Genomic DNA, 117448 nt, shown 5'->3' with positions numbered 1-117448 from the left:
GTTGGTGGAGAATGGAACTTGGCCTAGCCTTGACTCCAGGCTGGAGGGGGAAGCTGTAAGGAGAGTGTGGGACTGGATAAGCCCCTTAAGGTCCCTCAATAACACACCCCTAACACTCATCTCTATCCCACTAACTACTTGATTTTATACCATCATCACAGATTCTTTTCATTCTTTCCTTTCATGTGTATATGTATGTGTGGGTATAAGTGTGGATGCAGGTACATACATGCATATGTGTCTATAAAGGTTTAAGGACAATGTCAAGAATTTTCTATTGTTCTTCTACCTTATTCTTTGAGGCAGAGTCCCTCAAGCAAGCCCAGTGCTCATCAATAGGGCAGCTCTCTTCCTGGGATCCCCATCTCCTCCTTCTTAGGCTGGAATTGAGGTCCACCTGGCATTAATTACATAGGTTCTAGGGATCCATACTCCTGAGGTCTTGCTGGTGACAAGTGCTTTAACTGTGGAGCCACCTCCTTACTATGCCCTTGGCATAGACAGCCATAGCAAACATGTTTCACTGTTATGGTGGGTAGACAGTTGTATTGTAGAGTGAAAAATTATAAAGACCATTTTATGAAATATATACAGGCTTTTTCTTTACCCTAGACCTGAGTAAACGAATGCAAGTTCCAGAAAGCGGAACTGGATGTAAGATTTCAGGGCTTCACTGCCCTGGGACACATTCCGGGTGGAGGACATTATCCCTGAATCAGAGGATGCTGGATTAACATTCCTCAAGCCTCAGGGTGGGGAAGGCCCAAAGCAAGAAGACACATTCCTGACCACAGAGAAAGATGCAAGTCATCTAGGTGGTTCCAAGAACTAGCTAACTTCCCACTGTTCTTGGTTACCCACCCCCACTTGAGGTTTTCCCAGTGTTATAGCCTGCTGATATTCAAAATTTGTAAAACAACCAATCATGTGTAACCGAGCGAAAATTCCTCCCTTTCCCCACCCCATGCTATAAAAAAAGCTCCTCAGCTTGCTGGCCTTTTGTCAAGTTTTGACCTTGGCTAGCCAACTCTCCCCAATAAACCTCTGCTGATTGCATCCAGGTATGGTTTCTTGTGATTTTTTGGGTGGTCATGATTTCCTGAGACTTGAGGAAGGGTCTCCGGAGTTTGGGGGTCTTCAATATCATTTATTCTCATCGTTGCTGTGACCAATAGAAGCAACTTTAAATGGGATTTATTTGGGGCCACAGTGTGGGAGGTTATAGTCTACCAAAGTATAGAAAGCATAACAGCAGGCAGAAGCCGCAGTACAGAAGCTCACATCTCAGACATCAGGATACATACAGCTCAGGCCAGAAGATGCTGGGCTATGATCCCACCCACCCCACCTGGGTGATCTACTGCTTTGAGCAGACCCCTCTTCCCAAAGATTCTACAGCCTCCCAAAACAGCACTACCGGCTGGGTACCAAGTTTTCAAACACAGGAGCCCATGTCGGGTGATTCACATTCAGCCATAATGCACACTCATGGCTGCCTCGTGATGCAAATCTAGTCACTCCAACTTCAAAAGTCTTCACAGCCTAAACAGAATTATCATTGTTAAAATGTCCAAACCCTCTTCTGATACCCAAAGCAACTCATAACTGTGAATTCCTATAACTGAAAAAAAAAACCCAAGTTATTTACAATATATAAAACAGCACAGAGGAAACAGTCCCATTCTAAAGAAACACAACGAAGAAAGATCAGACCGAAAAGCTAAAGCGAGCAGAGTGAAGCCAAACCTTGTGGCTGCATACTCAGAACCCAGGCGTTGTGTGGCATCATCTGGGTCCCAGTGGGCTTGGGAGACCCCATTCCTACAGCCCTGCTATCTGGCAAGCACAGTTTCTCTATCTGATCACTGGCTGTTTCCGTCCAGTGATCAGCCACAGTGCATACTTATTGGCTCTCCATTCATTGCTTTGGAGGTTTTTAAACTATCTACTGAAAGAGTTAAAAATTTTTAAACCTTCCACAGATGGAATCAAGAGTGCAGATCAGCTTGTTCTGGGTCCTAGGAAACTAGCTATCCACAAGACAAAATAGATAAGATAGGACTTCAGAGCTGGGAGTTCAGGTCAGCGTGACCGTGCACCATGGGTACCAGGAACTAAAAACTGACCATAAGATAGATTGAATAGGGTTTGAGCTGGGAGCTCAGGTCAACGTGCCTGTGCACCCTGGATACCAGGAACAGAACTGACCACAAGACAAATTGGATAGGATTTGATTCTTAACAGAAGAAAGAGATATTCCCCATGACCTTGAACCTGTCATGGAAGCTGAACACTGGACAGGTGCTTTCTATAGATACTTAATCATGATTTCCCCTCTCGTCTCCCTGGGTTTTGGTTCTTCCTTTAAAAGCTCTATCTCTTATCTAAGTGGGGGGTCATACTTCATTGCTGGCCTCTGCATAGGACAGGCTTGAAGTGCGGCCTTAACGTGTTGAAATCAAATATACCTCGTGTTAATTACATCAAGTTCAGTGTCTTGCAGTTATTGGGGTGGTCGTGAATCCCTGTGGGCTGAGACGGAGTTTCTCCCTTCCTGTCGGGCCTTACACTACCTATAGACAAGAGTAGGTCTTAAATTCTTACAGATTCTTCCAATTCTAGTTTCTGCAATAAAATCCCTGGGAACAGAAGCTGTACTTTCCTAAGGCCTTGCTTCTAAGCCAAAGAGTTGGAAGGAAATTGCAGGGACTGACTTCATTCCTGCAATGAGAACACATAAAAACTCATCAGATTATCCAACCAAGACGTGTAAGCTGTAAACACAGATGAGCAATCAATGTTAGAACAAGACTGTGTCATAATGAGACAGACTCTTTAACTTTTTTTTCTCATTTTTCTTAACTTGAAAGGACAATGATATAGTTAAAAATCTTACAATCAGGGGCTTGGCAGTTAAGAGCACTGGCTGGAATCCTGGGGAACCCTGGTTTGTTTCCCAGCACTCACAATTCTTTGTAACCCTAGTTTCAGGGGATCTGACACACTCTCTGACCTCCATGGGTACCAGACACACTGTTGCACAGCTATAAATGCAGGCATCACGCAAAATGCAAACAATAATTTAAAAACAATATTAAAAAGTAAAAGAGATAGATTTGAAAGTTCTTAGAATCAAATTGAAGCTACATGTGTCAGTTCTAAGTAATTAAATAAAGTAATTAAATAAATAACCAGGGAGTTATAAGAAGAAGGGGGTCTCACACACAGTTGCCTGCTACTATCTAACAAGACTCTAACAGGTCCTCACAACCTAGTGCAAAGCAAAGGCATCATTATAATAATAATAATTTGTTTTTTTCTAAAGATTTATTTTATTTATATGAGCACATTGTAGCTGTCTTCATACACACCAGAAGAGGGCATCAGATCCCATTATAGATGGTTGTGAGCCACCATGTGGTTGCTTGAACTCAGGACCTTTGGAAGAGCAGTCAGTGCTCTTAACTACTGAGCCATCTCTCTGGCCCAATAATTTGTTTTTTGAGACAGGGTCTCACTATGTAGCCCTAGCTGGACTGGAACTCATAATGCAGACCAGGCTGGCCTTGAACTCACAAGAATCCACCTGCTTCAGTCTCTGGGATTACAGGTGTGCAATACCACATCCAGAATAATGATTCTTCAGTAATGTCTCCCCAGCTGTGTTGCTCACTGTTAATTCAGGCTAGACATTTCTGGTTCTATGTTCAAGGGTTGCTTATCTTATATTACACTCCCTTTTTTTCTTGATAGTCTTTTTCTTGCTTCAATATTCTTGAATAGAATCAGTATCCTGTGGCAGGAATGTTTCCATTGCCCTGCTGGTCTATTCCAAATAGAGACCAGTACTCTCTGGAGACTCTGTGATCATTATTTGGGTTGATACTTGCAATGTGATGATTCCTCTGTAGAATAATGGAAGTCCCTTTCCCCCTGCTACAAGTGAAAGGGGGCATGCTGTCATTAGATACTATCTCCATGAAGAAGTGGACCATGGTAAGGGAGAAAGGCATCGACCAGGGAAGTCAGCTGCAGACAAAGCCCTGCTCAGTTAGCTCTCTGGACCTGGAGGGTGGGAGTGACCTTAAGTTTCTCCTTGGAGTGCTTCGAAACATTTCAACTCTTAATGATAAAAGGCTGAGTACTGATAACCCAGAGGACATATTTGATATCTTATTTTAGGCTAAGAGAACATAGAAGAGAAGTGTCTCAGCCCAAGCTGCTACTCTGGTTCATGGGTCAGGGTCTAGCAAGAGAGACAGTGGTGATGGAGGAGCAAGAGACTCAAAGAATGGAGACAAGACAGGGTGTGTGATCAAGTCTCTTATTGAAAAGAAATCCTGGGTATTTATATGCTTTACCATGTGCCTTGCATCTGTGGACAAGCAGGGGAACACAGCTGAAGACACTTTACCACAAGCCTTTGCGGCTGGGGGCACTAAACAACAAAGCAAGATATGTGAGAAAAACAAGATGTTTATCAGAGTGTGCTCAACTGTTGTGGGCTGTTGAAAACAAGTCTCTTGTCAGGGTATATGGCCTGAGATGGCTGCAAAAATGATAGCTGCTTTCTGCTAGGAGTCAGCTCCCAACAGAGAAGCAGGTTGCATCAATGATGCTGAACTAGAAAAGAGAGTCTTACCTAAGTTAAACATCCGCCTTCGATGTGACTGTAAGAATTAGATGCTCTGTGTCTTTTGGTAGGCACAGCTGTTTCCATGACTTAAATTACACAATGAGGAACAACTACCAAAATGACTTAAATTTTCATTATAATATAGAGAAACTGATATTACCATCTCCCCAAAGATTGCCATCTAAATGCTCCCCTTCCAAATGGTTAGAGGCAGAATTATCTTGGAGAACTGGATGGCGCTGGCCATGCTACTCAGTGCTGATAAAACAGTTACTTTGTATTCTGTTTCTACAGCAGTTGTCTGGCCTAGCAACCTGGTCCTAATTGTTGGTATCCTAACACAATTATCAAAGTAATCAATAGGAACAAGTCAGCGAGCTGGGCAGTGGTGGCCCACGCCTTTAATCCCAGCACTTGGGAGGCAGAGACAAGCAGATTTCTGAATCTACTGGAAGAGATGCAACTGAAAGTTTGATGTCAAGGGCACTGTGAAGGTTAATGTTGGTTGTCAACTCAACTACATCTGGAATCAGTTAAAACTCACACAATAAACCCAGCCAGATGTTATAAATACAAAGAAAATGATCTTTAAAATGCCATAAGCTTCTGCCTAGTGCAGTGAATCTACTTCTGCTTCTAGTAAATGAAAGGTCCAAGACTCCCCAAAAGGGGGCGTCCACTCGAGTCACAGGATAGCACGCACCAAAGGACACATGAGAGACCGTCTTGATGTAAGCACATGAGGTGGTTTATTAAATCAGAGCTCTGAGCCAGTCCATATCTCCATATCTCACATAGGGGATAGAGGGACTGACCCCTCGGCTCAGGGGTCTAGTGCTTATATATGGGCGGGGTGGGGAAAAAGCAAACTTTCGCACGGGTGCACACGATTGGTTGTTTTACTTTTTTTGAACACTAGCAGGCCGTACCATGGGGGGCAGGGTGTAGTTCCTCCCTTAGCCAGTCAGTTTCTGGGATGTTCTTAACAGGCCTTTGTCTTGTAACTCCACCTCCTCTGTAACTAATTAACTGGGCCCAAACCTGCCGGCAGGCACTTTTAACTATTTAGGTTAGGGAAAGGGCCCTGTTTCAAAAATTCTCTTTCATAAAGACCAGTTTGCTTGCCAGTTGATATCGACTATCAATTCGGTGATATGTTCAAATGAGTAATGGGCCATCTGGTGTTCCTCCAAACCCTTTCCCCCTCCCTTTGAGGTCTTCTCAAGGTCCAAGAAACTGCAATTTAAGTTTAACTAGATACTATGCTAACTTAGACCAGTACAGTCTACTGATGTAAAACAACCAATCATGTGTACCTATGTAAAAATCTCCCAATTCCCCCACTCCTTGGCTATAAAAGTCCTAATTCTTAGAGCCTCGAGGTCAGTGAGATATGGAGATATGAAGATAAGGGCTGGCCCAGAGCTCTGATATTACACTGCCTCATGTGTTTACATCAAGCTGGTCTCTGATGAGTCTTTTTGGGTGGGCACCGTCCTGACACTTAAGTGAGAATCCCCCTTTGAGTCCTTTCACTATTGAAGGGAAAGGATGCTGGCAGTGAACAAATAGGTTGTAAAATAAAATAAAATACATTTGTTTTTCCCTTTCTAGCTCCTGCTCCCAGAATGATGACTCTGAGACTAATTATTTATTAATAAATGCCTAAGCAATAATCTATAGCTCATTCCCCAACTAGCTCATAACATATTTAACCCATGTAAACGATGCTATCTCTTCCACATGGTGAGTTACCTCTCCTTAGCTTTATGTGTCCAAGTCCAGGACGAATCCTCTGTGTTCTACACTGAGTTCAGCTACCTGCTGGTTTATGTCTGTCTCCTCAGTTCCTGAGCAATTCTCTCATCCTATTTCCCAGAATCCCCTCTCTTCCTGCCAATGTCCCACCTCCTATTTCCTGCCTCAGTTCACTGGCCATAGGCTTTTTTATTGATAGGCGCTACTTATAAGAGATTCTCTCTCCAATAGATAGTCAGCAAATAATGTAATCTTATGTCAGTATCTTCTGTTTATATAACAGGTCCGCAGCAGAGTTGCATAGCAGTGTTTGTTAGCTAGCCAATAAAATTACAAAAAGTAAATCAATAGTCCACAAAACATTTAATCTTCTAACCTGTGTATCAGCTGCATCAGGGGCAAAGGTCTTGCCAAGGACCCAACTAGGTGACTTAAAGATCAGGGTTCTGGGAAAGTGTCAACAGGGGTCCGTCCCATCACAATAATGACAAGACTTTTGTACTTTTGTACAGACTGGCAGTGGTTGTCTCTGAAGACTGCCTTCCATTTCATTTATGCATTTAATTTTTGAGTGTTGTGCCTGTGTCCATGTGTGTGCACCACATGCAAGCATGGTGCTTTGGAAGGTCACTAGAAATGTCAGATCCCCTAGAACTGGAGTTACAAATGGTTATGAGCCACCACCAAGTGGATGCTGGGAATCCCATTCTGGGTCCTCTGCAAGAGCAGTAAATGCTTTTAACCACTGAGCTGTTTCTCCAGCCCTGTACTATGTTTGCCACTCAAATGTCCTCCAAAGTCCACGTACTACATAAAGACTTAGTTTCCAGTCCATGGCACTACTGGGTGGTCATACAATTGTAGAGTGAAAAATTATAAAGACCATTTTATGAAATATGTAGACTTTTTCTTTGCCCTTAGACCTGGGCAGAAAAATGCAAGTTCCAGAAAGCGGAACTGAATGTAAGATTTTTCACTACCCCAGGACACATTCCAGGTGAAGGACATTGCCCCTGAATCAGAGGACACTTGCTGGATTACATTCCTTGATGGGAGCCGACTTTAGTAGAAAGTGGCTAGATCAACTTTGCAGCCATCTGGAACCATATACCCTGATGAAAGACTTGGTTGTCAAAAGCCTATAACAGCTGAAGCACACTCTGATAAATATATTGTTTATCCCACATACCTTGTTTGGCTGTTTAGTGACCTCAGCTGTATGGTGCACGTGGTAAAATGTTTTCACCTGTGGTCTCCTTCTTGTGTATATAAATACCTCAGAATTCCCTTCAATAAGAGAGACTTGAGAAAATAGAAGAGACTGAATCATACCCTGTCTTGTCTCCATTCTTCGCGTCTCTTGCCCCAAGAGCCACACTCTCTCTTGACCAGAGCACTTAGCCCCAAAAGTGTTGAGGAAAAGTGTTGAGGCAGAGTGTGGGCCTCAACAATTCCTCAAGCCTCAGGCAGCAGGCCCACCTGTGGGTGGGGGGGGGCGAAGCAGGAAGACACATTCCTGACCATAAAAAATACAAGCCATCTAGGTGGGGCTGTGACTGGAGGAAGTGAGAAATATTTTGTAATGACGATATAGGGGACAGTAACTTGGTAAGACTACATTTTTGAGAAAAATGATTGTACTGAGTAATTTCCATGGCTATTAACCTTTCAGGGTGGGTTTCTCTGGAATGTTTCACTATTCTTATGTTATGTATCCTTGGCAACCCCTCACCCTCTCCCCACTCCCCTGGTTTGTGGTTTTCCTCTTTAAAAGACCCCTTAACCCGTCACTGGAGGCCAAACCTTGCTCTTGAGAGAGCTTGTGGTTTGACCGCCAGCCAACTTCCCTAATAAAGCCTCTGCTGATTGCATCCAGGTATGGTTTCTTGTGATCTTTGGGTGGTCTCGATTTCCTGAGACTTGAGGAAGGGTCTCCCGAGTATGGAGGTCTTCACAATCTTGGGAGGTAGGGCCTGATGGAAGAGGATAGGCTACACGGAGCAGGCCCTTGAGGGAGATTTCACCCCTCCCCCTCTGCTTCCCAGCTGCCAGGAAAGGGGCAGCACTGTTCTGCCATAGGTGTCCTGTAATAGTGTTCTGTCTTACCATAGACCCTGATCAATAAAGCCACGCTGCTGTAGAATGAGACCTCTGAAGCCATGAGCCAAGAGAAACCTTTCTCCCTTGTATTAATAAGCTGAGTAGCTCAGGTGGTTTGTCATGGACAGGCAGTGATGATTCTTACATCTCCCTTAAAGAATAAGTGTGGGGGCTGAGATAGCTCAGTGGTAGAGCCTTGACTAACATGCTTGTGGCTATAGGTCCAATTTCTAACACCACAAAAGAAAACAAAAACTGTGTGGTGTTGGCACGTGCATTTGATCTCAGCACTCAGAAGGCAGAGGCAGGAGGATCTTGAGTTCAAGGTCTGCCTGGTCTACAGAGCTAATTCCAGAACAGCTAGGGCTACACAGAAATACCCTTTCTTGAAGAACCAAAAACAGAAAAACAGGAAAAAAAAAAAAAAAAAAAAGAAAAAGAATTATTGGGAGCTGACTCCTAGCAGCAAGCGGCTATCATCTTTGCAACCATCTCGAGCCATATAACCTGACAAGAGACTTGTTTTTCAACAGCCTACAACAGCTGAGCACACTCTGATAACATCTAGTTTTTCCCACATATCTTGTTTTGCTGTTTAGTGATCCCAGCTGCAAGGCACATGTGATAAAGTGTCTTCAGCTGTTTTCCCCTGCTTGTCCACGGCTGCAAGGCACGTGGTAAAAAAAAAAAAAAAAAAAAAAAAAAAAAAAAAAAAAAAAAAAAAAAAAAAATTATATATATATATATATATATCCCTCTGTCTTGTCTCCATTCTTCGTGTCTTTTGCCCCTCCATCCCCACTCTCTCTCTTACTAGACCCTCTTGACTGACTTGAGGACTGAAGCACTTGGCCCCCAAACATGGGGCAGCATGGGCTGGGACAGACAATAACAAAAACAACAGCAATAAAAAGGCAGCAGCAACAACAGAAAGAACAAGGAGCCTCAGAGGAAAAGACCAGAGTAATAAATGCAAAATGCACTGCCAGTTTGCTCTGGAGAAATTGTGTGTCCAGTGACTTGGGCCTAGAAACCTCCATCTTCTTGTTTTATGTATTTATTTGTTTACCAAAGATTTATTTATTTATTTATTTTATGACTATGAGTACCCTATAGCTGTCTTCAGACACCCCAGAAGAGGGCATCAGATCCTATTACAGATGGTTGTGAGCCACCATGTGGTTGCTGGGAATTGAACTCAGGACCTCTGGAAGAGCAGTCAGTGCTCTTAACCGCTGAGCCATCATCTCTCCAGCCCCCCCCCTTTGTCTGTTTTTAAAGACACATTTCGTTTTAAAAATAACTTTATTTTTATTTTATGTGTGTTGGTGTTTTGCATGTATGTTTGTGTGAGGGTGTCCAGTCCCCTGGAACTTACAGACAGTTGTGCGATGTCATGTGGTGTTGGGAATTGAACCCAAGTCCTCTGGAAGGGCAGCCAGTGCTCTTAGCCACTGAGCTGTTACTCCAGCCCAGAAACCACCACATTTTTTAAAAGCCTTACTTTAGGATACAGAGACGGAAGGATCTGCAGCAGGCAGGTCCCACTGGTTCTACAAGTCGGGTCATTCCTGTCGGAGACTGTTTTATTGTTCTTATGGCCTCTTTATTTTGACAACATTTTTTCAGCCTCACAAATCTTGCATGCATAGTAGGGATCTCTCTCACTCTCACCAAACTTCCCACAGAGCTCAGATCTTACACAGGACACAGACATCTACATCTGGAATTACACTGACAGAGGGGCAGTGAGTCTCTCTGAAGTTAACTTCCTGCTTTCCTGAGGAGATCGTTTATTCACGTGGTGACTCTCTGGCTACTGAAAGGAAGCATGCTGAGCTTCCTTCTGTCTTTCATGCTGCAGATAGACAAAAGAGGATGAGGCCTGGGTCCCTTCTCCAGCCACTCCCTTCTACTCTCAGAAAATACAATGACCTTAGATGTTATCTCAGAGTCACAGAAAAGTAAAGGGTTTTGAGTTAAAAAGAGGCTGGCTGCACTGGGAACACAGCTCCATGGATTACACCCTGGTGTGGAAGCAGGAGGACTGGAATTCAGATCCCCGGGACTCGTGGAAGGCTTAATGAATGTGTGAGCTCACATCTACTCCCAGAACTCCACAGGCAAAAGCAGGAGGTCCCAGAAGAAGCTAGCTGTCCAGAGCAGTAGAACCCAGACTACCTGCCTCAGGTAAGGAAACCTGCCTCAGTGAATAGCCATCTAAAAAGACATTGACACCGACCTCCAGCCTTTGCACACACTAGTGGAGACATGCATGCACCCTCACACAAACACGGCCCCCCTCCCACACATCTATAAACAAACACACAAAGGGAAGTTGACACTGTATGTTTATAAGAATTCTCAAAATCACCCTGATGCTATCCGTTTTTGTCACAGAACAACTTAAAAGTTATAAATTGGCTTTATGCTATAGAACTCTCTAGAACTTCATTCTTTACTGTGCTCCCATCAGGCTGAATAGAAGTGGTTGTTATAGGCAGACTAATAAAAGCAGAAATAAAGAATGAAAACAGGCTTTATCATTTCAAAAGGTTTTTGAGTGTGTGTGTGTGTGTGTGTGTTTGTTTTTGCTTTTGTAGAGTCAGGGAAACAGAAGAAAAGTAATGAAAAATTTAACTTCAGGTTACTTAAAGATGATACGATTAACCATGTAAGGGAAAAAGTGCATGGAACTTCATTAGAATGTCACTTGATTCCTATTTAGGGACTCTGGTGGTTAACCTGTTTGTCAGGAAACAATTGAGTTCACTTTGCTGATTGGACTCTCGATGCGCACTTCTACATAACTCATAGAAACCAGGATAACTCATTTCTCCCTCAGTTTGGTCTGTTAGTTCCCAGTGCAGTGACCTATCTGACACCATGGTCCCCATCACTTCCATACACCACTTTTATTGGCGTCACTTAAGGACGGTCTTCTCAGCCCCAGTATGTTTACCATGGGACAGAATGTCGCCTCGGTTGGCAGCCAGGGCCTTACCTTTGTACTCTTCCTTCTGGAAGTTTCAGTTTGAACATCTGTCTTATGTGTGGGATGTCAGCAAGCATCCTAAACCCAAGCCAGATGGCTCCATAACCACTCATATATCTGAATAATATTAGGCTTTGCCATTTTATCAGGCACTGGACAACACTGGACACTGGATGAAGCCAACTTCTCCGAGGACTTTCTATGGCACCCTTGACACCTGCTCAGCCCCTAGATCTTTCAAGTAGCCCTTAATAGTACCCCTAGTAAAGGTGGGTGCAGGCAACCACTTCAGTGGCCTCTCCATCCTGTACCAGAGAGCCGTTTGTGTCTCATTGAATCTGGGCAAGGAGAGGACGTTCCTGAGCGGCTAATGTTGGCTGTCAATTTGACCACATCTGGAATCAACTAAACCCCAAGCAGCTGGGAACGCCTGTGAAAGATTTTCTTTTCTTTTTTTAAAAAAAATACTTATTTATTTTATGAATATGAGTACACTGCCACTGTCTTCAGACACACCAAAAAGGGTCATCAGATCCAATTACAGATGGTTGTGAGCCACCATGTGGTTGCTGGGAATTGAACTCAGGAACTCCAGAAGAGCAGTCAATGCTCTTAAGCCCTGAAGGATTTTCCTGATTAGATTATTTTGAGGTGAGAGACTCACCCTAAATCCAAATCATTTGAGATCAGAAGATACAGCCTAAATCTGGGCCACACATTCTGCCAGGCAAAAGAACAAGGGAGAAGGGAGTTTTTCCTTTTTGCCTGCTTGCCCTTAGTCTTGCTGGCAAGCTTATCTATTCTGAGCCATTCCTTCTTCTTCAGGATCCCAAAGTGGACCTACAACTGGCAGTTCTCTAGAGCTTCCCTGGGACTCCAGCACCAGATTAAGACTGCTGAGACATCTGGTTTTCTGGACGGAACAACTACCAGATCCTTGGCCTTTCTGTGGAGGCAGCCATTGCTGAACTATGAGAATCACAACTTGTAAGCCTCTCTAATTAAACCCGTCTTCGTGTCTCCATCTGCACGTGTCTTCATCCTGTTCTGCTCGTTTAGAGAAGCCTGACTAATACACCTGCCCTCTCTCAATTTGCCTGTGCATTTTAGTTTCTGTGCTGGGGGCTGTAGCATCCAGGGAAGGTTTTTTGTAAGCTGAGTGTCTTAAGACTAAAAGGGTATAAAGTTCTAATTTATTAAAAAGTTCTTGCTGTTGGTTCTGTTTTGTATTTTTAGAAAGCTGCTGAATCCACGGAAGGATCGTACTTGGTCTTGGTTCATTTACTTGGTATTATCACCAATCACTTTAACAACACCACCTGGGAGTGGCGAGAAGCAGAATCTACAGCCTGGCTCAGCCCGGAAGACAGACCTCTGACCTCTCTGTGCCCAAATTGTTGACAGACTTTGGTTCTTCTCTTGTTTGGGTCCTAGAGACGCACCAGGTCGGCTCCACAGCAGGCCAGGCTCCGCTCCGGATTCGCGTGACGCTCCCCGAGGCCTCCAGCTCCCCATGGCGGCGACACTGAGCCTGGAGCCCGCGGGCCGCAGCTGCTGGGACGAGCCGCTGAGCATCGCCGTGCGCGGCCTGGCCCCCGAGCAGCCCGTCACGCTGCGCGCCGCCCTGCGCGACGAGAAGGGCGCGCGCTTCCGAGCCCACGCGCGCTACCGCGCCGACGCCGCGGGAGAGCTGGACCTGGCGCGCGCGCCCGCGCTGGGCGGCAGCTTCGCGGGGCTCGAGCCCATGGGGCTGCTCTGGGCCATGGAGCCCGACCGGCCTCACTGGCGCCTGGTCAAGCGCGACGTGCAGACGCCCTTCGTGGTGGAGCTGGAGGTGCTGGACGGACAGGAGCCCGACGGCGGGCGGCTGCTGGCGCGGGCGGTGCACGAGCGTCACTTCATGGCTCCCGGGGTGCGGCGCGTGCCCGTGCGCGAGGGCCGGGTGCGCGCCACCCTTTTCCTGCCAGCAGGTAAATCGGGTTGTTGAGGGGTGGGGAGATGGGCTTCCTAGGAAGTTGCTATTGGCCATTTCAGTGGCCACTCAAACAGGTTGGGGGATTTTCATACAATAGCCTTTTGCTTACATTATCTCATTTAATCTGTTTATCCCAAATAGATAAGTGTTATTATCCAGCTGATGAAAGATACAGGTGAACCTTGCTGCAGTCCAGTACCCTACAGATCTCCCAGGCAGCATGGTTAGGAAAAATGATAGACAGAAGAAACAGACTGCCACAGTGTCTTTGACACACGAAGCCTCTTCTCCCAACTCTACCCCTGCCCCTAGTCAACACACACACACACACACACACACACACACACACACACACACACACTCAAGAGTTAACGCCATACTAATCCAGCTTAGCATCAATTGTTTTTTGTTCTTGTTTTAAGTTTTTAATTTTAACCTTATGGGGTTTGTGAGATGGCTTAGTGGTTAAGAGCATTCACTAGCTGTTCTGCCACTCGAGTGGAGGCACACAGCTGTCTGTAACTGGGAGATCTGACGCTCTCACACAGATAAATATGCAAGCAAAACTCCAATGAATATAAAATAAAAATAAATTTATTTTGTTTTCTCGTGTGTATGGTTTGTGTGTGCTGGTGATCATGGGAGTCAGAAGAGGGGATTTGGGGTTAACCTTGAGCTGGGGTTACCAGTGCTTGTGAGCCCCAGTCTTGGGTCCTGGGTTCTCTGCAAGAACAGGGAGGCTGACAACCACTGTGGCACTCTCTGCTCTCCCCTCCTGCCCACCCCCCCCCCCCCACTTCCTGTTGTCTTCAGCCCTCAGCAGAGCAGGAGGAGGGGACAGTCTAAGACTTGCAAGTCCTCCTTCCAAAATGTATTCCTCATCCCAAGGCTTAGCACTGTCCCCTGTAACAACAACCGATCTGTAGAAGTATGCAAATAGCTTTTTACAGAACCATTGATAAATTTCCCAATCTTAAACGGTATCATTTATAGCATTCACCCCCCCCCCCAGAACCATGCATTTGATTTACAAACAAAAAAAAAAATTGCACACAAAAAAACACCTTCGATGTTTCATGTAAGTTTATGATTTTGTGTTGGAGCAAATTTATAACTGTCCTCCTGTGACTTGTGGGCCACAGTTTGGATTCCAGAGGAGGATTAAAACCCATGAGACTGCCCGGAGGTGGTGGCGCACACCTTTAATCCCAGCACTTGGGAGGCAGAGGCAGGCGGATTTCTGAGTTGGAGGCCAGCCTGATCTACAGAGTGAGTTCCAGGACAGCCAAGGCTATACAGAGAAACCCTGTCTCGAAAAACCAAAAAAAAAAATAAAAAATAAAAAAATAACATGAGACTGCTTAGATTTTTCTCACTCCAAAGCTCTTGTGTGTCTGACACAGGAGTCTGCCTTACTGGGTTCATTGAAACCAACTAAACAATTTAGAAAGGTGTCTGAAAGAGAAGCCAATTCTTTGGATTGAATGATGCGTTTGCCTCATCCTGTTCCCCTCTGTAGGACAAGGACCCTTTCCAGGGATCATCGATGTCTATGGTGTTGGAGGGGGCCTGTTGGAATACCGAGCCAGCCTTTTGGCTGGCCATGGCTTTGCCACATTGGCTCTGGCTTTTTATGGCTTTGAAGATCTCCCTAAAGAGTTCAACATCATAGAAGTGGACTACTTTGAAGAAGCAGTGTGCTACATGCTTCAACACCCGAAGGTTCTCCTCGTGTGCTTTATTTAATCAGTGTCCCTGGGAATATCTCTACAGACCACAGATGTTGGTCTCTGCCTCCAGCTGTACTGAGGCTGCTTGGTCTTTGTAGAGAAAGTTTCTTGGGGAGATTTGCTTGGCTTTGAGCATCTAATACTTCCCTTCTCTTGGTTGCATAGCTTCATAAAAATTTACTAAAATGAAATTTCATTTCATATACTAGTAAAATTCCTCATGCCGTACAGACTAGATACCTTACCACATGTAAGATATCTGGCTTCATAACCCTTAATTTTCCTCTCAAATTTAGCCAATACTTGCCCATCCCTTCCAAAGGCTAAGAACTGCTAAGTTGGACATTGAACTCTGTTTCTGTGAAGTTAATCATTTTCTGGTATTGCTTGGATAGGGTTGGACAAATGACTCACGTCTTGGACCCCTGCTTAATCCACACGGCTCAACACAGAGCCAAATAAAGCCGCAGGTCAGGCTCACTGGAGGAGGGGCTCTCACCCTGACAGGATTTTTATTTTATGTGTATGGGTATTTCCCTGCATTTGTGGCTATGCACCAGATGCATGTATTGACCACAGAGGCCAGGAGACGGCAGCAGGTCCCCCTGGAAGTCATGGACAGTTGTTAATCCCCATGTGAGCACTGGAAATCAAACCAGGATCCTTTGGAAGAGCAGCCAGTGTGCTCTTAACAACTGAGTCATCTCCCCAGCCCTGACTGTTAGTTGCTTCTTTTGGTGCTGGGTAACTTGTTTTTTACTAACCTTTTTTTTTTTTTTTCTTTTTTTTTTTCTTTTTTTTTCTTTTCTTTTTCTTTTTTGTCTGTACATGTTCTACAGCACACAGGTAGAGATGAGGACTTCTTGCAAGAGTCAGTTCTCTTCTTCCACCTTGTGAGGAATCGAACTCAGCTCATCAGATTTTGCAGCAAGCACCTTTACCCACTGAGCCATCCCCTTAGCTCTTTTTTTTTTTCCTCCCTCTTTGTTTTTCTTAAAATTGCTTAGCCTGGCCTTGAACTCTCTATGTAGCTGACTGACTTTGAACTCCTGATCCTCCTGCCTCTACTTTCCCTGTGCTAGATTATAGGCTTTTAATTGCTTAGCCTGGCCTTGAACTCTCTATGTAGCTGACTGACTTTGAACTCCTGATCCTCCTGCCTCCACTTTCCCTGTGCTAGATTATAGACATGTTCCATCTCTGACTCTTATCTCATATTTTCTTACCTTTTTTTTTTTAATTATTTAGGTAAAAGGCCCAGACATCGGGCTTCTGGGTCTTTCTCTAGGAGCTGATATCTGTCTGATCATGGCTTCCTTCTTGAAGAATGTGTCAGCCACGGTTTCCATCAATGGCTCTGCATTCAGCGGAAACAGACACATACACTACAAGGAGACCGTGATTCCACCATTGGGCCACGACCTGAGGAGAGTGAAGGTGGCTTTCTCCGGCATTCTGGACATTGTGGATATACGGAACGATACTGTAGGAGACTGTAAGAACCCCAGCATGATACCAATAGAGAAGGCCAAGGGGCCCATCCTCTTTGTTGCTGGTCAGGATGATCACTGCTGGAGGAGTGAGTTATATACTCAGACAGCCTCGGCACGGTTACAGGCTCATGGAAAGGAAAGGCCCCAGATAATCTCTTACCCTGGGACTGGGCATTACATCGAGCCGCCTTACTTCCCCATGTGCCCAGCTTCCCTGCACAAAATAGTGGACAAAGCTGTGATTTGGGGAGGGGAGGTCAGGGCTCACTCAAAAGCCCAGATCGATGCGTGGAAGCAAATTCTGTCCTTCTTTGGCAAACACCTGGACAGTACGTACCACAGAGCCTCCTGTAGATTGTAGCGCACTTGCCTGTAACAGACATGGTGTAGATCCAAGGTCTAATGTTCAGTAACTATGTGAATCAGATTTCTGCTGGATGACATGAAATTCATGTTTGGGGCATTAATGGCTTATATAGGTCACTGTACTGAATAAGTTATTAATCAATATGGTTATTTTATGAACAACATGTGCTTGTTACAGGTTCAGCTATATGTGATATGATCAGTAAAGTTTAAAAATGACCCCTTATTAAAATGTATGATTTCTTCTAAGCTCAGCATTTCAGTGGTAGTTGCAGCTGTTTTTTGTTGTTGTTGTTGTTGCACTTGTTGTTTTGTTTATTTGTTTCCTTTCGGGGACAGGACCTCAGCTCTGGCTGGCCTGGAACTTGCCATGTAAAGGAAGCTGGCTTTGAACTCACAGAGATTGTCTTGCTTTTGCCTCCTGAGTGCTGGGATTAAAGGCTCGAACCACTATGCATGCATTCATTTCCATACTTTGTCGAGAGAACCGCACTAGCCCCACATTCGGGCGGCCAAAATGTCGAGACCCGAGCAGCCACTGTATCCTGGCCCAAGCTGCCGCTCCAGTCCACGGGTCGGGGTTCAGCAAAAGAGAAAGTGAGGATGGACTCAAAGAATGGAGACCAGAGGAGTGTGATTCAATCCCGTTTATTCTTCAGTCTCTCTTCCTGGTCCAAGTCCCAAGTCTAGCTGTACTCTCTAAAGAGTCTCCCTAAAGAGTATATTTCCTCTAAGTGTCTGATTCTCTCTCTGATCTGTCTTCTGTCTACCTCTTGCCTTTATATGTCTCACTTCTAAGCCATGCCTTTTGGTCACACCTTTAATCATGCCCTTAGGTCTTGTCTCTAAATCTGATCTCTAAGTCACACTCTTAAGTCACACACCTTTAATCTCACACACCCAAGGAAAGTCCTGGGTATCCAAAGCAAGATTATCAGAGTGTGCTCAGCTGTTGTAGGCTATTGTAATCCAAGTCTCATGTCAGGGTATATGGCTCAAGATGGCTGCAAAGCTGATAGCCGCTTTCTGCTAAAAGTCGGCCCCCAACAATACTTAGTTACTGCTTTGACTCATGGCTCAGCTTTAAAGACAGTGGCTGGGGCTGCCTCATTTCATGTCAGCTTGACACGGGCTGGAGTCATCTGAAAGGAGGGAGCCTGATGTGCATGCACATCCACCTGGCTATACACGTGTACCTTCCACACGCACATACCCATCTACACATGCATACATGTGTACACACACACACGTACACACACATAAACACACACAGATGCACACAAAACAAGACAGCAAGAAAGAAATGATAATTTTGCCATCTCAATGGAGGATATCGAGCCTTTGACTAATTTCTTCAAATAACATTTCTGAAAATGCTTCTTACCTGTGTTGATTAAAACAGCAAAGAAACAAACAAAAACTTGTGTTTTTCTATTCAAGGTCACTTGGAGCCTTATTATTCTGTCCTGTTCAAGCTAAAAGGTAAACATTAAGAGTGACTCCCTAAAGTTGAGACTAAAAAAGGCAATAAAGAAAGGAAAAGAGGGTTGGAGAGATGGCTCAGCAGTTAAGAGCACTGACTGCTCTTCCAGAGGTCCTGAGTTCGGTTCCTAGTAACCACATGGTGGCTCACAACCTTCTGTAATGGGATCGGATGCCCTCTTCTGGTGTGTCTGAAGACAGCTACGGCTACAGTGTACTCACATACATAAAATAAATAATCTTAAAAAAAAAAAAAGAAAAGAAAGAAAAAGGAAAAGATACTTTCAGAACTAAATTCCTATGGAGATTGCTTTAACCTAAACATTGGTCCACAGCCTTCAAAAGATTACATATGTGCTAATGTGTCTCACTCTGCAAGAAATACAATTGGATTAGGTTCTCTTTAATTGGCTCATAAATATCAATGTGGTGTGTGTGTGTGTGTGTGTGTGTGTGTGTGTGTGTGTGTGTGTGTGTAGATCAGAGGACAGCTTGCGGAGTCAGCTGTCCTTTGACCACTGTAGAAGGTAGTCAGGCTTAGTGGCAAGCAACTTAGTCAGTGGTACCATTTTAGCAGCCCTCTGTTTAGTGGCTGGGCAGGGTAGTGTTGTCTATAGTATATGTCTGTTATTCAATTTTGCCTCAGGGTGACTAAACACCTCATAGAACAATTTGAAGGGAAGGATTGATTCAGACTCATGGCTTTAGCAGTTTCAATCCGTCATGGCCGGGAGGCCTGGCACTCATGGGAACAGCAGCTTCTGAGGAAGACTTCTCAATTCGAATGGGACAGTGACATAAGCCTTTCTTTAGTCTCCTTACTCGGGATGTAGAGGCAGGAAGATCTCTGAGTTCAAGGCCAGCCTGGTCTACAGAGGAAGTTCCAGGCCACCCAGGGCTACAGAGAGAAACCCTGTCTCAGAAAGACTTCTTACTTCATGGTAGACCAGGACTCAGAAAGAGATTGGCAGGAACCAGATAGTCTTTCTCAATGGCTTTCTACTTTCTCTTTTTCCTCCTCTTCTTCATCATCTTCCTTTTCTTCCTCCTCTTCATCCTCCTCTTACAATTACTCTTGGGACAGTATAGCCCTGGCTGGCCTGGGCTTGCTATATATATAAGACTGGCATCCAATTATAAGATCCATGTTACCTCTGTCTCCTGAGTGCAGGGCTTAAAGGTGTGCCATGTGCTGCTACACCACCCCACAGGACCCCACCCCACCCCACACCACACCACCCTACACCACCCTACACCACACCACACCACCCCACCCCACACCATTAGAGCCAGGTCTTCTCAGCAAATTTTCTTTTCCTAGTAAAGAACCACAGAGGTTTTGGTAGTCAATTCTGAAATCTGTTTCATTCTCCCTGCTGTGTTCTGAACAGCATTCCTCCATTACAGTCACCACTAACTGATCTCTGTCTGTCTGCCCATCTCTCTGTCTGTTTGTATCTGTCTGCCTGTCTCTTTATCATGACTTCCTTTGAGTTTTTTTTCTTTTACTTATTCTGACTTACTATTGTAACAGATGCCAAAAATGTTTGTCTTAATGGCATAGATGAATCTCCTTCCTGTGCTGAATTAGAGAAAAACCACAGGAATGCACATGGCTTTACCACCTTCAAGGGTCCTGCCCTTGATGCTCAAGGCTCTGGCTTTCTTGTTGCCATTCTTCTGTATCAGGATGACACGTGCATATTTCAAAATGTTTTTAAAATGTCTGCCTACCATGGTTTCCAGCCTGACAATGAGTAAAACCAGATTCTTCCAATGAGGTCATGTATTCTCCAGACATCAAGGACACTCCGTGTGAAAACTCTTGTCTACCTTGGCGTAATCTCAGAACTTGGGAGGCAGAAGCAGAAATATTCCTAAGAGACTGAGGCTGTCTGGGCTCGAGATCAAGATCCCTGCCTCAAAATAGACAACCAGCATTAACAAAAACCCACAACATAAAATCTGCCTTGGCTTGGTTACCTGGATAAGTTTTGTAAGACCTCCCACAAAGGGAGGACCTCACCCAAGTCTCAGGAATCCATGGCCACCCACTAACTCACAAGACACCGAACTTGATGCAATCAGTAAGAGGTATATTTCGATCAGCATGCCGAGGTCAAGATCTGTAACCCATGCAGGGGCAGTGGGGTCTGACCCCGGGGCTTTAGAGGCAGAGAAAATTTAAAGGCAAAAACCACAAGGAAAAAAACACAACGGGAGGGAGGGGGGACCACAACCCATGGGGAGTGAAGGAGGGTTATTGGAAAGCACTTGTGGAAAGTCCCAGCCCATTATTCAGTTTGTGACAGGGTCCAAGGAACAGTCATGGGGAACATTTTGTATAGGCTATTCTCAAAGAGCCTATTCGTAATCAACCATCTATCTTGTGGTCAGCCAAGTTCCTGAAACACAGAGCTCACGACTAAGCTGACCTGCACTCTTGGTTCTGTTCAACCTGTTAGGAGTTTTTGAAAAATTTTAACCCTTCCAGTTTCTAAAGCTAAGATTACCATTTGGTAAATCAAGTCTCTTACAACACCTCTGGGGATAATGAAGCAGAATCTGATAAAAACTAAAGTCATGAAGAAACTGGTTTATATTGTCTTTAGAAAAGTTGGTGTGACGGTAAAGGAAAAAGAACAGACAGAGTTTTGCTTAATTCTGTGCTGTTTTGTTCTCTTACTGGCTGCCACTGTGCACTCCTGGCTACCCTGGCAGTTGCTATAGACCAGGCTGGACTCAAATTTAGGATAATACCCCTTGATCTGCCTCCTGAGAGGTGGGATTACTAGAATTTACCATAACAACCATAATATTATAAAACTATAAATTTCTAAGAAAAGCCATAATATACTTGTTATTAGATTCTATGTCAGTGTGTGTGTGTGTGTGTGTGTGTGTGTGAAAAATTATCTACCTGTAGACTAAATTGTTCTAAATTTTTCTGGGCTTCTCCAGTCCTTTCTCTGACAGATTACTAAGAGTATAAACTGCTCCTTCCTAAACCCTATAAGCAGAGTTAGAACCAGGAAGCAGATTTTAAAGTCAGGTCTCACATCTGAAGTCAAGAAGCTTTCTGGTGCCATAGAGACAATTACATCACCAATAAGAGGGAATGCTTTGAATATCAATCAAGATGCTGATCCTGGCAAGGGACATGGCAGCTGTCAGGGGACTTACCTGCAGTAAGCCCCTCTGCATTCACCCTTCCTAGAACTGTAATGAGGGTGGGGACATGCTCCTTGGATTTTACCTTGGAATGTTTTACATTTCAACTTTCAAGGAAAATGTTAAATACTCAGAAACCACAGGGAATATTCAATTATCTTATTTAATAAAGTGTTCCATGAGAAAGGCAGGGCACAATGGCCAGTCTGAACTTGGGGGCAGAGCTTCTTACAGACTATGATTTTTTTTTTTTTTTTTTTTTTTTTTTTTTTTTTTTTTTTTTTTTTTTTTTTTTGGTTTTTGGTTTTTGGAGACAGGGTTTCTCTGTGTAGCCCTGGCTGTCCTGGAACTAACTCTGTAGACCAGGCTGGCCTCGAGCTCAGAAATCCGCCTGCCTCTGCCTCCCAAGTGCTGGGATTAAAGGCGTGGGCCACCACCACCCGGCCAGACTATGATTTTTAAAGACATTTTTTTTTCTATTTTAATTATTGCTGGTACCAGAGACAGAATACATAGCCTGTTCTTGCTAGGGAAATCCTCTACTGCTGAGACACACCCCAGCCCTTAGATAGGACCAGAGTTAGATGTTCTGTTCTTCTGTTTCATGAATATGGAGACTTTCCTTACCTTAATTATGAGAAGTTGAAAAACTCTGCAGATGATCTCATTTTAGTAAATATAAAAAAATAGTCTGTGAGTTTGAGGCCAGCATGGTCTATATGTTCTAGGGCATTGAGGAAATACATGGTGAGACCCTGCTTCAAAAATAAAAACAAACAAACACAAAACACACAAATAAATATTTATTATTTTCCAGATACTTAAATATTCCTCCTCTAGATGGTTAGAGGAAGAGATATGGAAGAGAAAGGATGCTGTTGCTGGTGGAGAGTGAAGTCATCAAATACTGTGTTTTTACAAGTCAGTGTCTCCTAAGGTTCCAAGAAAGTTCCATGCCCCAGTTCTGTGGTAATGCTTATTGGTCATCCAATAAAATTATAAAAGTAATCAATGGTTCATGAAACATTTAGTCTCTCAGCCTGAGTATTAGCTGCAACCAAGGGAAAGGTCCTGGCGAGCACCCAACTAGGTGAGTTAAAGATTAGTGTTTTGAGGAGTCAAGAGGGGTGAACACCAATTTGTCATCAGGATGACAAGACTTTGCACACAGGGGCAGTGGTCATTTTGAAAACTGTGCCTTCCAGGCTGGAGAGATGACTCAGCAGTTAAGAGCACTGACTGCTCTTCCCAGGGCCTGAGTTCAAGTCCCAGCAACCACGTGGTGGCTCACAACCATCTCTAATAGGATCTGATGCCTCTTCTGGTGTGTCTGAAGACAGTGACAGGGTACTCACATACTTAAAATAAATAAATCTTTAAAAAATAAGAAGAAGAAAGAAAACTGTGCTTTCCAACCAATTAATGATCTTTAGCCAAGACAACCTTCCTGTTATGTTTGACACGTGCTAGATTTAGTTTCCAGTCCGTGGCACTACTGGGAGGTCATACAATCTTAGGAGGTAGGGCCTGATGGAAGAGCCTTGAGGGAGACAGTGAAGTTACTCACTCTCTTGATGACCGGGTGAGTTCTGACCCAGACCCCACTTTCAGCAATGCAGCCTTTCCACACTGAATTCAGAACCCTGGGTCTCTTAGTCATGGATAATTTCCAGGACCTCTCAGAAACCCTTCTGGGAGTGCCCTGATCATCAATAGCCAGAGAAATGTTGTTCTAGATCAGAAAAACTCTTTTGTCTATTTGTGAAGTCCTAACCCTAGTTTCAGGGCACAGAAGTTCATGTTCTGGGTTAATTCTGGAGACAGCATGTCTCTGGGTATATAGTTGGGCCATCTCACTGGGTGCTTAGACAGCGGTGGGCTTCGTGTAAGGCCATTCCTCTCTCAACCTTCCGTGAAGCCGATGGTTTAGCAGTACCAGTGATACCTGTGCAACTGCCAGAACCAGGACTCCCCAGCAAAAGTATAAATGGCAAGACCTGAGTCACTTCTTCAGCCACTTCTCTCCCAGGTTACAGAAGCCATATGTCTTCCCAGCTGGAAAGTCCCAGGCAAAGGCAGTAGAAGCTGGCTTTCCTCAGTATAGTTCAGCTTCTGTATTGAGGGTTGAATTAACCAATTAAGTTGGGTGAAAGCCAAGTTTCCCACTTCTGGCTGCAGTTACCTTCTACAAGAAACTCTCAGACCTGAGGCCTAATTGTATACTTTTTTGGTTTTGCTTGTTTTGTTTTCTGAGACAGGGTTTCTCTGTGTAGTCCTCGCTGTCCTGGAACTCACTCTGTAGGCCGGGCTGTCCTTGAACTCAGAGATCCACCTGCCTCTGCCTCCCAAGTGCTGGGATCAAAGGCTGTGCCACTGTCCATGCCCAGCTCTGACTTTTTTTTTTTTTTGTTTTTTGAGACAGGGTTTCTCTGTGTAGCCCTGGCTGTCCTGGAACTCACTCTGTAGACCAGGCTGGCCTCGAACTCAGAAATCCGCCTGCCTCTGCCTCCCAAGTGCTGGGATTAAAGGCGTGCGCCACCACCGCCCGGCCGGCTCTGACTTTTTAAAATCATTATTCATTGAGCTTCAAATTGCTTTTCTTCCGTCTCCACTCTGCTCCTTGTTCAGGTGGCTCTAAACTACAGGTAGATTCAGGGAGAGTGAAATAAAGAGATTTCTTCCCCAGGCTAAATCAACCTACAGTTGCTTGCCAGCTCTTTCTGGCCCTTTAAGGCTTGAAGGCTGCACCAAGCCTTACTAGGACTATTTGTTTACAGAAAAGAGAGGAGGAGGGAGCATCCTTGAGTGTGAGGAAGACTCCTCTGATAGGTCCTTAGCTCAGGAGTCAGCTCTGGGTCCCTAATTGTAGAAACTTGAAATCCACTAACAAAGTTTGAAGAATAATTTTATTACTACAGGATGAAAGTTTAATGAATAAAGATGATATTCAGCAGAAAGCAGAGTTCCGGGGAGGCCCTCAAGAGAAGAAAATCAAATTCTTTGGGCTTATCTAGGGGCTTCTTATAGGACACAGACAGTGTCTCAGGTAGATTATCTTGAGTATGGGAACTTGAGACATTGGAAGGCACGTAGTCTACGCACATTCTCCTGGTCCAATCAGGGAGTTCAAAGGCTGTTCACAAACTGCTTGCCCTGTTAGGGGTGGTTGAAGCCCTTCTCCATCTCCATCCATCTCTGACTTCTGCATTATTAGCTCTTGACCTTGGCTGCTTGCTGGTAATTAGTCCTGGCCAGTATTGCTCGGCTCCAACCTTGTAAGGTCTGGCTAGTCTTAGACCTTTGTGGGGTCGGCTAGCCGTTTAACTTGTGCCCTCTTTGGGTCTACATTATGTGGTCAGCTCGTAGCTTGACCATGGGCCTTTTTCCTTTACTGTCTATGGAGAGTTAACAGTTGTCACGGCTACCAAGATGTAGCTGTGGGTTTTCTTGGTTACCTCATATTTAGCTCATAGTAGATGCAGCCTGGAATAGGACTAGGTCATGTTTTTTTTTTTTTGGGGGGGGGGGGTTTGTTTGTTTGTTTGTTTGTTTTTTGGTTTTTGTTTTAGAAGTCACCCTTAAAATTTAGTCAGCTACAATTACCTCCATTAGACGCACAAATCTATTAATGAGAACCAATGCCATGTTTGTACTCCTTGGGGAAGGAGCATCAGGGGGAACCAGTCCACCTGCCAACCCTGGCCCAGCTTAGCTGTCTCACGCCCAGCTGCAAGCCCTTTCCCTCCTCTATTCCCAACCTCATAGTTTTAACTCTAACACACTTGGTCTCTGCTTCTACAGAGCACTTGCCCCCGGCTTTTGCAACAAGTCCATTTGCGAAACCCTTTCAAATAACCCAGTTTGCTGGAACTTTCTCCCAGCTGAGTTGGAAAACACCAATTCCCCACTTGCTATTAGCACAGTTTTAATAAGTTAGCCCATTGACTCATCCCTGGAAAACTTTTCAGCTAAGGACAATTAATTACATATCTTGAAGGAACTGGAGAAGTGCAGAGTGGTGGTCCAGGCTGGTGATCCCAACGTTTGGAAGGTGGAGACAGGAGTTCTAGGTCATCCTTAGCTACATAGCAAGTTCAAGATCAACTTGAGCCAGATAAAAACCTTACCTCAAAACAACCACCACTACCGTCACCCCTGCCTGGAACGTAACTAAGGAGCAGAATCAGTCTGCATGCCAGGAGGTCTGAGTTCAATAGAAGTGGCTCCGGGTTCCACAAAGACTAAAGAAAGGCTTGGAAAGGCCGAAAAGAGAGTAAGGGAACGAGGCCTTGTTTGGCATGGATCACTAGAATTACAGTTCCCTGATATACTTTGGCACAATCCGAATTTTTGTAACGACATCTTTTCCAATCTTTCTTTTATACACGATATCAACATGCAACAAGTTATAAAACAAGATTAATCGGAGGCTGGAGAGGTGGCTCAGAGGTTATGGTGGTTCATAACCACCTTTACTGAGATCTGGTGCCCTCTTCTGGCCTTAAGTCATATAAGCAGGAGACTGCTGCATACATAAATAAATCTTTAAAAAAAAAAAAAAAAAAAAAAGATTAATCATTATGCATCTCCCGCACTGGAGAACCCGGAACGGCTTAAAGCTGTAACAGCCAGTCCAGAGAGCACTTAAAGCCACAAGCCAGAGAGCCACAATCTGAAGCAATGCAGGCATTTACCACCCGGAACCGGGTGGCACCTACGGTGATCCTGGAGCCTGCGGGTGGTTGCCTTTGCGACCAGCCTGTGCACATCGCCGTGCGAGGCCTGGCCCCCGAGCAGCCCGTCACGCTGCGCGCCGCCCTGCGCGACGAGAAGGGCGCGCGCTTCCGAGCCCACGCGCGCTACCGCGCCGACGCCGCGGGAGAGCTGGACCTGGCGCGCGCGCCCGCGCTGGGCGGCAGCTTCGCGGGGCTCGAGCCCATGGGGCTGCTCTGGGCCATGGAGCCCGACCGGCCTCACTGGCGCCTGGTCAAGCGCGACGTGCAGACGCCCTTCGTGGTGGAGCTGGAGGTGCTGGACGGACACGAGCCCGACGGCGGGCGGCTGCTGGCGCGGGCGGTGCACGAGCGTCACTTCATGGCTCCCGGGGTGCGGCGCGTGCCCGTGCACGAGGGCCGTGTGCGCGGAACGCTCTTCCTGCCCGCAGGTGAGCTGCCCTCCGTCCTGTGCTTGCAGCCCGGGATGTTTCAGGGGTGCAGCGCCTGGGCCTCTTCTTCCCTGTCTCCCACACTTTTCACGAGGCTCCCTCGTGTCCTGAACTAAAGGTCACCGCAGGAGCAGCATCCGACATTGCTTAAGAGAGTAATCAGAGCTCCCCCAAAGCCCTCTAAGCTAGAAATCTGCACTCTGATAGTAAGACCTACTTTTTTTTTTTTTTTTTTTTTTTTTTTTTTTTTTTTTTTTTTTTTTTTTTTTTTTGGTTTTTCGAGACAGGGTTTCTCTGTGTAGCCCTGGCTGTCCTGGAACTCACTCTGTAGACCAGGCTGGCCTCGAACTCAGAAATCCGCCTGCCTCTGCCTCCCAAGTGCTGGGATTAAAGGTGAGCACCACCACCACCTGGCTAGTAAGACCTACTTACTGGTGCTTGTGCACGGGTTCGCGTTTGGCATCTGTTGTTCTTCAGGCAAAGTGGGTCAGTGCAAGCACTGGGGAACTTTCTGACTCGCGGGGCTTTAAGGCCACTCAGAATCTGGAATGTGAAAGTGTGTGTGTGGATTGCCAGTGAGTTTTGTTTCTTAGGTGATTGGGGTGTTACTCTTTCCCAGGGTAAAAGAGCGACAGCTTTGAGAAGGGCTGAAGTTCCGTGAGCCATAGAGAGCTGTTCATGGGCATTTGCCTAATTGTTTCCTGTCCCTTTAAAATGCAGTTTAGCGAGAGTCTGAAGAAGTGGTACCTACAGAATAGGTAAAATTTAGTTTTGCAAGTTTGAGTGGCTTAGTATAGCTCTAGGATAGGGAGGCAATGTTGAAAACCGAGACGGTGGTTCTTTGGTTAAAAACTTTAAAAGACTTTAATGTGTTTACTTGTTTGCATATTTAAATAGCAACAAGCAAAAAAAAAAAAAAAAAAAAAAGAACTCAAAGGTTTCCATAATAAAACTTTCCTCTTCCGTGGGAAGTTATTACGGGCCTCATGGGCAACTGTGTTTCCTTCCAGTTTTTAGTCTGAAGACCTGATTTGCCTTTCAATCAGAACGTTATTTTTAAAGTTCAGATTTTCCTAAGGACCCTATAATGCTTTATTCACAAACCATTGTCTCGTTTACTACAGTCTGTAATCCGTTAGGGAGTCTTCATTCTCCTCACTGCCAGACAGCCCCTGCTGCTCCGAGATTCCTTCCATAGCATCCTGTGCCTTTCATATTGCATTCAGTGAACCACTGCAAGCCCCCGAGTCCAGCTTCACTTGTTTGGTTGGTTGTTGTTTTTTGAGACAGCGTTTCTCTGTAGAGCCCTGGCTGTACTGGAACTTACAATGTAGACCAGGCTGGCCTTGAACTCAGAGATCCGCCTGCCGCTGCCTCCCGAGTACTGGGATTAAAAGTGTGCGCCACCACCCCACTCCAAAAGCTTCACTTTTAAATGCTGCCAGAATGCTCTTTTGATGTGGCCGGTCCACCTCAGGATATTCTTTTGCTCACAGTCTGAGTGTGTTTGTGGTATCTAAGGAAACAACTCAGATGCCCAGGAGAGAATGAAGTTTTCTATCTATAGCCAGCTTTCCAGCCATTCTGGACCCTCGAAAATGAGGTGAATCCCCATGTACTGATGGAGGAGGGTGGAATGGTGCACAGCATATATTGGTGTGTGAAAGGAAAACAATCAGGAATGTGAGTATGACTTCAGTGTTCTAAGAGATCGATTGTTGGTACTTATAAACAATATAAATAACTGAAAGACCCCAAAAGGGGACCCTCACCCAAGTCCGGACCTGCACAAACCCAAGGACACACGAGAAACCATCTTGATGCAATTGCAGAGGAGGTTTAATGACGAGGGCCCTCGGGCCGGAACATATCTCACGCAGGAGATAGAGATTCTGACCCAGGACCCAGGAAACTTGGGATATTTATCGGTAGGGTTTGGGGAGAGCGGGGAAAATTTGGGGAGGTTACATATGATTGGTTGCACTTTCGTGCGGCTACACATGATTTCAAACATCAGCAACTTGCAGAACTGGCAGAACTTGCAGAACCTCGGAACTCCCAGAAAGGGAGGGAGAGAGAAGTAAACACCAGATAGCCCATTACTCACTTGGGCTTGTTTGGACTTGTCTGGGCATGCCCTTGCATTTATTTATTTTTATTTTTTTTTATTTTTGCCTTTATTTTTGGTCACCCTGCTCCTGCAGGGACTTAATATTTTATTATGACTAAATTTAAAATTGTTGGTGGTCTTTGCTGACCATGAATTTTTGTTATTGTTTCAACGCTGCTTTCAAATTTTATTTTCACATAACCTGGGTGTATAATTGGCACATGGAGTCCTAGCTCCTAGACTTTACAGAATTTACCATCACTGTAATATAAAGAAGAAAAGCATCAATTTCAAGGATGCGTAAAAAAGAAAAAGAAGAGGAAGAAGAAGGAGGAGGAGGAGAAGAAGAGAAAGAGGAGGAGGAGAAGAGAAAGAGGAAGAGGAGGAGGAGGAGGAGAAGGAAGAGGAGGAGGAGAAGAAGAAGCAGCAGCAAATTACTTACAATGTATTCTTCAGTGTGTGACCCAGGACACAGAGCACACCACCCAGTTAGAAACAAAAACAATCATCTGGGGTCTTTAGAGTTAGCACTTTACTACACATAGCTTCATTAGTCAAGGGCTTCTCTGGCATGCAGGAGACCCTTCGTTCAATCCCAGCAATGGGGAAGTAGAGGCAGGAAGGACAGAAGTTCAAGGTTATGGAGGCCAGCCTGGGCTGCATGAGACTGTTTCTAAATAAAAAAAGAAAATGCATTTTACACCAATTCAAAATATCCTAGGAGGGACTGGAGAGATGGCTCAGTTGAAAGCACTGACTGCTCTTCCAGAGGTTCTGAGTTCAATTCCCAGCAACCACATGGTGGCTTACAACCATCTGTAATGGGATCCGATGCCTTCTTCCCGTGTGTCTGAAGACAGCTACAGTGTACTCATATAAACTAAATAAATAAATCTTTTAGAAACATATCCTAGGAAATTGTAGCAAATGGTGAAGAACTGTAGCTTCCGCCTGTTGGTGTTGGTGGCAGCTGAAGGTTATGAGCCTTGGATATAGAAAGTGTGGATTTAGCAGGAGAATCTATTTTCCAGAGGATTCTAAGATGGCCGGTGATTTTTTGATATCACAAAACCTGTGTGCTCAGGCCATCCATTTCAGTGTTGCAAGATTCCAAAAGAGGTGCTGTGTGGCTAAACAGGAAAGAGACTTAGTCCAAACCATTGGTTCAGGAACATATGGCGCCGGTGCCACTCACTCCATCCTGGCACTGGCCACTCAGGGCTGCTGCACATTTAACCCTGTGCTGCTGACCTCAGGACACCTGGGTCACCCATAGGACTTTGTCTAGGTCACTGACAGAGGGCAGATCCCCCATTTGGCATTTTTAGGAAAGGCAAGGTCCTAGATCCGCACAAATACACCGCCCAACAAGGTATATTTTTAAAAACAGAAGAGGCTCAGATGTTTCACATCTTTCTTCCTGCCCCTTTCATGAAAGAATAAGATGCCAAGACATTTGGAAACTTAATCTGAAAGGGATGGTATTTTTTTTCTTTCTTTTCAAGGCATTGGGCCCTTTCCTGGAATCATAGATCTTTTCGGAGTTGGAGGGGGCCTTCTGGAGTATCGGGCGAGTCTGCTGGCTGGGAAGGGCTTTGCTGTCATGGCTCTGGCTTATTACAACTATGACGACCTCCCCAAGAGCATGGACATTATCCACCTGGAGTATTTTGAGGAAGCTGTGACCTACCTGCTCAATCACCCTCAGGTTGGCTGTCACAGTATTTTGGTTTAGCTTTTGGGGTCCTAAATGCCTCAGGCCGAAGTTGGATCTGCACTCTAGTTAGCTTGAGGGTTTATAACCATGTTTAGTCTTTTCCAAAGATGATTTAATGGGTACCATCTTGGGGGACATAAGAAGGTTTGTACTCAGAAGTTTGAATCGCTCATAGCTCATAGGGTGACCAACCATCCTAGGTTGCTGAGGGGAGAGGGTTTCTTTCTATGGTGTCCGTTTCCGCCCAAACTGAGGTAGTCAACACAAGTCATAGGTACTCATCTCCTTAGCTCTGTCACAGCCTTGTGTCTGTGACTTCGTATCCACCCTCCAGTTTTGTTACAAGCATTAAAGGACTCATACTTGTGAAACTGTTAGAATATGCCTGGCATTTACTGATAAGCGTGTAGTCATCCACTCAGCAAATACTAGAAGATGTAGACACAGCATGGCCAGAAGACAAGACAAGGTCTGCACATGAGCATAGACACAGCGGGGAGATAGTGAAGGGGGGCTGGGGCAAACATGATTGCAAGATTCCATGTTCCTGAAAATGACAGAGTGGGTGGGGAAACCGCTCAAGTAGGATAAAGGGGAAAAGCCTCATTCTGAAGACAAACATTACCTGCTGTTAACTGTCTAAATCAGTCTAGCAGTTATGACTTTGTAAACATTTCAGTACCACTTACATACTAGGAAGAAAGTAAATACAGAAAGAAATGAATCGTGATCTGGAATCTTGTGAGATGGCTTCTGTTGATTTCACTCTTACATAACTGATTATGATTTTATAAAGCACAGATACACAATGTCTGCAAGGCAGCTACTTAATTACCTCAGATGTTCTTTGGAAAAAAAACTGTTCCTTTTAAGGAATAAAACTTTTTTTTTTTTTTTTTTTTTTGAAGAATAGACTATTCCTCAGTATGTCTTTGTGTACCTTGTCGCCTTACACGCAGAATGTCACCTGGGTTCGACTTCACACTTTTCCAGTTCCATGAACTTCTGTTGAGTGCAGGGGCCACTGATATATAAGGGGGTTCAGGCTAAATAGTAAACTGTTTCTCAACTTGTTTGAATGCTTCTTATGACACAATCGTGTTCGGGGCTTGACTGTAATTTCTCATGTGAGTGGCAGGTAGACTCTGAGCTTGGCAGATGCCCCATTTCCAAAGCCAGTACGGTAGAGAGTCAGACTCAGGCTCGGGGCCACCCGAGGTCCAGAAGTGGGTAACCCTCACTGTGAACTCTTATTCTTCTTTTCTGTCTGTGTCTTTCTCAGGTAAAAGGTTCAGGAGTTGGGGTGCTTGGCATTTCCAAAGGGGGTGAACTTGGCCTTGCCATGGCCTCCTTCCTGAGAAATATCACAGCCGCTGTCATCATCAATGGCTCTATATCCAGTGTCGGTGGAACCTTACAGTATAAAGATGAGACCATGCTCCCTGTGGGCATGAACACCAAACGAATCAAGAGGACCAAAGATGGTCTCAAAGACGTTGTGGATGCTCTAAACAATCCTTTGGAAGGAGCTGACCAGAAGAGCTTGATTCCCGTGGAAAGGTCTGACACGGCCTTCCTGTTCCTTGTAGGTCAGGATGACCACAACTGGAAGAGTGAGTTCTATGCCAGAGAGGCCTCCAAACGCCTGCAGGCCCATGGGAAGGAGAAGCCCCAGATCATCTGCTACCCAGAGACAGGCCACTATATTGAGCCTCCTTACTTCCCCTTGTGTAAGGCTTCCCTGCACAACCTGGCGGGTGGTCCTGTCATCTGGGGAGGGGAGCCCAGGGCCCATGCCATGGCCCAGGTGGATGCTTGGCAGCAACTCCAGACTTTTTTCCACAATCATTTGGATGGAGAAAAGAAGATAATCCCAGCAAAGCTGTGATTTTTATTTAAGTTTTATTTTATTTAAGATCTCCGATGCTAGCTGGGCAGTGGCTGTGCACACCTTTAATCCCAGCACTTTAGAGGCAGAGACAGGAGCATTTCGGAGTTCGAGGCCAGCCTGGTCTACAGAGTGAGTTCCAGGACAGCCAGGGCTACACAGAGAAACCCTGTCTCAAAAAACCAAAAACCAAACAAACATACAAACAAACAAACAAACAAACAAGATCTCCGATGCTGCTCTCTCTCCTGGGAAAGCCTTTGCTCTGTGTGTGTGTGTGTGTGTGTGTGTTTCTTTTATATCAATGTAGAGTCTTCCCCTCTTCCCCTCCTCCAACATTTTTTTTTAATTGCAATGTGGCAGAAATTTTCTGACCAATGTATTTGCAACGGAGCCCTGTCATTGGACAGGGAAGAGGGAGGCGGAGCTAGGAGTTAGGAGGAGAGAAAAACTCAGGGAGAGAGGAGGAGGAGGAACAGAAGGAGAGGTGAGATGGCTTCAGATGTTACCCTCGTGTCTCTAGCAATCTCAGGTAGTTATTCATATCAAGGTTAGATAATTGGGATAACAATTCTTATTGTGTGGGCATCTTGTGTATTGAGTATTTGCTGATATATAAGTCTATTTGGTTAATCTTTAAGCATTAAGAGTTTCTACCAGGCCGGGCGGTGGTGGCACACGCCTTTAATCCCAGCACTTGGGAGGCAGAGGCAGGCGGATTTCTGAGTTCGAGGCCAGCCTGGTCTACAGAGTGAGTTCGAGGACAGCCAAGGCTATACAGAGAAACCCTGTCTCGAAAAACCAAAAAAAGAGAGTTTCTACCAGGTACTGGGAATTGTGATATCTACCTTGAGGATGGCGGTTATTGTCTGGGGATGGCAGAGTTGTCCCAGGGGCCATGCCTAGAGCCATGGAGGCCACAAAGCTGACCAGCTGAGGCAACAGCCACGCCAACGCTTTGTGGGTTCAGGGGCCGGCGCCACTGGCCAGCTGGTGCTGCCATTAGTGCAGGAACATAGAATCACAGCCAGGTGGTTACTGTCTTTTTCTAATATCTCCCACAACACTGCAGGCCTTATTGATAAGTCATGGAGGGGAGTGATTATACAGAAAACATAAGGCATTACAAAAACTAATCTCTTGCAGAGGCTCAGCCTGCCAGCGAACTGTAGCGCTGAAAGAAAGACCACGTCTTTGCTACATCCCTGGAGTTCAGAGATTACTTGCTAAATGGCTGGTTAAAAACAAACAAATAATCACCTCTGTTTAGATGAACATCTGCAGGAACTGGAAAGATGGCTCAGCAGTTAATAGCACACGGCTCCCATAGGACCCAAGTTTTGTTCCCAGCACCAGACCCAAGCAACTCACATCTGGCTGTAACTCCAGCTGTGAGATACAGAGCTCTCATCTGCCCTCCTCGGGCACCCATACATGTGTTCATAAACATACACACACAGATACACACACACACACACGAATAAAAATACATGGTTTTACAAGCATAAACAGCGGGCAGTGGTAGCGCACGCCTTTAATCACAGCACTTGGGAGGCAGCAGAGGCAGTCGGATTTCTGAGTTCGAGGCCAGCCTGGTCTACAGAGTGAGTTCCAGGACAGCCAAGGCTATACAGAGAAACTCTGTCTCAAAAACAAAAAAAACAAAAAAGCATAAACAGCTGGGCAGTGGTAACACGCACCTTTCATCCCAGCACTGGGGTTTGGGGGGTGTAGGCCGCCGACCCAGCTCAGCCAGTCAAGATGGCGCCGGTTAGCCTCTGGTATCGGCTACTAGTAAATAGTGCACTGTGCATACATCAACTCAGTTTGGCGCCAAACCCCTCCCGAACGGGGTAGGCTAATGAGGTACCACAATCGAGCAGGGTATGCTAATGGGGTACCACGATCCTGACCAATCACCCCCTCCTGGGCGGGGCATGCTAATATGGTATGCTAATGAGGCGCTGCAGTTCTGACCAATTGTGCACCTCCACGCGCTCCCCTCACCCCCCCACCCCCCCACCCCCCCTCCCCCCCCCACCCCCCCCTCCCCCCCCCACCCCCCTCCCCCCCCCCCCCCCCCCCCCCCCCCCGGCCCAGGGCTGAGGGTATATAAGCAGCTCGCTTTGGGCATTCAGGGTCTCTTGCAAGAATGAAGAAGCGCTTCTACAATAAAGGCTGTTGAGAAGGATCCAGTTGTTCACTTCTTCCTTGCTGGTCAAGCGGGGCCTGACGGGGTGGGAATGGGGAGTGGGAACAGAGGCAGGCAGATCTCTGCAAGTTGGAGGCCAGCCTGGTCTACAAAGGGAGTTCCAAGACAGTGAGGGTTATACAGAGAGCAAAGAAATCCTGTCTAAAAATCATACAAAATCATAAATAACAGCCCTTGTATGTGGGCTCTATCCCGTGGATTCCACTGATTGTGTGTTTATGTAGAGAGATCTTTCCATGTCGTCGCCTCTACACAGCACACCACAATTACTTAGAGCATTTACGCTATAGTTTACATTCTAAGTAATCTGCAAGTGACTTAAAGGTTGTATATGTATTATCTGAAAATACTATTCTCTCTGAGATGGCAGTCATCAAACCTGAGATTGCAGGTTTGCCATCTGTATCAAATGCTCGTGATGAGTGGTGGACAACTCTAACAGCAACCGTGCTGTGACCTCAGATGTGAGCTTCTTCTTTTAGGATGGAATTACCATCTTAGCCACCAACTAATAAGAGCCAAAAAATTATCAAATTTCAAAGGAACTTCAGTTTTCATCTTGGTTTTTCTTTTGGGTGAATTAGAACTTTTTTTTTTTCTGAGCAAACGAATTGTGTTAGGTTCCTGTTTATACATAAGGACACAAGATTTTGTTGCTTCTAAGCTTGATAAAACATTATTTGGCTTAACTACACAAGAAATTTTAACAATGATAAATGTGTATATAATGATGATATCACTAGATACAAATAGTTCCAAAATAATAAACATTTCTTAAGCCTCATTTTTAAATAAAAATACTTTGATGGGTAGCATCTCTTGTTTCCTTAATAGCCTTTTAAATTTATAAGTAATTTATTAATTGGGTAAAGGTTTTTTTGTTGTTGTTTCAGAGGTAGACTCTCACTGTGTAGTTCAGGCTTGCCTGAGACTACTAGGTAGCCCAGGCTGTCCTTGAATTCATGATCCTCCAGTTTCAGCCTCCTGAGTGCTAGGATTACAGTCCTATGCAACCATGCCTACCTTTTCCTGTTCCCTCCCCACTCCCACACCGACGAATTTTTTTTTTTTTTTTAATGTGTGTATGCGTGTGCCTGGTGCCCCCAGAGGCCAGAATAGATTAGATACCCTGGAACTGGAGTTAAAAGCAATTACTGCCCTGTAGTACTCTTAACTACTCAGCCGTCTCTCCAGCGCCACCTAGTGTTCGTTTTCCACTTAAGGTTTTTAGGTGGTTTTTTTTAGTGTATGAAAGCTGTGCTTACGTGAATGTCTGTGCACCATTTGTGCGCAGTGCCTTTGGAAGCAAGAAAGGGACATTGGATCCCCTGGAACCAGAGCTATAGGTGGTTGTGAGTCACCGCGTAGGTGCTGAAAATCAAACCCCGGTCACCTGAAAGAGCAGCCAGTGGTCCTAACTGGCAAACTGGCCCTCTGGCCCTGGTGTGCTTTTGTTTTGTTTTGTTTTGTTTTGTTTTGTTTTGTTTTGTTTTTTGTTTTGGTTTTGGTTTTGTTTTGTTTTTTGTTTTGTTTTTGTTTGTTTTGGTTTTGTTTGGTTTGTTTTGGTTTGGTTTTTGACACAGGGACTCCCTATGTAGCCCTCACTGTCCTGGATCTTGCTATGTAGACCAGGCTAGCCTAGAACTCAACTCATAAAGATCTGCCCACTTCTGTCTCCTGAGAGCTGGAATTAAAGGCATGCGCAGTACAATCGGAGGCTCTTGGAGCTCTTTTTAAAGTAAGCAATTCCTGTTGGTTTTTCTTCTTAAAACTCAAAAATATGGTCTGGAGAGATGGTTCAGCAGCCAAGAGCACTTTCTGCTTGTCCAGATAATCAAAGTTTGTTCTCAGCACCCATGTTGGAGACTCTCTGAGTTCAAGGCCAGCCTGATCTACATAGTGAGTTCCAAGCCAGCCAGGGCTACATAGTAAGACCCTGGCTCAAACATACAGCAAAAAAATTGGAAAATGGTAGGCCCAGAGAGAGACTCTGTGATCAAAATACTCAAGTGTGTGCTAGTAAGGAGGGAGCATGCCATATGACAGATGGCATTACATTGGCATTAAGATGTATTTAATTGGACAGAAGAGGATAGACCTTCAAGGTTTATGAGGAAAGGGCTGATATAATTTATACTTGCATTTTAGGAAACCATTACCTTGTAAAAGACCCAAATGTACACTGTTGAGAAAGCAAAGAACTCCTCAGCAGTGGCCTATCAGAAGAGTAGGCCTTACCCAACCTCTCATTTCATGGTACTTTCTAGTCAGACCCAAGATGTGAAGGGAGAAGACAGCTTCCCTGCCTGAAATGCTTTCTTCCACACAGCTCTTGGGGACCACTCTTCATGGACTCAAGGATGGAGGAGCCACTAAACAAACCCACAGAGACAAACATCTCTCTGAAACGATGCTGGGGCAGCCGGAAAGGATTAAAAGTACTTAATCCCCAGTGCACCTGTCCTAAAAATAACTCTGAAAACTCAGCCAGCATGGCACAGGGCCTCCATTGGGCCTCCATTGGGCCTCTGAGGTTTGGCAGGTGGGCGTTGTCCAGATACCTCCTCACACATGTGCAAAGGTGGAGTCATTATTTGTACTTTCAGCCACTTGATTGAGGCATTTCCTTATGAACAGCCCAGTGCCTACCTCTGGCTGCACAGCCAACAAGAAATCCTTTCATTCTGAACCAGGGAGATGCTCTGCAGCTGCTGATCTCACAGCTACTGGAATGCACCGCTCTGCTGCCAAAACCTAGTTAGCAAAACATATGAAAACCTTGCCTTTACTTTGACCGAAAGCCCTGTGTGCAGAATTGAGGAGCTAAGGGCCACCCTTTGAAATGAAGTGAACTCAACAATCAAAATAGGATTCCTCACACATTTGCCTCAGTTTTCATCTACCTCAGATGAACAAAGGCAGTATGCTTCAGTGCTATGAAGGTGTAGTTAACATTATAGGCAAAGAATGCCACGACACAATGTATTGGAGCTAAGCACTGAACTCACTTGAGACTGAAAAGGGGGGTAGGTGTTAAAAAGCACCATGTTATGAGTGCTGCCTTAGCTTAAAAAATGATTTACATCCTTCAAAAGGTTAAGTTATGGGACAAATCAATATATTAAAATTTGACCAGCTGGGCGGTGGTGGCTTTAATCCCAGCACTTGGGAGGCAGGGGCAGGGGCAGGGGCAGGGGCAGGGGCAGGGGCAGGGGCAGGGGCAGGGGCAGGGGCAGGGGCAGGGGCAGGGGCAGGGGCAGGGGCAGGGGCAGGGGCAGAGGCAGGCGACTTTCTGAGTTCGAGGCCAGCCTGGTCTACAAGGTGAGTTCCAGGACAGCCAAGGCTATACAGAGAAACCCTGTCTCGAAAAACAAAGAAAAAACAAAAACCAAACATTTGACCATATGAAGAGATAACCTCCATCCCTCCCATTTTGTTAGAAATACAGTGGCCAAATAAGGGGGTAGATCTCTTGGGGGCTAGCTCTGGGAATGTAATCTAATGGTTTTTTAGCAAGGCAGAGGGAAAGAAGAAAAGGGCAAAACCAGTTGGTGCCATCCATATTTGTCAGGCTCAGGACTGTGTTTGCCATACCTGCTCTGGCTGGGGCCCTTCACTTTCAGATGTGGACTCCTGTAAAAATCAAAATCAAGATAAATAACTCCTTCAAAAGGTAAGAACCAGGCACAGTCTCAGTCTGAACAAAGCAAAATTGTTGGGGGTTAGCCTGGTGCTATGTATACAAATGCTAAATTCTGAACCCCAAGATCTGGTTGCTGTCTAGACCAGTGAATTCATGAATTCCCACATACATCAGCTTTTGTTATATAAACCTTGCTCTCCAATTTAAAGTTGGTTGGTTAATAAAAGGTTAGAGCCTGTGATTGGGCAGCAGAGAGAGGAAGGCAGGACTTGAGGATTGAATGATAGGTCTCAGGAGAGAACTGGGGGAGAGAAGAAAGAATAAGACAGAGAGGAGGAGGCTGCCATGAAAATTGATGGATCATGGCCGGAAGAATTGCACCCTGGGCACAAGCTGATGGCGCAGAAGCAGCCCGGGTGACACTCAAAAGCAAGTAACAAGGGGTGTATGGTCTGGATAGAGGTGAGAACACCACAGAACCTGCCCAATCTGGTTTACAGCTTGTAAATAAAAGACCAGGTTTCTGTGTCTTTTATAAGGGCTAGCTAGAATTAGGTAATTAATTTACATGAAACCAAACTCCAACAGTGTAAATAACTCAATGTCCAATTGTCTAGGATTCACACATGATCTGCTGGGCTCCTGCAAGGGGCTTGGGTCACTTCTCCAGCTCTGCCCTCTGCGGCACACACAGCTTGTCTTCTAGGCTCTGGCCTAGACTCCACTGCTGCTGCTGCTCTCCGTGGCCATCCCATGACACTGGCATTTCCAAAACTGCTGGAGTCCCTTGCTGCAACTGGGCTGCACTTTCACCAGGATCCTTTCCTGGGGTCTCATCAGAGACACCAGCCCAGCCACTCGGTGTAAAGTCTCAGCCACTCTCCAAGACCCTTTCATGCCCTCAAACCCAGTACCACCTGGGTGACTCTTACACTAGCAAGTTCAGTTGTAGCACGAGGTACAACCCAGGCCATGTTTGGAACAGCTTTTGTGTACCAACTCTCAGGAAACACTTTCCAGAAGATTCCCCCTAAACAGTGCTGGTCTCCTCTTAATCACCACTAATTTCTCAGCTGACTAGCATCGAGTATCCCAGAAAAGCAATATAAAACCATCATATGGGATGGAGATGGCTGGGGGGGTGGGGCGTGGGGTGGGTGGAGAGATAAGAACACTTGTTCTTAGGAGAACAACATAGTCAGTTGTTCAGATGCACCCACATCAGTTGGCTCAAGATCACCTATAATTCAAGTTCCAAGGAATCCAACGTCCCCTCCCAGCCTCAAGGAGCCTTTGTGTGAGTGCACCAAATCTTTAAAGCAAGCCTTACAATTTTGTTTACAGAATGAAATTCTTTATGCTGCAGGGATCTTTCGGGAATAAGCAGTGAGATACCAGTGAGAGTAGAAGAGAGATGTCACCGGTGGGGGGCCGAAGCCAGGAGAGCTCCTGAAAGCCCTCATCTCTAATGCATCCTGTATTTTCATCTTTACTCTAAAACCACAAGGTGGGTGTGACCATTTCCTCTAGGCTCTGCCCAATAGTTACCTAGCAACAGCAAGGAGGAGCCTGGCTCTCTATAAGAATGGTTGTTCAGTCTTTCCCTCTCCCTCTCTTCCTCTCTCTTTCTGCCCTTCTCTGTCCCCCTCCCTCCTCTGCCTCTACCCACTTCTCCAGGTCCCAAATAAACTTCCTTTTATATTAGGCCTGTCTCATGGCTTGATTGTTCAGGGGGACAACTTGGTAGGGCCCGCCAAGGTTCCCCCTCATGCCGCTGTTTTATAAAACACAACAGCGGGGCAGTCAAGCAAGCAAGAGTTTACACAAGAGTTTATGGTAGTCAGCAGGTTGTTAGGAACAATGGCCTGTGGTTTCAGCTCTTCCTCCAGCTCACTCTGTTCCAGGCAGCAAGTGAGGGCCCATAGGCGAATAGAGCAGTACAAACAGTGCTTTCAGTAAATCACTAAATAATTCAACATATGACCGTACGAACTTTCTATGCCTGCCCAAGCTCTTAATAAAGACACAGAGACTTGTATTTATTAGTTTATAGTTTCAGGCCTTTGCTTACTCTTGTTCCCAACTAGCTCCTATAACTTAAATTAACCCATATATATTAATGTATATTCTGTCATGTGGCTCGTCAGTTACCTCTCCATCAGTCCTGGCTTCTCCCTCTGAGTGCACTGGCGAATCTCCTGTGCCTGACTCTTTCCCAGAGTCCCGCCTTCTACTTTCTGCCCAGCTGTGGGCTGTTCAGCTCCTTATTAGACCAATCAGAAGGTGAAAGAAGGAGTGTTTACAAAATGCCCAGGTGGGAGATGATCCTATAAAAATAACAACACCAAAGTCTGGTCTGTGCTTCACTCTCTGCCCGCGCAGAAATCACCATTTGTATAAAACAAAGACAACAGCTATACAGTGCACAAAAAGATCACCCCAACATTAATAATTAGTGTTTTCTACTACATTTTGTTTGCTTACATGTGGGAGTGTGGGGATTCCTCTGTGTGTGTGTGTGTGTGTGTGTGTGTGTGTGTGGTATCTACAAGAATTAAAGGCAGCAACCAGGGGACCTACCAGTTAACTAAAGGTGACTCAGGTCAGTCACTCAAGGACCCCATGAATCACCTGCTGGGTAACTGGAAAGGCTCTGTGGGACATAGCAAGCATTACCTGAAGTGCAAACTTACAGGTTCTTTGGGAAGTCAGTTGTGTCAGATGGTGTTTTGCTAGGGCAAACATGTGAAGGAATATTTTGCTGAAGCAGACACAGGTGAAAGGCTAAGGCAGACTTATGAGGGAATGTGTTGCTGCAGCAGACCCAGGAGAAAGGATGTTCTGCTAAAGCAAGCACATAACAGGACACATGAAGAAGGATTCTTTGCTAATGACACGCATGTATTGGTTCGCCTTACATCGTGTAGCTGAACTCCATTTGTCATGACTCCACAGAGAGAAATGCACCAAAAAACTTCTGGTGGTGTTCTGGTGGCTTCTTGCTACTTCCTCAGGTTGACTGGCAGAGTGATGTCAGCTGATACAGATTCAAGCGCTGAGGCAAGACGTGTGGTAATGCAAGATCCGTGGCGGACACGTGATGTTTGGAGAGAGCATAAACAGGACCCAGTGGACAGTGATGAGAGACCGGCTTTGCAATGCCTCTTGGTCTCGAGTATTCGTTGATCTTGGCCTTACTGAGAGAGGCAAGGCAGAGAACGTTTCCTGGCATCCATGCTGGCTGGCCCTGGGCACTCCTGTGACTCGTGTAGCCTCAGCAGAGACCTGGCTGTCTCTGTTAGGTCATGCCACTGCTGCTGATTCCTGTTTGCTATTCCTGTTAGCATTCTGTCTAAACTCCTCCCCACAGTTACCAAGCAACAGCCAGGTATGCTCCTCCCCACAGTTACCTGGCAACAGCCAGGTATGCTCCTCCCCACAGTTACCAGACAACAGCCAGGTATGCTCCTCCCCACAGTTACCAGGCAACAGCCAGGTAGGCCTGGTCCACTATAAAAGAGGCTGCTTGCCCCCTCCTCCCTCCTTTGATCTCTTGTTCCTTTCTTGCCGTCTTGTGCTCTTCCTCCCTTCCCCCTTTCTCCATATGTTCATGGCCAGCCTCTACTTCTCTACTCTCTCCCTCTCTATGCCTTTCTCTGCCTCTACTACCCTCCTAACTCCCCTTCCCATGCCCTGGATAAACTCTGTTGTATACTATATGGTGTGTGGCTGATCTCTCAGGGGGAAGAGATGCTTCGGCATGGGCCCGCTGAGACATCCTCTTCCCCTGTACCTCACCACACCTCCATACAACACATCTCCCCTCTATCTTTGTATAAACCTATCAATCCTGACACTACTGAACTAGACTGTTAGTATATCTGTGAAGTATTTATGAGTGGATCGAGCTGCCATTGCTGAATTCTGTAAACTGAACTGCTGATTTGCTGACAACGCAGATGGGAATTTCTCCAAAGAACAACTTCTAAACAGGTCCACTTCCCCTGTACCCGAATAACCTTTGTTTTCAGCTACCTCTGATGGATGGTGAGCCATTTGAGTTGGAAAATCTCTTTCCCTGTGTACCTAGGCTGGGGGATTCTGGCTCTGAGTTATCACTGGTTACTACAATCCTTTTTTCAGATAAGATCACTGCCCTTGGAAACTCAGGTACTTCCTTTCCAAAGCCCTTAATCAGCTTGAGTCATGATTTCACCCTGGATGGTCTGATTCCCCATGCATTCCCAGATAAAGCTTCCTTTCCAGATTGCATGAGGTACTACTACTTAAGTAACAACCCAAGAAAGAAAGGTTCAAGACCAAGTTTCTCAGGATTACTAGATCAGAGTCTCCTGAGGGATTCTTTTGTAAAACTATTGGGGGGGGGGGGGGGGAATGTTCCTTGCAACACAATCATTGTACCTGCATTTCAACATCACCATGAAAAAGGTAATCATTACCATTGCTTAGCTTTTCTGCATACAGGCCTCTGTATCCCATGACCTCTGGGGCATTTCACATCGCGATTGCCAAGGCAAACAAGGGTTCCTTCATGGTCACAGCCTCCAGAAGTCGAGAGGCACTATTCATCCCACAGTATTATGATTTTTCACTGTCAGGAGGGTGCCAACCGTGAGTCTGGAGCCCTCGGGCCGCAGCTGCTGGGACGAGCCGCTGAGCACAAGGCACAGACATAAATGTAGCCAAAACACTCATACTCATGAAATACAAATTAGGAATTCTTTTTAAAATCTGGGAACTTGCAAGGAAGCCCAGTAAATGTGAACCTGACTTGATTGTTTGACGTTGATCTGGAAAATCGCCAGTCTTGGCGTAGAACGTAGAGACCCTACCCAGCAGTTTAGAATTCCTTTACTCACTTTTTCAAGACTATCTGTTATAGTCTTTGGCGTCACCACGTTTTGGAAGCACAGTTAGTTAGACCTTTTCATTACCATCATATTTTTAAAAAAAGAAGTCTGGATGGTTTAAGTAGGGAAGAGACATACCTGAAGGTCATTGGTTTAGGGATATAATGGAACAGGCATTGGGAAATTAGAATCAGAAAAGTGGGAGAATCTAAGGGAAGCTAAGGGCCTAGCCACAGCATCCAGCCAGCAGCTGACATCCATGATGCTGGATACCCTGGGGCCAATGCAAATGCTGCTGAGCTGATAAATGATAAACTTTCTCTCCCTCTTGTGTCTTTCTAAGGAACTGGACCCTTTCCTGGGGTCATAGACCTTTTTGGAATTGGAGGTGGACTTCTGGAAATCGGGCCAGTCTGCTGGCTGGGAAGGGCTTTGCGGTCATGGCTCTGGCTTATTTTAAGTACAATGACCTCCTTAAGGTTGTAGACGTCCTTTATGTGGAGTACTCTGAAGAAGCTGTGACCTTCCTGCTCAGCCAGCCTCAGGTTGGCTGTTATTTCAGGCTTTTGGTTTAAAAACATCCATCCACCAAAGCAGGATTTTCAACCTAGTTTCTGAGACACAGTCAAATATTTAGATTTTTGTTGGGAGCCGACTTTTAGCAGAAAGCGGCTATCAGCTTTGCAGCCATCTTGAGCCATATACCCTGACATGAGACTTGGATGGCAATAGCCTACAACAGCTGAGCACACTCTGATAACATCTTGCTTTAGATACCCAGGACTTTCCTTGGGTGTGTGAGATTAAAGGTGTGTGAGATTAAAGGTGTGTGACTTAAAGGTGTGACTTAGAGATCAGATTTAGAGACAAGACCTAAGGGCATGACTTAAAGATGTGACCAAAAGGCATGGCTTAGAAGTGAGACATATAAAAGGAGAAAGGCAGACAGAAGAGATATCAGAGAATCAGACACTTTAGAGAGTATGAAAGAGAACAATTTGGAGTAACAGAGATTGAGTACAACTAGGAACTAGGAGGAGTACAACTAGGAACTAGGAACTCAAGACTTGGGACTTGGACTAGGAAGAGAGACTGAAGAATAAACGGGATTGAAACACACTCTGTCTGGTCTCCATTCTTTGAGTCCGTCCTCACTCTCTCTCTTGCTGAACCCCGACCCGGGACCGGAGCAGCAGCTTGGGTCGGGATACAGTGGCCGCCAAGCGCAGAGTAGAGAGGGCCTCAACATTTTAGGCCACCCAAAGGGGCCTAGGCCCCAACATTTTTGGCCCCCCAACGTGGGGCTAGTGCAGTTCTCAACATCTTTTTGGCGCCCAACATGGGGCAGCGAGAATGAGAGATCCAGTGAGGGACATTACCGGAAGAAGGATCTGTTGATTGTTGCAGGAATCTGCCGCGTCAAGAAAGGTAAGAAAATGGGACAAGAAATTAGTCAACCTGAACACAACTCTCTATTTTGGTTTGCTTCTAGAAAGGTAATGAAAATGGGACAAGAAATTAGTCAGCCTGAATTCAACTCTCTGTTTTGGTTTTGTTGTTTGCTGCTCACATGTGTTAATTTTCTGCTTTTGTTCTTGAATGCTGTCTTTTTTGTTCAAAATAAAAAGAAGCATAAGTTAGAATCTAAAATACAACCAAAGGTTGATGACAATTTGTCAGAGCCAGATTGTGCTGACCCAGAGGAAGAGGAAGTCAAATTTTATGATGCTGAAATGCCCTCTCCCTATGTGCCTCCACCGCCAAGTGCTCCCCCAATGGAGACAATGGTTGTAGATCCCAAAAAGGAGTTACAGGACAAAATTTCTACCCTTAAACAACTAATAGAGTTAGAAAAAGAGTATCAGGACTTAAGTAATCAGTTACAGAAATTAAGGACAGGGAAGAGGTCTCAAGAGACTAACTGCGAAAATCCTCCGACTCCTTGTTTTCCTCAACCAGGAGTCCAAAGTCAGTCCCTGCCCTCTAGCTTTAGTTCAGCTACAGATCAGCCAGAGGAGGGAAATGCTGAGGCTTTTCCTGTATCAGAGACCAGAGACGCTCAAGGGGTGGCTTGGAGACATCACACAGGGTTTAATTTTCAAATTATTAAAGAATTAAAAAAATGCTGTATCTCAATACGGTGCCACTGCTCCCTTTACTCTTGCAATTTTAGAGTCTACCGCAGAGGAGTGGCTGACTCCTAGTGATTGGAATACGGTAGTGAGAGCAGTTCTTAGTGGTGGAGACTATCTTATTTGGAAATCAGAGTATCATGAGAATTGTAAAGAGACAGCTAGGAGAAACATTCAGGCAGGCAATGGTTGGTCCTTTGATGCCTTAGTAGGAGAAGGGCAGTTTGCTTCTAGTGATAACCAGATGCAATAATGATCCAGGTTTATATGCTCAAATTCAAAATGCAGCCATGAAGGCTTGACATAAACTTCCAATAAAGGGAGACCCTGGTGCATCTTTAACAACAGTCAGGCAAGGGCATGATGAATGATTTTCTGACTTTGTTCATCGATTAATGACAACAGCAGGGAGGATTTTTGGTAATGCAGAGGCAGGTGTAAATTATGTGAAACAACTTGCATATGAAAATGCTAATCCTGCTTGCCAAGCGGCCATTAGACCTTATAGGAAAAAGACAGACCTTACGGGGTATATCAGACTCTGTTCTGAAATAGGTCCCTCTTACCAACAGGGCTTAGCTATGGCGGCTGCCATGCAAGGACAATCAGTAAGAGATTTTTTGGCAAGTAAAGACAGAAAGGCATGTTTTAAATGTGGCAAGCCTAGACACTTTGCAAGAGATTGCAAGGTAGAAAATGAGTTAAACCAGAGACAGCCCAGAAAACAACCTGGGCTCTGCCCACGTTGCAAATGTGGAAGGCATTGGGCTAGTGATTGTAGGTCTAAACAAGACTCACAAGGTAACACTCTTTCCCATAATCAGGGAAATGGGAACAGGGGCCAGCTCCAGGCCTCGAACCGATGCAAGCCGAAACAGGCTTATGGAGCAGTCAGTGTCCTACCAGCAAACACCAATCCCTTTCTGAACTTAGTCGAGCAACACCAGGAAGTGCAGGACTGGACCTCAGTTCTGCCACCCACACAGTATTAACCACAGAAATGGGACCTCAAGCCTTACCCACTGGAGTGATTGGACCGATCTATCCAAATGTGTTTGGCCTGATAGTGGGAAGAAGCAGTGCTACTATGCAGGGACTACAAATTTTTCCTGGAGTTATAGATAATGATTATCAGGGTGAGATTAAGGTAATGGCATAGGCAATTCAGAATATACTCACCATTCCTACAGGAAAGAGGATAGCTCAACTATTGTTACTTCCATTGTTCCCTACTAATCACAAATATAAGAATCCTAAGAGAGGGGATCAAGGCTTTGGTTCCTCTGATGCATACTGGGTACAGCCTATAGTTAAACAAAAACCTATGATGACAATTTGGCTGGATGGAAAGGCATTCCAAGGCTTGGTTGACACAGGAGCTGATGTCACTATCCTAAAACAAAGTGATTGGCCTGCTACCTGGCCTCTTACCCCAACCTTAACCAATTTAAGGGGTATTGGCCAAAGTCAAAACCCACTACAAAGCTCTAAGGTGCTGACGTGAAAAGATAAAGAAGGGAATACAGGAAGTATACGACCCTATGTCATCTCAGGCCTTCCCATTAATCTCTAGGGCAGAGATCTGTTATCCCAGTTGGGATTGATTATGTGCAGCCCTAATGAAGTAATCATGGCTCAAATGGTAAACTCTGAGCTTTCCCCAGGCAAAGGATTAGGAAAAGGTGAAGATGAAATTATTCATCCTACTAAAGTTTATGGTAACAATGAAAGAAGAGACTTGGGGTATTTTTGATGGGGGCTACTGATTCAGCTGCACCCCTAGGGCGTTGTGCGGATCCTATCACCTGGAAAGGGGACTCGCCCGTCTGGGTGGATCAGTGGTCCCTAACCACCGAAAAATTACAAGGTTATTATAAAATAGTTATAGATTTAAAAGACTGGTTTTTTTACTATCCCCTTGCATCCTAATGATAGAAAACGTTTTGCTTTCAGTGTTCCCTCTATAAACTTTAGAGAACCTGTGAAAAGATATCAATGGAAGGACTTTCCTCGGGGTATGGATAACAGTCCTACCTTGTGCCAAAAGTTTGTGGCTTCTGCCATAGAGGGTGTTAGAACTATGTGGAAGCAAATCTACATGATTCATTTCATGGATGATATTTTGATAGCTGGAAAAGATGGAAAACAGGTACTCCAGTGCTTTGATGATCTTAGAACAGCTTTACAGACTGCAGGGTTACAAATAGCACCAGAAAAGGTGCAATTACAAGATCCATATACTTATTTAGGATTTCAGATTAATGGTCCAAGTATTATTAATAGTAAAGCCACACTGAGGACTGATTCCCTTAAGACACTTAATGATTTTCAAAAACTATTGGGAGATATTAATTGGCTACGACCATATTTGAAACTTACAGCAGGATAACTGAAGCCTCTGTTTGATATTCTCAAGGGAGATCCTGACCCTAAGTCTGACAGGGTTCTAACAGAGGAGGGTAGTAAAGCCTTACAGAAGGTAGAGAATGCTATCTCATCTCAATTTGTAACTCATATTAATTATTCTAAGCCTTTATATTTTCTTATTTTTAACACTAAATTAACTCCTACTGCAGTTTTTTGGCAAACTGCACCCATATTATGGGTTCATCTTCCCTCATTCCCCAAGAAGATTCTTAATCCATACTATGCAGCTGTAGCAGATATGATTATGTTAGGAAGAGATAACAGTCAAAAATATTTTGGAAAAGATCCTGATATCATAGTACAACCCTATATAAGGCATCAGGTTGATTGGCTTATGCAGAATTCTGAAATCTGGTCTATTGCATGTGCCTCATTTGCTGGTCAGATAGATAATCATCCACCAGATAAACTGGTTCAGTTTTGTAATCATCATGAATTTGTTTTTCCATCTCGTACTGCACATGAATCTATCAAGAAAGCATTGCTAGTTTTCACTGATGGTTCCTCATCAAGAACAGCTGCTTATGCCTTTAAAGATCAAGTAATCTCCTTTGCTACATCATCTGTATCAGCTCAATTGGTTGAATTACATGCTGTTATTGTGGTGTTTCAAGCATTTCCAAATCAAACTATTAATATTTACACAGATCGCTCATATATAGCTCAGTCTATCCCTCTGCTAGAAACTGCTGCACAAATAAAGCATTCCTCACAAGCAGCTGATTTGTTTTTACAGTGCCAACAATTCATTTTGAGGAGAAAGTGTAAATTCTTTATAGGACACCTGAGAGCCCACACTGGGCTACCAGGTCCTCTCTCTGAAGGAAACACCAAGGCAGATCTAACTACTCGTATAGCTGCAGTGACTTTATCAGATCAGAAATCTAATTTGGATCAGGCCATAAAGGCTCATGAGTTACATCACCTTAATTCTAAAACTTTAAAAGTTATGTTTAAAATTACCAGAGAACAAGCTAGACAAATTGTCAAACAATGTCAATCATGTGTTAAACTTTTACCAGTTCCTCATTTGGGTATAAATCCAAAGGGACTGATACCAAACAGTATCTGGCAAATGGATGTTACTCATTATAATGAATTTGGCAAGCAAAAATATATACATGTATGTGTAGATGCATACAGTGGTTTCATTTATGCAACATTAAAAACTGGAGAAGCAAGCAAGCATGTGATCGCTCATATGCTTGCTACAATCGCTGCAAAACTGACAATGGCCCAAGTTATACACGCTCTAGTTTCCACCAATTTTGTGAAAAATTGGGAATACTACATAAAACAGGTATTCCATATAATCCACAGGGCCAAGGTATGGTAGAAAGGGCACATCAAACCATTAAATGTCAATTTGAAAAAATTAAAAAAGGGGAATGGTATCCTACTAAGGGATGCCCCAGAAATATCCTTCATCATGCACTCTTTATTTTAAATTTTTAAACTTTGGATTCTGAAGGAAAATCTGCTGCAGATAGATTCTGGCATCCTGATACAAAAAAGAATTTTGCAACAGTCCTCTGGAAAGACCCATTAACTGGAACCTGGAATGGGCCAGATCCAGTGCTTATCTGGGGAAGAGGTTCTGTTTGCACATATTCCCAAACTGCAGATGCTGCATGTTGGCTGCCAGAGAGACTGATTAAACAAATAGACAACAATAACAAATCCAGGGAGGAGAAACCCCCTGAGAAGCGTATTTTTTCTTTGCAGGAAATATGAAGGAAACATGAAGATGCTTCACAATTGCCTTCAAACTGGAATAGATCAATGAGCAAACCTGACCTGAGAAGTTCTCAATGCTGAAGAGACATCACCACCTGAATCTCCAGGGTGGCTCTATTGGACTCTTGATTCTCTGACTTATGATTTAGTGGGATACATTGTTTAAACCCCATTACCACAGTTGTTATAGTTATTTTTGGGGTTTGAGATTGACTGAGCAGGGACAGGGAATTTCCTTACTTGTTTTGTTAAGATCAAAGCTATGATCAGTTCTGTATTTCTGTGTGTTGCTCTTTAAAAAGAGTGTTGCTGTTATATGGACTATTTAGGCATTAAGTCTCTTGTCTCTTGGGTTTATGCTGTTCAACAGACTGATGGCTTTTGTACGGCAACAGATAGATGCTATTAAAATGAAACCCATACAGGTCCATTATTATAGGCTTGAAGTAGGGGACTCTGAAACCTCTGTCATCAAGACTGATGAGAATTAACCCCTAACTTACATGCTAAGCCAGATAGTCAGTGATGGGTAAGAGAACATATCAAGACCCTTGCCCCTAAAAGAAGGGAGGCCTCACCATCCTAAGACAGGAACTCAACCAATGGCTGTTGAGTATCCAAGGACAGGAAAGGGAGGCTGGGGTCCTTTGTTCCAACCTATGACAGGTACGGTTTCCGTAAGTTTTCCCAGCCTTCCCTTTTGAAAAAATAATTAAAAAGGGGGACCTGTTGGGAGCCGGCCTTTAGCAGAAAGCAGCTAGAAAGCAGCTGTTCACATGCTAGCCACACCTCCAAGGCTTACGTCATATCCATGGACCTACAAGGGGTGTGGCAAAAGTGTATAAATACCCTAGATTTCCCTTCAAATAAAGAGACTTGATCAGAATGTCTGTCTTGTCTCCATTCCTTGTGTCTTTTCTCCTCATCCTCACTCTCTCTCCCTCTAGACCCTGACCTGAAGACCAGAGTGGCAGTTTGAAGCCAGGCAGAGCAGAGCAGGCCACAACATAGTAACTAACCAGGCTTTTTAAGTCTTTTGTCTCAAGCCAGGTAGAGCAGAGCCGGTTGCAACAAAGAGGCATCTGGGAAAGGGACCTAGAAATAGCTGTGGGGACATGACAGCCAGTAGCCCTAACCTGATGGCACTGTTACTATCCTAGTCACTTAATGACACTTCTCCCAGATTGCTCTGACCTGTGTAATAATTTACACATAACTCCTCTGTGATGGCTGAAGAAAAATAATATGGGAACAGGCATCCCTTAAGGGCTCTTGACATTTACCCTGGAATGCCTATGAGATCCTAGTAGCCTACAGATGAGATAAGAATAGAATAATCTGGCCGGGCAGTGGTGGTACACACCTTTAATCCCAGCACTTGGGAGGCAGAGGCAGGAGGATTCTACACAGAGAAACCCTGTCTCAAAAACCAGAAAGAAAGAAAGAAAGAAAGAAAGAAGGAAGGAAGGAAGGAAGGAAGGAAGGAAAGAAAGAAAGGAAGGAAGAAAGAAAGAAAGAAAGAAAGAAAGAAAGAAGCAGAATAATAGAATAGAATAAAGAATAGAATAATCCAGTTCCTGCTTGGAGGTATTTTAACCACTTGCTTTCTGCTTTTCTAAGCTCTCTTATAGGTGTTTTTATTAATATACAATGGGAAAGAGAAACGACTCAAGGAGTTCAATAATTTTCTTGCCCAGCTGTGGATTCCATACCTGTAATGTCCACCTATATAAACCCTTCCTTTAGCCCCCTTCTGTGTGGCATGCTGTCTGGTTCTACAGCGGCTGTCCTTCTGCCAATAGTAAGAATTAATTCATTTAACCTAAAATTGAATTGAATCTAAGTCTTTGGCTTTTCCTAATGGATTCGAAAGCCACAGCATAGACGCCTAAGCCATGGGATCTCAATTGAAACTTGCATTTAGTCAACAAGGGAACGCTATCAAGAGAAGCAGGAATACGAGAAATAAAGACACAAAGGTGCCTGGAGAGATGGCTCAGTGGTTAAGAGCATTGACTGCTCTTCCACGAGATCCTGAGTTCAATTCCCAGCAACCACATGGTGGCTCACAACCATCTGTAATGGGATCTTATGCCCTCTTATGGTGTGTCTAAAGACAGCTACAGAACTCATTCATATACATAAAATAAATAAATAAATCTTTAAAAAAAAGACACAGAAAGGGAGTGAAATTCTCTTTTGTCAGGGGTAAAACTTGAGACAAGTAGTTCTAAAAGCTGGGTAGTTTTATATGTTAATACTTTGAAAGGCATTTTTTGGGACAAGCAAATGTTAGGTTTCAAACCTGGGACAAATGGCTGAGGTGCCTATTTAACAAAATAAGAGGACCTGGCTGCCAGGTTCTTCCAGAATCCCTCAGTCCCTACGTGTTGCAGTGCACTCCTGGATGGCATGCTCCACCCCCACTACCCTGAACTTTCCAGCCCAGGGGCCTGGGCTGCTGTTCCCTATGTAATCCAACTATTTTAGTTACCTGCCCCTCTGTTGTAGAGACTTAAAATTAATAAAAAGCTCTGATTTTGGTTTTAAACTCAAATATTAACTTCCCCCAGGGACACACCCCGGGAGAAGCACATTTCAAAGGCATCCCAGAGGAAGAAAGACCCAAGATAAGAGTTTATGAGGCCTCGGCATGGTAAAACCTGGGTAAACAGATTTAGCAACCAGTCCTGAGGACGGAAACTGAGCCTGAGAACGGCTGTTGAAATTTGGCCTTTATGGTTAATGTTTAAGAAGTAATTGTATAACTGCCTTTATGAGCCCCATGAATATGGTATAAATACTGCCCTCAATTTTGGCTCAGGGTTCTTCTTTCCTTCATTCAAGAGAACCCTGGTACCGGCTATTATCAATTCATCAATAAACCTCATGTTACTACAACGAGTCCTGTCCGTGAGTATCTCTGGGGGAGCGCGTCCCGTGGTATTAGATCTTTAGAATCCAACACTGTACCTTTGGCCTCCTGACTGCTGCCCCTGGTTCCTCTATCTCCCCATCTTCCCTCCCTTCACCTCCTCCCCACATGGACCGGTGCAGTCTGGTCTTGTCTACTCTGGACTCTTCAGATGTCTACACCTTAGCTATGATCTTCCACATATTTATAAAACACTGTCTCCTCCACCACACCTAAAAGCACAATGTTCCTTTCCTTCCTGTTTCTTTTTTTTTACGTTCAGTAGCATGTAGAGATAGGCTGTTATCTGTCGGTATTTTGAAGGGGATTTTGAGGATTGCAGCAGGAGGTGTGTGTGTCCTCGGACTCTGTGGAGCTCTCAAGTGACCAGCATGTAATAATGGAATTCTGTCCCCATCTGGGGCTTGCCTAGAGGGTCAACCTCTGTAGAGAAGCAAAGACTCAGCATACTGTTCCTTTTGGTGATCTGCACTGAGGAGCCCAGGCCTGTGAACAGGGTATATGTGAGAAGGCCCTGGGACAGGGGGAAATGGTTGTATGCAGTCTCTGACTTAGGGCCATGGCCCCTGTCAACTAGTGGGGCAGGGCAAGAACACTTTGGGACATCTTGTTGTAGCCTGGCTCTTAAAAGTAGACCAAGAGACCAGAGAAAAGATCTTGATAGTTCTAGATATCATGTACTGTTTTTTTTTTTTAAATAACTTGACTTAAATAACCCAGCAACTTTTACTCAAAAACAATAACAATGACAATGAAAACCTATGTCATTAGCTGTGATTCATCAGGACCTGAAACACTGGAATTCAGAACTTGTAACCTGGTTCTTGAGAGCTACAAAGCACCTGACAGCTGACCCCTCCCTAAGGCAAGAAAGATGTTTACAAAGCGATTGGCAAAAAAGAAAACAAACAAACAAAGACAAGACTAGTAAAGAGACAAGAGTGCTTAAATTTACAATCAAATGCTTGAGGAAGTAGTAATGGGTGCCTGTTGTGTTCATGGAAAAAAACTACTTTTGCCATTATGGGTGTCCACAGTGCTGCCAGACAGACAAACATTCCTCTTTGTACTTCTTGTGAATTAAAAAACCTCTTTGTCCAATCAACATAAGGGAGTGAAGCTTAAGATATGCTAATACAAAGATTGTCATAATAAAAATATGGTTCTGCTCATCCCTGTGCTGATGTGGACAAGAGTATGCTTATAAATCCCTAAGGGTGGGGAATGCAGTTAGACCATTGTGGAGCTCAGCAGGATCAGATTGTCAGTGGTTCTCAGCCTGTGGGTCTCCACCGTAGGAGGGATAACCTAAGACCATCGGAAATATCAAATATCAACATCCCAATTCACAACAGTAGCAAAATTACAATTATGGAGTAGCAACAAAACAATTTTATGGGGTGGGGGATCACCATGAGTGTCAGAACCCAGAACATGGTCAAAAGAATAACACACGGTTAAAATGTTTATGGCTAAGACTGGGCACAGAGGTGCATGCCTTTAATCCCAGCATTCATTGTATATGTTAGAGGAGACAGAGGCAGGCAGATCTCTGTGAGTTTGAGGTAAACACGGTCTACATAGAAAGTTCTGTAGAGTGAAAAATTATAGAGGCCATTTTATGAAATATGTGTAGATTTTTCGCCTTACAGAACTCGGAACTGAAAATAAGATTTCAGGCCTTCACATTCCAGGTGAAGGACACTTGCTGGATTACATTCTTCAAGCCTCGCCCAAGGCAGGAAGACATTCCTGATTACAGATAAAGATGCTACCACCTAGGTGGGGCCATAGCCCTATAGCCGGAAAAAGTAAAGATAGTAATCTGAAATGGCAGGATAGGGCACAATGGCATAGTAAAAACCACATTTTTGAGAAGAATGCAGGGCGATTTCCACATGACACTAATCATTTAGAGTGAGTACCTCTGAATTGTTCCACTGTTTTCATGTTTTGTATCTTTGACAACCCCTCACCCCCCTTCCCACTCCCCTGGTTTGTGGTTTTTCCCTTTAAAACCCTCCAAGGATTGGCCGAGGAGGTCGGACCTTGACTCCAGCCAGAGTACCTGGTCAGACCGCTGGCTGCCAGCTCTTTTTCTAATAAACCTCTGCTGATTGCATCCAGGTATGGTTTCTTGTGATCTTTGGGTGGCTGCAATGTCCTGAGGCTTGATGACGGGTCTCCAGAGTTTGGAGCTCTTCATTTCCATCACAGTCAGGGCTAGACAGTGAGATGGGATTTTGCTAGACACTTCATATTCTCTCTTACAAATGACATTTGCACTTCCTTCTGTAGGGAGGGATCTGCATGCCCACAGGACAGTTCATCAAGTACACAGTGCTGATGGTTTTGTTGGCTCTGAGTTAACCTCCAGGTTAATCACCCACACAATTATCCTCCAGGTTAATCACCACTGAGCTGCACCTCCAGCCTCCCCACCCCTTACCTTTTCATCCATTCTTCTAAGGACAATTGACCGGGGGGATGCAGGATTCAGTGTCCTTGGTGTATGCAAAGCCTTTCTCAGCTACTCCAGCAAAGGTAATGAGGGAAAGGTGCAGTCTGAGAGACAACACAACCACATGGCCAGAGGGCAAGAATGAACCTTTGTGACTAACTGCCTCTGCTCCCCATTCCTCTGTACTCCATCCCTCTGTACCCCCATCCCTCTGTACCCCCACCCCTCTGTACCCCATCCCTCTGTACCGTAATGGCTGAAGATGAAGAGGAAGGCACTTTAGGATGTCCAACCACTGAGCTCTCTATTATCAGCTCTCTGACTAATGCTACTTTAAAGATTCAACTCCTGTCTCTGCCTCTTGGACTCCCTGAGTGACAAGTTGCAAGGGCTCTGGTGTCTCAGTCTTCTTCCTCTCTACAAGGCTTCATTCTTGGCTGGGACTTGGCAGGGATCTTTTGTAAGTACATGGGTCTCCAGTGTGTCAATGTTGGGTCTGATTTCAGGTTACTGAACATGCTGGATAGAGGAAAGAATTTTACCCCCACTCCCTAAGCCCTGCGTGTGTTTATTATAGCTGCTCCAAGGTTTAAACTTTCTTTTATCTTTCTCTTTTCTGCATATTTTGTAACTTTAACTTCTAATTCATAAGGAAAATAAAGCAAAGGGGAACACAAACACAGTGAACAATGCCTTGGGGAAATCTGAGAGAGGCTCCTGGAGAAAAGGCAGAGGGCCTTTTACCTCAGGTGCATTTTCTTCCCTGGATTGTTCTTGGACGTGATTTTGTGACTCCTGTAACAAACATTTACATTCAATATATAAGAATATAATAAGAATATATATATATATATATATATATATATATATATATATATATATATATATCCCGGTGCCAGCGGCTGTACTACTGGGACCCCATGAAGGACGCTCTCGGAGGGCAATCGATGCAATTGAAAGAGGATTTAATTAGTCCAATGCATTGGGACCGCTTGCTCACACAGAAGCAGCGGTGGTGAATGCACTCAGGCAGAAGCCTATATACAGTTTGAACAGGGCAGGTGTTTTTAGCAATAAACTGGTCGGTTGGCATTTATGAGCTGTGGGGGAGCTATCTGCTGTCAGATGGCTCCAGATGTCTGATAACCCAAGGTTTTTCTTGGAACCATGTGTCTTCACCCTTTTTGGAAAGGGAAGGGATCCTGTGGTTTTTCTTGGGACCGTATGGCCTCACCCTTCTGGGAAGGGCGGAAGGTCAGGGGGTAATTTTCCATTGAGATGGACTTTACATGACATGGACTTTACAAGACATGTTTATTCTTGTTGGTGGTTGGAATGTTCGATCTATTGAAAGGATATGCTGAACACTGTCTTCAGTGTGCCCTGAGTCTGGATATGGCCTTCTGCCTCGCTTTCATGCTTTCCCAGATATAATCTATAGTACGTGTTAGGCAATCCTGTTTAAATTGTCCTGAGAAAGTTCTAGGAAAGGGCTGCTCTGTTAATATTTAATATGTTCTTACTGGTATTTATCTACATGTTTTTCTGAACTCAAATAACTTTTCTTGGATCATTGTCTTCTTTGTTAAAGTACACAGAGACTGAAGTAAAACTGTCTACAGCATCAGACTGGAGTCCGCCCCATTCTTTCAGGTCTCCGTAACAAATACCTAATGTTCTTGAGTTTCAAAGGAAATATATACAGGGAGTTGGTGGTGTGTTTATAAAAAGACAAAGATTAAGAGAATATGTTCTATGGCTGTGTGGTAAGTTATGGGGGAAGGGGATTCCCTTCCCCTTGAGGGACCAGCCACATGATGGTATAGTATAGAATAGAGTTTGTTCAGGGCATGGGGAGGGGAGTTAAGAGGGTAGTAGAGGCAGAGAAAGGGGGAGAGAGAGAGAGAGAGAGAGAGAGAGAGAGAGAGAGAGAAGTAGAGGCGGGCCATGAGCACATGGAGAGAGGGGGAAGGGAAGGGGGACAAGCCCAAGAGGGCAAGAGAGAAGCAAGAGACAAGAGAGCAAGAGTTTAAGAGTTTAAGAGATCAAGAGAGAGAGGAGGGGGCAAGCGGCCCCTTTTATGGTGGGCCAGGCCTACCTGGCTGTTGCCAGGTAACTGTGGGGGTGGAGTTCAGACAGAATGCTAACAGTTGGTTGCCTTTTAAAATTTTTTTTTTTAAAGAATCAGAACATAATAGTAATAAAGTGAAAATACAGTTAATCTTTTAAGAAACACAGGTTTATTGGACTATAACATGTGGTCTCACTTTTATATATTTTCACAATTATCATTGATAAAAATCACATAATCCTAATCTAAATGTTTTTCCAACTTTTGAAATACTGAAGTTATGTGTCTATAGTATTAACAAGAACCCAATACAATTGCTTTGCTAGAAGAATCCTTATTCATTTGAGAAGATATTACAAAACTAGGTGCATATTTGCTTTAAATTTTTATTAGTTTCATTTTTAACTAGTACATAGTATGTAACTAAAGTGTTACGACTTCCATTCTAGGAGGAGAAATTAAAATATGATATATTTTTAAGATGTATTTATTTATTTTATATATGTGAGTACACTGTAACTGTCTTCAGAAACACCAGAAAATGGCCTTGAATTTTATTACAAATGGTTATGAGCTACCATGTAGTTGCTGGGAATTGAACTCAGGACCTCTGGTAGAGTAGTCAGTGCTCCTAACCACTGAGCCATCTCTGCAGCCCCAAATCTCCAAATCTGATATTATAATAAGGAATTTTTCTGTTTGTTTGTTTTTTTGTTTTTTGAGACAGGGTTTCTCTGTGTAGCTCTGGCTATCCTGGAACTCACTCTGTAGACCAGGCTGGCCTCGAACTCAGAAATCCTCCTGCCTCTGCCTCCCAAGTGTTGAGATTAAAGGCGTGTGCCACCACTGCCCAGCTTATAATGAGTTTTATATTACAGCTGATTACTTGCATTCATGAGGGATTGGTACCTGGACCCAAAAACTGCAACGATTCACAAACTTCATATAAAATGGTATGGATTTGGCATGTAATCAGAAAATCTATGTTAAAACATTAAGATCAGATTACCTATCACCTTAAGTACAGCAAACACTGCAAGTAGTTCCTATACTAAAGCATAAGGCTTAAGGAAAAAAAAGCCCCCTGTATGTTCAGTGGAAATTTAGTTTTCAAGCAGGTTTAATCCATGGGTGGTAGAATCTGCAATGCAGAACCCACATACAGAGGGGCTTCTGCATATGCTTTCTGGTACAGAGGTTAACGATTTATTTGTGAACAGTCATTTAGTAAATAGTTATTGGCTTGCATTATTTAGTAGGCACTGGAGCACTATCAGTTACATGCTGTGCCATGAAGCAGAAATGCTTCTCGTCTTCTTAAGGTTCTTAAAAATTGCTGCCCACTAAGGCACAGTGGGCTAGCTCAGTGGCAGAGTGCTAGCCTACTGTGCGCAAGCCCTGGCCTCAGTCCTTGGCATCATAAGAAAGTAACCTAACAGGGGCAGCTATTCTCAGCAGGGATCAGCACCAGAAATGTCACTACTCAAAGAAAATCACAGTTTTGCTGGGATTGTCCTCTTGTCCCCACTCAAATGTTTATGGAAAAAAGTCTGGAGTTGCTGCCAAGCATCCACCTGGGCCATGGCATGAGCCCTGGACTTCCCTCCCCAGATCACAACAGTGTTAAAGTAAGAGTGTATTGAAGCTTTGCACCAGGGGAAGTAAGGAGGCTCAATATAGTGGCCTGTCTCTGGGTAGCAGATGATCTGGGGCTTCTCCTTCCCATGGGTCTGCAGGCGTTTGGAGGCCTCTCTGGCATAGAACTCACTCTTCCAGTTGTGGTCATCCTGACCTACAAGGAACAGGAAGGCCGTGTCAGACCTTTCCACAGGGATGATGCAGTTCTGGTCAGCTCCTTCCAGAGGGACATTCAGAAAATCCATGATATCTGAAAAGCCATCTTTGGTTACTTTGGTTCTATTTATGTCAGTGCCCACAGGGGGCAGACTCTCATCCTTGTATTTTAAGGTTGTGGCAACATTGGCCACTGAACCATTGATGATGACAGCGGCCGTGATGCCTTTCAGGAAAGAGGCCATGGAGAGGCAGAGCTCAGCCCCTTTGGAAATCCCCAGCAGGCCAATTCCTGGACCCTCGGCCTAAGAAAGAGAAGGAGAAGGGAAAGGGATTGAGTACATCTGTGAGGTCACAGATATAAAAATGCAATAGATAAAGACATTGGAAATTAGGACCAGGAAACTGAACGGAGATTGCACAAAGAGCCAAACATCTAGTTCCCCCATCTTGCCAGCACCTGACTTCCACGAAGGTGGGCAGGCAGAGTCATGAATCTCACTCTACCATCCTGGCTTTCAAAGGTGATGAGCTCTCTTCAAATCAGTCATGAGCGGTAAGATGAGGCTCGATTCTAAGTCTCACAGACTCCATGAAGCAGTATCTGGAACCAAGAAGTTCATTTTTCATATCCCATTTTATCTCCACTCAGAAACTAGGCCATGGACCATTCATTGCTATCTATCCTGGGTGTAAGGTACTCTACTTCTGCAGTCCATCTGGCTGTCTGAGTTGCTCTGCGGCTGGAGCCTGCAGCCTCCAGTTTAGCACAGGAATGAGAACATCCGGAGGCTAGGTAAAGCCTCGGCAGGGAATTGTGCTTCTCTGAGCTGAAGCATTTCACCATTTGGTACTAGCTTACAGGGTCATACAAAGTGTAAGATTGTAACTAAGTGTCCTTTAAGTTTTGTTTACACAGACCCAGTCAATATCTTATCTCCTGTTTTTGCACCTGTGGTGTATATCTTCTTTATGACTTTCAGTTAATGGTTTCTGTAATGTGCCCTCAGTTTTGCCTATAATCCCAGCACTTGGGAGGCAGAGGCAGGTGGATTTCTGAGTTCGAGGCCAGCCTGGTCTCCAGAGTGAGTTCCAGGACAGCCAGGGCTACACAGAGAAACCCTGTCTCAAAAAACCAAAAAAAAAAAAAAAAAAAAAAAAAGTATATTGTTATCTCTAAAGTAATTAAGCAGTCCTGTTATAAAAGGGACTGGAATGCCTCTGTGGAGGTTGCCATTCGGAAATAATGGTAATCTTTACATGCTAGATGGTTCTGGAAAATAAATGCTCTTTTTCTTGGCACTCGATCTGAGTCTGGGGTCTTCCTTCCTTCAGTTATTTTTAGACCCTTACAAGACATTTTTTTTTTTTTTTTTTTTTTTTGGTTTTTTCAAGATAGGGTTTCTCTGTGTAGCCCTGGTTGTCCTGGAACTCACTCTGTAGACCAGGCTGGCCTCAAACTCAGAAATCCGCCCGCCTCTGCCTCCCAAGTGCTGGAATTAAAGGCGTGCGCCACCACTACCCGGCCCTTACAGGACATTCTTAAGCATTACTATGTCTAAGGAAGCACGTGGACAAGTCAGGAAAATGGTTTCTTTCTTGTCTGTGATGCATTTACCTAGTGGGCACTACATTCACATGGTTTCATGATTGTCCAATAAGCATCATGGTAAACTGAGGTAAGTTTCCCTTTATGAATAAGAGTTCAAAATGTACATATAGGCACAGGGGAAGGGGGAAGGAGATGCTTCAAACAAAAATACTATTATTCAAATTAAGAATAGCTTTTTAAAAAGAGTGTTTAGAGGAAATGGACTTGGAAGAAATGTTTCCATTAAAAACTAATGATAGGTTTTGGAGAGTGGGTTTCTGCAGTTACAGTTTTGTGACTGTAGGGCCAGGCAAGAAGTTTACATGGAACCAGAAACTCGGCTTCACTGAAGGGTATTTACAAAACCATAAGCTCCCAGAAACAGCTTCCTGTCACTTCTAACGGGTGAGTTTTTCAACCCTTGCAACATAAGGCTCTTCCCGTCAACCCTCACTTCTGCTAGTCTTCATCAGTGGCTTCTTAGTTTCCTTGTCACACCGACTATCGCTTTCTCTTTTCTAGAACCATCCCTGCGTTGCCCCACACTCTACTCTAAACTCATGTGGACCTGATTTTTTTCTTCCTCACTTGTAGCCAGCTCTAACCGTTTGGCCACGTGATTGACATTTACTAGTTAGTGGTAGGTCCCACTGCAGAGGCTTCACAAGTATGAGTCATTTATGGCTCAGAAGACAATCAGAGGTTGGAGAAACTCACAAAACACAGAAAACTGGTGCCCCTAAGGGATCCTAGCCCTCCTGTGGTAGGCCTGGGACAAGCCTGAGTTTTGTTTTTGTGGTTTTTTTGTTGTTGTTGTCAGATTGTGTGTGTGTGTGTGTGTGTGTGTGTGTGTGTGTGTGTGTGTGTGTGTGGACACATCTATGTCTCTGTGTGCTCACATGTGCACAGCTATACTCTTATTCCTTGGAGCTTGAGTTACGAGGATTATGAGCCACTTGACCTGGGTGCTGGCTACCCATCTTTAACCTTCTGGAAGATCAGCAAGTGATCTTAATGGCTGAGACACCCCTCCAGCCTGATATCCTCATGTATACGCTCACTGTACACATTTACCAGAAATACACTTTTCTGCCTGACTTGGGAAAAGAGGATCTGATTATTTCACAATGTCTCAGAACTGAGTTGAAAAATCTTACCTTGGTGAGTGGATGTTTTAGGAGCACAGTTTCTAAACCAAAGACAAAAGTAACAGCTAACCTGAGGGTGACTGAGCAGGTAGGTCACAGCTTCCTCAAAATACTCCAGGTGAATAACGTCCAGGTCCTTGGGGAGGTCGTCATAGTTGTAATAAGCCAGCGCCATGACAGCAAAGCCCTTCCCAGCCAGCAGACTGGCCCGATACTCCAGAAGGCCACCTCCAATTCCAAAAAGATCTATGATTCCAGGAAAGGGCCCAGTTCCTTAAAAACAAAACAAACCAGAGTCTTCAAGTGAATTTTAGAATTCATTCTTTCATTTTAATGGGAGCAGGGAGGGGAGTTGTGGGCATCCAAACCTCCTTCCCTACTTTGATAGAAGACCTTACTAGATATTATATCAGAGGGGCCATAGCCTTGGAGTAACATGGGAGGGAGAGACAGCTGACTATATTCTCAGCCCAGCAACATTTGCACTGAGACTACAGCAGTTCTGCTTGCCCACCATCATGGAAGGTAAGTGCTGGCTGCCTGGGTGACTGGATGTTTGACTCTTTGTGTACTCTCCCTTGGAACCACTCAGTTTCCTGGTCCTAATTTCCAATGTCTTTATTCTTATATCTGTGACTTCCAATATGTTCTTTTCCTACTTAAACCACTCAAAATCTGGTTTTTGATGCTTATAATAAGAATATAATTTTGGCCGAGCGGTGGTGGCGCACGCCTTTAATCCCAGCACTTGGGAGGCAGAGGCAGGAGGATTTCTGAGTTCGAGGCCAGCCTGGTCTACAGAGTGAGTTCCAGGACAGCCAGGACTACACAGAGAAACCCTGAAAAAAAAAAGAATATGATAATTTTATCTTGCAACTATTATGATATCAAGGTCCACCATTGGTTTACCTGTAAAAATATCTTTAAAGGAATTCTACATTCTTAGGTAATATCTATATATTCTGTGTCAGGGCTTGGGACTTTTTAAAGTTATCTTAAAAGACTTTTTATTTTATGTGAATGAATATTTTGCCTGTGTGTCTGTGTCTGTGTCTGTGTGTCTGTGTGTGTGTGTGCACTTCCTGTGTGCCTGGTACCCAAAGATGATAGAAGAGGGTATCAGATCACCTATAACTGGAGTTACAGATGGTTATGAGCTGCCATGTGGGTGCTGGGAATTGAACCCACAGCCTCTACAAGAGCAGCCAACTGCCCTTAACCGCTGAGCCATCTCTCCAGCCCAAGGCTTGCAATTTTCAAGGTTGACATCAAAGTGTCCACTTTACTCCATGTTTATCTGTACTTGCTTAAAAGTTCCTGGACTTTTATACTTTTTCTGGACATACTTCTTTCGAACTTGGGGCAGTAGTAAAGCCATTTGTACCATGTATACTGTGTTGAGGCTCCTTATAGTTCCTTATCTCTCTTCCTGTGAGGTTTTGTGTCTTTATTACCTTGCATTAATTCCCTTTGTCAAATTCTGCATTCTTATTATATGTGTTTGATGCATATAGTCAGTACCACCACGGTCTCTTATTTCTTTACTTTGATACAGGGTCTTACTCTGAAGCTCAGAGTGATCTGAAAGTCACTATCGTAGCTCAGGCAAGCCTCAGACTTCTAGTGATCCCAACACTTCACCTCCGCCCCTGCTTCCTTTGAATTTTGCCTTAGACCCTGTCTCACTGAGGTTTTATGTTTCCTTTACTCTTTTCCGACCCTGTAGGAAACTCTTCCTCAGTTTCCCACCCCAAAGTTACAAATTTTTCCCATAATAGGTTTAATGACACCACACACAGGCACGCACGTACGCACACACAAGCACTATTTGTGGGAGCTCCCTGAATAGCAAGAGTTCACTTACTCTAACACAGATTACAGCGTGAAAGGAATCTCTGACAAGGGGGAAAGGAATCTCTGACAAAGGAAGTAGTCGACTGCAAGTTGGGATCAGGTGAGAGTGGGGAAAAGTGTGTTGGAAAATGACCAGAGTTACTAATGCTACAGACCTCGGGAAGCTCTGAACTTTAAAAAACCGTGCCCTAATTGGGATACTAGGTTATGACAGACTTAGAAGAGAAAGGAAATATAGACAACCATGAGGAAGGTAAGGGAAGCCAGCATTGAAATCTCGTATGAAAGCCCTTTCCTGTTTCTGGGTTACTGCATAAATATGTAGCTATCCTATTTTAAGGCTGTGTGCCAGGGAACCACACACATCACACACATATCCCTTCCATCTTCTGCAGCAACACTGGGGCCATCGAAACTTGCGGCACTAAGCGTTAACCGATGTTTAGGAAACAGAGCGTCCTTCTATCCTGGGATGATCTTCAAACTGCTTTTCATCAGCATTTCAACAATCAAAGGGTCATGAACATCACTGGCCAAATTCCCTACACCAGCTCTTTGTGAGTCACTGAACTACAGCCTGTCTCAAAGCTGTGGATTTGACCCTGGGAAAGAGTTACCTTGGAATCACCTAGGAAACAACACTCCCTGGCACTCTCTACCCACACTGAGATTCTGGACTCTGAGTGGCACTAAAGTCCTGCAAGTTAGAAAGTTCCCAGGTGCTCGCGCTGACCCACTTTGCCTGAACAACAGACGTGAAACGTGAACCTGTGCACAAGCACCCATGGGTCTTATCACAGTGCAGATTTCTAGGTGCTTGCGTGAGCTTTGATGCTCTGCTTTCCTAAGCAACTTCGGATGCTGCTCCTGTGGTGACTTTGAGTTCAGGACTCACCAAGGCTTTTTCAGGCGCTGCACCCCTCAAGCACCCCAGGCTGTGAGCCCAGGAGGGAAGGTTGCTCACCTGCGGGCAGGAAGAGCGTTCCGCGCACCCGGCCCTCGCGCACGGGCACGCGCCGCACCCCGGGAGCCATGAAGTGACGCTCGTGCACCGCCCGCGCCAGCAGCCGCCCGCCGTCGGGCTCGTGTCCGTCCAGCACCTCCAGCTCCACCACGAAGGGCGTCTGCACGTCGCGCTTGACCAGGCGCCAGTGAGGCCGGTCGGGCTCCATGGCCCAGAGCAGCCCCATGGGCTCGAGCCCCGCGAAGCTGCCGCCCAGCGCGGGCGCGCGCGCCAGGTCCAGCTCTCCCGCGGCGTCGGCGCGGTAGCGCGCGTGGGCTCGGAAGAGCGCGCCCTTCTCGTCGCGCAGGACGGCGCGCAGCGTGACGGGCTGCTCGGGGGCCAGGCCGCGCACGGCGATGCTCAGCGGCTCGTCCCAGCAGCTGCGGCCCGCGGGCTCCAGGCTCAGTGTCGCCGCCATGGGGAGCTGGAGGCCTCGGGGAGCGTCACGCGAGTCCGGAGCGGAGCCTGGCCTGCTGTGGAGCCGACCTGGTGGGTCTCAGGGAGTTCCGGACCCCTGGCTCCCGTGCCTCAGTCAAGACAGGGTCAGAAACCCAGCTGACTGTATATATACAGAAAGGATGTGGCCACACAGAGGATTCTGCTTACGTAGTGTTGAGGATTGGTGGTGACACCAGGTGACTACTAAGATCCAGGCAAAGTCTGGCCCTTGCATGGATTCAGTAACAGCTTTCTTTAAAAACAAACAACTTTTAAATACTGTATTGCTTTTATTTTAGGCCTTTTTTTTTCTACCTCAGGGAAATATGAATGGTTAGATACTTTATAAAGAACAAAGATTTATGGTTTACAGTTTTGGAAGTCTACATTGGGGGGGGCGTATTCAGTCACCTGTCATCCAGTAGTGGAAAGCAGACAGCACTCAAATTTGGGTGTAATGACTCAGACACAGGAGGATCATTGTGTTAGGCTGACACCCCCCCCATCCCACCCCAAAAAAAGTTGTAGCCATTTTGATCCATGCCTGCCAGCTACTTAATATTGTTGCTGTAACAGGCCTGCCAGTCACTGACACAGAGAGGTGACTTAGCTCAAGGACATACTGACCACATAACCTGTTTTGTTCTGTATTTTCTGAATGAGATTTGATAATCTTAAGAAATTTAATAAAGCTTTATGTGGGAGCCATTAAATCAAAGGTCAACATGAACTGTTATGTTTAAAATGTCTTGAGTCAGGGCCGACCACTGGGTAGCCCTTCCTGCATCTATGTATGAGCTCACGGTGTTTTTGTAACTGACACTGAAGAATGCTACTAAGAAGCCAAAAGGTTGTGACTATAATACTCATGTTCTGTTATCTCAATGTGCTGAAATTCCCCTGTTCACCACCCACCCACCACCTCTGTAACTTACTCAGGTTAGCTGATAATATACTTTGCCTGGTAAGCCAACTGCTCTCCTTCTTGCCCTTTGACCTTTTGTTTTGTTTTGTTTTGTTTTTCTAGATAGGGTTTCTCTGTGTAGCCCTGGCTGTCCTGGAACTCACTCTGTAGACCAGGCTGGCCTCGAACTCAGAAATCCATCTGCCTCTGCCTCCCGAGCGCTGGGATTAAAGGCATGCGCCACCACTGCCCGGCCACCCTTTGAACTTTTAAACCTGGTTTTTCCTATAAAAAACCTACCCTGAGAGCAGACTGCAATTAGGTTCCCAAGTCCCTTTTGTGGTCCCGGACACCCAGTATTAAGGTGTGTGTTCAATAAACTACTCTTGCTTAACTGAGGTCACTGGTTTGAATTCAATTCCTGAACCCCATTACTTTGTAATTCAAAGCAAGCCTGGGTTACATAGAGAGATCCTGTTTTAAACAAATACACACAGACAAATAACACATGCAAAAGGCTGAACTCAGCCTTCAATGAGAAAACTAGGGATCACCTACCCCTGCTGTAACCCACTCCATTCACCAACACACAGATAAAGTTTCTACCCATTCTTACAAGTGCAGTGGGTATGGAGTTTCTGCTACACAGTGCCAAGCAATAGTGGTACATGCCTTTAATTTCAATACTTGGGAGGCAGCTGGATCTCTGTGAGTTTGAGGCCAGCTTGGTCTACAGTAAGTTCCAGAATAGTCAGGGCTACACAGAGAAACCCTGTTGTGTGTGTGTGGTTTTTTTTTTTTTCTGGCACACAAGCTTTCAAAGACACTTCAAAACATAGGAAACGCACATATGAAAAGAATAGGTCGAATGTGTCAACTGAATTTATACACGCAGACATGCAGGCAAGACCATCTAAGCATAAGATCTAGAAAAGAACTTCTCAACACCAGACCCTGGGGGACACTCTTCTGCCCCAGGCATTCTTTCCCAAAGATAATTGTTTTAATCAGGTCTGCATTACTACAATGAAATATCCTAGGGTAATATTTTATAAGGAGAAAATGTTTAACTAAAGTTTCTGTAATCTAGTCCAAGATCTGGGGCCTCCACTGATGGAAACCTCTAGTGGGGGTACCCAGACAGCAAGGTGAGGTCCACCTATATACACATCACACAGTAAAAGAAAGATATTAGGATTCTCCAACCACATTCATGGGTACACTCACAATGGCCTAAAAAACTCCCAGAAGTCATTACTTCCCTCCCTCCCCGATTTGTCTCTGTCTCTCTGTCTCTCTGTTTTCTTTTTCTTGAGACAGGATCTCGCTGGGCGGTGGTGGCGCACGCCTTTAGTCCCAGCACTTGGGAGGCAGAGGCAGGCGGATTTCTGAGTTCGAGGCCAGCCTGGTCTACAGAGTGAGTTCCAGGACAGCCAGGGCTACACAGAGAAACCCTGTCTCAAAAAACCAAAAAAAAAAAAAAAAAAAAAAAAAAAAAAAAAGAGAGAGAGAGAGACAGGATCTCTCTGTGTAGCCCTGGCTGTCCTGGAACTCACTCTATAGACCAGGCTGACCTTGAACTCAGAAATCCACTTGCCTTCCAATGCTGGGATTAAAGGAGTAGCTGCCACCACCCAGCTTCAACTGGGAATTTTTAAAGTTTTCTCTTCATCTTGATCTAAAATTTTCTCTACATATTCATCCTTTGTGACAATGTGGGGATTCGGCCTGGTTACAACAGCTATCTTGTACAACAGGTTATTCTGTCATGTACAAGCAGGTGTTGAGACATTCAGCTAAGCATGTGTGTCATCCTCTGCTGCTCAGATTATTATTATTTCTTAAATATTTATTTATTTATTTTATATGAATACACTATAGCTGTCTTCAGACACCCCAGAAGAGGGCATCAGGTCTCATTACAGATGGTTGTGAGCCACCATGTGGTTGCTGGGAATTGAACTCAGGACCTCTGGAAGAGCGGTCAGTGCTCTTAACCGCTGAGCCATCTCTCCAGCCCCAGATTATTATTTTTTTTTTTAACTAAATATCATTAAATGTTTGCTGTGGCTAGGTACATTCCAGTTCTCATGAGCTACCTTTGGCGATCGTAGGGCATAAATCCAGTGATTGTGTATAAAAATCTTGTCATGTTGCTGCTCTAGACATATTTCTGTCTGTGAGTCCCCAGGAAATTCTATCCTATTTAATTCTGGATCCATTCGTTTCTTTCTTTGGTCTCCTGGTGCCTGCTACTTCTGGCTTCAGTTCTGGCACATCAGGAGCAGATTTAATGAGCCACATCACAGGCCTCCTGAGTGCAAATGAGTCAGAAGCTTTGTGTGGGGGTGGGGGGGGGGGGAGGGGTGGGGGGAGGGGCCAGGCCCTTTTGTTTCCATTCATTCTCAACTCTTATAAATAAGGGAACCCTGTGGTGTCACAGACCCTGTCCCCCAGAAGGTACCATGGAACTATAAACAGAGCAGAGCATCATACTTTGTAATCTTCCATGCCTTGATTTCTTTTTATGTATTTCCTACATTTTAATCTTTAGAAAAAAAATTCTAAGATTGTCTTCTTTCTTTTTTTTTTTTCTAAATTGATATACAGTATTCTTCTATATGAAATGTGAGCAAACGAATGAGGATATTTTTCTAAATTGTCTTTGGTCACTGGATTATGTGTGATTACCGTTGAGTCCAGTCCGTGGCTCTGTTTGCTTTGCTGTGTTTTTATTTTTTTTTTTCAGACTCATGCTTTTATACCTATACACAAAGGATTAAATTTCCACTTGTTGGTTTGCATGCAGTGAGATCCTGTCTTTAAAAAAATATATCAGGATGAGAGGAAAAGATAGAGGTGACCCAGCAAAGCGTCTGAGTCCTCTGCACCCAGAAACCTGGTATGTTTTTAACAAGCCTGGGTCTTGGTGTATCACATCTGTTAGCCAAAACCCAAGAGGTGCCAGTAGATCAAAGAAACCAGCAGATTCTGGGATTGAAGAAGTTGCAATTTACTGACAAAATGTGTCTTGAACAGCAAAATAGGTGGGCCATGGTTATAATAATGTTCATAATACCCTAAATCTATCTAGCAAAGTTTCTAATGTGGGAGTAATTTTGGGAAACTCTGGAATTTGTTGTTGGTATCAAGTGATCCTGGTCCCTTTTGAATACTGTCCTCTCTTTCACCCCCAAACTTCTCACAGCCCTCCTATTGAAGTGGATTTTTATATTTATTTGTGGGTGGGTTTTTTTTTGTTTGTTTGTTTTTTCAGGACAGGGTCATCAAATGCTTTGCATGCTCCAATCTCCACTCTGTCTCCTACTACGAGATGATTCAAGACCAGGCTTCTAAGACTCCTTAACTGTACAAAATAAATCGGTGTTTTACAAGTTAACTGGTCTTAGCTATTTTAAAAATGTTTTTACTTTTATTTACGCGTATAGCTATCGCGCAACCACTACTCGATCGATCACCCAACAATCACAATGGGTGTGGGTGTGGATAGGGGCCAAATTCTCCTGCTTAGCTCAGCCTCACTGTTACTCTGACCTCCCCGCCCACCGCACTATCCTTGTCTGGTCTGAGACGCGGAACCCACAAGTCAGGAACTCCCCGAGTCGCACCAGGTCGGCTCCACAGCAGGCCAGGCTCCGCTCCGGACTTGCGTGACGCTCCTCGAGGCCTCCAGCTCCCCATGGCGGCGACACTGAGCCTGGAGCCCGCGGGCCGCAGCTGCTGGGACGAGCCGCTGAGCATCGCCGTGCGCGGCCTGGCCCCCGAGCAGCCCGTCACGCTGCGCGCCGCCCTGCGCGACGAGAAGGGCGCGCGCTTCCGAGCCCACGCGCGCTACCGCGCCGACGCCGCGGGAGAGCTGGACCTGGCGCGCGCGCCCGCGCTGGGCGGCAGCTTCGCGGGGCTCGAGCCCATGGGGCTGCTCTGGGCCATGGAGCCCGACCGGCCTCACTGGCGCCTGGTCAAGCGCGACGTGCAGACGCCCTTCGTGGTGGAGCTGGAGGTGCTGGACGGACACGAGCCCGACGGCGGGCGGCTGCTGGCGCGGGCGGTGCACGAGCGTCACTTCATGGCTCCCGGGGTGCGGCGCGTGCCCGTGCGCGAGGGCCGGGTGCGCGGAACGCTCTTCCTGCCCGCAGGTGAGCTGCCTTCCCTCCTGTGCTCACAGCCTGGTCTATTTTCTGGTCCTGAAATGACAGATTCCTCTATCTCATGACTGTATAACTTTAGTAACCTTGTCCCCACTCTCCAAATTCTCTCAATCGTCTTTAAGAGTAAAATTTCTGCAAAGTCTCATTCCCTTAAGGCACCATGAATTCCTCAAGTATATAAAGAGGGAAGTCAACTTACCTTTATTGAAATCCACTAAATGCCAGGGAGTTTTAAGTACTGATATAATCAATTACCTATGCCTGTAATAAAAGTGACTTGCCTCTTTTCACATCAAACTTTCAAAGAACCTTTAACCCACAAATGAAGACAATGTTCCCCAATCATTAAAGCCCACAAGAATATCCACGGCAGAACCTCCCCTCAACCATAAACATGCTGGTGGTAGTTTTCAACCTAGGATGATTTTTGCCTCTCTGTGAGAACATTTGGCAATATCTGCAGAGATTTTTGTTTGTCAAAAATGAAGGCAGGAGCCCAGTGGTGGTGACACACCTTTACTTCCAGCAGTGGGGAGACAGAGGTAGGCTGATCTCTGAGCTCAAGGCCAGCCTGGTCTACAGATAGAGTTCCAGGACAGCCTGGACTACACAGGGAAACTTTGTGGTGGGGTTGGAAGGTGTGTGTGTGGGGGGGGGTGCTGTTACCATTTAGCTAGTAGAGGCCAGCAATCCTGCTAACTTTCTAACCTTCCCAGAAAATACCGAACAGCCCCAGAACAAAACTATTCTGTTCCAAATGGATACAGTGTGCTGGGGAGATAGCTCAGTTGGCAAAGTGCTTGGTTGGCAACCATGAATGAAGATCTGAGTTCAAGTCCTCAGTAATCATGCAAAAAGCTGGGCACCAGAGTCAGCGCCTGTGAAATGCTGTGAAGCCTAGAAGCACAAACAGGATTCCTGGACTTTGTTAACCAGCCAGTCCAGCCTGCCAGTGAGCTCCAGTCTTCAAAAATAACGTGAAGACTGTTGGGAAAGACATCCAGTATTGACCTTTGGTACACACACACACACACACCAGGACACACTCATACTCAAGCACAAGCACTTACATTCACAGAACACACACATACACAAATGGGTGCTGTTCTGATGTTGGCAAACCCTGGTCTGAGAAAAATAGGGTGCAGTCCATGTAAAAACAGCAGAAAGATGGTCCTGATGTGCCCCTTCTAGCCACAGAAAAAGTACTAGAGTCACTGCAGAACACAGATTTTGAAACTAAATTTGATGGTTGTTGCACAACGTGAGAGGATATCCGTCATTTTTACAACTCTTGGGCACTTTCTAAACTTCACTGATGGCTGCTTGGTACAGTGGGACCTCCTGTGACTGCAACTGAGACCTACTCGGTTTCTGTTTCTCTATTTCTGGAAACTTCCACAGGAGTAAATCATCATGACTGATTAACTCATCCAGAAAGAATATTTATCCTACTCACTGTTCTATAGCTGTGAAGAGACACAATGACCAAGGCAGCTCTCATGAAAGAGAGCATTTAACTGGGGTTGGGGGGGGGGGGGCTTCCTCACATTTTCAGAGGCTTAGTACATTATCGTCATGACAGCATACAGCATGTAGGCAGATACTCAGGCAGTAGCTAAAACCTGATCCACAGGCAGAGAGAGCAACACCAGGTCTATTGTGGGCTTTTGAACCTCAAAACCCACTCCCAGTGACACAGTTTCTCCAACAAAGCCACACCTCCTAAATCCGTCTCAAATAGCGGCACTCCCTGATGACTAAGTGTGGAAGTATGTGGGAAAAAACACCTCGTGGGGGGGGGTGGAGTCCGGTGGTGGGGTCCCACGGTGGTCTGGCACTGGGGTCCCTGCTGGGCTTCCCACACCACGGGCAGAGGGTCTCACATTCACGAAGCTGCCGCAGGCCGGCAGGCAGCTGCCTCAGGAAGGTTCAGGCCCAGGAGTTACATGGCGTGGTGAATGGGTGTGGATGGTTCGTGCTCCCTCCCAAAAGCCAGGCTCCCCTGGCTTTTATAGGGAGGGGAAAGAAGGGAGGGAATAACTTAATTAGCTACACCCCCTTTAGATAACTCATTAATATTTAAAATCTCTGGAGGTGGAGACCTGTCAATCACACCCTCTACCTGTGGCCTACATGACTGAAGGGTGCAGTCTGAATGGAGATCAAACCTCAGGTCAGGAGCCTGTGTTTTGGGGGCGTGGCCGAACACTCACAACCCAAGAACCAGGATACCCTTCCACGGTCCAACAGAAGTGTATGGGTTTATGTGGCCAATTCTTGTTCAAACCACCACAATGTTACCAAGAGCTTCATTAAGTCCAAGCAAACAACATGACACACGAGTAAATGAATTAAATAGCGTGGGGGTACGTATTTGAAATCCCTGCTGCTTGGGAGGCCGAGGCAGGAGGGACAAGAGCTCAAGATCCTGCATCACGAAGCAAGTTTGAGGCTAGTGTGGACTACACAAGACTTTAAAGAACAAGAGGGAAATGAAGAAAGGAAAAAGGAACAGGGGAGGGGACCTGAAAAATTCATTATCTACTGTGGGACCTTGTAAGACTCTGAGGAGCCTTAGCTACTGGGGACCCAGAAGTGAACTCCACAGAGCCGGAGATCAATGCAAAAGCAAGAGGAGTTTATTGTTCCAGCGCGCTGGGGTTGTCCTGCATCCAAAGGAGAGGCAACAACCCTGGCCAGCCCGTTTGGCCAGTTTTCAGGGGTAGAATAGAGCAACAGCCATTAGGCACAACGTGATTGGCAGAAGAGTGCGACTTTTAAACTGATTGGACCTTAGGGAATGAGGTAGCAAGGGCTTCTGCTTATCTGCTCATCTGTTCCAAATTAAATGCTTTCTTTTATCAGATGCTTTGGTCGGGTGTTTCATCAAAGGGATAGAAAAGTAACTAAGACGTGGCCTATCAATATTTAGGGCAAAACTTATAGCCCAATAGAATCATTCTTATACCTGTAATACACTGCGGCAGATCCTCTGAGAGGGAGACGCTGGCTAAGGTGCTGGTGAGAATGTGTCTAAGACTATCTGATGTGTTTATAAAAAGATAAAGAGAAAGAGAATATGTCCTATGGGTGTGTGGTGAGGTATGGGGAAGGGGATGTCTCAGCAGGCCCATGCTGAGGCATCTCTTCTTCCTGAGGGACCAGCCACACAATGGTATAGTATAGAATAGTTTATTCAGGGCATGGGGAGGGAAGTTAAGAGGGTAGTAGGGCAGAGAGAGGCAGAGAGAGAGAAAGAGAGAGAGAGAGAGAGAGAGAGAGAGAGAGAGAGAGAAGCAGAGGACAGCCATGACCATGTGGGGGAAGGAGGGAGAAGCAAGAGGCAAGAGAGCAGGAGATCAAGAGAGAGCAAGAGAGAGGGGAGGGGGCAAGCAGCCCCTTTTATAGTGGGCCAGGCCTACCTGGCTGTTGCCAGGTAACTGTGGGGGTGGAGTTTAGACAGAATGCTAATACTATCTAAGTTGCAAATTATGAAGTTGAGCACATCAAAATCAGAAGAGGGAGAATAGTACAGTCAGCAAAAGAAACAACGTATACAAGTATTCAGGAGCCAAACAGCTCAGCTAATGTAGGGTGCCCTTCTTTAAAGGCAGAACAGATGACAACAAGATAGGACTATCCGCTAGCAATCCCTGGTGGACCTAAGAATGTTTTATACCCATAAAACATTTTAGATATTTTCTAAGGAAACTGAAAAAAGGTTTCTGGAAGATGTGTATTCGTTTTTAAACTTTATTATTATTGTGACAAATTAGGTAGGGGAGATATTTTGTTACACTTCTCTTTTCTCTGTCTGTAAGACCACTGTTGAGAGGATCAAGGGTTCTAGGACACCTTATACAATGTAATAAAGCCAGGTCGAGAGAGAGAGAGAGAGAGAGAGAGAGAGAGTTTTTCTTGCTAGTTGCAAAAAATCCGAATCCCCAAATATTTTTTTGTAGCTAAAGCCTTTTGTGATATGATGTGTGGTCTTCTGCAGGTGAGGTCCAGTTCCCTGGGATCATTGATTTGTATGGAAGTGTCGGTGGCTTATGTGAATATAGAGCCAGCCTCCTGGCTGGGCACGGTTTTGCTGTGCTTGCTCTGGCTTGTTTCCGATTTGAAGACCTCCCTGAATGTTTGAGTGATGTGCGCCTGGAGTACTTTGAAGAAGCCTTGGCCTTTATGCTTCACCATCCACAGGTGGGTTCCAGTGCTGGCCTGAATAGAAGGGAGGGTGAAATGGACTTAGGCAGGGCCAAAAGCCCAGCCAGGACAATGGGAATTAGACCCAAGCAATCCTTCAGTTCTACATCTGAATTAACAAACAGCAGGAAAGGAGAATAAGCCTCTGAGCCTGGCTTGAGCTTCTGAAACCTCAAAGCCCAACTTACTATGGCATGCTTCCTCCAACAAGACCACACCTCCTAATAGCACCACTTCCCGTGAACCTGTGGAGGCCATTTTCCTTCAAACACACAGACACAAGCTTTTGCCATCTAAATTTAGTCTGGAAGACTCTGATGTTAAGGGATACGATGTTCTGTAAGGAACTGTAGGATGCTCTAATATTGTTGAAGTTCAGGGATGGCTCTCAGCAGAGGTATTAAAACCTAGATGTGCTAGGCAAGGTATCATTCAAGAGGCAAAGGCAGAAGGATGCCCGTGAGTTCAAGGCAGCCTGGTCTACATGGCAAGTTCCAGGCCAGCCATGATCTGGAACTGTTGATGGTCTTATTAAGGAGATATAAGGTCCTAGAAAAATAAGTCAATATGTAAAAGTATCATGTATTCACCTAATGTAATTGTTGTCTGGGAGGCTTACTGCCTCTGTCTGCTAACCTGGGCTAATCCTTGAAGCTTCAAGCCTCTATTCACTCTAATCTAGGCCTAGACTGTTTTCAGCCTTTGAGACTTGCTGCTGAATAAACTCACTCTTTCTTATTCTTTCTGAACTCTGGCTGGCTGGTTCAACTCAGCTGTTCTAGCTCAAACTCCTCTTCCAGCTGACTTATTCAATATGGCTTTTCTCTCAGCATTTGCATTGCTCTGCTTGGCATCAAACTAACTCTAGTCATCTTTTCTAATCTTCTGGCTCCTTCTCATTCTCCTGCACGTCTGATCATGTATCCAAGCCCTACACCTCTTCTCTATGTTGACCAGAACATATATAGCTAAGCTTAAACAGGTAAGCTGCATGTACACACATAATGAAAGCCCGTTAAGGAACACAAAAGAACCAGTGTTGGAAAGAGAAGGAGGATATACTCCCAGACCTGGAGTCCATGACTGGCTCTTCTTCTTTTTTGTTTTTGTTTTGTTTGTTTTTGTTTTTCAAGACAGGGTTTCTCTGTGTAGCCCTGGCTGTCCTGGAGCTCACTCTGTAGACCAGGCTGGCCTCGAACTCAGAAATCTGCCTGGACTGGCTCTTCTTGCTACATCCGATACAGAACTACAAGTGAGTGCTAAGGTTTTAAATTGAGCTTGATCTTATATTTTTTTAATGCTGCTATATTCACCAAGTTAGGAAAAATATTTAACAGTTCATTAATTTATCTTACAAGGGCCTTTGTGTATACGCTTGACCTGGTCTTTATAAACATTACATAGGCTATATACTCAGAAATCAATTTATTACTTGGCTATTAAAAACAATGAACTCATGAAATTCTTAGGCAAATGGATGGAACTAGAAAATATCATCCTGAGTGAGGTAACCCAGTCACAAAACTTGCACTCACTGATAAGTTGATATTTGCCCAAAAGCTCGAAATACCCAAGATTCAACTCACAAATCCACATGAAGCTCATGAAGAAGGAAGACCAAAGTGTGGGTGCTTCAGTCCTTCTTAGAAGGCGTAACAAAATACTCGTGGGAGTAAATATGGAGACAAAGTGTGGGACAGAAACTGAAGGAGGGGCTGTCCGGAGATTGCTCCACCTGGGTATCCATCCCATGTTTAGTCACCAAAGGCAGACGCTGATGTGGATGCCAGAAGTACATGCTGACAGGAGCCTGATACAGCTGTCTCCTTAGAGGTCTTCCAGAGCCTGACATATACAGAGGTGGATGCTCACAGCTAACCATTGAACTGATCACGGGGTTCCCAATGGAGAAGTTAGAGAGAAGACTGAAGGAGCTGAAGGGGTTTGTGACCCCATAGAGAGAGCAACAATACCAACCAACCAGAGCTCCCAGGGTCTAAACCACCAGCCTGGGAGCACATAGGGAGGGACCCATGGCCCCAGCTGTGTATGTAGGGGAGGATGGCCTTGTCGGGCATAGGTGGGAGAGAAGGTCCTTGGTCCAGTGAAGGCTGGATGCCCCAGTGTGGGGGAGTTTGAGGGCAGGGAGGTGTGAGTGGGTGGGTGGGTGAGGGCACATCGTCATAGAAGCAGGAGGAGGGGGGATGGGATAGGAGGTTTCTGGGTAGGGGGGAAATGGTGATAACATCTGAAATGTAAATAAAATATCCAATAAAAATGAATTTAAAAAAAGAAATCTATTTAGTAGCAGGCTTGTTTTTAACTTATAGATTATTGTATAAGGAAGACAAGGAAGTTGTATTTGAGGATGGTACTTGGAGAATATAAAATCACTGCATGCTTTCCACTTATGAACCCTACACTTGTTCTCTCTCTCCCCTCATAGGTGAAAGGCCCAAATATTGGGCTTCTTGGTGTCTCCAAAGGTGGTGATCTGTGCCTCTCGATGGCTGCTTTCCTGAAGGACAACATCACAGCCACTGTCCTTATAAATGCCTGTGTAGCCAACACATTAGTCCCTCTGTATTACAAAGATCTGTCTGTTCCTAGTCTTGGGTATGACCAAACAAAAATGAAGATCATGGAGTCAGGCCTTTTGGATTTGAGGGATAGTTGGAACAACCCACTGGAGGAACCCAACCACCAAAGTCTTATTCCACTGGAAAAGGCCCAGGGACCTTTCCTGTTTATTGTGGGCATGGATGATCATAACTGGAAGAGTGCCCTCTATGCTCAGATAGCCTGTGAACATCTACAAGCCCATGGAAAAGACAGACCCCAGATAATCTACTATCCAGAAACTGGTCATTGTATTGACCCACCCTATTTTCCCCCTCCAATAGCCTTTGTACATTCCGTGGTGGATGTAGCAATATTCTAAGGAGGTGAACCAAGTGCTCAGTCAAGGGCACAGCTGGATGCCTGGCAACAAAGTCAAACTTTCTTCCAAAAATATCTCAATGGTGAAAAGCCTGCCAGGCACAGCAAAATGTAACATTGTAATTATATGGAAAGTTCTAATTATGCCATGCAGATTCTTTTGGATTTCCAGAGTACTAAGGAAGTTTGGGGGGTTTTTGGGAGGAAGGGGAGGCAGGCACCCAGACTGGGTCTCACATTCACTATGTAGACAAGGAAAAACTTCTGATCCTTCTGTTTCCAGTGCCAATATTATAATCCTCCATTATCATGCCTAGTGCTATGCCTTGCCAAGGACAAAACCCAGGGTTTTCCTATGATAGGCATAAAGGGACTGAGGCTGACTCCATGACAGGCTACAAACTGACAATTTGGGAGACTAGGCCTAAGTTTGTGTTTCCCAGAAACGAGAACCCAGATCCAGGAACCTGTGGGCATCCGATCCAAGGACACCTTGTCATCTGACTTGAAGTTAAAATAGGTAGCTAAAATAAATGAACGACCCTCCAGAGAGGTCTCCAGAGCCTAACCAATTGTTAACTTAGACCTCTGTAGATAGAGCTAACCAATCAAGGTAAAAGGGCACATCCCCTTTCTTAGAGTTCCCCTAACTGACAATAAAAGCTGGGCCTTTGAGCCCACTGGGGGGCGGGGGGGGTCTCCATTCCCAAATGGGAAAACCCCTACATACAAGTTATTTAGCTAAGTAAATGCTCTATGCTTTTACATATTATTTAAATCTGAGATATCATTCTCTGGCGATTCTTAGACCCTAGCAGACAGGCATTCAGCTAACAAAGCTATATCCCCAGCTCCCCACGAAGCTTTTCATAGGAAGCTCAGCCTCCTTGTAAGGATCCTACTGGACTCTGAGCCTTTGCAACAACTCTCCTTTCAGTGCTGGCTGGGTGTAAGGAACAGGTCCTTAACAGAGCTGACCCCATATTGTAATAGGAAAGAAAACAAGTCTGGACAAGTCCAGAAAACAAGCTTGGACATGTCTTAAAATATGATGATAACTAAAAGCTCACCTGCAATGAAGTCACAGCCCACAGATAACCAGACACATCTGGTTATCTGCCGTGTACGTCAGCAGTAACCCCAATTCAAGCATAAAAGAGGAGACCCCGGCTGGAGCACTTCATCACACTGGTAGCAATGGTTACCTAGCATGATACTTCGTTCAGGCCTCCTCTGCAGCCGAGAGAGACCAAACACTTTACAGCATGGATCATCAAAGCAGCAGCCCAGAGACTGGGCACTCTGTACCTGATCATCAAGGATACAGCCGAGAGACCAAAGCCTCCAACTTCGTGGTCAAGCACCCTCTGGACCTGAGCTGCTGGAAGCCACAGAACGCCCCTATCTTCATGGTCAAGCACTCTCCAGACCTAAGCTGCTAGAAACTACAGTTATAAGGACTCAGGTCGTATAACTCATGAATAATAATGTACGTACTGCTATGCTTATTTCTTTGGTAATTAGCAACTTACTATTTGTGTTTATTGTACTGTGATAGAGCCAATGCATAGGAAATGTGGCAATGCCTCGTTGTTACAACAGCTTTAGCATTGGTGGTAATATATTGTTTGCTGTGCATTATTAAAGAGCATTTAAATATCAAACCTCTGTCTCTGGCGTACTCTCTCCCCTCTCAGGGAACTGACAATCTCACAGTCAATCCCTGAGTGGAGAGGACCTGTCGATCCTCTCCCCACGGGGACCCTAAAACCTTATCACAACCTGCTCACGACAGATAACATACTGGGCTCAAGACACTGGGTCTTCTCTCTCCCCTCTGAATTTCAGCTAATGGGTCTGTTTAACTCTGTATTTGTGAGACCAACCTTAAGCTTAAGTAAAAGAATCAAGAAGTACTTGTGCAACTCCCAGTCACTGGACTGTCTTTCATTCTGCCTCTGAGGACTGATCTGCATTGCTCTGAAGTCTCTAGTCCCCTCTGGCACTGACTGACTTTATCTGAGTCTTCAGAACCCACCCACTGAAGTCTTATAACAAATAGATTCTGCCTAACTTTTCAGCAGGTTTTTTTTTTGTTTTTTTTTTAAAGATTTATTTATTTAATATATACAGCATTCTGCCTGCAGGCCAGAAGAGGACACCAGATCTCATTACAGATGGTTGTGAGCCATCATGTGATTACTGGGAATTGAACTCAGGACGTTGGGAAGAGCAGCCAGTGCTCTTAACCACTGAGCCATCTCTCCAGCACCCCCCCCCCCACCCCATTTTTTTTTTTTTTTTTTTTTTTTTTTTTTTTTTTTTTTTTTTGGTCTTTGGTTTTTTGAGACAGGGTTTCTTTGAGTAGCCCTGGCTGTCCTGGAACTCTGTAGACCAGGCTAACCTCGAACTCAGAAATCTGCCTGCCTCTGCCTCTTTTTAGCAGGTTTTAACATGCCTGAAATTTACTCAAGACTTCACCCTGACCCCAAAGTACTTATCAATACACTTACTTTATGTTTGACATCTTGTCTGGATTACCAGTCACTGGGTGATATTTTCCTGTCTGGGAAAAATGTTTTGATGTCAAGATTTTCACGGCTATGAAATATGAGCTGGAACCTATGGCTGCAGACACAGTTCTGCCCACAGAGTCACACTTTCTCCATCTCTGCCTGGTCTCATTACAACAAAGAAAACTAGTTGCTTCCCCTAGTTGTAACTGAGATTCCAGAGTAGAGGATCTTCCCTGAGCACAAAGAAATTCTTCCAAGACTTCAGGACAAACCCCATGGTTTCCTGGGTGTACACAAAACCTCTCACCAAGCCAGTAGCTCAGGAGCTTTCACTTCTCTTTGCTCTGAGCCTTAGGCTGAGTAAGAGCTCTTGCATCTTGCATGCTGTCCCACTGTTAGATAACATAAACATGACCATCCAAGTCTTGTTGCTGTTCATACAGCCGGACAAACTTGTAACCCTGTGACCTCGGCTTTCATGATAAAGCCTCGAATCCAAATACAGTCCAATCTTCCGAGCTCTGGTCTTCTAGGCATTCCTCAAACATGGGCTGAGTGAATAAATCAGTATATTAATAATTTGGGTTTAGTATGGCTGCTGTTTTCTCTGTTGATTTGTTTCTCCTTAAACAGGACCTATTTGTTTTGAAAATAAAATGTGTTTTGGATAAACTGGATTTATTGTTGTTGTTGTTGGCATTTAGTCTAGGCTCCGGCTTATCGTTACCTGGCAACAGCCAGATATTATGCCTGACTCACCATAAAAGGGGCTGCTTGGCCGGGCGGTGGTGGCACATGCCTTTAATCCCAGCACTTGGGAGGCAGAGGCAGGCGGATTTCTGAGTTCGAGGCCAGCCTGGTCTACAGAGTGAGTTCCAGGACAGCCAGGGCTACACAGAGAAACCCTGTCTCGAAAATAAAATAAAATAAAATAAAATAAAATAAAAGGGGGCTGCTTGCCCTGTCTTCTCTCCCTTGCTCTCTTGCTAAAGCTCCCACTCCTTACCCTCTCTCTCCCCCTCTCCATGTGCTCATGACTGGCCTCTTTTCTCTCTCTCTCTCTCTCTCTCTCTCTCTCTCTCTCTCTCTCTCTTTCTCTCTGCCTTTCTCTCAACTGCCCTTCCCATGCCCCGAATAAACTATTCTATACTATACCATTCTATGGCTGGTACTTCAGAAGGGGAAGGGCTGCCTCACCATGGGCTCACAGAGGCACCCTCTTCCCCCCCCCCCCCCACACACACACATTATACCTTGCCTCCACCAAACATGTCTCTGGTCTCTTTCTTTTTATAAAACACAACAGTTGTGGTTAAAAGAAAGGAAAGAGCCATTATACAATCCTTTTTGTTTCTTATGGGAATGTTTTTAGCCTTAGAAAATCTGAAACTCAGAGTATTTTTTATTGTTTTGTTTTGAGACAGGATCTCCCTACATACCCTTTGCTGTCCTGGAGTTTGCTATATTCGAGGGGGAGCAGGAAAAAACAACCAGACACGGCAGCTTCAGTAACATTGATTAGTCAGCTCGAACTGCACTTGATTTGTGTGAAGCCACAAAGCAAGTGGCTTCAACAAGTTAAGGGGGAGGTTTTTATTGTAGATAAAAGAATGGGACTAGCTAGAGGCATCTGTGGAAGTCTGCCATGGTTACCTCTCGGGGACAGAGAGAGGAGCAGAGAGAAAACACGGAGAGCATCAAGCTGACAATTGCCAAGGCGATGGGAGCAGACAAGAGAGCAAAACTGGTGAGCAAGTCCTGCTAGTTCAGGTATAAGAGGTTACGCTGCCACAGGATGGCGGACTCGCTAGCACAGCCTGAGAACTAGCATGGGGGCGCTGTTCTGCTGGAGGCTTGTCTATAGTGACTTAGATACCCTTTCTGGAGGTTGGGGGCCTGTAGGAGCGGATTAAAGAGTAATGGTGTTTCCTGGCAAACAGAAAACCACTTTACGCGATTTCTGAGGAATGCTGAGAATTTGCCGGAATACAGCCTGAGCTGAGCACAGTCCACTGTTTTGACGGGTTAGGACCTGACGCTAGCTGTGTTGACCAGGCAGGACTGGCCTGGAACTCACAGGGTTCTCTCCTGCCTCTCCCTCCCCAGCTGGTATTAAAGACGTGAGCCACATGCCTGGCTCACAGTGTTCGTGGTACAAAATGTGTCAAAACATGTTGAGTTATTTTGTGGAGGCAAGTAAATGTCCAATAATGTGAAGTTGATATAATGGTGAATATATAAAGTGGGGGTTTCAATGCCATATGCATAAAAGTAAGGCCATGACCACTCCACAGGATGGCTGAGGTTTTTATTGTAGCTGTGAAGGAGAGTATGTCCAGAAGTATCTGGAAGATTCCAGAGCAGAGAGAGAAAATGGCAGACTAAACACAGCCAGTATTCTGAACAAGGAAGGTCATGAAAGGAGGGAGTGGAAGGAGAGTGAGAGAGGAAGAGGGGAGACAGACAGACAGACAGACAGACAGAGACAGAGAGACACAGAGAGAGACACAAAGAGACCCAGAGCATGTGAGAAAGCTCACCACTGAAAAGGCAGGATTATACAAGAATGAGAAGCTGGGGTAAGAGAAATCCATGCATGAGCTGGATTAGTTTAGTGTAATGAGAGGATCGACAGGTACCCAGCAAGCCTGGAGGACAGCATGTGCTAATAGGAACCACACTTAGACATTTGTTTAGAGTTTCTTTGGGGTCTGGCAGTAAACGAGACTTATTCACAGTCAGTTTATTGCTGCAGTGACAAAGAGGAAATACATGTGAGCTTGCAGACAAAGTTGATGTCTTTTGGTAAGGTGAATATTGAGCTGGCCATCGATTAGGATTGAGGATGGGATTCATAAATAGAAAAAAATTGGTAAGGGATTTTAGACGGGCAAGGAGGAACTGGTGTAGGGATGGGTAACGTGGCGGTCTTTCGAAAAACAGGGGTTTAGATATGTTACAAACATGTTTTTATTTTCTTTAATAAACATTTTATCAATTCCTTATTTTTAAATGTGATTTCATTATCTTATCTCATAATGAAATTTGTCATTTTTAAATTTAAAAAATCACAGCATAGAGCAATCAGGAAATACACAAGCAATAACATTGTATCAGCCAACTGGAGCTGCCGTGATAAACTTCCATAAATTAAAACAATAGGAATTTATTTTCTGACAGTCTGGAACCTTCAGCTAAAAACCAAGGTACAAGCTTATGGCCTTTTGTATTTTCCTGATGGTCCTTCCTGTGTCTTTTACTCTTACAAGGACGTGAGTCGTGGATTATGACCCTACTTAACCTTAAAGGCCCTGTTCCTAGATAATGTGACAGTCACATTAAGACTTCAGCATATGAATTTTGAGGAGACACAATTCTGTGGTTAACAATCATTATACCTTCATAACACCCCTTTAAATATGTGTTTACACACTTTTATGTGTCCTATATAGACATTAAAGGGGATCCCATCAAATATTTTGCTTGGCAACTTGAGAGTTTTTATTTAAAATACAAATACCTTTTGGTTGGGTAATAGACTCAGGCTGTGAGGCTGTTCTGAAAAACAGCCCTTGACCATAAAGAATGTCTTAGCCCCGGCCCGATCTTTCAGATTTACTTGCAGGAACAATAAACTCTGGTATTAAAAACACAGCACACCCTGCTCCCAGTATACTGGCAAAAAATAGCTGTAATTTCCCGGTGGCTACGTATGTTCTATACATGTCTTTAATTGAGCTCAGCCTTCATCCCAGGCAGAGGTTGGGGTCCCTTTCTGATCCCATAAAGCAGTCTTACCCTATTGAGATCAAGTCTGTTTGCTTCTCTGCCTCATTTTTTTTTACACTTTTCATATGAATAAATGTATTTCTACAATATTTTAGTAGAACCATTATTCCATTTGCATGCTTAGATTTACTAACAAATTCTCTTTTGTTGACATTTGTGTTTTCTTTTTTTCTATAAAAACTTTAAATTCGTGTGTGCTGGGGTTGGGGGGGGGGGTTTACATATGTACTTTGTTGACTGTTCCTCGGGATGAAGGCTGAGAATTTCTGGCTTGGTCACAAAGGTACAGAAGTTTTAAATGCTCTTAAATTCATATCACTAACAGCCTTTCAAGAAAGACCTTCATATATGTTTACAAACACACACACACACACACACACACACACACACACACACACACACACAAGCAGAATTCCAGGACAGCCAGGGTTACATAGAGAAACCTCATCTTAGAAAAAACAAACAAAAAATGCGTCTGTTTAACTTATCTATCATCTATCTGACTTCTTAGGGAAGAAAAAATATCTCGGTTGCAAAAAAAAACCAAACCAAACCAAAACCAAAACCAAAAAACAAAAGAACCCAAAAAAACCCACAGCATTTTGTAATACTTTTAAGTGTGTACTTCAGGTTTCAGGCGCCTGAGTTCTCCTTGGGGCATCTAGAGTAAAGGAACGAGAAGTTCACAGTTTAATTCTAGGTATACTGAGCAAGACGTCAATAGCTGCCGGGGACAGTTAACTTTTCCCATCATTTTTCCAGGGAAGGACTTTCTATTTTAAAAAGTTCTTTTTATATCAGATATGCAAATGTTATCAGAAGGTTTGAAAGTTCCAGGTTTAAGGCAATACTGGCTTTGGGAAAGTGCATGGATTACTTGGCGTGGGTAATTGAGATCTCTTCTACGACAGCACCTGCTCAGTGGAGAGGTTGGAGGACCGGGGGGTGGGTGGGGGGTGGGTGGGGGGTGGTGGTGGTGGTGGGGGGGGTGGGTCCGCCAGCCGTCCCACAATGCTCCGCTCGCGCCACCCTGAAGGCGGAGAGAAAGGTCCGCTGCCAATGCAGCCAAGCCGGAGAGCTCCAGAGGTGCGCCTGCGCACTGACCCCAGCGGGCCCTAGCAACCAGAGCAGTGACGGTAGCAACCGCCGGAATGGTGAGTACCCTCCAGGCCTCTCAGCCAACCCCGAGAGGAGATTGAGAGTGGAAAAAGGGGTGACTGTGGGGTGTGGAGGGTGGCAGGGTGCTGGCACCGCGGGTAGGGCGAGGAAGGGAATGCTGGCTTCACCGAACCGCAGGCCCGAGGCCGCAGCCGTCTGGGCGGGGGGTGGTCTGCCGAGAGAGGCCAGAGGCTGACAGGAAGTTCGGTTAAGCTGGAGGGACTCTGACAGAAGAAAAGGAAAGACAGCTGGAAATGCTCGGGAGAGCGGATTGGAGTGGGAAAGGTGATAGGATGGGCGCTGTGATGAAGCGATCTCTTTGTATAACCGTGATTTTAATTCTCACCCCCTGGGTGGGATGGAGGGGTCGGGGCTGGTTACAGAGATCTCCAGCTGCAGCAGAGTTAGCTGTGCCCAGTTGCTCTCGTAGTGAGGGTGAGTCCTGTTATTTAGAGCCGCCGTTCAAACTCTCTTTGATGGATTTATCAGGCCAAATGTTCCTCCAGTTCCAGCATGACCAAATATGAGCTTCGTTGGAATGCAGATTTGTTGTTGTTGTTGTTGTTTATAATACGACAGGGGGGTTCAGTAATGTGTGTTTCAACCATGCACCTCAGGTAACTCTGAAATTGGGGAGCATCTCACCACACTTTGAGGAACGCGGCGGGTTTAGGTTTGTAGTCAACCAGTAGTCTACGCAAAGTTCTCACGAAGCAACCATTTTAGCAAGTGATGCTTGTCACCATGGAAAACACACCTCTTTTGCTTACGTAATTGACATTTCAAACGACTTCAGATCGAACCCAGCCAGAACTATTTAGCGAAATATAAGATTGACTTGCCAACTGGAGATGTTGGATATTGGGGGTCAGTTGCTGAGTGGTTTGCCTAGCGTGCATGGAGCTATAGATTCAATCCCCATCGCCATCGCCACATATATATCAAGCAGAGTGGTGCATACCTTCTTGTCTCAGTACTCAGAAGGTGGAGGCAGGAGGATCAAGAGTTCAAGGTCATCCTTAGTCTGAGATAAATAAGACACTGTCTCAAGGGGTGTGTGTTTAGGAGGGGGATAGGCATACAGCTCAATGCTGAAACTAGTAGAGCACTTTCCTAGCATGCATGAGACCCTAGATTGGATTACTAACAATGCACAAGAAAAAATCAGAAACAAAACGGTATAATTAGTAGTTGTGAATGTGTGTGTGTGTGTGTGTGTGTGTGTTTTCCAGTGCTATATCAATGCACAGAAATTAAGCCTAGGGTATCAGAATAATGAAGTCGTGTTCCCTCATACCGACTGCATAGTGGTAATCTGGTTCCTTCAGAAATACAGGTCCATGTATTTGATTTTTTTTTTTTTTTAAATATGGGCCACCATACCTGGCTGTTTTTAGACTTGTTTTTCACTCTGTCTGTGGGCACCTGTGGAGTCCCTGTCCCCCTGGAGCAGGAGTTACAGGTGGTTGTGCGTCACCCAGGGTGGGTGCTGGAAACTGAACTCTGGTCCTTTGTTTGCATTGTACGCCATAAGTAGCTTCAACTGCTGAGATCTCTCCAGCCTCTGAATTTTTTAAAAAGTAGCTTCGAAAGTCTTGTTTATGATAGTTTTCAAGAAAGAAAGAATGTATTTTACATTCCAACTCCAGTTTCTGAGTCTGGAGGCATGGCTCAGAGAAGAAAATAATGGCTGCCAAGCCTGATAACCTGAGTTTGATCCCTGGGACCCACATTTAATATTAACAAAACACACTTAGATAATTGATGCCATCTTTCATTTTCTGTTTTTGAAGACAAGGTCTCTCTGGATAGCTTAAGCTTGCATTGAATTTGTTCTGAATCCTTGGCCAGCCTCAAGGATTTTTGATCCATGGCCTACTGAGTCCTAAGATCATAGGCATATGCCACCAATGCTTGGCAAGCCTTCTTTCTTGATGGTGTATAAAGTTAAGGGTATTATTTAATTAATGGATTAATTAATTTTTATATTTGAAGAAATGTAGTGATAGGATGCCTTTTATTTTTCTTGCAAGTTCCACCAGCCAGAAATTATTTGGAGTTGAGGAGAATTAAATTCTTTACATGACCTCTGACCTTACCTAGCCAGCTGTACCCACTCATGATGTCCACTTGGTCCTTTAGGACTTCTCAGCTCCTATCTGTAAGAGGAACCAGTATCCCCATAGCAAACTATATTTCAATAGATAGATTGCTTCTAACTCTATCCCTGCAGTGCTGTAAAAGTGGTCTTGTATGTGTCCCCTTTTTATGGGCCCAGGCAAGATTTCACTGGGAAGGAGTGTTCAGTCAGAGGCCTATGTGCACTTCCTCTTCCTTTTCCGGGATGTGTAGAACAGTTTCCACTCCCTCCACCGTTGCCCAAGAGTTCCTATTTCTCTATATTCTTGCCAACTTTTTGCTAATCTGAAGATGTATATATGCACATATATATATATGGAATTCTGTTGTTTTACTTTTAATTTTTCTGATTTCCAGTGAATACAAACACTTGATAGTCTGTCTAATTGGGTGCCTGGGGTTGGCTATCTATGAAGTGTTAATTCATAGTTTTGTTAATTTAAACTTTTTGTTTGTGAATTTTAGTAGCTTCTTGTATATACCACATGCTGTCATAGTCTTATATTGGCTTCCAGCGGCAACTGTCTTCTGACTCTGTTGTTAGCCTTGTCAGTGTGTGGCCGCTCACTGAACCGCTTGTACTAAGAGACTGAGCATGAGCTGCACTCAGCAACCGTTTGATCGCTTTCTTTTGATCAGTTCAGTTTGTACTACTTTTATTACAACACTGACAAAGAGCCCTTGTGTTAAACTAGCAGCGATAATGGACGTCCTTGATGCGATTGGGATCCTAAAGACAATTATGTTACTGCTGTTGTCCCAGTCGGTTCGTATCGACCAGCTTATTTAAAAGGTGTGCTCTCTACATGTATCTGCACATAGCCTGATACCATTAATAACTTCTACCTTCTAATGTATTACTTATTTTACTTAGTATTTTATTATGTTGTATTTATTTATGTATAAATGTGGTACGTATAGGGCTACATATACACATGCATGTGCATATTTTATACACACACATATATACATCCACTTCCTTGAATAGATCTTAAATTAAGCTCTAGGAAGGCAGGAATCTGTTTTCTTCATTGATATGTCAAAATCCAATAGAAAGCCAGACATGACGGTGCACACCTGTTATCTCAGGACTCAGAAAAAAAAATACAGCATAGGAGAATGCTAGTCACACAGTAGACGTACAGCAAACAGTTGTGGAACTGAGTTCCCCAAGGTATCGTTTTTGTTTCAGTTTAACTCGCACCTGACAGCTTTTATTATGCAGTGTAGAATGTGTATGTTTTCCTGCACTTACTAAAGTAGACATGATTCCCTCCAATCCATTAATTAATGATCCACACTTAGAGATTGGTCTGTTTTGCTTGTATTGTTGAAATAAACTCTTTCTTTCTTCCTTGCTTTCTCTCTTTCTTTCCTCCTTCCTTCCTTTCTCTTTCTCTCTTTCTTTCCTCCTTCTTTCCTTCCTTCCTTTGAACGCCTGCCTCTGCTCCTGAGTGCTGAGAGTAAAGGCATGTGCCACCATTACCTGGCCAAGATAAACTATTTTGATCATGGTCATTAATGGTCATTATACGTCATTGGCTTTAAAGATTCTTATGATGGCTCTAGAATCAATTCTGTATTGAAAAATGAAGAGGGCTCTGTGCTATGGCTATGACACAGTTTACAGAATCCTCACAAATGTACAGCTTCCACACATTTTATGGTTTTTGAAACATCTTGTATAACAAAGAATATTTGTTCGTGAAAAGTTATTAGGACTCACTTGTAAACTGTGTAGGCTTGGAGCTTTCGGGGAAGAGAACAGGTTAAGTCTTTGGTTCCATCTGAATGCTTTAAATATTAGAGTCTTTTCAAAGTTTCTAATAGTTGGGGCTCTTTTTTTTTTCTAAGAATACATATGTTGTTTATGTCTTAAAGCTATTGCCATATTTTACTTCTAAATATTTTATTTCTAGAATCTCTGAAGTAGTTATTAATATTTCTCATGTTCTTTATTTTTAATTTATGTCTTTCATTTTTGCCCAGTCAAGCTTGCAAGAGATAGAAGAACCTCGTTTTAGTGTTCCCTTTTTCTTTCTTCTGTCTTCTTTGAGTTTGCACTGGTAACTTTCTAAAGTATGCTGAGTGCTTAGCCCATTTCTTTCTTAAACCATGTTTTCTGGCAATACAAATGACAACAGAAGTTTCCTATCAAATTTTGATGTCTCCTTCCCATCCCGCCATTGGATCCTGGGGATTGGCTGTAGGGCTCTGGGCATGGAAGGGAAGCATTCTGACCTCTGGTATACCTCAGCATTTTCTTTTTTTCCTCTTTGAACTTATGAGTTATTAGTACAGATTTCTACTTTCTAGATGTAGTAATATCTGACTTTTTTCTTTTTGCTGTTGTTTATGGTTCTTAATTCATTAAGGACATCTGTTGTATGCTTTCAAAGTTTTTAATATATTGAATCAAAGATGCTATTTATTATTAGATGAAACATTTTATGCTCTACTAAGAAAGAAAATAAATTGGAATTAAATTATACCAGATACTTTTCTGTCACTTATAATATTTATTTTGTACTTGATTTTTAAGACTTATTTTTATTATGTTTCCATGGGTCTCTCTCTCTCTCTCTCTCTCTCTCTCTCTCTCTCTCTCTCTCTCTCTCTCTCTCTCTCTCTCTCTGTGTGTGTGTGTGTGTGTATGTGTATGTGTGTGTGTGTGTGTGTGTGTGTGTATGTGTATGTGTGTGTGTGTGTGTGTGTGTGTGTGTGTGGCCAGAGGTACAGATACCCTGGAGCTGCTGGAGTTACAGATGGTTGTGAGCTGCTTTGTATGGATGCTAGGAGCTGAACTCTGGTCCTCTGGAAGAACAAAAAGTGCTCTTAATAACTGAGCGGTCTCTTCCGCCTCCTTGTACTTAATAGAGATCTTTATTAGGAATTCTTTTACATACATTTAAGTGCTCTTCTACATATATTTTTATTTGTAAAATATAATGCTTCCTTTCCATAAGCAAAGCCCTAGAGTCAGATTTTTTTGGTCAGGTTATCCTTTGCAGACATGAAAAATAAATATATATTATAATAAAATTGTTAATATTTTTCTAAAATTTTACAACAGCTATTTTGCCTCAGTGACTGTAAATTGTTCATAATTAGAATGTGTGCTCACATTTTGATGTTAAGATATAAAAAAGATATAGAATCAGTGGAAAAAATCTATCTTAATATCAAATACTGAAAGCTATTTATTTATAAACCAAGTTGGAGTAAAATGTTTGGATATGACACAATAATTTCCACATTTTCCTTGGGAGGTATTTAAAGAAATCACTGGGTTCTCAGGAGATTAACTGTACTTATATCTTAGAATTTCAAAGAAAGAATTGAATGTTTTTTTTTTATTTATTAGATATTTTATTTACACTTCAGATGCCATCCCCTTTCCCCATTCCCCCCCTTAGAAAACCCCTATCTCATGCCCCCTTTTCCTTTTTGCATTTATACATTTTTTTAAAAAAATGTTAATCATAGGCTTTATAAGTTTGGAATTGTTCAAGAATGTTTTAATGGTAGAATGTTTTAATTGAATGTTTTAATGGTAGAAGCCAAGGCCAGTAATTATTGCATTAAAACTGAATCAACAAATCACAGCACTAAACACTGCCTTTGCTTCTTCTCCTCTGCCCCTTTTAAGGCGAAAGCAACAACAATCAAAGAGGCCCTGTCCAAATGGGTGAGTAGACGGCTTTTCCTTCTTGTAGAAACTATACAAGGAAGATTCGAGCTGTCGTTTGCATCTGACTGTTGAGCACAAGAGATGCTTTTGATGAGGGGACTGTGGTAGTGGATGCCTGAGCCTACACAAGTAATGAAATTGTATAGGAGTTAACATACAGTATAAATATGCACACACTCATAAACACAACTGATGCCAGGCAGATTGTAGAAAATCTGAGTAAACACTGGGTTATCAATAACAATACGCTGACTGTGATATTTTATAGTTCTGCTGAACATTACCACTGGGGAAAACTGGACAAATGATCTCCTTAGGGACTGTGTGTGTGTGTGTGTGTGTGTGTGTGTGTGTGTGTGTGGTGTGGTGTGCTGGGGTGGATGAACCCATGGGTTACTCATGCTAAGCAAGTGCACTACCAGGTGTGCACACCTCGCCTCTGATTTACTGTCTGAACCACTGAGCTATGCATCTCTATAGCTAGACTTTTGAGTATAGATCTTTCAGCAGCCTATGTATCTGGGAAGTAGAGACAAAAGTAGATAGAATAATGAGATATTTGAATTCTAATTTTAGTGCCTCTACATTTCTGTGTTTATTCTGACTGCATTTAAGGATTCATTTCTTGGGATTGGGCAGGTGACTCAGTAGTTAAAGTGTTTGGTGCATAAGTACAGGACCTGAGTTCACATCTCCAGCACCCACATACAATACCACCTGTAAATCCCAGTGCTGAGGAGGCAGAGACAGGAGGATTCCTGGGGATTACCAGCCAGGTTAGCTGCATCTGGAGCTCCAGGTTCAGTGGGAGACAGTCTCAAGAATGAAGGAGGATGTTAGGGATGAGACTCAACCGGGAGAGTGGGATGCTCTCCTAGTGCACACAGAGCCCTGCGTCTGATATCATCCCAGCAGTCAGGACATGGAAGTCGGATAAACATAAATAAGTTCAAGGTCACACTTGACTGTGTGATGTGTTCATAGTCAGCCTGGGATACAGAAGACCCTGCCTCCAAAAGCCAAAAATAAATATATAAATAAATAAGACAGTGATTGAGGAGACAATGTCAGCCTCTGGCTTTCATAGGTATACTTGTGCAAGCACACTCACACATGCTCACACAGACAATCACATACACATGCATGCACGTTTCTGCTGGGCCTTTTTTTAAAAATTTTATGAAATTAAGAAATTTCATAAAATTTCTTAAAGGAAGAATATGAGGTAAACTCACATTTAATCTTCCTTAAATTGTATTTTAGGACTTTATCATAATAGCTAATGTTTGGTTTTTTTTTTTTTTTTTTTTTTTTTTTTTTTTTTGGCTTCATTTAGTTTTGGTTCATAGATTCTATTTCTAGTTACATTATAGCTAGTATAGTCTTTAAGTTTAAGATCTTTGTAGGCATTAAGCATTCTTTTTTAATGACTAACCCAACGTTCTCTTTTTTAACATTTAAGTCTTTTAATTGATATGTAAAGATTGTACAGATACATAGAGTATGATGTGACATTTTCATACATATTTAAAGCATATCATTTTATTAAGGTAATTAACATATCTTTGACCTCAAAATTTTTATTTCTCCTTGTGGTAATAAAAATCTTCTATAAGCTCTTTTGAAATACTGAGTTTATGGCCACACTACCCTGATTGCACACAATCTTATCTGAAATGTACAAATTTATCATAATCGTTCTACTGTGCCAGAGAATACTCCAGCTTGCTCCTCACAGCTATCCGGCTAATTTTGTCTTTCCTCCCCGTTCTTCCCAGGCTCTGGTAACTGTCAGTCTACTCTTTATGAGATAAGATCTACTTTTTTACCTCCACGAATGAGTGAAACATGAAATATTTGTCCTCTGGGCCCATCATATTGGCACAAATAGTTCAACAGTTACTGAAGACCTACCAAGTGTTAGGTTCTTGTAACCTAACCCATAAATGTGATGAAAGTCGGCATGGAGAGGCCGGGGAGAGTACTTAGTTGGTAAAGTGCTTGTGCAAAAGCACCAGTACCTGAGTGAGATCCCCAGAAGCATGTAAGATGCTGGGCCCAGTTCTAGGGTTTGAGGGAAAGAGGACATGAAGATGTAGGGGATCCACCTGCCTGCCTCCCCACTGAGTGTTGGTATTAAAGACATGCACCACCAACCACCCAGTCATTATTTAATAGATAATTTGTTTGTTTGTTTGTTTGTTTGTTTGTTTTTTTGAGACAGGATTTCTCTGTATAGCCTTGGCTGTCCTGGAACTCACTCTGTAGACCAGGCTGGCCTCGAACTCAGAAATCCGCCTGCCTCTGCCTCCCAAATGCTGGGATTAAAGGCGTGCACCACCACTGCCCGGCTTATTTAATAGATTCTTGAAGAGCTTAAATATTACAAATAGAAGTTCTTTTCTGCTTATGTCCATTTGTAGGTCTTAACAATTATCTGACCCGGGTATATAGAAGCTTGGTTATAAGACAACTAAGTACAAATGCCAACAAGTAAATGGGGGATAATACTCTAAGTTACTACAGTATAGTAATTATTTTGTAACAAACATTGGAAGGCCTTATGAAATTCTGACTTCTTTTGTTCCACATTACAAACAAGGAACATTTTGTGCCAAATTAATTTTTCCCATAGGAAGAAAAGACTGGTCAGAAGCCATCTGATGCCAAAGAAATAAAGCTGTATGCTCAGATTCCCCCCATTGAGAAGATGGATGCATCTCTGTCCACACTCGGTAACTGCGAGTAAGTTCGCCTGTCCCATCCTCTTACTGTTGTTTCGTTTTCCTTCCTTTTCATATACAAACTAGAAAAATGTTTACTTTCTGTGGCTTTTGTTGTTGTTTCTTGTAATTTCTCACTGACAAAGCCAAATGTGTGAACTTTTGACATTTTTGATAGAGTGACACTGTGCAACATTTTTTTTGTGCAGCTTGTATAAAATATTTGTAGATAGAAGTTTCCTAGTCTTTTGGAAGAAGCTAAATAACACAATAAATTATTACTTTGTTATGCAGCCTACTTCCTAAGCAGAGGGATAGTAGTTCAACGTTAACCTAGGAAACTTATCAAGACTGTGTTTCAGAATAAAATAAAAAAGGAAGCAGCCTAGGGAGGAGACTAGGGGGATGGTCAGTGGTCCCAGCACTTGCCAAACACTGAGAACTGGAGTTCAGATCTCCAGAACCCACATCAGTGCTTGGTAATTCCCAGCTCAAAGGGCAGAGACAAGGGATCTCCAGAGGAGAGTAGCCGTATCAGTGTGCTCTGAGTCTGATTGAGAGGGTCTGCCTCCGTGAGCAAGCTGGAAGGTGATGGCTGGTGATTCAGGAGCCTGATTCATCAACATCAGGCCTCCACCTGTGTCTGGACACATGCACATCCTACACATGAGGAAAGGTGGAGGTCAGACGCAGTAGGAGGGCTTGTCTAGTACTTGATGTGCAAGGCCGTGGGCTCCACCCACAGTACAGCAATAAAACAGTAAAACAAAATTAACATTCTGTTTCTTTCTCTTGTAAAGTTACCCTCCAAAATAAAAATCATGTTTATTTAACTAGATGCCCAAGAGATAACCCCTCAAAACAAAACAAAACAAAACTTTAAAATACAGTTCAAAATGCCTGGAAAATACAATCAATATGAAAAAAGGAATTAACATTGACTTAAATTGTAATACATTGTGGGACTAGTATCAGCATTTTGAGAATAATTTTAACCAGACTGGACATGGTGGCATATGCCTGTAACCGCAGGAGGCTGTAAAGTGGGAGGCTGAGGCCGGAGGGTCTTTAGCACAGGGTCAAATGAGATCCTGTCTCATAAAAAGAAACAAAGGATTCTAACTGGGACCAAATTATACTTATTTTGCAATCTTACTTTCTAGGTCTTTAAATATCAGGTTGATATTAATTCCTTTCATTTACTTTCCAAGCATACTCTCCATACGGTTTTTAGTAGGGTTCTGTAGCTAGTTTGAAACAATATTTTGAGACATCATGCTCATGTTTGCATGCTTCCTTGTCTCTTGTCAGGGCTGTAGACTACTCTAGAGTTCCCAAGGTTCTTTCCTGTTCTTCACCCTGTGTTTATTTAATTAGGGTCCCCTTGCTTGCCCTTTCTGTAGGAGGTAAGCCAAGTCCCAGCTTTGCAGAAGCATAATGTCTCCTAATGCAATCGTAATGTCTTATTTACAGTCACCAAATTAGGCCATTTCTGGGCACATATCTTCAAACTGATTAGGCTGATATCTTTGGGTTAAAAGGAAAAGCAAACTAATTCCTTGTGATGAAAGCATACCCCATAGCACAGGGAAAACGTTTTGCTTCAGCTATGGCTTCAGAGTAATCAAAATATGTTCTTTATCATAAAACTGTCTGAAAGGCAGGGAGTTTGGGGTTGGTTTGTGCGATGTACCAAAGTATGCCCACAGAAAGCATGCAGAAGAGCCAGCCTGTTAATAGTCTACGAACATCTTTTGGACAGGCTGCCTCAAGAGGAATCAGAATATAGAATTCCTTCCCAACCATAGCCTTGAATTTAAAGGCATTCTTCTCTCCACGGGTAGTGCTCAGGAGTGGGTGAGTTGCTAGAAAATCAGCAGCTTTAACCCTTTACTTACCAGCTATTTATATAGTAATTGCCTTTGCTTTTTCAAGCAGACTAAAAATGAGTAATTCCTCCTCAAGTCAAATCATGAGGGTAAGATACATGTTCTAGGGTTTCAATTTTGGCCCTGCTGTTTTGTAACTGTGTAATATTGGGAAAATTGCTTAAACAGCTTTGCATCTCAATTTCATTCGTAGAATGCAGTAAAAATAATATCTCAGAAGACTACGAAATATTGATTCAAACAATACATGTACTAAACATTTAATAGATAACACCAAATTGCCCTTTAAAAGTTTGTTTTTAATTCCCTATAATGAGTATGTATTAACTCTTATGATCAATGGGGAAAGATTTCAGAATGAAGGACTAGATTCTCTGACGGAAGGGGAAACTGACTCAGTATGAAAAGAAACATGAATTTAAAGTCTTCCATGGGCATTACTATAGATAAATAACTTCTGACATTCCACCTAGGATTTTCTCATTCATTAAAGTTTTTCTTTCTTTCTTTCTTTCTTTCTTTTTTTTTTAAAGGAAGCTTTCCCTGTCTACAAACTGCATTGAAAAAATTGCCAACCTGAATGGCCTAAGTAAGTGACCCATAGTCCAGAGAGTTCTTAGCGCTCTAGTTATGGAGCAGACATTCGGGAGACACCGTGTCATCCCAGCGGCTGGCACCTGTTGTAACCACAGTACATTGTCAGATGATAGAGACTATATGTAAACCATGTCTTAGGTTTCCAACAAAAGGGAGGGGGTGGTGGCGTGAGAGCAGTCTGTTGAAAGCTTCTCTATAGTTAGAGTTGAGACGACTAAGACAACCAGCTCTCTCACTGTGTATTTTTTTGTTCAGATTTGTCCTGTGTGTGTTGTAAACTTGTTGTTTTTCATTTTAAGTCCTCACTACCATGTTCTCTGTTCTCCTTACCCTTGTGAACGGTGCCACCGCCCTCCCAGTGGCCCAATGGCTGCTGCAATTAGTGACTTAAGTGACAAATTTATTCTCTCACAGTTTTAGAAGCTGCAAATATGAAATTAGTTTCACTGAGCCAAAAATGGAGCCTCCCTCTGAGATTTTTGGGAAGAGTCTTTTTCTTGCTTGTTCCATTTTCTGGTGGCTGCCACATTCCTTGGATTCTGGTGGCGTCATACAAATTTCTGCTTTTGTGGTCCAAGTACCTTCTATTCTGTCTGTGTTTAAGTTCCTCCCTCCCTCCCTTCCTCCCTCCCTCCTTCCTTCCTCCCTCCCTCCCATAAGGACATGTGTGCACTTTCAGCACACCCTCATAGTAAGAATGACCCCAGTCTCAAGATTCTTTTCTTCCTTCCTTCCTTCCTTTCTTCATTTCTGTTTTTTCTTTCTTTTGTCTCCTTTTTTTGGTTTGTTTTTCTTTTAAGACAGGATCTTTATACAGGCCTGGTTGTCTTGTAACTCACTATGTAGACCAGGCTGTCTTCGAACTCAGAGAGATATGCTGGCCTATACCTCCCAAGTGCTAGCTCTATGGCAAGTTCTTTAGACATCTACAAAGGACTTTTCTGCCCTATAGAGCATCAGCTACAGACTCCAGGGATTGGCATGTGGGTGTCTCTGGGGAGCCAGTATTTAGTTTATAGTGCTCTTCTTACCCTGACAAGCCCTGATCCAAGTCCACTCCTGAGTGGTGTTTATTCTCCTCTGTGAAGGGCCACGCAGATTGCTGCTCTCCATTTCCAGGAGCTGAATCTTTAATGTAGCACCTTATTAGCTTCCCTGTAAGTCTCACAGAAAACAATGCATCTGAATTATTATGCCTTCCTGTAAGTGTACAAATCAAATGTACACAACACAAACTGGGATAGTTTGAAGAACAGCATATGTTCTTGTAGCATAGGTTCTAGTGTGCATTTAAAACACGATCTTTTTATGTCAGTCATAACAGACTGTTTGCATGTTTTGGGTGTATTTAAGAACACATGTGTGCATATTGTGTGTGTTGTAGGTGGTGTTGCTGTGTGAAACAGGCTTTCTTACAGCTGGACTATGGTGGTGCATGCCTTTCATCCTAGCATTCAGGAGGCTGAGGCGGGTGCATCTCTGAATTCAGTGGCAACCTGGTTTACAGAGTGAGTTCCAGGACAGGGCTACATAGAGAAAACCCTATCTTGGGAAATTAAAAAAAAAAAAAAAAAAAGGGAGCTTTCTTTTCTGGCTAAGTAGACCAGGCTAGCCAGCCAGTCCCAGGGATCTGCCCATCTTCACCTCACTAGACCTGGATTTCAAGTGCACACTATAGCAGCTTTTTCATGGGTCTGGGAATGAGACTCAGGTCTTCATGCTAGCTCTGAACTATCCACCTAGCCTACCGCACACTCAATTGATGTCACAGCCTATTAAAGGATCATGACTTGTGTTGTTTGAGAAGCATGTCCTGGTGACTGTGGTGACGGTGGCTTAAGTGATCCTTTCTCTTTCTGTTCTTCAGTTAACTGTCACACTGATGCCAGAGTTCTCATTCTGAAGAGACTCCACAGCAGAGACTTTTCTTTCATCAGTCCTCTTGCCTAATAGACACTTAAAGTCTAAAGGCTCCTGAGTCATCTGACGCTCATCCTGCCTAGTCCTTCTCAAACGGAGTGTACCGTTTCTTTGTCCACTTGTTTGTTGGTTTTCTTTGTTTGGTTTGTTTTTGTTTGCAACATGGTCTCACTGTGTAGCCCTGGCTGTCCTGGAACTCACTATGTAGACCCAGTTGGCCTTAAACTTAGAGACCCACCTGCTTCTTCTCTCTGGGCGCTGGAATTAAAAGCATGTGCCACCACACCTGGCTGTACGTTCTTTATAACTTTTGTATGTTTGCATATAGTGTGTTCGTCATTGAGTACAGCCTTGTTATCTCACAAGAAAAAGCTTGTGAAATTAAGGTCAGGATCAAGAACGCCACATTAAGTGCCACACCCTCTCTAAGACCTCCCAGATCTCCAGCATCAGGATCACTACTTTGAGAGTATTTATAATACTTTACCGTGGGCTTTAACATTTGCCTACTAATGCAGTTAATGTAAAGATCAAGGGAGCTAACATATATAAAGTATAGAATTGTATATGGTGCATATTAAATGAAGACTAAAGCTGGGTATGGGAGTGTAAATAATTGAGCTACTCAGGAGGCTGAGGAAGGTGTTTGGAGTTTGAGGCCAGCATGAGCAACCTTGCAGGACCTTGACTCAAGAATAAAACTCTGTTTAAAGGGGAAGGACTGAAGCTAGGTATATGGCTCATGTACATGGGAGGCTCAGGCAGAATGATCCCTGGAAGTTCGAGACCAGCCAAGGCTACATAACAGGTCAGCCTGTCTCAGAATTGGAGGAAGGCTGCTGACGAGCTTCAACATAGACTGCTTGCCTGATACATAGAGGGCCCTGGGTTCAATCTCCAGAACTGAAAACAAAACAAAAACCCTCAGTAAAGACTTGCAGTGATCATACTTGGGGACATGAGCTGTGCTTTGTGGCTTCTCAGCAGAATGCACCGCAGCTTAGAAACCTTCCTGTTTTCGTGTTAGGCAGACAGACTCCTTACTCCATGACGAATGCTCAGGAGAACCGGGAGGGAAGGATTCTCTTCAGTTCATGGTTCCAGAATTTTCAGTCAAGCTAGCTCATCTAGACTGTTGCTTTGGGCCTGAGACAAGGTGGACACCATGGCAGCATGTCGTGTCAGGAAAATCGGTGCTTCCCAAAAGAGAGAGGAAGGGGCCACAAACAAGGCATGTCTTCTCAGGTTATACCCACATTGGCCTGCTTCCCCCTTGTCCCCACTTCCTGTTTCTTACCATCTTCCACTAATGCCACAAGGGATTAATCTGTTCATCAGGACTCAGTCAGTTCCCCAAAGTTCCACCTCTGCACACTGTTGCATTTGGAACCAAGTCTTTAACAAGGGGACATGTCATATCCTAGCCATAGTGTCTATCCCAATCCACTCTGCACCCCATACCTCAGTGCCGTTGAGTATTTGGTGTTGGAGGCAAGTGTTGACTATTACTTGGCCTGTGTCTCAAATGGTGCTCCTATTCCAGCTGACTTGGTGTCTTTGTAATTAAAGACCCTGAAGATCAGAGGACTGCTTGTGGGAGTCTCTTCTGTCGAGAGACAGTTTTGTGCATTGTGTATTCATACCTAGAGATCTGGGTGTAATAGTCATCATTATGAAGCATTTCCTGACTCAGTATTTTGTAAAACTTTGTTCTCCATCATCTTCTGATTGGTCAGTAAAGAGCTGATCAGTCTATTTGCTGGGTAGGAGAGGAGAGAGAGGCTTAGGTGGGAGTGGGGGATTTGCTATGAGAGATTGGTTCATTGTGAGCTGGTCATTAGGGTATCACCATGAGAGGACAGGCGAATCAGGAGCAGCCAGGGAGAGACTAAGATGGGAAATAGTGGAGCACATGGCTGGGAGTAGGCTGGGCCAGCATGTTGGGTTAGACTAGCTCAGAACCTGTGCAGCTTAGTGCCTGAAGCTTTTAGAGGGGGCGATAGAATACCCCCCCCCAAATGTAGTTTACAGTATTGCAGTGTGGATTCTGAGAAATGAACTCAAGTCTTCTTGACTTGGCAGCACATGTCAACTAAACCTTGCTAGCTAGCCTGCCAATTTTGTAATAGCGCGCCTTTTTTTTTTTTTTTTTTTTTTTGAGACAGGGTTTCTCTGTGTAACCCTGGCTGTCCTGGAACTCACGCTGTAGACCAGGCTGGCCTCGAACTCAGACTCAGAGATCCACCTGCCTCTGCCTCCCAAGTGCTGGGATTAAAGGCATGCGCCACCACTGCCCAGCTATAATAGAGTGTCTTTAACTCACTGTGTAGAGATACTTATTTTGTAAGATTCCTTATAGCATGTTGTTCTACTAGAGTCATGATAATTGTGTGTATATTTTCATAACCAAAGTGCTTTCTTTCCACAACAGAAAACTTGAGGATTTTGTCCTTAGGAAGAAACAACATAAAGAACCTAAATGGACTGGTAGGTTGTTTAGTACTTTTTAAAAAGCATAGCCCCCTCCTTTTTAAAAATAAAAAATAGTGTTTTTAGATTGTAGAAACTCTACAAGCAGAAAACCAACTATGACAAGCAGCATCAAAGCCCTGACCGGTTAAAACTGCTCACCGCTTGCCTGAGCACTTATGTTTGCAATGCTTTGTAGTCAGTGACGTGAGATTGTACTGTACATGCTGTTTTATATCTTCTTATCTTTATTCATGTATTTTCAGCATCTGTCTACTTATTATGTGTACATGTGTGTTATGCTTGTGTCATGGCATGAATGTAAGATGTCAGAAGACAGTTTGAAGGGATCAATTCCCTTCCACTTGTGGGTCCTGGGAATTAAACTCAGGCCATCATACTTGGCAGAACGCATATTTATGCACTGAGCCACCTCACCAGGTCAGTATCTCCTTTTAAAATTTAATATGCAATTTCCCATGTAATTCGTGCAAGTATATCCATATGACATGTTTCCTGATGTCTACATTTGTTTGCTTGTGTGTGTACACCATGGCAGAGGAGGATTGTTTCGGGCTCAGTTGTCTTCTTCCACCAGGTGGTTCTCGGGGATTGAACTCAGGTTCTCAGGCTTAGCAGCAGATGCTTCAACTGGATGAGCCGTAATGAGTACTACTCTCCACCTGTATCTGATGAGGCATAAACTCTCTCAGAACAGGAAGGTTGAGTCTGGATTCAGCTAGTCTAGAAGCCAGTAACACTCGAGGACCTTACTGTCTGTTGCTTCAGAGCTGGATCTTTGTGGGGATGCCTGGCTTATTTCATGGGTGCTAGGATTCTTCTCAGGGTTACAGAGTACTTTAACCACCGAGATGCCTTTCCATCCCCATTAATACCTGCCTTAAGCCAGGGACTGCTCTAAGCACTAGATACATGGTAGAATTGAACAGTCTTTGTGAGCCAGGTGTGATGCTGCACGACTTTATCCCAGCACTCAGAAGGCAGAGACAGGTGGATCTCGGAGTTAAAAGCCAACCTGATCTACAGTTTCGGGGAAGCCAGGGCTACACAGAGAAACCTGTCTTGAAAAAGCAGAAAATAGCAGGGCAGTGGTGGCACACCTTTAATCCCAGCACTTGGGAGGCAGAGGCAGGCAGATTTCTGAGTTCGAAGCCAGCCTGGTCTACAGAGTGAGTTCCAGGACAGTCAGGGCTACACAGAGAAACTCTGTCTCGACTCTGCTCCTCCCCCCCCCCCAAAAAAAAGCAGAAAATAATACAGAAAAATAAAACAATCTACATTATAGGAGAAATGCTAGCAGCTAATTGTACATCAGGTGGTAATGAGGTTGAGATGGTTTATAGTGGGTGATGCTTGCTGTATAAGCAGTGGGACCTGAGTCTGTATCCCAGCATGCAGAGAAGTTAGGCATGGGGCACACTTGTAATCCCAGAAACTGGAAGCAGAGACAGGCGGATTCTGAGAGCTCAATAGCCAGCCTAGCCGATTGGTGAGCTCTAGGTTTAGTGAGAAACCCTGTTTCAAAAAATAAGGTGGAGACTGATAGAGATAGACACACCCAACTTTGACCTCTGGCTTCTACACACACACACACACACACACTCACTCATAGTCATATATACATGTGCACATACACCAAATAGAGTTTACATGACTAATCCATCCAGACTTTAGTTTTACATGTATCTAAGTATCAGACATTATTTCTGTTTCTCCAAGTGACTAGCGATGTTTAGAAGTCTCTTTTAGGGTTGGATAGATGGCTCAGTGGTTAAGTGCACTGGCTGCTCTGGTCAAGGCCCCAGGTTTGAATCCCCTTCCCACCTGTCAGCGCACACCATTCTGTAACTCTGGTTCCAGGGATCTGATGCCCTCTGTTGTCTGCTACAGGTACTGCATGCTCATGGTACTCAGGCAGATGTTCAGGCAAACCACCCATACACATAAATAAAAAGAAGTACTTTTTAAAGTCCCCTCCCCTGTGTGTGGGAATGCTACCCACTAAACTCTGTGTGTGAGTTCCTGCTCGCTGAGTTCCTCTCATGAGTCCCCGATGACTATCTGATGCCTTTCTCTTTCTTTTTTTCTTTCTTTTTTTCGAGACAGGGTTTCTCTGTATAGCCCTGGCTGTCCTGGAACTCACTCTGTAGACCAGGCTGTCTTTGAACTCAGAAATCTGCCTGCCTCTGCCTCCCAAGTGCTGGGATTAAAGGCGTGCGCCACCACTGCCTGCCCCCCCCTTTTTTTAGCTTAATATTATTTTTGATATCCACTAAGACAAGTCCTCTCTTGTAAAATGATTATGATTTTTCTTGAGTGTTTACTCTGAAGAAATTTGAGAATCACTTTGTTGAATTTATGAATATAAACTCCTTTTGGAAATCTTAATAGAAATGCATTAAATGTATAGATTTATTTGATTAATGTCTTTATAGCAATAATTTTCCTTACAGGAAGATGAGCTCATTTTGTTGTTCTTCAATACAATTATATTTAAGTTTTAATTTCTATAAGGCGCTGGTTCTCAGCCTGTAGGGTTGCTCTTTGGCAGTTGAACAACCCATTCCCAAGGTTCACCTACAACTATCGAAAACACAGATATTTATGTTATGATTAATGACAGTAGCAAAATTACAGTTATGAAGCTGTAGTGAAAATGAATATATGGTTGGGGGTCACCACAACATGAGGAACTGTATTAAAGGGTCACAGCATTAGGAAGGTTGAGACCACTGCTGTAAAGCCTTCTACACTTCTTGAGCAAAAATGTATTCCTGAAAATTTATAGTTCTCATTGCTACAATGAATGAGGTAGCTTTTCTTCAACAGCTGATAGTATATAAGATAAAAAGCTTTAAAAAACAAACAACAACAACAACAACAAAAAAAACCTGGGACTGTAATGCAGTGGTAGAGTAAGGCCCTGGTAGAGTTTAAGTCCGGAGCTTCCTGAGGGAGAAAAGAACCCAGTCATTGTATCCTTGAGTAGTCAGTTACACCTAGTCCTTAAGAATTTAGAAATTACACATTGTAAAATTGTAAGCAATGTTATATATCTGAATTCTTCATACAAATCAAACAATAATGATCTGTCACTATATGATCCAAAATGGTCTTCACGGCAGCCAATAAAGCCACTCCCACACTTACATACTGGTCACAAGAAGCCCCTTGTTTGATTTCAGTACTCACAATGTCATGCTGAGGACAGAACCCAGAGCACATGCATGCTAAGGCCACGCTCTGCCCTTAGCTACAGCTCAGCTGAGCTAAGTCTCCTCGGTTTTTAGTATTTTTTCTGCTATCTCATCACACTTCATGGAGACGTGAGAAAGATGGAGACCCAAGACAATGAAAGTGTACAGAAGGACACTTACGTTACCCGAAGACTAGTTCTTTTGCTCTAAGAGATATATGTGATATTATAATTGAATCATTTGGGAGATGTCAGAGTATTAGTTTAGAAAACTGAGTTAAGTCACAATTTTCTGGTATAGGAGTGCCAAGATAGAATGATTAAAATTCCCTCACCTGCTTGGAAAGTTAAAACTAAGATGAAGTGTGGAGTTGAGATGGCAGCTTTGACCCAGGCTACCCTATTCTCAACTTTCCTCCTAGTTTTGCCATGATGAAAAATTCATTAAGGATTTTATTCTTTCATAGTCTTTTAAAGGACAATTAACCAGAGTTAGATCTGGACTCACCAGATATCACCATGAAGGGCTATGTAAATTGTAAGGGGTGGGGGAGACACACAAATAGAAACTGAATGGGTCCTGCCCAGCGCTTTGTTTTAAAGGAAGAGATCATTGCATTTGTCTAATGTTACTAAAAATCTTTGTGCAAATGGTGATTGTCTAAGATTTAAGAGACAGTATAATAACTTTTATGCTAATAGAAAGATCAAGTGTTAAAAACTGAATTTTATATATCAAAATGATAAGATGATGTCTAAAGAGATGACTCAGTTGGTTTGCTGTACAGTACAAGGGGGTTGTGTTTGACCCTTAGAACCCACTTAAAAAGCACGATAGTGTGTGATTGTAATCCAGTCTGGGGAAGTAGAGATAGGATCCCTGAGGTTTGCTGGCCAGCCAGCCCAGCCAAATTGATGATCCCCAAGCCATTGAGAGACCTTGTCTCAAAGAACAAGGAAGGCGAATCCTGAGGAGTGACACACAGGCACACAATAATGATTTGGCTTGAGGCTTGCACAGTGAGACTGAGAAATAAGATAGGATAAATATAGCAAAATGGATATGGTATGTTTTGGATATCTGGGCTCTTAGAATACTAAATTCTCAATGTTAATAAATAATTTTTTTCCAGTAAATGTTGAGAAAAACTTGAATTTGAGAGCAAGTTCTGGGACTTAATATAAATGAGACCTTAGAGCCCTATATAATACAAATAAACTAAATTGGTTTATCTACTTTTAAGTTTTCTCAGGCCAAATAATATAACCTATAAGAAAGTAATTTGGGGGCTGGTGAGATGGCTCAGCAGTTAAAAGCACTGACTGCTCTTCCGTAGGTCATGAGTTCAAATCCCAGCAACCAGATAGTGGCTCACAACCATCTGTAATGGGATCTGATGTTCTCTTATGGGGTATCTGAAGACAGCTATAGTGGACTTACATATAATAAAATAAAAACCTTTGGGCCGGAGGAAATGGGACTGGAGCGAGAAGGAGGGGGGCGGGGAGTAATTTGGAACTATCATTCAATTCAGATGACGGAGTGGTGCCATTATTTCTCCTCTTGTGATTTTAGTAGCTATTTTGAATGTTTGTGAAGCTATTAGAGAACAGAGTTTAGATCCACTTAATAGGGGAGGGAATGTTCTGTTTGTTCCTTCATGAAATACAACTTCCACAGAGTGTCAGCTCTTCAGCAGGTTGACTGGCAAGTCTCACATCTCTTTAAAAGCCTTTCTGTGTGTTTGTAAGGGAGGAGACAGGCACTCAGGTTAACAATAAGAGTATAAATTCAGTGTTTTCCTTCCTAGGAAGCAGTAGGAGACACGCTAGAAGAACTGTGGATCTCCTATAATTTTATTGAGAAGTTGAAAGGGATCCATGTAATGAGGAAACTGAAGATTCTCTACATGTCTAATAACCTGGTAAAAGACTGGGGTAAGCTGAGAGTGCTTTTGTAGGCTCCTGCCTCCTGTTTATAGAAAACTGCCAACAGGAGCTAGGTGTTCACAGTGATGCACGCCTGTAAGCCACACACTCTGGAGGCTGAGGCAGGACAGAGTTTAAGGTTTAAGACTTACCTCTCAACACATTAATAAAAAGAGAAGACACCCAGTCAGGGGAGAGCACATACAGTAGGGCTCTTTGTTTCTAAACGCAGAGGAAAGAAGCTTTAGGAGTAACTGTAGAAATTCCCAATTTTAAATATGAGAACTGTATATTTAGCTATTTACTTAAGCCTGGGAAAATGATTCATGGGCAAAGTATCTGCTCTGTAAAGCTGAGGGCCTGTGTTCAAATCTCCAGTACCCATGAAAGCTGGGAATAGACAATGGGCCTCTGCAGTCTAAATGGTGGTAGGATCGGGGGGGACAAAGGGTCTTGGGCTCAATGGACACCCAGTCAAGTGGAATCAGGGAGCCCAGGTTTACTGAGAGCTCCTGTCTCTAAAAATAAGGTGCAGAAGATTTAAGGAAGACATCTGATGTCAACCTTTGATCTCCACATACACATACATACATACACATTGACTTATAGTAAATATGGTTGTGTAGGTCTTGATCCTATTAATCATGAAAAAAAAATGTCATCCAAAAGCTGTAGAAACTCGTTTAAATGTAATGAACATGGAAGCCTGATTTGATGCCTACATTGTCCCGCCTCTTTTGTATGTTACACTTTGAGCACGTTCTAACACCCTGCTATGTTTATACCATAAACTATGCCAAAAGCTTAAAACGTGTGTTGGGTGGATGGAATATTTTTCCAGCCGCCAGGTAGTTGACAGCTGAGAGGGACAAGTTTAGGAAGCTAATCATTCTAGAAGGTTCCAAGTTCTGTGGTGAGAATCTGAGTGAGTTGCTTTGAGAACTCAGAGATGATGGGGTATGCTGAGAGTAAGGGGGGTTAGCTTAGCTCCCCTGATGCAGCACCTCAGACACTGCTGGTCTTTGCAGCATGGAGCCTTCTCTGTTCATCCCCTCATGAGTGCAGTATTAAAGGGAGAAAAGAGGTTTTCACCCCCTCCCAATCCCATAATTTCCTCAAATAATGACTTTCTATGGTAAAGCTTCTCTTAGTCTTCAGAATCTTACCACTGCCCTGCATAGTCACAAATGGAGTTAGTGACTGAGTTCTGTCCCCAAACCCTGAGAGTGCAATCCTGATGTCTATCAACATGGGGAGTGTGTGTGCTTACAGCTGAGTTCCTGAAGCTGGCCGAACTGCCATGCCTGGAGGACCTGGTGTTCGTCGGCAATCCCCTGGAGGAGAAGCATTCTGCCGAGGGCAACTGGATTGATGAAGCTACCAAGAGAGTGCCCAAGCTGAAGAAGCTGGACGGTGAGTGCCCCTTGGGCTGGACATAGGTTCTGGTTGTTACAGGGTCTTATGTATAGTCTAGGCAAGTCTAGAATTCCCTATGCAGTCCAGGCTGGCCCCAAACTCACAAGTTCTGAGATTAAAGCCACTATACCCAACTATAATAAGTCATTCTTAATACCTCTGTTGAATGATGCCATCATTGTAGAGTAAGTCATGAGGAAAAGTTTATAAGGTCAATGGTCCCCAGTGGCTCTAACAGATGTATCCATTATCCCCATTCCCAAGACTCCTGTAAGACACACACACACACACACACACACACACACAGTGAACACAATATTCTTGTGCTCTTTGCACTCCCTTGTTTCTTCTCCCCACTCAGAACCTTCTGTCTGTCTCTAGATCAGTCTACCTCAGAGCTTTAACTGAGCCATGCTTATGTTTCCCTTCTCCCCTGTGGAGACACACCTAGACGTAAATGACGTGACACAGGAATAATCATGAGGCAGATGAGTTTCCAAGATAATCGTCATGTATGAGCTCTGTGTGCAGGCCGTCTCCGTGACCCTTTAAATGGTTTAGACTGCATTTGCGTGAATGAATATTTCATATTTAAAAAAAAGAGGGCCAAGAGTGTTGTTCAGTGGTTAGAGTTGCATAGAAGATGTGAAATCGTTCCCTTAAGAATGAAACAAGCCAGGTATGGTGGTGCACACCTTTAATCCCACTACTCAGGAGACAGAGGCAGACAGAGCTCTGACTTCAAGGCCAGCCTGGTGTAGACATACATACAGAGCTCTAGGACAGCCAGGATGACAGAGAGAGACCTTGTTTAAAGAAAACCAAAAAGAAAGAGACCAGAAATAATTATTTTTTCAATTTCAGGTACTCCCGTAATTAAGGATGATGAAGAGGAGGAAAGCTAAGACTATACTCTCCATTCTGTGTTAATTTATTTAAATGTTATGAGAAAAATAGATAAGTTTTGTATAATTGTCTATTTTAAAGATTTTGTGGGCAGAGTTCTTATAAAACACATCTCTCACTTCCATCCTTAAAAAAAACCTATTCAGTGTTTCTCCCTCAAACTAGTAGCACCAACTTTAGTCCAGTCCACCTTTGGAAACTACAAATGTCCTGGTTTGTCCAGTTACTTATGTCACCTGTCTCCTAGTATTTACAGACCAGTCATTTTTAACGGCAAGGGGACCTGTTATTTGTACTCAGTTGCTTAGTATTTTTTTAGCCCAGGCATTTTAAAGATAGACTTTCCCATCCATAGAAGGTTCAGACCCTTATAACTCAGAAGCACAAATGCAGCCCCTCTTTGCTTCAGAAGCAGCGTGGTGATAGGACACATTCCCATTAGAACATGGCGGCACCTAGATGCAGGAGTCCAACATCAGTTGGAAACACTGGTCAGAAAAGGAAGAATGGCTGTCATGGCGTCTTCTTGGCTCATGGTCTATTTTCTTCTTTTTCTAAAAATGTGTGCACTGTCAGCTGGAATTTAGGTTGTGCTACATGGATGGCTGCTGAAGTCATTATGTACAACCAGAGACCCCATGGTCCCCATCAGTGGCTAACGCAACTGGCAGGACCATTCCTTGATAGTACTGCAACTACATCAACCCTTGTGGACCTTGCTTTATGCAGATTTTTAAAAATAATTTCTCATGTGTTTAAAGCAGTAGTCAATAGTCCTAAGTATCTACCATTGAGGTTTCTAAAACCTTTACCCTAATGATTTACACTGGTACCCTTTGCTTTATAAGGGTATACACTTAAAGACTGATTTGGTACCTATAGATAAATGAAAGAGTATTTCAAAATATATTTTTGAGAAGATCTAAGTGAAACAGCTTTTAAAGTGTATTGTGTAAGTGGTGTGGGGGAGAGAGAAGTGTTTTGGGAGGGACCCCAGGGAAATGGCAATACGTTGCAGATTGTCTCCTGTGGAATGCTGTAGGTGTCTTAACCTCAGATCTGCAAAGCAATAGACAAGTGTGAAGATTATTATAATTTATCATGTAAGAAAAATATTCTGAAAAATGTAAAATGTCATCAGTACCAGATGAAGTCTCTAGTGGGCCATGTTAGAATCACTGACTGATTGCAGAGAGAAAGTCAGGAACCCCTGCCAAACTGTGCCTACAGTCTCAGCCAGAGGCTGCTGATTCTGGTCCCCGTCTCCGTGTGTTTCTCCCTGTAAGTTATCACAGTGAAGGGGGCAGAATCTTTTTTTTTTTTAATGATTATATAAGTAGTCTTGGTTTGAGAACTTATCATTTCAGTAAAAGTGACTCGATTTCTATAAGAGTCACACTGGTCAGAAGGGACCACTGCTTTGACAATCAAGTCTAAATCCATACTAGAATGCCTGGGTGTGGGCTGGAGAGACAGCGCAGAGGCTAAGAGTGCCTGTTGCTCAGGATCTGAGTTTGCTTCCCAGTACCCACGTGGAGGCTCACAGCCTCCTGGAACTCCAGGGGACCTGATGCCTATTCTGGCCTCCCTGGTGCCAGGTACACACATGTTGCACATACATACATGGAGACAAAACACTAAATACATAATAAATGTTTAAAGAATATCTAGTCTAATACCTTATACTCACTCCTTTTTAGCTTTTCTGATGGGGAGAAACTTTACCCTGACTGGCTTAAACATCAGATTGGCATTTCTCTTGTGAGCAACAGTGGTGAGACTTCCTTGGTGGTGCAGAAGGCCTATAAGCTGAGGGGACACTGTTATGGTTTCTTGTAGTTTACACAGGCAAGTCCTGTTACCACTGATGCTGTGCTTCCTGAAATGTACCTGGGAGTGAGGATGAGAAGTGGATGGCTTCACACTGGCTCTGTGAAGTGACTTACAGATGAGTGTTTGTTTCCAAATTCTGTAGTTGGGAAACACCCCTCCCCCATTTCTTAATGTCTTTTAATCACTGATGGTTCTCAGAGGTGTGCAAGGTGCTTTTCTGTGTCCATTTCACACAAAAACATTCTCAGCTCCTCGCCACAAATATTGGAATGACTTTAATATGTCTGTTCCTGGAATTAAAGCCAAAATGCATTCAATTTGAAAGTGGAAGGCCAGCCTAGTCTACAGAGCAAGTTCTAGAATGGCCAAGGCTACACAGAGAAACCCTGTCTTAAAAAACAAAACCAAAAAAAAAAAAAAAAAAAAAAAGGAAGGAAGGAAGGAAATAAGGAAATAAATGGAAGGCTGAGTACATGAGTGAGTCTCCGTCCTCCTTGTCCTCTCTGTCCTCTCCGCCCTCCTCGTCCTCCCTGTTCACTCTGATCAGTCTTGAAGTCTTCTTCCTCCACTGCTAAAGCTGTAGCTGAGGAAGATGGGGCTTATGCCATTCAGATTTGAGATTGGACCAACTTGAAATAGGTGCTTTCTGTGATCATTTGAACTTCTAGCATTATAAATAACGGTAGGGTGCAGAACGGCCCAGTATGGTATGTTAGAATTCTACATTCTATATTCGCTAATTCTGAGCTAATGGCCATACTCTAGCTAGGCCTTGGAAGGCTGTCATAATCCCTGCTTACTGCGCAGGGGTCCCCAGTGTGGGCACTGTGGGACTCGCTCTTGTGGGGGCCGTGCACTGTACGACGTTTAGCTGCGTCCCTGTCTTTTACTCCCTAGGTGCCTGCAGCCCCTCTCCAGTTATAGCAACAAAAGATGGCTGCAAGCATTGCCCACTGAGCCCTGGAGCAGGGGGATAGCCAAACTCTCTAGATAACAGCCAGTGTTTCCTGTGCCATTATTCTTCTGTGCAGGCTGTTCACCTTCAGTCTGTAGTCTGTGCCACTAGCATTATTATGAGAGAAGGTGACATTTTACCATCATGGCTGGAGCTGATCATGTGTTTGCCCTTTGGTGCAATGCTCATTTCATAGTCCCCACAGTCGCTCAGGCCTGGAAGCTGCAACTTTTATCTGTAGAATTTCAACTTGAGTTTCTTGTTCCCCTGCTCAGCTTAGGACAATGGTTGATCACTTAATCTACCTCTGTCACTGTCTACAAAATCCAACTTTACGATAGATTTTGTTTTGTCTCTAAAGCTTAATATTTGGATTATGATTTAGAAAATGTATCATCCTGAACAGACTTTTTTTGCAGACTGTATCAGTCATTAAGTCTAGACTGTGTTGTACTGAGTTCTCATGCCTGGAAGGTAGCTGGTGCAGGTGTCCAGTACTACTGACCAGAAGGATGCTGTTACTGCTCAGTAACTTGGGATACTTCCTGGGGCTCTGGAGTAGAAGTTTCTCATTGAATAGGTGTTTGTCAGGGGTCTGAGAGCAGAATAGGGAACAATGGAAATAATCTGTTACTGGCTCAGAGTTGGTGACGTGGAAAACGGGAATCTTTTACCTGAGTTTTTCTTTTTCTTTCTTTTTTTTAAGATTTATTTTATTTATATGAGTACACTGTAGCTGTCTTCAGACCCAACAGAATAGGGCATTAGATCCCATTACAGATGGTTGTGAGCCACCATGTGGTTGCTGGGAATTGAACTCAGGACCTCTGGAAGAGCAGTCAGTGCTCTTAACCACTGAGCTATCTCTCCAGCCCTACCTCAGTTTTTCTTTTCTTTTCTTTTCTTTTTTTTTTTTTTTTTTTAAAGCAGTTAGCCAGGCTAGAAAGTTTGCATTTAATCATTCACTTTGAAAAATGGGCGAGGAGTTACTGTCTCTGACTGAGGTAGTAGTTCACAGTTCACTGAGACTAAATAGTAATTCATGGGTAAAGGGAGAGAACCTGTCCTTCCCATGGCCAGCCTCAGACATGCTTGTCCTGTATGTGGGCCGAGAATGAGTGTGAATCATGCAGCAACAGCCAGTGCAGCAGACAGTCGGACTTTGTGTGACAGCTGACCAGATTATAGTCCTTTACCTAGTGTGAGAAGTATGAAAAAGCAGAGAGAGTTACATCAGCAGTCACTCAACTTTTACAATTCCATGTTTGTGTATCTATGCCTGCCTTTTAATCATCAGTAACTGTATGAAAGGAAACAGAAAGGAAATCTGAAGACTTCTAGACTGATAGAAATTGCTTCACTGAACACATGAGAAATTCCAATCAGACCCTCACTGATTTCCCATATTGAGCAGATTAGAGAGGACCCAGATAGCCGATTATGATCTGACAAAGATGTAACAAGAAAGAAAGAAAGAATGGAATAGATTTGCACGTTAAAATTGTGAGAGTGGCTCATGGGAAAGTACTTCGGAAGAGCCGAGCCTACACACAGCTGTCCAGACTCGACTTCAACCTCCGTGCTACAGTTGCTGTCTGTCTTCATGGTCACTTAGGATTTTCTGCCTTTCCTATTTGGGTTGTGTCCAAGGTTATCCCTCTGGGAGGGTGTAAAATAGCTTTTCTATTCAGAATAGAAACTTTGGCTTAATTTGGTTTTGGTTTTCCAAGACAGGGTTTTCCAGGGTGTCCTGGAACTCACGCTGTAGACCAGGCTGGCCTCAAATATAGAGAGCCACCTGCCTCTGCCTACCTAGTGCTGGAGTTAAAGGCATGCACCACCACTGCCTGGCCCATATCTAGATTTAAAATTTTCATTTTAGTGTTGGCTACATTACACGGTAGGTCTCCCATCAGTGGGAGACCCTGCCTATGACACTGTTGCCGAGTGGGCCCACTCCTGTCAATGGCTAGTGGAGAGCAGAAGACAACACACACAGTCCACTTGCTTCTCCCAGGTTGTTGTTCATGGCCAGAGCACCATTCTCAAAGCTTTGACTTCTAGAACCATGTTCATTCTGAAGAACATTTTAGCATCTGTTAATGCTTTGGTAATAATCTTTTATACACAGGACTTTTGTAGCATGACTTTATGACTAAACTTATTGTGCATTAAATTATTTAGTAATATTGAGTTTCTGAATGTTATTTTGTGAAACTTGTTTTAAAATAGTAATAAATCATGTTATTTTATAAAAAAAAAAAAGTCCTTTGGTTATTATTGGTTAATATAGAGTAACTCCCATGACATTTGAATTCTGAAGCAATTCAGCTTTCGAATAGTAGAATCCATGCATGTGGTGACAGGGCCAGGGAGGAGAGAAAGGGAGAGAGCTCAACAGGGGTGGGGAGACATGTAACTTGGATTGATTGATTGATTGATTGAGGCAGGCAAGGTCTCAGTGTGAAGTCCTAGCTGTCCTAGAACTCACTAGGTAGACTAGGCTGGTATCAAACTCAGAGATCTGCCTGCTTCCGCCTCCCAAGTGCTTGGATCAAAGGTGTGTGCCACACCCATCGGAACCAATCTCTGCTGCTTTCTTCCTCACTCAGCACCAGTGAGAATGTCCTTTGCTGACTTTCTAACTCACTGGCCATGTGTCCACTGGAAAGAGCTCTCCCATAGTCAGCTTTCCTACCCTCGACCATCCTTAGTAAAGGTTAGCCAAGAGAGCCCTGAGAAGCAGAGTAACCCCACAGTATCAGGAGCACCATACATTTTGCCAGTGTACAGTCTGTGCTATCAGTCAAAACATAATTTAGTTACAGAATAAACTGCCATGCAGTTTCTACTATACCACTGATAAACCTTTCCTAAAAACTAGAATTTAAAAGTTTTTGAGCAAATAGAAAACAAATTAAATCATAGTTACTTCTAATTAACTGTTAACCTTGCTCAAAGGTTGTGTGTCTGTCAATATCTCAGGTGACTAAGGCAGGAGGCTAGGCAAGTTCAAGAGAAGCCCAGGCTACAGAGGAAACTCTCCTCAGAAAGACTGGGGAAAGGGAATGTATGCTTGTGATCCTGACACTGGTTCATGTTTTGTGTTACGTATGGATGTATGGGTACATAGTTATGCACAGTTCTTATAATTAAATGGTGAAATACTTTTCCTCACTGGATACACTCCATCAGCTATAAGAAGTATACTAAACATGTTGGCACAAGCCTACGTAATACCAGCACTAGGGAGGATGAGGCAGAAGATTATAAGTTCAAAGCCAGCCTCAGCTACATAGCAAGTTGCAGGACAGCTTCCTTTGTACAATGTGAGACTTCTAAAACAACAAACCAGAGCAGTGGGCAGGCCTGAGGTACAATGGTAAAGTGCCTGACCTGCATGCGTGTGGTTTTAGGTTCGCTCCTTGCTACTGAAGAAAACAGTCTAGCAACTACTGAGTTGAGGTTGCATTGGCAGGACAGTGTGGGCTGCTGAGGTGGCACAGCATGTAAAGGCTGCCACCATCAAGCTGCCAACCTGAGTTTGATCCCCCGACCTACATGGTGGAAAGAGAGAGCTGACTCCTACAAGTTGTCCTGTGTCTTCCCCATGTTTTGGCCCACAGTCAAAACATGTACTATGTTCCTATGTGAAGCCAAGGATGCTGACAACATGAAAAATACAGAATCCATCCTTGTTCTTATCTAAGTGTATGAGTTGGGAGTGTGGTTGGTTATCACGTGATAGCAGAATCCGAGCATCTATTAAAGTGTGAGAAGTCAAGTCTTATGTTGAGGGACTCATGTGGTAGGAGAAAATGGGTTCCTGCAAGTTGCCCTTTGACCTCCGTGTTCATACCATAACATGCACAGCAACATCCGTACACACGAGGTTTTAAAAAGAAAAATCTGGAAGAACATATAAGAATATTAGCATTTACAGGCTAGCAGCAGTCACAGTTAGCAAATGGTACCAGAGCCCTGCCACCCCATCCTCTGCCCGTGCATCGGTGCCTTCATGAAGCAGAACCTCTGAGATAGGCAGGCATGTTGTCCATATTACACCAGCTCCAGTCTCAAACCCCAAGAGAAAATTTCATGGCATTTCCAGATTTACCCAGGAGCTCAGAGGTGGGCATCTGCCATCACTCAAACGTATAAAATGGCTGTCGGGAAACAAATACCGTGCACACACGTGACTGGACCATTGCTTCCGCATTGAAACACTGTTAGTCACACCATGACTTTAAAAAGCAAGGTTGCTAGATAACCTATGCTTCAATTCGAATTTTTGTCAAATTTCATAGGAACATATCTCTTCAGTCATTATCACTTGCCTTGAGGAAGTCATGTGACAATTGGAGCAATGAAAGGTAGATGTGGCAGTGTCTGCCTAGAATCCCAGCCCCCGAGAGGGAGGCAGGATCACAGGTTTAAGAGTACTAGCCCATGCTACCTAGTGAGACTGTATCTAAAAGAATCGCTAGGAGGACTGACTCATGCCTGTAACCCCAGCTCTGTGGAGGCTGGAGGCAGGAGGACTGCTCCAAGTTTAAGGCCAGCCTGGGCTACAGAGTGAATTTCAGGCCAGCCTCAGCTACAAAGAGGGACTGTGACAAAACAATCAAGGAACTGGCCAACCAAGATGTGTAGGTAACATTGCAATTTAACTTCATAGAAAGGGGGGTAATTTTTTTTTCACATGAGCAAAAGTCCTTGTTAGGAGAAAAATATATGGAGCTAAATTATACTGAAAAAAAAGAGAATTTTCAAATTTTTATTTGTATACATCTATTCAATAACTTCAAACTTAGAACCCTTAGCATCAACATGACCAATAATTAAATGACAAATCTTTGAAGTGGGGGAAGTGTAGCTTGTCCACGGCCACTCCCCCTGGGACTTATGTCTGTATCTTGCACCGTGAGGACTTGGTTGTGCACCTCCATAAACGTGCGTTTTTCTAACACACCACTTTTAGTCCGAGGATACTTTTCAGGGAAACTTTTCAGGGAAGCGTTGAGCCATGTGGAATTTGAAATCTGCATTTTCAAGATGAGTAATATCATCTTTCCATCTATACAAATGAGCAACGGTGTACAGTAAAAAGCTAGCCACAGTGTTACCGACATATGAGTTGGCGCTGGACCGCCACAGGTGTGCGTGTACTTAGCATCAGAACTTCACAACCATCTTGACAGGAAGTGTCACGTTTTTCACAGCTGTCAAAGCCGTCACCAGGAGGGCTGGCATTAAGCAGAATGAACCACCTTTACTGCTGTAGCCCCTGCCAATTACACAATTCTGTGAATGTCACAGGAATATGCGGGCCTGACTTTCCTCTCCCATCCCTCAGAAAACAAAACAAAACCAGGAGGAGGCTGGGTGTTTACTTTTAGTGGCAGACTTACTAAAACTTCACATGGATATCAAAAGCAGCCTGGCCAGTCCTGGGACTCATAAGTGCCCCTCCAGGCCTAGCTGCAAGAGGGCGGCCTCGGCCTCCTCCTCCTCCTCTTTGGCTTCCTCCTCTCGAATCTGCACCAGTAACTGGAAGAGGTTGGGTGCGGGCCCTTCAGCAGCCCCGGCCAGCCACAACTGCCTTCGGAGGGCCCCGCTGTGGTTGGCCCCAGCGATGACCTGCTCCAGGCGGGCCTGGTTCACGTTATCTTTATCAATGGCCCCCTTGTCCACTACCTTTTGCAGCAGAGGCTCCAGACGGATAACGTAAGAAGATAACTTTTCTCCTGGGTTCTGGTAAGTGTTCAGAAATCTGACCTGTGCATCTCTAGAGCTCTCCACACTGCCGAACACCTGCTCGAGAGCCTTCAGGCATTCTGCGGTGGTTATGGCAGGGTTGTTGGTCTTGAGGATGCGGATGACATCAGCAGCGGGGCCTCTCAAACTCTCCATCAACCGCCGTCTCTTTTCTATGTCAGACACCTGCCATTCCTCTATGACTTCATTTGAGTGCTCCAGCCAGGAATCAAAGTTCTCCTCGCCAGGCCCGGGAATGTCCCTCCCAGAGAACAACGCCAGCTTTTTATACCATATGGACTCAACAAGAGGTTGAATAACATTATCCAAAATATAGTTGAGTATCTCTGCTGGCATTTCCGGGCCTGGAGCTGGAGCAGGGTTCTGAAACCCAAGCACACGAGCAACGTCTTGCACGGTCCACCCTTCCCTAGCTAGAAAGAGGTTCAGCCTTCCCAAAAACTCCGCGTCGGAAGTGGGAGGCTTAAAGAGCACTTTCCAGAGCCCCCCTTTGCCTGGCATCTCCCTGGGGATCAGGGAGTAATCCACTGCCCCAGTGAGCTCTAACAAAGCTGCTTTCGCATTTTCTTCCCTCCAGAACATTCTCCCCAGTACTCGATAGGATACCTGGGGCATCGCAGCTTGGAGGGTCTCTTCGATTTCGGTCTCATCACAGTTCACAGGGATCCCCCAGACCAACAGAGCTCTCTGAGAGTTCACATCCATTCCCCTGCACCAGTCTTCCAATAGTGTCATAGCCATTTAGTCCAACTATTAAGGGTGCCAGTTCTACAGACACTGCTTGGACTGGCTCATGCTGCTACAGGGCCTAGGACAATAATACAACATGCTCTCCTCCCCTGGTAGGCCAGGGGGCGACAAGCTTCAAGCAACCAAAATTACCAAAAGACACCAGAGTTCCGTCTCATCCCTTCCGGGTCCCAAGGGGTCCCAAGTCAGTGCCGGGAGCCACGGGACACTCCGCCTATCACTCGAATGTCGCCCCCTTTGGTCCGGGCAGGGGTGGACTGGCTGCAGCTGTGGCTTGCGTCACTGCTTTGAAAAGGGGAGCAAGGTGGGCTCAAGGCTGCAGGCTCCTGGCCGGGAGATGGCTGGGTGCGGTCGCGGGGCGTGGCAGCTCCTCCCACCTCTCCCAGGCACGCTGGCTAGCTGAGGGTCATGCGAAGCTGAGGCTCAGCTAGGCTCAGAGAGGCGGCACTCTGAGCATCGGGGACCGAGATGGCAGGAGGTGCGGAAGGAGGGAGAAACCGGGTTGGAGACAGCTCTGCTCAGCACTTATGGCCGCGCGCTCCTGCAACGGCCGCCGCCACTGCAGCTGCAGTGGAGGGCGGAACCGGTCCGCTTGCCTCCCCCCAGTGTCACCGTGACAACTGTGTCCATGACGACGCGAGATGCGCGG

The 117448-nt window shown here is 44.2% G+C and overlaps 6 protein-coding genes and 1 long non-coding RNA gene across 16 annotated transcripts; 4 read left to right on the top strand and 3 right to left on the bottom strand.

Annotated features, from left to right (window-relative positions):
* Positions 1 to 12324: 12324 nt before the first annotated feature.
* Acot4 (acyl-CoA thioesterase 4) lies at positions 12325 to 17506 on the top strand. The gene is made up of 4 exons (XM_076921708.1): positions 12325 to 12476; positions 12726 to 13459; positions 14984 to 15186; positions 16443 to 17506. The coding sequence occupies exons 2-4, from the start codon at positions 13003 to 13005 to the stop codon at positions 17046 to 17048; spliced, it is 1266 nt and encodes a 421-aa protein (XP_076777823.1). The 5' UTR covers positions 12325 to 12476; positions 12726 to 13002; the 3' UTR covers positions 17049 to 17506.
* An 8830-nt stretch (positions 17507 to 26336) lies between these two features.
* LOC143436990 (acyl-coenzyme A thioesterase 3) lies at positions 26337 to 34261 on the top strand. 3 transcript variants are annotated; one of them, XM_076921707.1, is made up of 4 exons: positions 26337 to 26870; positions 30486 to 30688; positions 31980 to 32192; positions 32287 to 34261. In XM_076921707.1, exons 1-4 carry the CDS (start codon positions 26387 to 26389, stop codon positions 32566 to 32568), a joined length of 1182 nt encoding a protein of 393 aa, XP_076777822.1. In that variant the 5' UTR covers positions 26337 to 26386; the 3' UTR covers positions 32569 to 34261. The 3 variants fall into 3 exon arrangements, with proteins under 3 accessions (XP_076777822.1, XP_076777821.1, XP_076777820.1); XM_076921706.1 differs by lacking the exon at positions 31980 to 32192 and having other exon boundaries at positions 26338 to 26870; XM_076921705.1 differs by having other exon boundaries at positions 26338 to 26870; positions 31980 to 34261.
* A 3765-nt stretch (positions 34262 to 38026) lies between these two features.
* LOC143436989 (uncharacterized) lies at positions 38027 to 55829 on the bottom strand. 4 transcript variants are annotated; one of them, XR_013106709.1, is made up of 6 exons: positions 55252 to 55829; positions 54611 to 55107; positions 41359 to 41637; positions 40592 to 40767; positions 38392 to 38430; positions 38027 to 38155 (listed from the first exon to the last, which is right to left on the bottom strand). It is a non-coding gene; the product is annotated as an uncharacterized LOC143436989 (long non-coding RNA). The 4 variants fall into 4 exon arrangements; XR_013106710.1 differs by having other exon boundaries at positions 38027 to 38159; positions 54611 to 55829; XR_013106707.1 differs by having other exon boundaries at positions 54611 to 55829.
* Positions 52400 to 78788, top strand: LOC143436988 (acyl-coenzyme A thioesterase 6). 3 transcript variants are annotated; one of them, XM_076921703.1, is made up of 3 exons: positions 52400 to 52520; positions 73979 to 74181; positions 76631 to 78788. In XM_076921703.1, the coding sequence occupies exons 2-3, from the start codon at positions 74164 to 74166 to the stop codon at positions 77123 to 77125; spliced, it is 513 nt and encodes a 170-aa protein (XP_076777818.1). In that variant the 5' UTR covers positions 52400 to 52520; positions 73979 to 74163; the 3' UTR covers positions 77126 to 78788. The 3 variants fall into 3 exon arrangements, with proteins under 3 accessions (XP_076777818.1, XP_076777817.1, XP_076777819.1); XM_076921702.1 differs by lacking the exon at positions 52400 to 52520 and adding an exon at positions 69390 to 69963; XM_076921704.1 differs by lacking the exons at positions 52400 to 52520; positions 73979 to 74181 and adding an exon at positions 69405 to 69963 and having other exon boundaries at positions 76631 to 76827.
* On the bottom strand, positions 56995 to 66525 carry LOC143436987 (acyl-coenzyme A thioesterase 5-like). Of its 2 annotated transcripts, XM_076921701.1 has the most exons (4): positions 64426 to 66504; positions 61678 to 61880; positions 58985 to 59173; positions 56997 to 58866 (listed from the first exon to the last, which is right to left on the bottom strand). In XM_076921701.1, exons 1-4 carry the CDS (start codon positions 64880 to 64882, stop codon positions 58687 to 58689), a joined length of 1029 nt encoding a protein of 342 aa, XP_076777816.1. In that variant the 5' UTR covers positions 64883 to 66504; the 3' UTR covers positions 56997 to 58686. The 2 variants fall into 2 exon arrangements, with proteins under 2 accessions (XP_076777815.1, XP_076777816.1); XM_076921700.1 differs by having other exon boundaries at positions 56995 to 59173; positions 64426 to 66525.
* Positions 78789 to 84449: 5661 nt separating the features above from the next.
* Positions 84450 to 111197, top strand: Dnal1 (dynein axonemal light chain 1). Of its 2 annotated transcripts, none has more exons than XM_076921698.1 (8): positions 84450 to 84583; positions 90376 to 90414; positions 93053 to 93162; positions 95563 to 95618; positions 99978 to 100033; positions 105044 to 105170; positions 106434 to 106574; positions 107442 to 111197. In XM_076921698.1, the coding sequence occupies exons 1-8, from the start codon at positions 84581 to 84583 to the stop codon at positions 107480 to 107482; spliced, it is 573 nt and encodes a 190-aa protein (XP_076777813.1). In that variant the 5' UTR covers positions 84450 to 84580; the 3' UTR covers positions 107483 to 111197. The 2 variants fall into 2 exon arrangements, with proteins under 2 accessions (XP_076777813.1, XP_076777814.1); XM_076921699.1 differs by lacking the exon at positions 84450 to 84583 and adding an exon at positions 87428 to 87519.
* Positions 111198 to 115728: 4531 nt separating this feature from the next.
* Positions 115729 to 116790, bottom strand: Pnma1 (PNMA family member 1). Its single transcript, XM_076920882.1, has one exon. The coding sequence runs from the start codon at positions 116788 to 116790 to the stop codon at positions 115729 to 115731; it is 1062 nt and encodes a 353-aa protein (XP_076776997.1).
* Positions 116791 to 117448: the final 658 nt, after the last annotated feature.

This window comes from Arvicanthis niloticus, chromosome 23 (genome assembly GCF_011762505.2).
Source record: "Arvicanthis niloticus isolate mArvNil1 chromosome 23, mArvNil1.pat.X, whole genome shotgun sequence".
Classification (NCBI taxonomy): Eukaryota; Metazoa; Chordata; class Mammalia; order Rodentia; family Muridae; genus Arvicanthis; species Arvicanthis niloticus.
Note: the sequence above shows the minus strand (reverse complement) of the source record. Positions and strands in the feature narration are given on the sequence as shown.

Excerpts from the sequence above, each read along its gene's own strand:
- Acot4 (XM_076921708.1), top strand. The coding sequence starts at position 13,003 with ATGGCGGCGACACTGAGCCTGGAGCCCGCGGGCCGCAGCTGCTGGGAC. Across the intron at positions 13,460-14,983 it reads CACCCTTTTCCTGCCAGCAG|GACAAGGACCCTTTCCAGGG; the intron begins GTAAATCGGGTT and ends TCCCCTCTGTAG. Across the intron at positions 15,187-16,442 it reads ACATGCTTCAACACCCGAAG|GTAAAAGGCCCAGACATCGG; the intron begins GTTCTCCTCGTG and ends TTAATTATTTAG.
- LOC143436990 (XM_076921705.1), top strand. The coding sequence starts at position 26,387 with ATGCAGGCATTTACCACCCGGAACCGGGTGGCACCTACGGTGATCCTG. Across the intron at positions 26,871-30,485 it reads AACGCTCTTCCTGCCCGCAG|GCATTGGGCCCTTTCCTGGA; the intron begins GTGAGCTGCCCT and ends TTTCTTTTCAAG. Across the intron at positions 30,689-31,979 it reads ACCTGCTCAATCACCCTCAG|GTAAAAGGTTCAGGAGTTGG; the intron begins GTTGGCTGTCAC and ends TGTCTTTCTCAG.
- LOC143436987 (XM_076921700.1), bottom strand. The coding sequence starts at position 64,882 with ATGGCGGCGACACTGAGCCTGGAGCCCGCGGGCCGCAGCTGCTGGGAC. Across the intron at positions 61,881-64,425 it reads AACGCTCTTCCTGCCCGCAG|GAACTGGGCCCTTTCCTGGA; the intron begins GTGAGCAACCTT and ends TTTGTTTTTAAG. Across the intron at positions 59,174-61,677 it reads ACCTGCTCAGTCACCCTCAG|GCCGAGGGTCCAGGAATTGG; the intron begins GTTAGCTGTTAC and ends TCTCTTTCTTAG.
- LOC143436988 (XM_076921702.1), top strand. The coding sequence starts at position 69,507 with ATGGCGGCGACACTGAGCCTGGAGCCCGCGGGCCGCAGCTGCTGGGAC. Across the intron at positions 69,964-73,978 it reads AACGCTCTTCCTGCCCGCAG|GTGAGGTCCAGTTCCCTGGG; the intron begins GTGAGCTGCCTT and ends GGTCTTCTGCAG. Across the intron at positions 74,182-76,630 it reads TTATGCTTCACCATCCACAG|GTGAAAGGCCCAAATATTGG; the intron begins GTGGGTTCCAGT and ends CTCCCCTCATAG.
- Dnal1 (XM_076921698.1), top strand. Across the intron at positions 93,163-95,562 it reads TCCACACTCGGTAACTGCGA|GAAGCTTTCCCTGTCTACAA; the intron begins GTAAGTTCGCCT and ends TTTTTTTTAAAG. Across the intron at positions 106,575-107,441 it reads CAAGCTGAAGAAGCTGGACG|GTACTCCCGTAATTAAGGAT; the intron begins GTGAGTGCCCCT and ends TTTCAATTTCAG.
- Pnma1 (XM_076920882.1), bottom strand. The coding sequence starts at position 116,790 with ATGGCTATGACACTATTGGAAGACTGGTGCAGGGGAATGGATGTGAAC.